Here is a 144,179-nt window from a genome sequence, read left to right on the forward strand (position 1 = left end):
CCAACTCTTGAGCCACGATCACCCCTTATGTCTGAAAAGGGCTCTGGTTTATACCATGAACGTGGTAGATGCTTGCAAGGGCTATTGTATTTTGGGGAAACAACCACATTTGCTATGTTGTTTAAAATTTATACTAGACAAACGATCCAGCAGATCCAATTGAAGCACTATTTATCTGTGAATCTGTAAATCCAAAAGATAGGTGGTTGTGCTAATCAATATGCCTGGGAGCAAGGGTAGCTATATATAATATATAAGCTAGCAGTCTAGTCTAGTAGCGGCATTAGCATCTTTGGAACAATAGGTCAGACCCTATTGTTCCAAATTCCTGAGGCAAAGCCCCTAAGGCTCTCTGAGCAACGGAAAAGGGAAGGGGAGCATTAGTGAGTGTCAAATCCACAGTCCAGGATGAAACATAGAGCATCCACGAATACATCGGGAGGATGGACCCCAGAAATAAGCAGCTGCAAGAATGCCTCTGGCAGCTGAAGACAGAGGGCGATGGACGACCAAGCATAGGATGTACCATCGACAGATAGAGGAACTAGATGGCATCAAGATTTCCTACTAGTGGCTAGAAAAGGCCGGCCTAAGGGACAGCACAGAGGCACTGATCATGGCAACACAAGAACAGGCCCTAAGCACCAGATCCAGAGAGGAAGGAGCCTACCACCGCCAACAGGTCCCAAGTTGCAGCTTGTTCAAAGGTGCCCAGGAGACTATCCACCACATATTAGCAGGATGTAAGATGCAAGCTGGGGCCATTTACACTGAGAGGCACAACCAAGTTGCTTGGATGGCGTCCAGGAGCATCTGTGCTGCATATGGACTAGAAGTCCCCAAGTCCTGATGGGAGAACAGCGCCAAAGGTGACTGAGAAAAACAGGTCGAAGGTCATGTGGGACTTTGAGTTCCAGGCAAGCAGATGTTGGCCAACCAACCAGGCATAGCGGTGGTTGAAAAGGAGCAGAAGACTGCAATCGTGATAAATATGGCAATTCCAGCAGATAGAAACATCAGGAAGAAAGCGCTTATGAAAACAGAGAAGTACTGAAGGAACAACTGCAATAGGAAGGGAATGGAAGGAGCTCTAACCCTAAAACTGGAAGAGTGGCTCCAGCAGATTCCAGGCACAACATCAGCAACATTCAGTTTATTCTGGAAATTTAGAACTTAGCTTTATTAAGAATATTAAGTTGACTTTATCCACTACACCATGTCTATGCCATCCAAAAAGTGTAAAATATGAACCTTTTCAAATTGAAATGAATGCACATTATCGAACAATCACTAGATCTATGTTTATGCATTTGGTTTCAGTATATGAGCATTACTTAAAGCACTTTGATATTTGACAGCTGAGCTGTGAAGTATGTGAGGAAAAAAGTGTTTAAATTCAAATGTTAATCACTGACTGTTCTTTGGTAGGTTGCATTTTTTTTTCAAGCGTGTCATTTATAAGCAACTCAAATCTGTTCATAGAGGAACACAAAGTTGCAAAAATACAAAACACAGTTTGCTCCAAACCACTCTCTCTTGCTGTCCTGATGCAAGGCTGACTTTTTTCCCCCCAATGGATAAAATTGGGTAAATTAAAGCTTTAGGGAAGTTACTAATAAGCAACATAACAACCTAGAATGCATAAACCATTATCCATGTGTTTTCTTGTGTTTTTAATCTGGCAGGAATTAATAGAAAAACAGGACATAAATGAACATTCCTATGTGGGATGTGTTAATTACTAACAGCAAAGTAAAAATGAACACTTCTTAGATCATATTGCTTTCTTTTCTCTCAAAAAAATCTAAGAGCTACAGCATAATCTACAGCTCATCTAGAAAATTAACTTAAGAGTCCTCCTAAACAAAACAGCTCCAGGGAACTCAACACTTCCGTGCCACACTGCAAACACAACCAGCAGAAAGAAGGCAGTTTTTATACTCAGTTCAAGCTGCAAAACTTAAACCTGTTCAGTAAGGAACTTTGAAATACTGTCTTATTAGTCGACTCAACTCTTATGCTAAGGGGTTTTGCATAGTGACAAACTTTGGCTCAAAGTCAGTAAAATGTTAAAGCATTTATGGTTTTTGGTTTCTTATGTAAAACTGCAGTTTGATCAGAGACAAACTTTTTAAAAACATAGGTAGTTCTGTATAAAGTCTTGTCGTGCATATCAATGCTGTTAATTATTATGTATTTACATATTTATATATAGTTTACCCTGATGTAACCGCAGAGATATTATTTTGTAAACACGAAACATTATAAATATACCTAAATGCAGACACACACACAGCCTGTAAAGCCTTAGAACTACATCTCTGGGTGGGCCTGCTTTATGGTCACCTGCTATTTTCTAATGCTGGTGAATCCCTCTATTTATTAAAACTACAGGCTGTGTAGAGAGCGTACACAGAGATGGACGAGTTCTACACACTTACGACACTTCAGCTCCACCATCACATCACAAGAAAAATTAAAGCTCAAGAAACAAAAGTGCAAACCTTTCCTCTGATGTCTCACAGGAAAGAAATAAAAGAAAGATGAAAATTAAAAAAAACTGCACAAAAACTTATTAGTAGGTCCAGTCATCATCATCATCACAATAACCTTTCCTTATATGTATTTTTGCTGGCTGTGTGGATATTTTAAGTGTGCAGTTACATTAAATATCATCTAGATTTCTTATCCTGTGTTATTCTTTTGTCAAAGAGGAGTGAGAGAATGGCCAGAGAAGCAAAATTAAGTAGCAGCAAAATTGACTTCTGCATTTCTGTCTTTGTGTCAGTAAACTACTAAAACAATGGATTTGATATGATTAGCTTAAATTGGCTGGGGGTTGTTTTAGTGATACTTTTTCAGTGGGCAATATCATGGCTACAAGAAAATTCCTGAAAACTCTAAGCTGGAATGACAACCATGGCCTGACAGGATTTTTGGTCTTGAAAAAATCTACATACAAAAGATATAGTTTCTTGGTCTATTTAATTTAGCCTCTAAACCTAATAATAAAAAAATAAAATAAAAATAATCTGGATGTTTTTATATGTTTGTAAACGAAAAAAATGGACCCCCATGTGCACAGCCATTACTCTAAACAATTTGAACCTCCTTTGAACTGAAAACTTACACGTTAAGAAACTAATGTGGACATACCCTGATGTTGTCAATATCTATGTAGGGCATCATTTCAGATTCGCAATGCTGACTATAAACTAAGCAGCCAACTCCAGTAGGCATCAGGCTCATGCTGAAGTGCATGCTTAGGTGTGGTTTTATGCTGCAGTGCATATTAAAAGAAAAAAAAAAGCATGTGTAGGCTCTCTCTGAGTATAGAGCATGCATGCATAGTTGGGTAAAAGTGTGAGTGAGTGTGTGTTTTAGCTACACGGCCAGGTCATCGGGGCGAGCTCGTCCACCGCCACTCTTGCTGGCCCGACTTGGCTTGCGGTTGTCTGTCCCCGCAGCAGCAGGAGGCTGATGCATCTCCGCCCTGGTTACCACAGTGAAGTCACTGTGCAGGACCTTAGGTGCTGTGATGACAGCAGTTTCCTCTTTCATTGCCGTCTCCTTTGGCATGAGAGAAGAAAGAGGGGTGTTGCGCGGAAGTGTGGGAAATGCAGATTGCTGCTCCTCTGGTGTTGGGGTCTTTTCCACTTCAGGAGAGGAGGAGGCTGAGGCTGAATTTTTTCCATTCAGATCGTGGACTTCCAGCACCATGTTGTTCCAGTTCTGCTCCATCACCACCAGCTGTCCTTGACTTCCAACACCCACTTTCTCACTGCTGCTATAAAAAGAAGCAGCATCCAACAAGAAGTCGTCTGGGTGGAACGCCGTGTTGTCCATCTTCATCCCAGCAGGCACAGGGGTGGTCGCAGCGTTTAAGGAGGTCACAGCAGGGGAAGACTCTGGTGGGCTGTAGGCCCCTCCCTCAGCTGCCCCGTCTCCCGTCACACTCACGCTGCCAAATGTCGGCAGACAGTCGAGCACCAAAGGAGAGGTCTGCTCAGGGATTGTCTCTGCGTCTGTGGGCTCATCTTCAGCCAGAATCAGTGACTCGCTGTCAGGTGCAAACTCATTGGTGACCCCTCGCTTTACTTTCTTCCAGCCTAGGTGATAGATCTCCAGCAGGTTGAGGACCAAAGAGACACAGGCAACGACCAGCATAAAGATGATGAAGATTGTCTTTTCAGTGGGCCTATGGCAACAGAGGAACAAAAAGAGGTTGTGATTAACAAATCACACCAGTGTATAATAGGAAATGTAACATTAAAAGAAAAAGAAGGAAGAAAATCCAATGTTATTGTTGGATTTCTCATTGTTAAATAATAATAATAATAATAATAATGGATACTTTATTGATCCCCATGGGGAAATTACTTGTTTTTCTCTGCATTTGACCCATTCACTCAGTGAAGCAGTGGGCAGCCCACTAAGCAGGCGCCCGGGGAGCAGTGTGTAGGGACGGTACCTTGCTCAGGGGTACCTCAGGGTAGCCGTTAAGTGGATTCGAACCGCCGACCTTCCGATCATGGGGCGACCACTTTACCTACTGAGCTATCCCTGCCCCGATAAAGGCTGCAGTGGGAACACTTGGTGATAATCAATTTTAAATAACCCACAAGGGCAAAAATGTTAGTATTTGAACAATATCTTCATAGACTAAAGTAACTAGCTCCTTACTATTCAATATACTATTTATTCATACTATGTCTTTTTACTTTAGACTCCCTCTGTAAACACAAAATCCTCTTGTGTTAACTGAAATGAACCTTACTGTACTCGCTTGTACACTGTACTTCCAACTGGGTCTCTCTCCTAGAGTAGCTTTGCATGATTGTCAGTTCAAAATAATTCAAAATAATCCTTGAGCCTTTTTGCAGGCCCTAGATTCATCCAGATATTGAAATAAGGCTTCTCTTTAAGCCCTTTGCCTTGATTCATACTGACTGCCACTTACAAACAAAAGATTTGATTTGACCATGCTAAGGTTATCACTATTATTGACATCATACAACATACTAATGTGATACAAACTGTCTGATAATGAGTGTTAAGAGCATTTTGTTTATTTATAAATAAACTGACTTCTGACACTGAAAAGCTTCTTAAAAACAGACCTAATCAGACACTTAAACCACCCTCATTTAGCTCATTATTTCTACCTCTTCCAGGAAAGGAAAGATGATTCGTAATTTGTTTTGTTTTTTTGCCCCTGTGGTATTTAAATACTATTGGGTATCAAAATTCTAGTAATGTGGCAACTAGGGATGGGTACCGGTATCCGGTGCCATGATGGCACCGGTTCTGACATAAACGGTAGTAACCAGACCGAAAAGCAGCGCACATTTCGGTGCTTTATTTCGGTGCTTTTTTTTCCTGAGCTGTGATACGCTTTAGATTCTAGCCAATCATTTTACGTTTCCCAGGATAGTAGGCGGGGCCAGGTACGTACGTTCTTTTAGAGCAGAGCTACAGATTAAAAATGACCAAGGCAAAGCGGTCAAAAGTCTGGCTGTACTTCACAGCAAAATTAGCAAACTCAGCAGCCTGCAACAAGTGCTTTAAGCTGATACTGTGATACTGTCAAAGGAGGTAACACCTCAAATCCGATGAAACACCTGGCGACGCATAGCGTTTTTTTTAAAAGCCGAGAAATGCGCCGTATTTGATAGCTTGCTGTGAGACCTCACACCGAGCACCCTGCGGGTGGGTTACCTGTTATCGGACCCGGAGTTAGCAACATCCCCCAAAAACACGAAGAGGAGAGTCCTGGCCCCTAGCCCTGCCAGTGTAGCAGAAATGATGACGGATGATGATGGCAGCAGCCGCCGTTCTTCTCTGCGTGAGTAGCTTAATGTTGTCCGTGTGTAATTTACGTTGAGTAGGCTAACCACGTTATTAAATTAATGCATGTAAGGTGAACTAGCAAACATCATCATAGCTACATGTGGCTGTCTTCTTGTTTGATGGCAGATACTCCCTTAACCCTGGCCAAAAAGGCTAAAATGACCAAAGAAAAAGTGGAAAACAGTTAAACATGAGAGGTTTTTGGACAAAGTTTGTGTTTTTTCCATTGTTTAAGCACTGCTTCCAGCCAAGAGTGATGCCATAAATCCCCTATAGCTGCAGAAAAGGCTAACATTGTTATCTTTTTACAAAAAAACAGCTGAACATGAGAGGTTTTTGGACCAGTTTTGTGTTTTCCATTCTTTACATTCTCTACACTGCAGACTTCTCCCACAATTCCACCCAGTGCTTCCTGCAGAAGTTCTCTGATGACTCTGCAATAGTCGGCCTCATCACTGATGGGGACGACAAGGAGTACAGAGGTCTGACCCAAGACTTTGTGGACTGGTGCCAGCAGAACTACCTCCAGATCAACGCCAGTAAAACCAAGGAACTGGTGGTAGACTTCCGCAGGCACAAGCATTCTCCACTGCAACCACTGAACATCCAAGGTATGGACATTGAGGCTGTGGACAGCTACAGGTACCTTGGTGTTCATCTGAACAATAGACTGGACTGGACTCATAACTCAGACGCCCTCTACAGGAAAGGGCAGAGCAGGCTGTACCTGCTGCGGAGACTCAGGTCGTTTGGAGTGGAGGGCCCACTCCTGAAGACCTTCTATGACTCTGTTGTGGCTTCTGCTATCTTTTATGGCGTGGTCTGCTGGGGCGGCAGCATCTCTGCTGGGGACAGGAAGAGACTGAACAGGGTGATCCGAAGGGCCAGCTCTGTTCTAGGATGCCCTCTGGACCCAGTGGAGGTGGTGAGTGACAGGAGAACGGCGGCTAAGCTGTCATCCCTGTTGGACAACATCTCCCACCCCATGCAGCAGACTGTGACAGCACTGAGCAGCTCCTTCAGTGGGAGACTGCGGCACCCACGGTGTGGGACGGAGAGATTTCGCAGGTCTTTCCTCCCCACTGCTGTCAGACTCCATAATAAAGACTTTAACTGATCAAGCACACACATCCATACATATGCAATAATACTAAGTGCAATAATCCTTTCTGTCATCGTTGTATTTTTACTCAGTTGTATATAGTATTTGTATTTGTATTCTGTACAGTTGTGTACTGTATTTATTCTTATTGTATTCTAATTTTTGCCTCATAACTTTTGCACTGTCCACTTCCTGCTGTGACAAAACAAATTTCCCACGTGTGGGACTAATAAAGGTTATCTTATCTTATCTTATCTTAAGCACCGGTTTAAGCACCGTTTAAGCACCGGCACCGTTTCAAAAGTACCGGTTTGGCACCGGTATCGGATAAAACCTAAACGATACCCATCCCTAGTGGCAACCCTGTTGGAGACAGGAATATTAATTGTTGTTTTCTTTCAACTCTTTGAAGCAGTCTATTAGCCACAACACTACAACTGATCAAACTGCAATGCCAGCCAGAATTGCTCTTTTTCATTTAGAAACAAAAGGTCCCACATCGCAGACAGGTCTGGCCCGGATCTGGCATCAAGCTAGCACTTCTGACTGACTGGTGTCATGGCAGGATGTATGTCTACCAGATGTGGGCCAGGTCTGGCAATGATGGCACTATTTATGTTCCTATTTTCCTATTTTAGTTAGAAGACCCAAATGCCATGTTGCAATACTATACTGCTATTGTAGCCAGCGTTTCAAATGCAGGTTTGACAGGTTTGTGAGTGTACACTTTATCCAAAACCTAGTGAGGGTTTACTCATGTTTATCACTACTGATTGGAAGGTTATTGGTTCGATCCCTGGCTCCTCTAGTCTGCATGTCAAGAGTGTGAATGTGTATGAATGTAGTTAGGAAGCACCCAGTTTAGAGAGAGTGTGTGATTGGGTGAATGTGGAGCACTTTGAGTAATCCGGGAGAGTAGTAAAGCATTATCTAAGAATTAGTCCATTCACTGTCTGAACAGAGTTTCGTCATGTTACTTTTGCACTATTATGTTCTGGCACATGTTGTTATTACATGGCTTGATTAAGGTACACATTAGGCTGACATCTGGGGCCAGAGCTGAAACTGTTCTGGGCCAGCACAGGGCCAGCAGTGTGTCTACAACTGGCCCATGGCTGCACACAACTTACACATGGCCCACATACCACAAAGAATGACGGCCCTTTGGTATCCCAGATCTGGTTTGCCAGAGGTAATCCACACAGGGGCCAGTACAGGACCACCAGTGTGTCTGCAACTGGCCTTGTGCTGGCCCATGTGTGGGCCACCTCTTGCAAACCAGATCTGGGCCACCAAAGGGCCGTCATTCTTTGCGGTATGTGGGCCATGTCTAAGCACATTGTGTGGGCCAGATCTGGGCCATACCAATTTTGCTATGTGGGGTGTTGTTTAGACTATTAGTGTTGTACAAGAACATAGAGAGTGATAGACTTAGTAAATATAACTGAGTGACAGGATGTATGTGTAGAGTATAATGAAGAATTATTAAACAGACACAAAGAAAAAAATCTTTGATTGTGATGCAAAACAATAAAACTGAACTTTCTTACCTGGAGATGAAGCAGTCCACAGTATTGGGGCAGGGCCAGCGGCCACATTTATAGAGAGGCCTCAGCTGGAATCCATACAGGAAGTACTGCCCCAGAATGAAACCCACTTCAAACAGAGTCTTGAATATTATGTTGAAGATGTAGGTCCTCAATAATGCCCCGCGTATCCTGATTTTTCCATGTTCGTCACGAATTGGGGGTTTCTCCTTTTTCCCTCCACCATCACCAACTCCATTGTGATAGAGAGGGTCATGGTCATCCTGGTGTCGTCCGGCCTTTCTGAGCTCCTCTTCCCTCTCCCTCCTCTTCTCCTCCATGCGAACAATGTGTAGTACATGGCCCAGGTAGATGAGGGTTGGTGTGGAGACAAAGATGATCTGCAGCACCCAGAAACGGATGTGGGAGATGGGAAATGCCTCGTCATAGCAAACGTTTTCACAACCGGGCTGCTGTGTGTTACAGGTAAAGTCTGATTGCTCGTCACCCCAAACTTCTTCAGCTGCTGCACCCAGCACCAAAATTCGAAAGATGAAGAGGACTGTGAGCCAAACCTGGGTCGGACAAACACGACAGTTAGAAGCACAGTAGTTAGTACTTCCTGGATAATGCAGAGGGTAACTAAAGCTTGTGGTTTCTCCACAGTGTCAGTATGGTCTACCCTTTACCAAACTGAAAACCAGAAAATGTCATCAACAATGTTGGCGTATCAAAAGTTCTATGAAAAGGAAATACAGTGAAAATCATCAAAAGGTAAGCTTAATATGTTTAACAGATCATGTTTTTGTTATCAATAGTCGGTCACCTTTCCAATCACAGTGGAGTGTTCTTGAGCATTCTCCAGCAGTCGCCCTAGAAAACTCCAGTCACCCATGCTTCTCTCAGTTTTCTAGCCTGCAGAGAGACATGAGAGTCTATGGTGAACAACAAAAAGTCAATTAAAGAACAATACCACAGAAAGTCAGTATTTAGGATTTTATCTGAACTTTTATGGCTGATACTGTTTTACCTTGTGTCTCTATGTCTGATTGTAGGTGTCTGTGTGTGTCTGTGTCTCTCATCACAGCAAATCATGTCAGTATGTATCAAAATCTCTGAGGAATGTATACAGCATCTTGTTGAATTCACAAAGAATTAAGCCAGTTCTGAAAATCAGTACTAGCAAGTGTCCTAATCAAGTGTTCGGTGAGTGTATTTTCCAGGACGTTTATGAGGAATCATTCGATCTCTGTCAGTCTGTTTCCCTTTTTTCTTATGCCAAACATTCGCTTCCTCTTCCTGTAATCAGTTTGACACTTCTTTTCCATGAAACATAAAAAACTAGCATTGTTCCATTTTTAGTCTGTGTCAAACACAGACTAGAGAGTCCTAATGAGATCTAACGGCCAGTTCATCTATAAACTCTTTAGCCTAGAAACTTTTGAAAGTATTCATCTAAGCCACAGTTATTCATATATTTAGTTCAATACAATTAAATTTTATTTATATCTCAACAGTAATTGTCTCAAGGGGCTTTATATTATAAGGTAAAGACCTTACAATATAAAGGCTATCATCATCAAAAACAAAATTCTTTGATATTCTGAAATATTGCTTCATATAAACGAGTGCTGTTAATACTTACCAACAAAATAACTGCATGAACATCTCAAGCAGTATCTTGCCTTACAATACCTAGAAATATCTTCTTTTACCATTTAAACCTTGGTGTTTCACTGTGAAATTTTACAAAAACTTGGCTGCTGCCCAAAAAGCTCTTTTCAACTGAGCACAGAAAGCATAACTACTTTCGAACTTCAATGCTAAAATCAAGAAGAGAAAAGACTTCAAAATAAAATTTCAAATAAGTTGGATTGTTTTGAAAAAAAAAAAAGACAAATTAAGCTGACTTACTAAAATATTGTTGTGTTGTCAGTGATAAATCCATCGACCAGAAATCAGAACAAAAACTATATCTGGAAGGAAGACACAAAATGCTTTGTATTAGCTTTTTGGGCTCATCATCATACAGACATCACACAAAAAAGGATACAGAGCTTTTTGATGCTGATGCCAATATGAATCTTTTTTTTAACCAGAAACATTTTAGTGCACAGTAGGTACAAATGATGCCATATACTTATAGTATGGCATCGGAAAGGGTCTTGTTACTCCTCACCTGATGCTAGGATTAGTACCAGTGCTAAGAACTGTCCAAATTTTTTAAACAGTTCAGATATTTTAAATTATCAATCACACAGGTCTATAGAGTGATAACTTCAAAATTAATTCTGCAGCATGATGAAAACCCCAGAAACATAGCATAAGACATAAAGAACTAGCTAAATTGAGTCCGGCAGCGAATGGTATGACCTTTCAGAGCATTCTCATTCCCAACATGTAGCATAACTACGATTTGTCACGTCCCATGGCATCTCAAAGGTAACCTTCCGCATCCCTATGATACGCTCCGGATTGTGGATGGAATCCAAAAGAATGATGCTCGCGGAGGTAACACACATTCCAGCTGTGTATTCCAGCCCTAACCGTAACCTTAACCCTAACCTTAACCATATCAGATAGTGTTTTCCAAAGCGATGCATGATCAGATGTGTAGATTCATTCCAAACAGTTCTCGTGCCTCCGAAAGCTTAACATACCGACAACTTATCTCATAGTGTCGGTATGTTACGTTTTGGGATGAGAATGTGTTGGATCTTCACAGAGTCCAGGTTTTAGCTTCATAGATTCCATGTGGAATTACATGAAAAAGGAGAAAGAGGTTCCACAGAGGACCCGGAACAGTCAAGTACTCTGAACAAAGTGTACTACTAAGAATTGGTAGCTGCAGTTTAAAAGCGCTCATTTATCACTACTTTGATTTAATTTCACTCTTTTTTCTTCATCTGACATTTTGGTGCAATCCAATGCTCACAGTAGCACTGCATGTGTCTGATTGTTTGATAGTTATTCCATGGTATACATTTGCTTTTGGATGTGCCAAATTTGTGTGTACTTGCATTGGTATGTGTGTGTGATGCGAGACTGGCTGGTTAGTGGACAATGGCTGGCCATCTGTGAGAAGTGAAGTGAGTGAATAACAGGTTGTCGCTGTTGAATGCCGGACTCATCACATCCCAGGAATGCTGATGGGGGCAAATGTTTGCCTGGGATTCCCTGATATGAACGCACACAAACATATACACGCATTCTAAAGTTTCAGCAGTGTTCTGTACTCCTGCATACTGTGTAACTTACTTCCAAAATAAAATGTAAATCCAGGAATTTGTGTCTGATGAGAGGTAGGTCAACTGAGTAAAAGAAAAAGAGAAAGAGAGAGAACGGAAGCTCCATAGACAGAAAGGAAATATCGTGGTCTTGATTTAACTGTGTTCTTAAAAAACTGCTTAGAAACACAAATAAATAAATAACAAAGACTTTTCAGATGTCTTACACGTGAAACATATTCTCAAATGACAAATGGCTACTAATTCACCAGTCTAACGGTGGTATGTGTACATGTACATGATGTGTTGACGTGATGAAATACCATCGGCCATGGCAGACAATAGGGAAGCTGCCAGATGGATATTGTTCTGGCTGCTGTGTGCTTTTGATGGATCAGAGGTCTTTGTGCTAAAACAGCCCAAACAGTTAACTCCTGGCCTGCCATTTGCACAACGAAATCCGAAAATATGCACAGTCACAATAAAAGACAATTCTGTTCATTACTCAGTTAATCAACTACCTTAGTGTATATCCAGAAACTTGAGATGACCGTGCTCAGTGTTTAAGCAATTAGTTTCACATGGTGTGGAATAGTACTGAAGATGATTAAATGCAGTTTGCTTTTAAGAAAAGATATTTTTGATACATATATTAAAAATGTAAATGTATGTCTAAAAGTGCCATTCCAAAAATGTGGAAAGAGTTTCTAACTGTACACACAAGTGAATAAATGGGCCCAAAGTTGCCTAAGATACTAAAAGTACAAAACAAATTTTTTTTTAAAGTGTGCAAAGATTTATAGAATGGCACACAGCATCTAAAGAGAGTATGGAAATAATCAATTCAGCAGCTGGTTGGCTGGTTAGGAGCAGCAACTTATTTCCTCCATTTACTACAGCAAGTCACACAGTACAATTCCAACAAGCAGAAAAACTACAGGAAGGTTCTTCCTTTCGTGGTAACATTAGACAGTGTGTCTCCTATACAAAAGATAAACAACTAGCAATGGTTGCATTTAAATATCCATCAAAACTAAAATGTAAGCTTCCCTACAGTTGACCTCAAATTTATTTAAAAACAAAAAAACAGTCCTACCGCCTGTTTTCCATTAGTTTCTTGTCCATGGCTCTTTAAAAAAAAACTTATTTTTTAACTAAAGTATCAAAATCTAGCCTAAGACCCCACAAAATGCATTCTTTTTTCCCAAAGATTATTTAAGCCTGGACGATATTGGTTTGGATTTGTGGCTTCCTGTCTGCCGTCTTTCCCACATGGATGTGAACGCATCATGAGAGGTGCTGATAATCCAGCAGGTGGAAAGATGATAATGCCTCTTCCCTCCCACTTCAACCTCCAGCATCACTCTACGGTGACCCTGCTTACCGCGTTTCTTCTCTTCTTTTTTCTTTTAGTCCCACGGAGGTTCTCGGGGCAACCAAGAGAAGATTGGGCAGATTGATAGAAGGGAGAAGGGAGGGAGAGAGACACAGAGAGAGCAATACACAGAGTAACAGAGAGAGAAAGTTAACAACAAAAAAGGAGGGAAAAAGAAAAGAAGAATACGCGAGGCTAGTCTAGTCTAAAAAAAAGGGCGCGTGTGGAACCTGTCCCGCGAAGGCGAAGCACAGCGGCTGCGTCCCGCGTGGCCAAGGCCATCCGCCACTGTCAAACATTGGTGTCCCCGTGCAAGGGGCGCAGGAGGGGGGTGGTAAGGGGAAGGCGCGCGTTTGAGTGCGCGCGCGTGTATATGTGGTGTAACGCAACTATCACATTCCTGACCAGACAAAAATTTTCTTTAACAACTTCTGTTAAGGGAAAAATAAATATTTGGATTGTTCCTTGTTGCAGTATGAGGTAAAACACCCTCTGGGTATTAGCTAATAACTTACTAGCTTTTTTACTGTCATTACAAATAAACATCAATATGGAAGATTACTGATGTCAAAAATGGAGAAATCAGAAAAAAACAGACAAAAATTGAAGTGTAAAAGTAAGCTCATCTTTCTACAAGTTCTTCATATTGCAACAGTTTTTAGCCCCCAAAAGGAATTTACATGTTAAAGTGTTACATTACATACATGACATTTAGTTACAAGTAAATTACATTCAGTTACAAAGATGATATTTTAAATGAAATTTAAAAGAATAGACACATTAAACACCATCAAGTTTTAATAATAAAAGATACAGGATAACAGAAATTAAACACAACAAAATACAAATGTAAAGACAAAATATAAACAGAAGCAGAAAACACAGAAACTAAAATCAGTTATCCCAAGCTTAGTACAGACATGAAAATCTTGCAGCAATAGTCAGCCGTGTGGCCAAGCTTAATATGGCCCAGAGCGCCAGTGTACAATAAAATGAATTCTATCCACCCAATGACAGCCTTATAATTAAACACTGACATATAGCCCATTTTCACATCTTTTAAACAGAAAAGACTACCTCAGTATTCATGTGAGATTAAGTGATTCATAGTATAAATGTTGACTGCAATAAATGTGAAAAGTAGAGTGATAAATAACATCCACAGTCTTAGGAATGCAGGCAGAGACAAATAAATTATAAATGTCACTGTATCTTTTTTAAAAACCTTTTTTCACTCCAAAATGTTGCAAAGTTTTTTCTTTTTCTGTAAAAGAAAACAAGTTTTTTGTTGTTGCTTCTTAACAACTACAAAGAATGGGGTGACACCATCTATTCACCTATGTTATCACTTAGTTTTGTGTCACCCAAAAAAAGTCCCTCTGGGTAGGGGAAGGAATTGTTGCAGACCTGTTTGCTCACCAGCAGGGGTCAGCAGAGTACAGTATCTCATTACAGAACAAAAGAATTCATGGGTTTGTCTTTTTCATTCCTTTAAAAACAAACATCATAAATATCATAAGAATAAACTACATAACCAGTCAAATGAAAAGAAGATTAAATGTTATCTGGAGACTTTTTGCATTCAATTAATTATTATGAAAAATACAACTTTTTGTAAATATTTGTACATCAGTGGCTTTTCATCAGGACCTTTCAATCAGGACAAGGCCCAGGGGTTGGGGACTGCTGCTTTACATTACTGCCTTCTTGTGGTCTGCTTGCTTTGTACTCATAGGAAATTGTAGCTGTCCCCATTTTTTTCTTTCTACAAACAATTTATAGAACATGATTCTGGACATTGAACAGAATAAAAAGTATTTAAAATGACTTCAACATTAAACACATGTAGTTAAATGCACATGATGTATTTATATTTTTATTTGTTAAACAGCTTATCTACATACAACCTCATTTAACATGAAAGTATAGTTTTAAGATGCTAACATCCTCTCCACCCCTTGATTTTCTATAGATTATCATTGAAAATGTCCAATTTGTGAGTTGTATTTACATTTATGATTCTCACACATGCATTATATCTCTAAAATGACAATGTTTTTATCAGTTTCTTCTCCACCCTCCGTCTTCTAGCTACATTTCAAAATCAGGTTGAAACAAGTGACTTCTGGTTAGTCCTGATCCGCATCTTCTCTCTGCTGCCTAATTTCCTCTCCTTCTGATCACAGAGACCCCTACAAGAAAAAATAAATAAATTATATATAATATAAAGAAGTGCATATGGAATGCACAGCTTAAAACTTAAAAACAAAAATAATGCACAAAAGAATTGCGTCAATCAGCTGATTAATCACCTGACTGTCTGATTAATACTATTACCTAGAGACAGCCTTGATGACAAGATATACAAGTTCAGCCATGTTAAGGACCATGCAGATAGATGAGGTAGTGGCCATGAAAACAGTGAAGATGGTTTTCTCAGTTGGACGTGAGATGAAGCAGTCCACCAGGTTAGGACATGGCCATTGATCACATTGCACCAGCCGTGGCATCTGGAAACCATCGTACACCACATACAGAGCATACCTGGAGACACAGATATCGTACCATCAAACCAAAACAGCCATGTGAGACTGACGGAAAAAGGAAGCACTGATCTTACATGAATCCTGCTTCAAACAGCAGCCTGAACACCAGGCTGCAGGCATATGTCCACCAGAGGGCACCAGCTATTGGGAGCCTCCGCTTTTTCAGAGTCTCTAACTCCTCATCTTGGCCCTTTGCACTGAGAAACCCAGCTCTACCAGGACTCTGTCGCACAGGATGAGATCATTTGAGCACTCAAAGAGCTTTCTACTACAAGTCTCATTCACCCAAACACACACATTCATACATGCCTAAGTGCCTTTTTATCTAATATTAACTTACACACACTGATTGATGCATTGGGGGCAAATTAGGTCTCTGTCACAGCTGCCCCAAATGACATCATCATTTTGTCTGTCATCACGATGACTTTGCCGTAATCATAATAAAACAATGCACACACCTGAAGGAGCTTCCTCTTATCTCTGTGGTTACGATAGGCCACATACATGGCAACCAGGAGTGTTGGCGTGGAGACAAAGACAAGCTGAAGACACCAGAGACGGATGTGGGACACAGGAAAAAACTGATCATAGCAGACGTTTTCACAGCCAGGCTGAGGGAAAAACAAACCAACCATGATCGTCACAATTATGACAACATCAGTGTATAGTTACTAGACCCTGTGTACGAGAAAATGCTAACTTCCTGGTTTGAGACCGGATGTGGGGTTGTACATTTCCGGTAGCTTTACTTTGCGGTCAATCGCTACTGCGAAGATATACTCCAAAATCATGTCCAAAACTCGAAAACGGAAAGATCGCGTTAAGTTACAAAGAGCAGAAGGTGGGAACACTCACCGCTGTTGTGTCATAAAAAATCTAATGATCAATTTTGACGTTTAAAGAGTTTAGATCGATCAGTTGTTTACATCACTCAACACAAGCAGAACTGCATCACTGCAGCAGAAGACACATCGTCCACATTCAGAAGCACATCTCTGTATAGTGACAGTTATTATGATTTAAACAGGCAAATGTTCAGCATTCAAACTACAGGTGAAGAATAGTCAAACCAGATGTTTCCCTGTTATGTCGATATCAGCTAGTCAAGTACACACCTACACAGCATGTCAACAAACCGTGAAAAAAAGCCACACAAAAAATGAACGATTGCTGGTAAGGGTTTCTATACATTAGTATTTATGATGGGTATGTTGTGACTTACCTTCACAATTACAGTGGTCCCTCGCTAATAACCCCGTTCACCTTTCACCTCGCTGTTTCGCGGATTTTTTAGTGCAAGTTTGCATGCTTATTTTTACATCACATTGTGTCCTGCGTCCTGATCGCTGCAGACAATCTCCTCCGTGACGTCTCTCCTGTACAGTACAGAATCGCTGCATCGATCGCTAGCAGTGTGACTCTGAAGTGCAGAACTGTATGTCAACAATGTCCACAAAACGTTTTGCACCTTCAAAACATAAAATTGGCTACTTGATTTCACCTATCGCCGGTTATTTTTTAGAACATAACACCCACGATAAACGAGGGACAGCTGAGAAATATAACATTTGAATCCCTTTTCTCTTTTGCTCTGAGGCGCGGGGGAAAAATATCAACAAGTCGATGAACATCATTTACAGATATATTGGGTAAATGCCCAAGACATCTAGAGAAATGTAAATCGCCGCTTGATTCATTCACTTGCTTAACTTGTTTTGGACCGTAAACAAGGCGCGAATAGGACACCGGAAACAGGGTTAGGGTTAGGGTTAGGGATGAACCTGTTTTTGCCTTCAGAACTGTCTTAATTCTTCGTGGCACCAATTCAACAAAGAGCTCGAAACACTCCTCTGATACTGCGGTCCATGCCATCACTCAGCTGTCGTTTAAACTTGTCACAGAGTCTCCGTTTCCTGGCTGACAGGAGTGGCGCCCGACACAATAAAAGCACAATAAAAATATTAAGTGGTGATAGATAGTGACTACTTTTTAGATTATTAATACTTTATGTAGTATAAAACTTTACAGTATAACTTTGAAGTCAGTTCTTAGACAGGAAACCAGTGGAGAGAAGCCATCTATTAAAACCAGTGAGAAGAGTAGATTCTGTATTCTTCGAGAACTAGGGGTGAGAGAATGATTCTTTGAGCTGCAGAATTCAAGCTCAGACAATAAAACCCAAATCTTATTTTAACAAATAAGTGTCATTATAACTTACATCCCATGTGTGGATCGGATGTAAAAATGGACACGTCCTACCTGCAATGTGTTACAGGTGAAGTCAGACTGCTCGTCCCCCCAGACGCTCTCCGCGGCAACAACCAGCACCATGACCCGGAAAATAAAAAGCACAGAGAGCCAGATTTTACCCAGGCTGGTGGCATGACGGTTCGCCCCGACCAACTGAGTGTACAGAGCGGGCCAAGACATCCTGGGGGAAAGGACAGTGACAAGGGAATGGGAATGCTTGCACTACAGAACAGGGATTCATCAGCATACTCGTTTGCATTTCTTGTCATTACACGGTCGTGTTTATCTGCTACTTTTACAGCCTCTACACGTCTGACACATGGACACCGATTTCAGATTTCAGATTTACAAGGAAGCCAGTGGCAAACGATGAAAGCAGAGACCGTCGCTGAACAAAAGACGAGTTTGAAAGAGGACGGGATGAAAAGGAATGAAAGTGAGAGGAGGAGGGGAGAAGGTCCACTGCCAGCATTCATGTGAACTGATGAACCTCTCTGCCCACTGTGGACTGTACTGAACCGAGCCCACTCATCTAAAAGCACACTGAAACACACTGTACAAGCACACTGCTGCGGTTCTCACTGAGCTTCACTGTTCACACTCGGTCACTGATTGGTTCATTCATATTTTTTAGATGATGTGTACTTGCACTGAAAGAACCTGGGATATACTTCACATGTCATGCTTATTTAGAGGTTTGTTTCTAGCTGGAGATGTTTTGTCGTAAAGTAAAAACAGAAATTCTGATAAAAACTGGAAGCAACTTTTACCAAAATGAATTAAGATTAACTTTTGTTTTGTCTTTGTTGTTTTCTTACCTTGTGTCTTCAGTGTCAGGATGTCTCCATGAAAGTATTCCACATGATCCTTTTCAGTATGAAAGCGCGTGCACACACACACACACACACACACACACACACACACACACACACACACACACACACACAGCCTGTTGTTGCATCAGTCACATTTAAAAGAAAATCTCAGTCTAAGAAACTAAAACACAAACCTGCAGCTCCTGCTTTCTTTGCATGAAATCAAAGATGTGCCTCTCAGTGTGAAGTGAGACAGGATGATGTCTGATAGCTTCCTGTGATGACTTTCAAAATAAAACAACACAGCGCAGATTGTGCATTTTAGGAGGAAGAGATAACAGAGAGGAGAAATACAGATAATATTTTTAGCAGAAATGTAGCAACAAGAAAAACTCTGGATTGTGACAAGAAGCACTCTGAGAGTTTTGTTATTTGCTCTGTTAAAACCCATTTTAAAAGGCTTGACATAATTTTGAAATATTTTTATGTGGATATAACGCATTAATTTCATTACTTAGTAAAATCAGTTTTTTTGTTTAGGAATCAATGTCAAATTTAAAATGTTTTTGATCACAACCTTATATTGTTTTCAACAAAAACCTTATTTAGGAACATTGTGCAAGGATATTCATATTGTTACATATTTAACTGATCATAGCCTGTTATTGTAATTTACAGGGTGGGCCATTTATATGGATACACCGTAATAACATGGGAATGGTTGGTGATATTAAAGTCCTGTTTGTGGCACATTAGTATATGTGAGGGGGGCAAACTCCTCAAGATGGGTGGTGACCATGGTGGCCATTTAGAAGTCGGCCATCTTGGATACAACTTTTGTTTTTTTCAATAGGAAGAGGGCCATGGGACACATCAAACTTATGGGTAATGTCACAAGAAAAACAATGGTGTGCTTGGTTTCAACGTAACTTTATTCTTTCATGAGTTATTTACAAGTTTCTCTTTGTTCACAGCCATTGACATGTCGAAGAGGTTAACACGTGTGGAGCGGATCGAAATTGTGTTGATATCTGGTGAACGCAGTAACCGGGTCATTGCAGTAGACTGCAAGACACCCTACGAGACCACCCATCTCCCATGCTTTCGTGAAACTGGTTCAGTGTTGGATTTGCCAAAATATGGACGCAAGAAAACTGTCATTAATGAAGAAACATCAGTGGCTGTCCTAGCTTCATTCAGCAAGACCCTCAGTTCATGCTGAAGATTTTGTTCAGTGATGAGGCAAACTTTATTGTGAATGGTGAAGTTAACAAACAAAACCACCGCTATTGGTCTGACACTAACCCACATTGGATGGATCCCTCCAAGACTGTTGGAACAACAAAAGTGATGGTTTGGTGTGGTATATGGGGTACAACGATAGTGGGTCCATTCTTCATCAGTGGAAACCTCAAGGCCACTGGATATTTGAAATTGCTACATGATGATGTGTTTCCCTCTTTATGCACTGAAGCTGGCACGTTCCCTGAGTTTTTCCAGCAAGATGGTGCACCACCACATTATGGGTGCAGGTCCGAGCATTCCTAGATGAACAGTTTCCTGGAAAGTGGATTGGTCGTCGTGGGCCAGTTGAACGGCCCCCAAGGTCTCCCGATCTGATCCCCTTAGACTTTTATCTGAAGGCAATTGTCTATGGTGTGAAGATACGAGATGTGCAGCACCTGAAACTACGGATACTGGATGCCTGTGCTGGCATTTCTCCTGCGGTGTTGCTATCAGTGTGTGAAGAGTGGGAGAAGAGGGTTGCATTGACAATCCAACACAATGGGCAGCACATTTTATAAGTGGTCAGAAACTTGTAAATAACTCATGAAAGAATAAAGTTACATTGAAACCAAGCACACCATTGTTTTTCTTGTGACATTACCCAATAAGTTTGATGTGTCACATGGTCCTCTTCCTATTGAAAAAACAAAAGTTGTATCCAAGATGGCCGACTTCTAAATGGCCACCATGGTCACCACCCATCTTGAGGAGTTTACCCCCTCACATATGCTAATGTGCCACAAACAGGACTTTGATATCACCAACCATTCCCATGTTATTACGGTGTATCCATATACATGGCCCACCCTGTACATGACAAAGACAAAGATTTTTAAGCATGATTTTAAGGATAAAAGGCATTTTATTAAATTTTGATCTTATTTGACCTCAAGAAGAGGTCAGAGATCCAAAGAAAGGTGATAGCTAGAATCCCCGTATATCACTCCCTTTATGTCAATATACATATAATACAAACAATGGCAATAAAAAACATAGCTTTAAATAGCCTTGTCTAGAATTATTATTACTTTGACCTTCAGATCAAACTACTGATCTTGAAGCAGAGGTCAGAGGCCAAATGTATTTTTATTCAGTGCTTTCTGTATGTTGATAATACACATCAAAACTTGTGAGATTCATAGTTTCAAGTTATAAGGTTTTCGTCCATTTTCCACCAGTAACCATTAAGTTGACCTTGAAGTCCTCGATGGATGTAAATCAACTTATAATGGACTGTTCACATGACCTCACTCTACACCTCTACAAAGTTTTATCAAAATTTATTCAGGAATATAAATTCAAAGTAGTAATGAGATGAAACACCAATTATTGATCACGACTAATAAGGACAGGGCGTCGTGTGCAGGCAGGAGTGGTGAAATGGAGGACCTACAGTGCAGACTCCAGAGACAAAACATGAACTCAAAAAAACAGCTTTAATGCCGAACTCAAAAGTAACAAACTTCAAAATACAAACACTCAAGCACGCAGCCAAAACACACAGCTTGAATGAGGGTGGATCACGACACAGACAGATGAAAACACAGGGCTTAAATACACAGAGGGAACAATCAGGGAATGAGAGACAGTAGGGAAACACAGCTGAGGCAAATCTGGGCTGACAAGACAAAGGAAGCAAAACCAGATAACATGAGACAGACTTTCAAAGTAAAACAGGAACTACAGACTGAACTTACAGACACAGACTCACAAACAGGCACTGCAACAGAGGGAACAGAGACATGGACTGACTGGACACAGAATAGAGGGAGTATGGAAACCAAAACTTAAGAACTACATAATCACACACCAAGAAGAACTTGGGAAAATATTAATGCAAAACAGAAACCAAGACCTTCACAATAATAAACTAAGATGAGAACACAAATAAAAGGTACAAAACTGAAACCACTGGGTCAACGACCCAGGTACCCTAACACAGAGCAGGCAATTGCTAAAGAGGGAAAAAAAGATAACCTTGGCAGGAAGTAAAAGAACAAAGGGAATGCAAGAAAGGTTTGCTTCCAGTAAAGTTTCATAGAAATTTTCCACTTTTTAATGTTTCACAGGCTGGTTAGTGCTCTTTAGAAAAGAGCTCAGTTTCATGTGCAAGATGAGTGGGACTAGTCATGTTGCCTTTTCTTTGACATACTGGATTTTCCCAACTAAATAAACTTGGTTTGGATGACCATCCACTGCACCTCCTCTGCAGTGTGGAAGTCAGAGAGCAGAAAGAAGCAAAGCTGCGCTGGGGTTTAATGTGTGCGCGCGATCTGTTTGTGGCTGTAAGCTGAAACAGGTAGAGTCAGATGATTTTTCAGGTCCAAACCAGGACTTGGCAACAGTCACCCTGCAGGACAGAGCAGCTCTGTGTGTTGCTGATGGCTGTGACCGATGAGCCTTTCCCACTGTTTGTCAACGTGTGGGAGGATAAAGCACAACTTCCTCAGTTTACAATAAGGATGCTCAGAAATGAAGACTATTGAGGAAGCTCTAACTAGTTCTGCATTCTGTGCTGCAGTTTGAGTGGTGCGGATATAAACTGTGAAACAAATATTTTGCAAACAAAAAGCTGCCAGCTTGTTAAAAGTTGACGAATGAAGCAGAAGCGTCCCCGTGCAGAATTGCAGACGTCCTGGCTGGAATCTCATGTGCATAACTACACGTAACATGACCCAGCATGATGAGGAGACACGAGATGAGACAGAGAGGGCGTTAGTGATTGTAATGGAGTCATTAGGGGAATAACAGCGCCACTTATTCTTGATGCATATCAATGAATGAGTATCAGTGTCAGGGCCCGACTCAAAGAGCCACTGTTTGATCTCTCAGTCAGCACAGGGTGAAAACAGAGGGGTGAAAGCTGGCAGATTGGCTGCCCATTCTGATGAGAGGAGGTGGTGATGCAGTGGTGATGGTGGGGGGGCTCAAAGACACGCACACACACACAGTGAATGGGTGGAAAGAAAAAGAGAGAGGTAAAATAGAGCTGATTGTTAGAGTAGCTCCTGATCAGCCACAACTGCAGGAGAACAGAGAGAGGCACTGTTAGGATACACACACTGCACAAACACACACACATACATACTGTACAAAGACGCACTGTACAACGCTCACATATATGTTACCCAGAAATCTACACACGCTCACCCTCACACCATGTAATGAGTGAGGGGGAGAGCAGCATGTGACTGAATAGCAGGTTTCACATCTGTAGGTGGACTTGGCTGCCTGATCTCAGATCAGCCACTCTGTGGAAGTCTGTACAAGTGCTGCAGGATGAGCATTTACCCCCCTTCAGTAACATCATCTGAAAGGCTACTACAGGTGTTTCAGACAGGGGTGCACTGGCCACCCCCACTCCATACTGAGAGAGCGAATTCAGATTTCAAAATCTTATTTGCTTTCATATGTACCTATTTTCAGTGATATTAACTTTAATAGCAGGAAATTAACAAGGCATATAATTCTTTTCTTTCTCTCTTATATAACTTATATTTGACAACAACATAATAAAACCGCTAATTCTCTTTTTGGTGTGCCACCCCAATATTTTTAATGGCCCTCCATACAGCCGCCCCTGTGAAAGAAAATCTGGAGCCGTCCCTGACCAGAAGGTGGCAGTAACTTATTCTGCGGTGGACGAAAGCACACGGGAAACGGAAACTACATGCTATCCGCCTCATTTTTGGCTGCAGCCTGGCTGAAATATCCAACACGGAGGCACAAGTCACCTAACTGAAGCAGTAAATTATTTAAAAAGTAGCAATGGCACTTGAATCGCGGATCACACAGGAGGAAATAAAGAAAGAACCAGAGAAGCCAATTGACAGGGAAAAGGTAACCAGCGGATTTTGATTCGCGTGCTGTTTTTGTTATTAGCTCTGAGTTAGCCCTGAAAGCTAACTGGTCAGTTTGATGCAGACTGCCTGATGTTTGCTCAGAACTGTCGCAGTTTTAGGGGTAAGAATAGATAAAGCTGCATTTGCGCTTTGTTTTCAGGATATGCAGCGTTAATGCTCAGAGAGTCGCCAGTTTGGATACAAAGTGTGCTAGTTAGCTAATAATCAGTTCGATAGCATCCAGCGGCACTGTTGCATATGATTTATGCAGTTTTTTTCGTTGCATATAACCTAATATAATTTTGCAGCTGATTAGTAACTGTTTGCTTAGTGTTTATGTCGTAAAATAGTAAGAAAAAAAATTAAATTAAATTAAAAAAGCAAAGCTGTTATTGAATCGTAATTCACAGCTGGCAAAAGCACGAGGCATTTCTTTCCTTTTTTAAAGCTAGAATACCTTTAAGGTCTTTATCGAAATCCTGGCGTTTTGAAATGTGCCTGTAGGCAATTGCAAGAAAAAGCATTTATCACTTAATTTAGCTCAGTTGTCCTGTTAGATTTAGCGTTAAAGAACTTCAGTGATGTCTTACTATGAGTTTACTTTTGTGGCATTTTGAGTAAACAAATAAAATAGCGCTGCAGTTTAAAGTTAGATTTGTACGCAAAAGTTCAGAAATTAGCAATAAGGGAAACATTGTGAAGTGCGTAAAATAAATCGGTCAGTAAAATGTGAAGGCTCTAATGTAGAGCAGGGCGATATGACCAAAAGTATTTATCACGATATACATTTGAAAATTTGCGATAACAATATAACTGATGATATAATTGACACGAGACAAAATACTTTACAACTTTATTAGTGCAAAACAAAAAAAATCAATGTATTTTCACTTAAATAAGCAGCTGGGTTTGTTTTATTTTTATTTTTTATTAATGTGCATTAAAAGTTATATAAAAATGTAACAGTGCAAATTCCTTGCTGGCAGTTTAACCAAAAGGTATTTCCAGTGGAAATTGGCCGACAGATCCTCAGCATAACCATGTGTAATATCTACATAACTTAAAAAGAGCTTATACACACACAATATGGTAATATTATGTTGAAGCACAGTACATATTACTCCGCGAGGCTCCTGCGTACGACCCAAATTCTATCACCATATTTCATTTTCTTATCGTTGCCCAACATTATACCCGTATTACCGTGAACGGTATGATATGGCCCAGCCCTACTCTAATGCGTCTCTTACATATCTTTAGAACAGTTTGTTTGCACCAGACAAAATGAAAACGCATTGATCTTACTACTGTGATTGAATTGTAAATAAGCCTGTGAGGCAAGCAAAGGGAATCTATGGTGATCGCCTCGATCACCATAGATTCCCTTTGCTTGCTTTCTTGATTGAGATTGGGAAGTAGATCTTACATCTTTCAATGCAGAATAATGAGATGGAAGTCAAAGCAAACAAAACTTTCACTTAATTTAATCTTGCCGTAAAATAATTTTGACCACATTTCCATTAACTGGCTTCACTTACTGTGACATTGGTAGTGAGAGTTTATACAGTCTTTCTGTCAACTGGAAAGTAAACCCAGATTTTTCCAGTCAGACTACATTATGCTCACATGAAAGGAGCTGCCTTGGCCATGCTAGTGCATTACAACTGTAAAACAATTTGTACCTTGTTCTTTCAGCTGCAGTCTCTGGAGTGTTTAGTGCTCTGACAAAGTAAAAAATAAGAATGAGTAGGGCGAAAGCGGATCGTTGAATGAAACGGATGAACCGTGTTTTTGCGGCACACTTAAAATCAGTCCTTTGATTTTCTGAAAAATCGACCGTGCCCCTTATAATCCCGAGTGCCTTATGTATGAATTCTGGTTGTGTTTACTGACCTCGAAACGATTTTCTGTGGTACACGGCGCTCGAAAATCTGTCAAATGTTTTAGTACGACTTTGCTAAGCTACGAACCCGCACCGCTTGATGGATTGTCGGAGCATTACGGTTATCGTAGGCAGGCGCCTCGAGGAGTGATACGTACTGTGCTTCAACATAATATTACCGTATTGTGTGTGTATAACCTCTTTTTAAGTTTTGTAGATATTATACATGGTTATGCTGAGGATATGTCGGCCAATTTCCACTGGAAATGCCTTTTGGTTAAACTGTCAGCAAGGAATTTGCACTGTTACATTTTTATATAACTTTTAATGCACATAAAAACAGCTGCTTGTTTAAGTGAAAATATATTGATGGTTTTTTTTGGGGGGGGGTGCACTAATGAAGTTGTGGAGTCATAAAGTATTTTGTCTAATGTCAATTATATCGTCAGTTATATCGTTATCGCAAATTTTCAAATATATATCGTGATAAATATTTTTGGTCATATCGCCCTGCTCTAGTATCAGGTTCTGTTATTTTGTGCAGGGTTTCTTAGTAGTCATTTAAAAAATAACAGAGAATACACACCTGAATTATTTGAAATCAATATTTTTTTTATATCTCTTATGAATCAAATGTTTTCATTGTGTTTCTTCCATTGTAAACTGAATTTGTTCAGTAATATTATTATTATGTTTCTTTGCTGCAGACCTGCCCCCTTCTGCTGCGAGTCTTCACCACCAACAGTGGGAGACACCACAGAGTCGATGAATTTGCTCGAGGAAATGTTCCTTCCAGCGAACTGCAGATATACACTTGGTAAGATCACAGATGTGTCACTGGTTTTTGTTTTTTGTTTGGGTGGTTGGTTGGTTTTTTTGTGAGTGTGGGTGTTTTGGCCGGAGTCAAGGATTTGCCAGTGTTTTAAGCTGAGTTTGTAAAACAACAGAAACATAGTGTTATAATGCTCTCGGGGTTGGATAATTTTCTCAAATCAGTGCTCCTGGCCATCTCCCTGTAGCATCGCTGATCAGTGATAGCATTGTTGCTGTGGTGACAGAGGACGTTGATTGATTTGGCAGTCATGGTTAACATAATTGGGAGCACATCGGCTAAATAGTTTAAAGAGGACTAAATAAAAACATTTGCAGGCCCTTTAATTTTTTAAGTTAGAGCTATAGTTCGCATGAGTCGTCCAGTTTGTTTTCTCTGTGTCATATCCCACCTGTCTCTGGCTCTCTTTTCATATACAGTGGATTTTTCCCACAGACAAAAACAATATTGTGAAAAAGTTAAGGAGCTAAGGGTGTCGTTTTTCGGTTTGTTTTCTTTTTGAATAAGGACACTGGAGCTGGTCTCTGATTGTGTTTATGTGTTTCAGGATGGATGCTACACTAAAAGAGTTGACCAGCTTGGTGAAGGAGGTATATCCAGAGGCCAGGAAAAAGGGCACCTACTTTAGCTTTGCCATTGTCTACCCTGATCCCAGAGGGAAGATGTACAAGTGAGTATCACACCAAAGACTGCGCTCTTTGGATTCACGCAGCTAAAGAATGTGGTGATCTATGTATATTGCATCTTTAATAACCTCTCTTCTCCCACCTCCTTCAGGTTGAAAGAGATTGGCAGTACTGTGTCTGGCAGAAAAGGTGCAGATGACTCAATGACACTGCAGTCTCAGCGCTTCCAGATTGGAGACTATCTGGATATAGCCATCACACCACCCAACAGAGCACCGCCCCTTGGCACACGCATGAGGCCATTCTGAAAATACACATGCACAAACCTACACCTTCTGTATTTTGTCTTATTTTCATCATCTTGGGATGATTTTGACTCAGTTTTTTTTAGAATGTGATCTGTAATAAAATTGTCCCTTTTTTTCCAAAGTCTGAATAGTTTTTTCTGTGTCACTGTGAGGTGATTATTGAACTTGTTAAACTAGCAAAGAAACAGAAGTGAAGCAGGGAGCTCGCCTCTTCCTTGAATGCTGTATTAATTTCCAGGATTGGAAATGTAGCCATTTACTGAATGCACATTATTTTGCTACCTTTGTATTTGTAAGCTATAATATTAAAATTAACTGAATTGCATTTTAATTAAAAACATGAATAAATATTACAAATTAAGTGAAAAAAAAATTTAATGTCAAAAAGTTAATATTCAATATTCACAGTACCCACAAATCACCAATGTCAAATGAGTCCAAGCTACATGTAAGGCAAGAACAGCTTGATCAAAATGTTCTTTTCTTTTGAATGCAAATCTATAGTTAAAGATCAATGAGAAAAACATGGTTGCCATCAATGTTCCCTCTAAACTGCGCGCGTGCACAATTGCGCACTGCTGGCACAGAAAAAAAAATCTAACCTGAATTGAAATTGAAATTAAAACTTTAACAATTCTGTTTTGCAGTGTTAGTAAGTGACTGTCTGCTCCCGTATGGGATTAGAACGATGCTACCTTATCCCATAGTCCAGCCAATAATGCGATTCACATTCGTATATACGCAGCTAATCAACGTCGTTGACAGGTTATAACAGCGTCCTTATGTGCCGACACAACCATTGGAGATGTGAGCAGGACAGACGGAACAATTGACGGAAAAAGTGTGGACTTTATACCAGTTTTTAAATTGTGTTGATAGGCCACGTAAAACCAGAGTTATGATAAAAATATATGCAATGTTTGGTTTTCTTCCTGAATACTATCGTTGTTTATATTTACTGCGGGAAGAAACGCTCGAAAGCACTCTCTGCCTGTGAGCAAAACCAAAAACCCCACCTTTCCTATTCAACGAAAAAAGTACCATGTCGACCAATCAAAAAATGATATGGCATTTAGTTGTTTAGGAAGGGGGAAGTTTTAGGAGTGACGGCGGTGTTTTGAGATGTGAGAGATTTGCGACGTTTAGCGCAAGTTTTGTGTAGTTAGTGTGTAGTGTAGTCAATAGTTTTGTTGTGTGTGTCAGAACAATGAGGCGACTACTTAATGTTACGGCAGTGATACATCTCCTGCTGTCAGGCCTGGAGGTATCAGGCTGTTGTTCTCCTTTATCTCATAGTGGACAGAAATTATTTTTTGGAGTGGCACAAATAATTTCTGTGGCATCAAATTTGATGCAGAACACCTGATTGTTCTGTAAATAGTTTGAAATGCTTATTTTAAAAAATGCCTTGGCTGCATTTTTAGGTAAACAGCTGCAAAAACTTTGTTGTTTGCATAGCTCAGTTACTTTTTTGAAGAAGTAACTATATAATTAATTGCCCAACAGTGGTCATTATTTACTGTATTTTGCAGACAGAGAGTTACAGGACTCTCTCCCAGACCACAGACTCATAATACAAGTCAGAGCCTTATTGATTTTTTTTTTTTTTAAACAACAGCAGCAAGCTTTATAAGCTGTTGTTAGAATTTATTTAATATTACTTTCTAGTATCAGCTGATGTTTGCTGGAGCCACAGCTGTAAAAACTGCTGGTCATGATATCGGTTTGGATATGTGGTGAGAGGGAAACATGAAGGTGATACAAATCATACATATATACCAACAAGACAGTGTACATCACTTTCACAACAGCGTTTGTTTTAATTCAAAGGCTTTATGGTTTTTCCTATAATACCTGGTGGTGTAGTCGGCAGATTTTTTTGTCAGTTCAGCCTTATAGACCAAAACAGCCAATCAGATTTTTTTGCATCCAAGTCTGTGATTGGCTGGTTTTGTGGCACAACTATAATGGTGTACAGAAAGAGTTGAATGTGCACGGGCAGAAATGTTGAGAGCACAAGCAACACATTGCAAGCCAGCACAAATGCAAAAACTGAGTGAGAGGGGGCTGTGTGTGTGTGTGGATAATAGTAAACACTGAAATACATTTTTTTGCACACAGCAATGAATTTTGTTCACTCAAATTTAGCTTTTCTTCGCTCAAAATAAATTTCTCCTCAAAATGCAACACTTGCACCTGCAATTTTACTCTTGTTAATGTCTAACGGCGGTAGTCAGTGTGGGAAAAGTTTTATTTTGATACCTATAAGAGGAAGTTGTACGCTCTCCGTCAGCGCATGCGCGAAGCTACATACTGAAGGCTAGCAGAAAATCCAAGCGACTGTTAGCTAAAGAAACTATTTGGTTTCCGTATTAAACACGGGGTGAAATGTTTCGGAGAAAACTGGGCGCTCTGGATTATCACAACCCCGACGGCTTTGACTGCACAGGTAAGAATAAACTTATGAAAGAGCAGTTCGGTTGGTCAGTTGAGTTGAACGTGGAGCCGGCTAACGTGTCTTGTCTGTATGGAGACAGAGAGCTGCCAGATTAATAACGTAGAACATGTATGTTCAGTATGAGACAAACGTGTATATTTATGAAAAAAAGCAATGTACAAGGTGCTTATGCTCGACACTTTTAATAATTTTAACTAGTTTTGACTATAGGTTGTTTGCATTTTACACGCAATAAACACACACTCGGGCTTCATTAGTAGGTAGGCTGCAGATACCAGTTTAGCACAGTCATACCAGTAAGTTCAAACGCTGGCTACTCCCTGGTGCCAAAGTAAATTGTTTGCGTCCTGTAGTGAGTGATTCAGCAGATATGGTCTTGGAACCTCAGTTTTATTTATTCACTCCTTCACTTACTTGCCATGTGTAGCTGCTGATGTGTTGTTATCGGTATTGTCTAATTTCTTCTCAGATGAGACACAGTTTAGGAACTGCATTGTGTGGCTGGAGGACCAGAAGATTCGACATTATAAAATCGAAGACCGAGGCAACCTGAGAAACATCCCCAGCTCAGAGTGGCCCAAAGCCTACCAAAAGGTAAGACTGCTGGATCATCTGAAAGTAATCACTGCTGTTATTAATGGGTATTACTAACATAACACTGCATTTCTGATATAATATGAGGAGCACGGTGAGTTGTGTTTGAGTTTTCTTTACCTGTGTGCAGTACCTACAGGATGTGAACTGTCCATTTGAAGTCGATGAGAGGAAGGAGGCTGTAGATTGGTTACTGGGCCTTGCTGTGCGGTATGAATATGGAGACAATGGTAAGGGGTTTCATTTGGGTCACATTTACTTGTATAGCGCAAGAATCCCTTAAAAAAAAAAAAAAAGACTCCTGGCAGAACCAGACTGGAGGGGACCACCATCAAGTGCAAAAGTGCAAGTAGCTACAGTAAGGGAGTTTTTCCTTCCTGCTGTTTTCCAAGTGTTCTCTTAAAGTTGGTCATGTGATTGTCGGGGTTTTCTCTCTGTATTATTGTAGAGTCTTTGCCTTATAATATAAAGTGCCTTGAGGTGTCTGTTGTTGTGATTTGGTGCTATATCAATAAAACTGAATTGAATGCAGTACGTAGAGAGCTGTGCTACAGAGCAGAGGTTTATTGGGGAAACCTGAGGGTTAACTTGGATTTACAGGTTTGCAGAGGGGGTTCACATCAACACGGTTGTGTGCCACACTCCTAATCGGACTTTTAGTAGGTTATGGTTAGGATAAGGGATAATGTGCACAAAATTGCCACCTACTGGCCAGTCAGTTCCCTAGGGTTAGGGTTATGTTAGCCTGTGTCACTAGTTGAAATGCCACCGATGACCAGGAGATGGAGACATTACAAAAGGAATACTTTTTGCTAAGTGCCAGATCATATGTCTACTTTTACTGCAGAATAAGAAGAACAAATTGTTACTCTTCTACTCGTTACTGTGAGCTCCCCTGTTAATGTAGTGCAAGTCAGTCTGTTCATCGGTGACGTGTTTTGTGTGTCTCTTCACAGTGGAGAAGTACAAAAACTGTCAGCCCCTGGCAGCTTCCAGTAACAGCAATAAAGCCATGGACCCTCTGGTTAACCTCGACAGTAAGTAAAACTTGGATTTGAGCTTCCTCTGTCCTGGCATTCTTTCTTCTTTCCCTCCTTTAAATCTTTGCAGGATAAAAGTTAAAGTGTGTGTGTGTGTGTGTGTGTGTGTGTGTGTGTGTGTGTGTGTGTTTTTTTTTTTTTTTTTATTTGTTTTTTGTTTTTTTCAGGTAATTCTCCAGATTTCAAAGCAGGAGTAACAGCTTTGTCCAACATCCTCAAGATACAGCGGCATGACGACTACCTGGTTATGCTTAAGGTGAGAGCGCACTAAAGGGCTCTTTAATACTGTAGCAAAGCTTACCTGGGCACAGAGGAAGGCGAAGTTTGCGTTTGCTTCACAATAAAAGCCCTTAAAATGATTTAATGCTTTCCATGTGAGCCGGCAGCCCTGAGTCGTTCTTTTAATGCAGGGTAATGGTCAGACTGATAACACGGAGATAATAGTTGGCACTCAAAAAATGCAGAATAGAAATTTTGCACTCTCACTTGCCACTCGCAATAGAAAGTAATCCTGTTAACCATATTAAGGGAATAGTTTTTTTTGTTTTTTAATGTAAGTCTTATGTATTAGAATGATCTCAAATCATTAAGAAGAGTTTTTCTTGTTTTTCTTTGCAACTGCCAGGCCATTCGTATTTTGATCCAAGAGAGACTTTCTCCAGAAGCCATTGCTAAAGCCAGCAACAATAGAGAGGTAAACTAAAGACACATGTGCATAATATGCATCAAAAATCATATGTCTGTGTATAGACTGCTGCAAGTCTAGAGCCATGATTTCAGCGGCGTTACTGACAAAACTCAACCAGCTATATTTTCTTTTTTCCTACAGGGTGTTCCAGTAGCTTTAGACAAGCACATCTTGGGTTTTGACACTGGAGGTGAGTTATTTATTTAAAGAATTTTTTCAGCAGAAAGGCTGAAAGCCGATGAGCAAATGCTATGACGATCGGTCTGCCCACAGTTCATAAGAATTGCTTCTCTTAAAGTATTGGTCAGCTTTTGGTAAAACTTCTGTCTTTTCTCCTCAGATGCAACTCTAAACGAAGCGGCTCAGATCCTGCGCCTGCTGCACATTGAGGAGCTGAGGGAGCTGCAAACCAAGATCAACGAGGCCATCGTAGCTGTTCAGGCCATCATAGCCGACCCCAAGACAGACCACCGGCTGGGCAAGGTTGGCAGATGAGAGCGAGGACGGTGACGGACCGCAAAGGGAGTGAGGGACTGAACCTGATTTGATTTTTGAGAGGAAAAACCTTTTGTTTGGTTAAAGGACATCAAAGAATTTTTGTTGATTTTTTTTTTTTTTTTTCCGTTGTTGCATGAGATCGGACTGTTTAAATTGGGAATCTCATAAATAAAAGACCCAAGTGTTCATGTGTGGACAGCCTGGATAAGTTCTTAAAACTTAATAATGTATAAATAATAATAATAAAAAAAATGGTTTCCATTAATTATCCAGTAACAAAGTTTAAAGGTTCTGAAACTGCATCTTTTCTTCTGCAATATTCAAACTGACTGTTATATTTGTTTCTGGTGTTTCTGATGAAATATTCTTTGCAGATGGACAGAAATTGTTATTTTCAGGTGGGAGGGGAAAATATATAAATCCAGCTGCACACAGTTTGACTCCTGCACTTCTGTGGTGAATCAGACAAATGTTCAAAAAGCATCTCCCGTAACAAGTCACATTTTATTTTATAAATATCACACCTTATGAAAAAATGTAAAAGTAGAAGAAGAAAAAGTATTTGCTAAAAAAAATGTCATTTGTGTAAAATACAATTAGTAGTGCAGCTATATATAGTAGGGCTAATTGGATGGGGGAGGCTGGAGAAACATACTCCGATTATAGTAATCGGATTACAAAAACTGGTAAGCATACAACAGTATCAGTGACAAGGGTTACAACTATCATGATTCCTTGGCAGGTATCGATACATTTGGGGAAAAAGATGTTCTTACATTTTACTTTGCTGAAATAAAAGAATCAAGTCATCTTTAATCTTTAGTGTTAGGTGCTGTATTTTATCCCTGCTTCCACTTGTTCAGTGATGGTAAACCAGTCTTCTTCTGACTGTGGCTTTATGTTTAAGCATATACTGTATATAAAAGAAGAAAGTAGCCACTGTGACTTTACCCACTGAGGCTATGTCCCCATGTACCTGGGTATTTTTGAAAACGCAGATTTTTCTATGCGTTTGCACCTTTCGTCCACACGTAAACGACATTTCCGGTCACTAAAACAGAGATTTTTAAAAACTCAGTTTTTGCATTTACGTGTGGATGAGGAAAACTGAGAAAACGCAGCGTCAAAGGTGTGCGCCTTTTTTGACGTCACACTGTGCGCCACGTTATTGTTTCGGTGAAATAAATTTCTACAATGGTGGACTTAGACAAAATACGGTTACTGTTAATTTTACTGTTTAAATGCTTACATATATACACACAGTTTATGTCCCGCCACACATAGGACTCAGTTCTGCTTCTATGCGCCATCTTTGTTTACCCTTTCCCACCCAGGCTTCTAGGCTTCTGATTGGCCAATATTTCTACACGGTTAGGAATATATCGCCACCTATTGTTTTGGCATGTTCCTAGCAGCGTTGTCCTTCGTTTTTGCGTTTACGCGTGGACAGGATTTAAAAAAAAAAAAAAAAACGGAAACGGAAAATCTCAGTTTTCAAAAATACCCGTGTACGTGTGGACGTAGCCTGAGTGAAATGCCAAGGTGTAAGACAGCATGGCATAGATCTCACTGAGAAACTAGGACTTTGCACGCTGAGAGTTTAATGTCTCAGAGCTCTTATTCTCTTAACTGTTATTTCTTACAGACGGTTTACAAGACAGTCCAGAATGAAAGGGGCTCGGTGGAGCAGTAGCCAGACAATGTCTCCTAATAACAGTCACCAACAACCAACTTCTAAAGTGTACCTAAAGTCTAACATCAATCAAGCATTTTCTGATGTAAATCTTTAACAGACATTAGCATAATGCTAGCATTTTATGGGCAGAACTAGCTTCAGTGTAACAAAGACATAAGTGTTGTTTTATTACAATTTGGACACATTATCAAACCACATAAAGTGCTGCGACACGAAGTGCGCAAAAGTCGCCAAAATCTGCTAACTCAGTTACCGCTGAGTTTCGAACCTGCTCTGTCATTAACATCAGCACAAAAAGCTGTGTGCTAGGAACTTCATGGCATGGGTTTCCATGGTTGAGCAACTCCTTTAAGTGTAATGTGTGGCAAGGACTTTTGTCCATATATCCAGTTTTTTCTTAGTCTGTGTATTTAGCTCACAGATGTGAGTGCAGTATTATTCCCAAAAAGTATTCCCCAAAAAGCCAGACTGCACCTTTAATGTGCAGTTGTTCTTGTTGTTAACCAGAGACCACTATGAGTGCATCTGTAACTTCTCAACTTAATGGCTAATGTTATTTGTTGATATATTAAAAAAAAACCCAACAGCTTGATGTTAGTTTTCCCAAAAGGAAAAGCTTCAAATTATTCTTCTTTGGCTTTAAAGTACAATTAAACCCCCAAAAACTACAACCATGCATTTTAACATCGGATTTCATTGTTCTGCACCTTTATTCAACAGAAAAACAAAAATCTCAAGCAATACAAAAATACAGTAGAAAAAAACTAAAAATGAGGTATAAAACAAATTTACAAATCATTTACTTTGGGTTACATTAAGGTGAGATACTGGGGTTGAAGTGGGTGTAAATTTGCTCTGATTGCTGATCTGGCTGTCGTAAGCCATCTTTGCTCCCTGCTGAGTGTCCTTCTTCCAGAGGGACACCAGAGGGCCTGGACCTGCCTTATGTCCATGAATCGCCTCAGAACTTTAGCACCAAAGCACACTGCGGGTGCAGGCTGTCGTTAGTGGCTCCCTGTGACACACACACACAAAGATAAAAGCTCATCACTTTGAATCATCATCCCATAGTGGAAGTACTTTAAGGATAAGTTAAAATGAGAGGTTAAAGGTTTCATTTTCTGTGTGAATCCAAATGTGACAGGATGAAAACTTGGGCGCTGCAGTGCTCTAATGACAGAACAAACAGTCGTGCACTTTGTAACTGGAAGCGACTGAGAATTATCTCTGTAAAGAATGTGTGTATATTTATGTATTGCACAATAAGAGCTTTTAAGCCTCTCGCAAGCTCCTCCCAAAACTTCAGGATCTGTGTTTTAGACCTGTCATCATGGCAACAATTACACCACACATCGTCATCTTTAAAGCTAGCGACTATAATCTAGTCTGACTGTTGAAGGATGTGACTTTTACAGCAACACACACCAGTGATAGTGTTCCTTCCGACTGTTTTCAAAGGCAGATGCATTGTGACGAGATTATGTACTCTGCAGATGTGTGTAGCTTTAATGGTGACATTTGCCAAAGTGCTACTTTAGGGATTATCCTGTGTACTTTGTACTTTAACGTGAGGCTTTGAAAGGACTCGAAGCCATCTGCAGACAACACATCAAACATGATGCGTGCAAAAAAACAGGTAGAGGGTCGCACACAGCTGTGTAATCTTTGTTCTTTGGTCTCTCACACACGCAGGTCACAAATAGAGGGTCACAGACAGCTGTGCAATCTTTGTTCCTGTCTATTTCATGGGTGTATGTGAAGTCACCCCTCAGACACATATACCGGTATCTGCAGAGTGGTAGGTGTTAGCCAGCTGTGTGATGATCAAACACGAGCTGTGATTACTTCCAACAACAAAGACTGCCCAAAGAAACCAGTTTGATTAACCTTTATCAGTAACATGGATTTCTGAAAAAATTAAAACGTACAGCTCTGCTATCACTTCCAACATAAATGATGGCAGGAAACTAAACAGTAGTGACGTTTGTAGGGTCACAGAAGTTGGACTAGCTGGTATATAATGAAGTGCTGCGTGGTGGCTAGCTACACAGCTATGGTTAGCATAACATAGCAAACACAGTGAAGCTGGAGGATGAACGCTAACTTTTTTTCCACTTGAGAAAAGTTAACATGAGGGTTCCTGATGGTTAGGGACAAATGCAATCCCATGGCAGGATCCTGTAAATGGACCAAACTTCAGTCAGGAGAACAACTGAGATAATCCATCCACAATACGAGGTTAGTTATTAATATACTGCTGCATGGGCTGGGCTGTAGTTACATCGTAAGGTTTTAAAAACTGAGCACAGTAGCTGCATGTCCTGGTTAGAGAGAACAATAATGGGTGATAACGATTCTTAAGGATAGCAACAGATGGCAGAAAGATACCCTACTCAGAAATGTTTCTGATGAACTGAGAGAAATGTAAATCTCACACAAGTAACACCATTCATTTCAGAGGAACTGTAATCAGTGGATATGCAGCCTGCACAACATGTTGCTGAAGGCATCTAGTTTCATGTCATTCATACTGTCAAATGTCATGTTTTTCAAAGGATCTGTGAGATTATAGGAAAGTGCAGTGCAGGAAAAGCAAAGTTGGTACACAAACTAATGAGTTCACTGTCTGCAACTCCTTTAAGTTAGAGTGTGTGCATAATACAGTTAGTTTTCCTTCAGTTTAGCCCTGTGACAGACTGGCAGCCTATCCAGGGTATATCCGGCGTTTCACCCAATGACAGCTGGGATAGGCTCCAGCTCTGCCCCCTGCCATAACTCTTAACTGGACAAGTGGTTAAGAAAATGGATGGATGGGTGGATGTTCCTTCAAACTTGAAAGACGGACTCTGATTACACAATATGGAGCACTGTAACAAAAAATAATTTCCCCCAGGGATCAATAAAGTATTCTGATTCTGATTCTGATTCTGAATATATCTCACCTGGTAGGCAGTGGGTCGTTGCTACGGTGATGCCATACAAATGAGAGCGCTGCTCAGGCAAGTACTCATCAGTGAACAGACTTCTGTGTTTGTTCACTGCAATCACACCATCCCTGTGAGTAACAGGTTAGAGAGGAATGATATCAGCGATATACACATATCAACTTATTGAACTGTAACCACCACTGTGATCTGAGTAGAAGGAGATGAATGAAGACTACCTCCGCCAGTCAGTGTAATAGAAGTGGTTCCTGTAGTAGACCATGCTGAATGGGTAGTTGAGGTTGGCGTGGATTACTCTTCGACCTGAACCATCTGAGGATATACACTCTAGACGCTTTGTACCTGACAGACACAGGAAGACAGCATGGCTCATTACAACATCAAGAAAATATAGGTTAGGTAAATTCTAGAGTATTAACTTTTAACTGAAGAGTTTTCAACTATCTCAATAAGCAAGATATGACAGTATATAGTCTGAGAGGCAGCTGTACACTGTTTACAGATGTCTTAAAACCCTGGGACAATAAATAAGGGACCAATTCACATGAATGCAGCATCAGCATAGAGGCCATGTTTACCTGCGTCAGCCCAGCAGATCTGTTCAGTAGCAGAGTCATATGTTAGAGCATTTGGCAAACCAATCCCATCAGACACTATCACCTGGCGGTTTTGACCATCCACTGATGAGCTCTCGATCTTAGGGGCCTCTCTGTTCCAGTCTGTCCAATACAGAGTACTGCAGGGAGACACAGGAGGGGAAAACTTATTACTCTTACTCTGATTGTTCCTTTACTCTTTTCTCCATAAAGACAACATTTGATAACCTCCCCCGAAACCATGATGGTGATTTTTTTACACCTCAGAATATATTAATAAAGATGTGATTTGACGACCGTTAGAATAGTGTCCAGGTTTTTCCAACAGGTAGCTGCATATGCAGAAACCATCCTCATTAATATCTGATGCAAACCCAGTCATTTCCTTCTTAAGCAGGCCTGGAATATGACAGAAACTACTCTGTTGAGAAAAGAAATTCAAGCATTTCTTCTAGTGAGCTTTCAGGGACTAAAAGAGTTAAAAGGGACCTACTTGTGGGAGTCAAGCAAAACTACTCTAGAGTCCAACATTAAAAATATGGAGCTGGACATGAGCAGAATGAACCCCTTTCCACACCCTTCCATCTGGATTGTTGACTACAGTCATTTTGCATTGATTTGAGGTCAAGGTCAGGCTTATCTTTTTAGTTTCTGGTCATGCTTTATCTGTGTACATAGAGAACGTGGACCACACTGCCTCACACATGCAGGCATATTTATCAGTGTTTTCATATTTCCTGTTTAATGAAGATTTAAATACTATTTTAAACAGTGCACTGTGTGTGGGCTGCTTACGTGCTGGCAGTCCTCTGGGAACTACAGGTAATACACACCACATGAACGTTCAGCTTATACACACACACACACACACTTATGAATTTGGTGAAGGTGCAGGGCAGCAGATGTCTGACACATTCACACGTGTATATGCTTTTATAAAGCCTTTGCGTGTCATTTTGGTGTGTCTGCTTCGCTGAGTGTCGTGGTTAGAGATGAGAATATTCAGCGACCCTCCCCAATTCGGTCTATTCGCCTGTTATTGGTTAGGGTTAACTGCATGTGTTCACTTTACAGCCTAAGAAACCACAGAGGACATGCTTAATCATAAGTGCATAAGTGTGCCCGTATGGAACAGTAATTACTTTTCAAACCTGAGTTTTTGTCAGAACACACACACCCCATATATTTACCCCTAAGTCAGAAACTAAGCTGTAAAATCAATAATGTCAAGCAAACGTTTCAGGTTTTATGACCAGGGTTATTGCTGCTGTGTTTAATCATTTGTAACAACCACATTAACTAACACACACACACACACAAACATGCACGCGCATAACTGTTGATTATGTGATTAGTTGCTGTGATGAAGAGCAGATGTTATTCCTGGCGAGTTGGCCAATCAAGGCCTCTTGCTTTCATCCTATGAGCGTGTGTGTCCAGGATTAATGGCATCAGTAAATTCAGGACAGTCTTCTTGGCTCAGTTTGCTGCGACACACACAGCACTAAAAGTCACTTGTGATAGAATTAGCAAACATGTGTTACTAAAGACAGACTCCACCTAAAAATCCCCATTGCCATTTTTTTTCTATGAGTGCCAGTCTCATAATGATGAAGTCATGTTTTGGTCACAGTCTAAATCTTAGAATCCAGACTCAACAACCCCCCTTACTGCCAAATAGCCTTAAAACAGAGTTTGCACTGTACTAATGAATTAGGTACAGGCCTCATTGAGTCATAGCTTGTTAAAGAACTAGTGTTTAATTTTCATTCTCGTAGTAACAGACTGAAAACCATCTGTGCCCTCTTCTTCCATAAAATCTCTGTGGATACAGTGAAGGCTATCTCAGCAGAGCACCTCCAGGTTGTTGCAAGACAGTGTGTGGGCTCTTGTTTGTTTCTTGTTCCATGTCTGCAAATCCAGATTATGTTAACATACTTTTCTTCATTTCTAAGTAGAGCTTTTATGCCTTTCTGTATTTTTTTCCATATACATATGTTGTGATGTTGTTGAGGCTTCAGACTGCTCTAAACACTCAGCCAAGGCTATCCTTATTTGTATGGGAGAACTGAGTGGTAACCCTGCAAACATTTCAATGTTCAGTACATTTTATCCTATCTAGTCTGAAAAATACTTTCAAAATGAAAGCTGTGCAGACACTGAGATGTAAGTTTGCCATCAACTCGCTGTACTTCTTGAACATCACCTGCATGCCTCTGTTTGACTGCTCAACAATGGTATTCTGTGTTCAAGGCAGACTTCATATTATCCCTTCTTACAATTCTTCTAATTCTTCAAACTATGACAAAATAATTTAAGCAAAATATTCTTGATAGTGACATCGAAAAGCCCTAACCTTTTTTGTCATAATTCTGCAGCCAGTTTCAACCCGACAGATTAGATTGCATACGCATATCTCTTACCCAAGCTATGGCTAGCAATCTGTATCCATGAACATATGGTGGATGTTTTTTTTTTTAAAATATATATCTTAAGAACAATTGGCTGCTTTTATTAGCAGGTGTGCTGACAGCAGATGTAGCTAGTAGCTGTTTGCTAGGTCCCTACTATTGGAATTATCTAACAACTTGCTATGTGGCACAGACTATCAAGAACTCTGTCAGCATTAGCTGACAACTCAACATTCAGTCATCTCATCCAAATGTGATTACGTCAGGGTCTTAAAAAAAACAACATAAGCACAGCCAAATTGCTAATGTTGAAGCTTTCGTATGGGGAATCCAGAACCCCGCGGAAGACGTCACTGTGACTCCATCTGTTCAAATCTGCTCTTTGTGAGAGGCAGTGGGCAGGAGAGCAGGAGTTAGAGGAAGAGACGGGTTGCTTCAGACAGTGCATCACATTGACGTCAACAGCAAGAAGGACAGTTTTTTTCAAATAACACTACGGATCTGGAAATTGGCATTTTGAAATTAGTGAAAGCAAAGAAAGATGAACAAATGGTTTTACCCGGTGGAAGAAACCACTATGATTGCACGGGGGTTCACCAAGTCTGTGTCAAACAGGGTCCTCCTCCCACTGCCGTCCAAGTTGGCTCTTTCAATCACATCAGGAGTAGAGTCAACCCAGAACATCAGCCGGCGTTTGACATCCACTGCCAAACCTTCTGGACTGACGAGATCTGCAGAAGCGAGAAGAACAGAGATCCAGACATCATAGAGGAGATATTGAAATCATTTAAGGCATTCCACAACAATCATTACAGGAACAAGCACCACACAACTGTGAAAGCTTACTTGTGTTAATGAGAACCTCAGGCTCAGCACCAGACACCATTGAAGCTCTGTTGATTGATCTCGCAGACAAATCTGTCCAATAGACTTGGTTTTCCTTGCAGTCATAGGCTATACCAACAACTATGGAACCCTGGAGACGCACACATAAATACAAGCTTCACAAGTGTTGACATACATCAGTTCACACAAGTGTACCTCAAAGATGAGAACTCACCTCCAACATTTTGGTCATGGTGTGAACCAACAACAAAACTCAAAGTTAGTTATAGATACTATGAACTATATGCTTTTCTTCTATTGTGGTCTCTCTTTCCCATCACCAAATTGGTCGAGACAGATAGCTGCCTCTCCCTAAGCCTGATCCTGCAAGAGGTCTCTTCCTGTTATAAAAGGAAGTTCTTCCTCCCCGCTGTCACCAAGTGCTTGCTTATTGGGGACTGCCTATTCCCTGGGGTTCTTTCTCTAATATTTTAGGTAGTTTTTCCTAAAGTATAAAGTGCCCTGAGAGGACTAGAAATAACTAAACAAAATAACTAAAACACCATATTTATATATCTGACAAATTTAAAACTTTCTACCCAAATATGTAATACTTTATATTTATATACATAATATTTATTATACTAGTCAGATATTTTCTATAATCAAGGTGCTGGGTATTTACAATGACATACAATTTGAAATACACGATGTGAAGTCAGTTTTTACTTATAATTCTAAGACATAATTCTGCTTAAGACATAATGCTGACAGTTTTTTTTCTTTCTTTCTTTTAAGTAGCAAACAAATTTATTACAAAAATTAACAAAGATTAAAAAAATAATTTTATAGAGTATGTGATCTACCCATTAATTTCTTACATGTAGAGCCAATAGTGTTTTGGATCGGCTTTCGTCTAGTCTGGTCCCGTTGAGAGGCAGCGCTCCTATTTTCTGGCCCTGAGCGTACAGCAGTGTGATGCCAGTGTTTATGGGAGGGGTGACATCTGGACGGGATGTTGGACGCACCGTAGGCGGTGGCACTGACGAGATGCCTGGGATGTAATTGGATGGATAAAAATGTTTGAGTCACAATTAGTGAAAGACAAAACTTATATAATACAGTACAATGACATATATCTTTGACGATTATTGCTTACATGCAGGTTTGACAGCATCATCTGATTTGGTTCCGGGAACCATGCGTCCATTCTGGTCCACACACCAACAGTAGTTGGTCTCCCCGTAACACTGGACTGGACTGGGATGGTGCAGGCAAACGGAAAAATCAGAAGACTTTTAAACAGCAATGCAATTATTTTTTCCTTGAGAACTTCCTTTGATGACTGCATATCTGCTGCTTACCTGAACTCTCCATCTGGCTCACACTGAGGTACATACTGCTGTGGGCCAGGTTTCCCACCATAGTGCTCAATCAAACTGGCTCTCCATCGCTCACACATGCTCTCAGGGCGTTCTGTTGGAGTCACTGCAACTAAGGGGAAGCCAAAAACCCCAAAACAACCCATCAGTACTTCCATTCATAAAGCTAAAGATAAATTACAAGTCAGATGATATTCTTCTGTAGTTCATCATTATTTATTCAATTGTATTCTCAGGATGTTCCCTACTTTGCTGAGTTTATACTACAGTGTTAGTTGGAAGCTAATGGTGAGGGGATGCTTCGTGTTTAAAGAGGCACACATATACACACATCGTACTTTTGTCAGAAATGTTTACCGCGTTCAAATCCCTTTAATGACTCGCTTTATTGGAGAGCATTAAAACTAAACCTCAGAGCATTTCTGGCTTCTACTTGTGTTTACGCTAGCCTCGCTCTCTCAGTGTCAATTTTGAATGTGAGACTTTGCTGTTTGTAGACTGAGAAGGAGAGGAGGACACAATTTGAAAGGGAACAGTTCTCTATTGCGAGATAAAGACAAACCAAAATATTAACACTTAGACCCCCGGAGAGCAGTCATTTTGGTTTTCTACCTTAGACCCCCGCGGAGTCATCATTTTGCGTTTCTACCTTTAAAAGCCGGAGAGCAGTCAGTCAAATGCTGGAGTCATTCATATGTATATTGGGTCGTTACCTAGGAATTCTGGAGGGAGGGGAGTGGGGGTGAGTGATTGAGGGGGTGGGGGAGCTGCTAAAAGCGGTGAGCTTCCTTTTGTGTTTCATCTTGATGCATTCTCAATCATCCAGGGAAACAAATCTCCAAAAGTCACCAACTTGGAGTGTTTCAGTTTGCCATCTTGGGGAGAAATCAACACACATGGGTGTAGGTCCTTTGTTGCTGACATTTATTGATAAAAACAGTACAAAAAACCAACCATTTGTACACATATTTACAAATAATTCAACATTGTCAGCAATCACTCACAATCCTGGCACTGCCATGGTACCTGTAGTCTGCATTTACCACATGTGTACCTGTAGCAGTGAACACATCGCACAGTGGCCTGATTTATCTTGCATTTGTGTTTGACCTGACACGTGGCTCTTTTTCCAGGGCTCGGTGTGGAGGGTTGTGTCCGAAGCAACTGATCTTTTCTTGCCTTCTTCGCAGCTACATGAGAGTGAGCCAACTCTGTTGCAAGCGCCACCAGGAAGTCCACCCGTCTTTCCTTCGTCCCGGTGCATGCTTGATACAGCACATGTGCATTCAGTGCTGCCATGTCAATCATGTTATAAAACACGGCGACTGGCCAGCGCCGTGTTCCTTTGCGGACAGTGTACTCCAGAACCATCTGATCAATCACATCCACGCCACACTTTGTTTTGTTGTAAAGGGTGACAGTGTTTGGTGAACCACGCTGTGCATGCTGCTAAGAATATAGACTGTCTTCTTCCGTTTGGCCGCATACGCCGTCAGCGTGGCAGCAGAGGTTGAAAACACCTAAGAAATAAGATAAATTGTTATTTTCATAGCCCTTTTACACACAATGAAACACATAAACATAGAACCACAAAAGACCTGCAACATACCTGAGTGGTGAATTCATTGCGATCTGTTGCGATCTGCAGCAAACTTGTCAGTCTTTGCTCGATCACAGCGGGTGGACTTGTCATCAAAGCGTAGGTGTTGCATGATGTTTTGGAAGCGGTTTCGTGCCATAGTTCCAATTATCTGTGGGTTTCCCAGGTTTGCTGACCAGCAGTCATTTACCGATGGAAGCCTGCAAACCCCCCGCAAGATCACAATTGCAATAAATGCCATTAGTTCAGGGAGGTCCATGAACCAATGAACATGCTCCGTTTGCTGTGCATGTTGAATAGTCCATTCTTGAATGCTACGAAGCATGTCAAGAGTGACGAAACACAGGAAGCTCTGAAGGCGACTCGAGATACTTCTCCTGGCCTTAGCCGTTGGCTCTCCATCTGCAGCGTACGCTTCTATTGGGGTGAAAGGGAGACAGGTCCCCACCTGTTCTTCACGCCACACTGTGCCATCTTTCGCTGTCTCAGTCCCCAAACAAGCTCTCTTTTTCGGTGGAGAAGCAGTCTCCTCATCTGCAGTGTGAACAAATTCAAATTGTGAGCAAAATGGGAAGGTCAAACAAAATCACAAATGCATGCATAGATACTAATTATAATTCCAGTATCTCCTCCTCTGTATCAGAATAATGTCTGAAATATCTTACTTACTAACTACATCCACTTACTTGTTTGAAATGAAAAAGGAAATAACATGAAATGAAACTAACCGGAAGACTGATCAGACAGCTCTGAGTCCGAATCCGGCTGAACTGCTAGGTCTTCTCCATCCGAGTCACAAGGGTCGACTTCCGTCAGGATCATTTCCAAGGCCTGCTGAGTGGTGAGTCTTCTCTGCATTTTCTTTCCTTGGAGAGGAGGTCCGTACACCAGAGGCAGTGCCAGGATTGAGTGATTGCTGACAATGTTGAATTATTTGTAAATATGTGTACAAATGGTTGGTTTTTTGTACTGTTTTTATCAATAAATGTCAGCAACAAAGGACCTACACCCATGTGTGTTGATTTCTCCCCAAGATGGCAAACTGAAACACTCCAAGTTGGTGACTTTTGGAGATTTGTTTCCCTGGATGATTGAGAATGCATCAAGATGAAACACAAAAGGAAGCTCACCGCTTTTAGCAGCTCCCCCACCCCCTCAATCACTCACCCCCACTCCCCTCCCTCCAGAATTCCTAGGTAACGACCCAATATACTTATGAATGACTAGCCAATTTAGCTTCCACTTCCACCATTTGACTGCTCTCGGGTTTTATAGGTAGAAAGGTAGAAGCCTGGGGATGCTAGTGTTAATGCAGTTAGCTTTTCCAGAAGTGTTTATTATAGTGGCAGTTAGCATGTTGCAATTTAGTCTTCTGGATCACTTGGTTTTGCTTCTATTTAATGTTCAGACTACCCACTAAATATGGTGGTTTGGAAAAGAGCAACAACTGGATGATCCATCAGTTCCATCTGCAGACTGGCAAACTACAGTGGGGCAAAAAAGTATTCAGTCAGCCACCGATTGTGCAAGTTCCCCCACCTAAAATGATGACAGAGGTCAGTAATTTGCACCAGAGGTACACTTCAACTGTGAGAGACAGAATGTGAAAAAAAAAATCCATGAATTCACATGGTAGGATTTGTAAAGAATTTATTCGTAAATTAGGGTGGAAAATAAGTATTTGGTCACCTCAAACAAGGAAAATCTCTGGCTCTCACAGACCTGTAACGTCTTTTGTAAGAAGCTTTTCTGTCCCCCACACGTTACCTGTATGAATGGCACCTGTTTGAACTCATCATCTGTTTAAAAGACACCTGTCCACAGCCTCAAACAGTCAGACTCCAAACTCCGCCATGGCCAAGACCAAAGAGCTTTCGAAGGACACCAGGAAAAGTATTGTAGACCTGCACCAGACTGGGAAGAGTGAATCTACAATAGGCAAGCAGCTTGGTGTGAAAAAATCAACTGTGGGAGCAATCATCAGAAAATGGAAGACATACAAGACCACTGATAATCTCCCTCGATCTGGGGCTCCACGCAAGATCTCATCCCGTGGGGTCAAAATGATCATGAGAACGGTGAGCAAAGATCCCAGAACCACACGGGGGGACCTGGTGAATGACCTGCAGAGAGCTGGGACCAAAGTAACAAAGGTCACCATCAGTAACACACTACAACGGCAGGGAATCAAATCCCGCAGTGCCAGACGTGTTCCGCTGCTGAAGCCAGTGCATGTCCAGGCCCGTCTGAAGTTTGCCAGAGAGCACATGGATGATACAGCAGAGGATTGGGAGAATGTCATGTGGTCAGATGAAACCAAAGTAGAACTTTTTGGTATAAACTCAACTCGTCGTGTTTGGAGGAAGAAGAATACTGAGTTGCATCCCAAGAACACCATACCTACTGTGAAGCATGGGGGTGGAAACATCATGCTATGGGGCTGTTTTTCTGCCAAGGGGACAGGACGACTGATCCGTGTTAAGGACAGAATGAATGGGGCCATGTATCGTGAGATTTTGAGCCAAAACCTCCTTCCATCAGTGAGAACTTTGAAGATGAAACGAGGCTGGGTCTTCCAACATGACAATGATCCAAAACACACCGCCCGGGCAACAAAGGAGTGGCTCAGTAAGAAGCATTTGAAAGTCCTGGAGTGGCCTAGCCAGTCTCCAGACCTCAACCCCATAGAAAATCTGTGGCGGGAGTTGAAAGTCCGTGTTGCTCGGCGACAGCCCCAAAACATCACTGCTCTCGAGAAGATCTGCATGGAGGAATGGGCCAAAATACCAGCTACTGTGTGTGCAAACCTGGTAAAGACCTATAGTAAACGTTTGACCTCTGTTATTGCCAACAAAGGTTATGTTACAAAGTATTGAGTTGTATTTTTGTTATTGACCAAATACTTATTTTCCACCCTGATTTACGAATAAATTCTTTACAAATCCTACCATGTGGATTCATGGATTTTTTTTTCACATTCTGTCTCTCACAGTTGAAGTGTACCTCTGGTGCAAATTACTGACCTCTGTCATCATTTTAGGTGGGGGAACTTGCACAATCGGTGGCTGACTAAATACTTTTTTGCCCCACTGTAGGATGGCAATTATTATGAGTTATGTGGGAGCAGATAAAAGCAGATAGAAAAAAAAGTCTACAATTGAATTTGAACAAAAGAAATTTGTCAGTATGACTAAATCAGACAAATTGCCTGTGTGGGTCAGATATCTTCAGATCCTGAACCAAATGTGAGTGAGAAATGTTGTCATTATGAAATAATAAACCTCGTTTGCAGTTCATAGACTATATATTAAAGATGTACTTGTTTTGCAGCTACAACTTAGGCATTTTGTCTGTTGCATTCTTGGTGATTTAAAACTGGTTGTGAGAGGTGAGGGGGCTGGGTGTGAAGAAGTCTCACCTGGTCTGTCACAGTCTACAGGTGCTGCACCAGGTGGAGTCCTGGTTCCTGCTCTCTCCTCTCCTCTACTGTCCACACACCAACAATAACCAGTGGAGCCATGGCACTGAAATAAAGATGAGAAATACATTCCATTTTGGGGAATTCTGACCTTTATTTGATAAACAGTGAAGAGTTTTCAGACATGAAAGAAGGGAGGAACAGTGGTGGAAACCACGCAGCAAAGCTCCCTGAGTGAGAGTCGAACATAGACTGCTGTGTTGAGCTTTTCAGCATAAAGTTGCCTGCTCAACCACGTGAGCTAAACTAACACCAATAAAAAGGGTCTTAAGAAGAACAAAAAGAAATCACTGATAAAAGCCAAAGAAGAAACTGTAGTTATTCACTAAATAAATAAATAAAAAGTCAGAGTTTCACCTGCTGAGGTAGATACTGTCCTTCTGCATCACACTGTGGTTTGTAGACTCCAGTTATGGGATATCCATCAGCACTGGTGGTCTTTACGCTGTCTCTGTGGTGCTCACAGTGAGTTTTAAGATGCTCTGGTTGAACTGAATGAGAAAAAAGAAAAAAGGAAATTGATGCTTTGTTGTGCCAACAGGAAATAAATCTGAATAAAAACAATCTGAATGAAGTACGGGCCACTGGAATACCAACGGCACCCAGAGAGAACAACTGCTCCTGAAAGAAAAGGACTCCACTAAAACTTTAATATTTGTGGACGCTATTATTACTGCGTGTCACCCCTCCCAGGGTATGGGCCTCCAAAGGTACTGTAGATCTCCAGAGATTTCTGTCCTGGGCCATTATTTCTAGTTGGGTCCAGGTGTAGCCAATCTTTTTTGCTTCTGCCTCAAGGTCCTGTCGTCAGGTGTTTCTTGGGCGGCCTCTCTTTCACTTGCCTTGGGGATTCCACCTGAGAGCCTGCCTGGTGATGTTGGTTGGTATTTTGCATAAAGCGTGCCCTGCCAAGCACTAGGGCTGGGCCATATTATACCGTTTCACGGTAATACTGGTATAATGTTAGGCAACGATAAGAATATAAAATATCGCGATAGAATATGGGTAAAACACGCATGCGCAGTGCCTTTGTTTTCATACGCACATGGCCGAAAAAGCATGGCGGCAACGGAGAATGAGAAGGGGGAAAGCGGATCGTTGACTGAAACGGATGAACCAGAATTGGTTTGTAAAAATGGTGCACCTTCAGTGGTGTGGAACTGGTTTGGTGTTTGTCCGTAAGATACCCACCAAAGCACTATTTTTTGTAGAACATGCAAAGCGGGCCGTCGTTATTGCCGTATTTGTCGGACTAAGGTGCTCGTAAATCTGGGAGCAATCTGGGTCCAAAACTCCGTCCGCTTCAGGTCCCAAAGTCAAACGAACACTGCGGCACATTGAGAGTTAAAAACTGTCGAAATTATTTCACCTTTAATAAAATGATCAGCATTGCTGCTTTACCAGGTGTAACAATTAAGTTTAACATCCAGGCATCCATGAAAACAGAATTTATTACATTTAACGGAGTTAGAAGTTAGCAGGAAGTTTGAGGAAGTTAGGTAGCTAGCGAAACTAGCGAGCTAAGCATGATATAGCATGTTCTGACTGAGAGATTTCTGAAAAAATTTAAACGTACAGCTCTGCTATAACTTCCAACATAAATGAAGACAGGAAACTAAACAGCAGCGATGTTTGTAGGGTTACTGAAGTTGGGCTAGCTGGTATATAATGATACGCTACGCTAGCAACACAGCTATGTTAGCATAACATAAACCGTGAAGCTGGAGGATGAATGCTAACACTTTTCCACTCGATAAAAGTTAACGTGAGGGTTCCCGATGGTTAGAGACGAATGCAATCCCATGGCAGGATGCTGTAAACGGACCAAACTTCAGTCAGGAGAACAACTGAGATAATCCATCCACAATACGAGGTTAGTCATTAATATACTGCAACAACATGGGAATAGAGCAGCTGTGATAGAATACAGCATTAATGAATCAATGGTACAGAAGTGGAGGAAGCAAGCAGAATGAGTTGAATAAAGTTTGATTTATTTGACCGCTTTGTTTTGCTTAATGTGCCTTATAAACCCGTGCACCTTATGGTCCGAAGAATACGTATTTGACTTTTTTATTTGGCACACTGCAGTTTAATGTTGCAAAGCACCTCTTTTTAAACCTTTGTGGTGTCCTCGGGATTCCCATATGCTTGTTTGCCATTCACCTAGGGACCATTTGTGATCCGAGGACACCACATTACCTTTAGTGGACATTATACATGGTTATGCTCAGGATATGTCCGCCCATTTCTACTCGAAATGCCCTTTGGTTAAACTTTCAGCAAGGAATTTGCATTTGCACTGTTAAACTTTTATATAGCTTTAATTCACATAAAAAACAGCTGCTTGTTTAAGTGAAAATAAATGGATGGGTTTTTTGCGCTAGTAAAGTTGTGGAATTGTATTTTGTATTTTTGTCTCGCATCAATTATATCGTCAGTTATATCATTATCGCAAATTTTCAAGTATATATCGTGATAAATATTTTTGGCCATATCGCCCTGCTCTACTCGGCACCATCTTCTCTGCCTGATTTCTTCCTTAGCAGCGAGTTGACAGGTTATTTCCCGTAGTTTGATGTTACTGATTGTGTCTGGCCAGCGAATGTGGAGAATCCTTCTGAGACAGCTGTTGAGGAATGTCTGGATTTTTCTATTTGAGGTTTTATTTGTCTTCCAGGTTTCAGCCCCTTACAGCAGTACTGACTTCACGTTGGAGTTGAACAGTCGGATCTTGGTAGTCAGGGTCATCTCTCTGGATGCCCAAATGTTTTTGAGCTGGATGAAGGCGGCTCTTGCTTTTCCAATCCTTGTCTTGACATCTGCATCGGTTCCACCTAGTTAAGTAAAAGAGTGTATTTCCTCAGGGGACTTCCACTAAGGATGACTGGGTTGTTACTATTGGAGTTGATCCTAAGGATTTTGGTCTTCTCCTTGTTGATTGATGAGTCCAACCTGTGCTGATGTGGCTGCCAATATGCTGGTCTTTTCTTGGAGCTCCTCAAAGTGTTCAGACCATCTTTTCATCTGTTGCACTAGTTCTGTGATGGCCTTTCCCTCTTTGTCCTTGATGGGTCGTTCTGGCTTGCTGTACTTCCCAGACAATTTCTTGATTATTGCGTAAAGGTGTTTCATGTTACCATTGTATGCTGCCTGTTCTGCTTCAGCTCCCATTCCATCTATATAGACATTCTTGTCTTTCCTAATGCTCTTTGTCACTGCTCTGTGGGCTTCTGCCTATTCTGCTTGGGCCTTGGCTTTGTCTGCCCTAGTCCTGCTGTTGTTTATGTGGTGTATTCATAATTGTCTCTGGTACATTTGTTGTATGGGCAGTATGTGTTCACTGTTTGATTGTGTAATTACGTGTTACGCACTGGCAATGCATGCCGGTAGATGGTAATACAGGAAGTAAAAGAGATGGTCTTACCGCACACAGTGGTCCCGCGTACTTATTCAGATTCAGAGTAAGAATCACACATGGTGTCAGAAGTGCTGTGTGACTCGTAAGACTCCATACATCTGCCGAGTGTGAGGAGAAGGGGAAGGTGGAAACAAAATGCCGAATGACGACGTAGACGATCGTCCGAGGGCAGGAGTTAGCACCGCGGCTAGCACTCCCAGCGCTACGTTTAGCATCCAACCACCGGAGCCCTTTGATTTTTCCAAACCACACGAATGGACAAGATGGGTCCGTCGCTTCGAGAGATTCCGTCAGGCAAGTAATCTGTCTGCGAGCTCGGAGGAAAATCAAGTGAACACTCTCATATATTGTATGGGAGACGAAGCGGATGACGTCCTGAGAGGACTAAAGTTAAGTGATGTAGACCAACGGGACTATGCTAAAGTGAGAGATAGCTTCCACAACTTTTTCATTGTCAGGAAAAATGTTTATGAGCGCGCACGTTTTAATATGCGCAAACAAGAGCCGAATGAGACTGTTGATGCATTCGTGACTGCCTTGCATGCATTAGCAGAGCACTGTAACTACGGACCGCTCCACGATGAGCTGATAAGAGACAGAATAGTAGTGGGCTTGGCCGACACGAGGCTGTCTGAGCGCATGCAGATGGAAAAAGACTTGGACTTGGATAAAGCTATAAATATGGCCAGGCAGTCAGACGAAATCAAAAAGCAACAGTCAGCTTTGAGAAGTGAAACAAATGTAATGCATGTAAATGCGAAAACAGTTGACAGAGTGATACAAAAGCACGACAAAACAAAGTTCAACATGTTCAAAAATAAAACTGTCAAAACACAACAGCAATATAGCAAGAGACAAAGTAACAAATGCTACAAGTGCGGAGGCTCTCCACATCAGAAACCTGAGTGCCCAGCAAATGATGCAAAATGTCATTTATGTGGAAAAAAAGGTCACTACCAGCGAGTCTGCAGACAAAGCAAGACAGTGCAAAGTATTGAGGAGGAAGAGGAGCAAGGTTTCTTCCTAGGCTCAGTTTCCAGTGACGGCCAGGCGTGGACAGCCAACATACAAGTGAAAGATGCAAAAATCACTTTCAAACTGGATACTGGAGCAGATGTGACTGTAATAGCTGACTCGGACTTATCAAAGATTTTTGCTAACGAACACAGACCAGTTCTCCAGCAGCCAGAAAAACCTTTGTTAGGCCCTGGAAAAACACCACTGGACGTTGCAGGTTTTACAAAGCTACAGCTCAACTACGGAGCGAAACAGACAACAGAGAAGGTCTATGTTGTAAGAAACCTGAGCACTCCACTGCTAGGCCTGCCCGCCATTACAGCTCTTGGCCTGCTGGTGCGAGTTGACGCGGTTTCAATGGACACTCTGAAGACTACTTACCCTAAACTTTGCAATGGTCTAGGGAAAGTGCAGTGGGCCTATCACATTAAACTCAAACCGAATGCTGTGCCGTACTCACTCAAAACTCCGCGAAGGCTTCCTCTGCCTCTGATGGGAAGGGTAAAAGAGGAACTCCAACGAATGGAAGAGCTTGGTGTCATTACCCGAGTTGAGGAACCAACGGATTGGTGTGCCGGCATGGTTGTTGTTCCAAAGAAAAACAGCCCTAGGCTAAGACTTTGCATAGACTTTACCGGACTAAATGAGTATGTGTGCAGGGAAAAATATGTGCTGCCATCGGTTGAACAAAGTCTCGGAATGCTCGCAGGAGCCAAAGTGTTTAGCAAACTGGATGCCAACATGGGCTTCTGGCAGATTCCCCTGTCCGATGAGTCTGCCAAACTCACCACCTTCATCACACCCTTTGGGCGGTTCCACTTTAACCGCCTACCGTTTGGGATCAACTCAGCGCCCGAACACTTTCAGCGCATGATGGCGGAGGTCATCGAGGGTCTCGAAGGAGTGGTGTGTCACATTGACGATGTGTTGGTGTGGGGACGTAACCATCAGGAGCACGATTCCCGTCTCCATGCTACACTGCAAAGACTGGAAAAAGCAGGCATAACGCTGAATGTTGAAAAATGCGAGCTCTCCCAGAGCAAGGTTGCTTTCTTGGGTCACATCATAGCGGATACAGGAATCAGTCCTGACCCGAAGAAAACGGAGGCAATTACAGAAATGACAGAGCCAACTAATGTGTCAGAGTTGCGCAGTTTTCTGGGCATGGTGAATCAAGTGGGCAAGTTCATCCCCCATTTAGCTGAAAAAGACAAAGCCCTGCGAGATCTTCTTTCCAAAAAGAACGCATGGTATTGGGGAACTGACCAAGTGAGAGCTTTCAAAACATTACGAGATGCCCTGACCTCACCCCCAGTGCTCGCAATGTATGACCCCAACAGAGACATTAAAGTATCAGCAGATGCTTCATCCTATGGTCTCGGAGGTGTTCTTTTGCAGCTGTGGGAAGAAGGATGGCGACCAGTGGCGTATGCATCGAGGTCCCTTTCTCCTACAGAACAACGATACGCACAAGTGGAAAAAGAGGCACTGGCATCTACATGGGCGTGTGAGCGTTTTCGTGATTTCCTGATTGGTAAACATTTTTGTCTTGAAACGGACCACAAACCTCTCGTTTCCTTACTGGGAGGACAAGCTCTGGATCTCTTGCCACCCAGGATCCAGCGATTCAGAATGAGACTCATGCGTTACTCGTACACTGTGCAGTACGCCCCAGGGAAATCGCTCTGGACAGCAGATACTTTGTCCCGCTCACCTCTGAAAAAACCAATGAACCTGTCAGACAAAGAGCTAATGGAAAGCACAGACATATATGTCGACAGTATTGTAGCAAACATGCCTGTCAGTTCATCATATATGCAAACACTGAAGGAACAACTGAAAAGCGACAGTGTGTGTGCTCGCGTCATGGACATGTGCACCGAAGGCTGGCCAGAACATGCAAAACAAGAGCCTTTACTGCGAAATTACTGGCCTGACCGAGCCACGCTCACTGTTGAAGACGGCCTTTTGTTAAAAGACACACGGCTTGTCATTCCTTCAGCAATGAGAAACGAGGTGCTGGAAAAACTACACGAAGGACATCAAGGTGTTGTAAAATGTAAAGCTCGTGCACGCCAAACAGTGTGGTGGCCCGGGCTGAGTCAACAAATCTCTGAGATGGTGCTCAAGTGCAAAACGTGTATTCAAGAAAGACACAATAACAGTGAGCCACTCATGCCAACAGAATACCCTGCCCGCCCATGGCAGAGAGTGGGCACAGATCTTTTCGAGCTGGGAGGGAAAACTTACCTTCTCGCTGTTGACTATCACTCTAGATTTGTTGAGATTGCTTTGTTAAACAGGACAAAATCAAACGATGTCATTACTCACCTGAAATCTTTCTTTGCCCGTCACGGCATCCCAGAGGTCCTCATGTCTGATAATGGACCACAGTATTCAGGTCAAATCTTTACAGACTTTGCAGCAGCATACGGCTTCAAACACATCACAAGCAGTCCCAAGTTTCCGCAAAGTAATGGAGAAGCAGAACGTGCTGTGCAGACTGTAAAAAAATCTTCTGAAAAAAGCAGCTGATCCTTATCTAGCTCTTCTTGCCTATAGAGCTACACCACTGCAGTCCGGATACAGCCCTGCAGAGCTTTTAATGGGCAGACGTCTGCGAACCACACTGCCGATGCTTCCATCGCAGCTGGAGCCCACACTGCCGGACAACGCACTGCTCGCTCGAAAGGAAAGGGAGAAGAGGATGATGGACATGGCAAACTTCAACAGGCGCCACCGCGCAAAACCTTTATGCAGCCTGTCCCCAGGAGAGCAAGTTTGGGTGACTGATGTCAAAACTACAGGCACTGTTATCCAAAATCACTCTACACCCCGATCATACACAGTGGAGTTACCACAAGGGACTGTCAGGCGTAATCGTGTGCATTTGATTCCTTTAAGTTCACCTGTGCATGAACCTGCTAATGTGCCTGTGTTGCAGAAGCCCCAAACACCCAGTGTGATCCCTGCTACACCTGTTAACACTGATGTGGTCAGAACCAAGTCAGGGAGGCCAATAGTTAAACCTAAAAAGTTAGATCTGTAAGAAAAAAAAAAAGGTTGTTGTTATGTAACTGTGTTATAAGGGTTTTGTAGAGCACAGTAAAATAAAGCTAAAAAGAGTTGTTAAGAAAAGAAAAGAACAAGAAAACAAAAACAAAAGGTTAAAAATGTAATGCAGATTGTTTGCCAGATGTTCTTGTATGGCTTTGAAAAAGAGAAGTTCTGTCCTGAGAAAAGGAATATTCTGTTTTTGTTTAAAAGGGGAGATGTGGTGTATTCATAATTGTCTCTGGTACATTTGTTGTATGGGCAGTATGTGTTCACTGTTTGATTGTGTAATTACGTGTTACGCACTGGCAATGCATGCCGGTAGATGGTAATACAGGAAGTAAAAGAGATGGTCTTACCGCACACAGTGGTCCCGCGTACTTATTCAGATTCAGAGTAAGAATCACACAGTTTACTGCCACCTTCTTGTGTTTTCTCTCTTCTATCTTGCCCAAGGTCTCAGCTGTGATCCATTCTTTATGATGCTATTTCTTTATTCCGACCACTTCTTCACTGATTGTTCTCAGTGTCTTCTTTATGGTCTGCCAATTGGCCTGTATGCTGCTTTTCTCCTCTCCCTGGTGCAGCTAATTAAGCACTTTGATCTTGCTCTTGAACCGAACTCCTCCCTTTATCTTTACTCGACTGACATCATTCTTCGCTCTACGCCGTGTTGTTTTTGTCCAGTTCTTCTTTAACTTCAGCTGCATGTTGGCTACTACAAGATGGTGGTCAGATGCCACATCTGCTCCTTTTCTCACCCTAACACCCTGGAGAAAACTTCTAAACTTCTTGCTAATGCTGATGTGGTCAGTCTGGTTCTCTGTCACACTGTCCAGTGATACCCAGGTTCTTTTGTGGATCCACTTGTGTGGAAAAATGCTACCTCCGATGACCAGGTTGTTGAATGCACACAAATCAACTAATCTCTGCCCATTATCATTCATCACTCCCAGCCCATGTATCCCTATGATTTGTTCATATCCTGTGTTGTCAAACCCAATCTTGGGTTCACATTAAAATCTCCCATAAGGATAATGATGTCTCTGGTTCGGATTTGAACTCATCTGAGATTTTTATTAGATACACCTGTGGTACCAATCTGAAAATCCCATGTCGCCTTATTCTCGAGTTATTGCAGGGTGACAACAATACCCCACAACTTTTTAGGGCTGAGGGGTAATAAAACCAAACAAATGGAACTGATTACATAAATCTTTGGGGGGGAACAGTCTCACCTGGTCTGTCACAGTCTACAGGTGCTGCACCAGGTGGAGTCCTGGTTCCTGCTCTCTCCTCTCCTCTACTGTCCACACACCAACAATAACCAGTGGAGCCATGGCACTGAAATAAAGATGAGAAATACATTCCATTTTGGGGAATTCTGACCTTTATTTGATAAACAGTGAAGAGTTTTCAGACATGAAAGAAGGGAGGAACAGTGGTGGAAACCACGCAGCAAAGCTCCCTGAGTGAGAGTCGAACATAGACTGCTGTGTTGAGCTTTTCAGCATAAAGTTGCCTGCTCAACCACGTGAGCTAAACTAACACCAATAAAAAGGGTCTTAAGAAGAACAAAAAGAAATCACTGATAAAAGCCAAAGAAGAAACTGTAGTTATTCACTAAATAAATAAATAAAAAGTCAGAGTTTCACCTGCTGAGGTAGATACTGTCCTTCTGCATCACACTGTGGTTTGTAGACTCCAGTTATAGGATATCCATCAGCACTGGTGGTCTTTACGCTGTCTCTGTGGTGCTCACAGTGAGTTTTAGCACGCTCCGGTAGACCTGAAGGCAAAAATAAAAATAATCACATATAAGCTGTGCTGTGTCAACATGAAATCAACCTGCGTAAAACAATCTGAATGAAGAAGTCTCACCTGGTCTGTCACAGTCTACAGGTGCTGCACCAGGTGGAGTCCTGGTTCCTGCTCTCTCCTCTCCTCTACTGTCCACACACCAACAATAGCCAGTGGAGCCATGGCACTGAAATAAAGATGAGAAATACATTCCATTTTGGGGCATTTTGAACTTTATTTGATAAACAGTGAAGAGTTTTCAGACATGAAAGAAGGCTGGAACAGTGGCAGAAGAAACTGTAGTTATTCACTAAATAAATAAATAAAAAGTCACAGTTTCACCTGCTGAGATAGATACTGTCCTTCTGCATCACACTGTGGTACATAGGCTCCAACTATAGGATATCCATCAGCACTGGTGGTCTTTACGCTGTCTCTGTGGTGCTCACAGTGAGTTTTAACATGCTCTGGTTGATCTGAAAGAGAAACAAAGCACATCTAAACCTTCCCGTGTCAACTCCAAATAAACCTGTAAAATACTGGTGGCCGCCAGTACTACCCCTCAGCTTCATAGTAGCTGCACCTGCATGCATCAATGTCAAAATCCTTGTTCACAAATAAGAGTTTTAGAAAACTTGACCTCTGACCTTTAGGTCAAGGTCACTGAGATTTGAACTCATCTGAGATTTTTATTAGATACACCTGTGGTACCAATCTGAAAATCCCATGTCACCTTATTCTCGAGTTATTGCAGGGTGACAACAATACCCCACAACTTTTTAGGGCTGAGGGGTAATAAAACTAATCTGAATGAAGTACAGGACACTAGAATAAGAGTCTCACCTGGTCTGTCACAGTCTACAGGTGCTGCACCAGGTGGAGTCCTGGTTCCTGCTCTCTCCTCTCCTCTACTGTCCACACACCAACAATAACCAGTGGAGCCATGGCACTGAAATAAAGATGAGAAACACATTATTTAGAAGAACAAAATTAAGTTTTAGATGAAAGCCCAAAGCCAAACTGTACTAATTGGAGTTTCACCTGCTGAGGTAGATACTGTCCTTCTGCATCACACTGTGGTTTGTAGACTCCAGTTATAGGATATCCATCAGCACTGGTGGTCTTTACGCTGTCTCTGTGGTGCTCACAGCGAGTTTTAAGACGCTCCGGTCGATCTGAATGAGAAAAAAACACAAAGACAGAAAATTTAGGAAAAACAACACACAAACCAGAAAAAAGCATAAATTCATGAGTTGCAAGAGACAGTCTGTCAACATCAGAAGTTTCTGACTGGCAAAGACACCTGTTTGGAAAGTCAAGGGTGAACAGTTCAATTCCACCTGAAATCACAAAGCCCCTCTGGGGTTAAGGCACAAAGAGCTTCTAGTGTAAAGCTATGAACCATATCAAAACCCCTTGTCAGCAGGGACATATATTAGCCCTCGACACAACCCCTTCATGGTTAAAATCAGACTGAATTGGAGTCTTTGCCTTTAAACCAAAGGCATCTTTTGCAAAGGCACTGGTTGACTAGATTTAGCCCAGAATACAATATCCATGGAGTGCTACTGACCTTCCTGCTGAGAGCAGTAGAAACCATTCCCAAAAAACCCCAGCTGACACTGACACTGGAAAGATCCCAGTCCATTAATACATCTGGCATTGATGTGACATGGAGAAGAGCTGCACTCATCTATATCTGAAAAAAAGAAAAAAACAGAAGGAGAGAAAGGAGTCAAAAACCACAACTGGACTGGAAACTGCACTACCAATACAACTAAACACTCACACAAAAAATACTACCTGGCTGCTTAATAGATGTTATTTATTTCAGTGGTGATTTATCAGTAGTGTGATTATCTAAATGTAAAGTATTATACTTAGTTTTATTTTTTTGGGGGGGCTCAAAGAAAGTTCATCAAAAGTTCACACTTTTACGTGAAAGGAGGACATGTATGCGCGCACACATTCACAGACAGACACACAAACACACACACAGCCAGGACCTTGCTCCTCCACACATTCCAAAGCAACAAACACATTGTGCCATTGCTCCATTTGTCTTTCCCTTAACCCCCACCCGCCCTGTTTAATCTCACCCTGTCGTTCTCACATTAGTTCTGTTCTCACATTTCTCATCTATCCTCCCCTCTGCCTGTGTTTTCTAGCTTTTTGCAGCTGTGGATGAAGAAATGTTGTAGCTCTGCTTGGACAAACAAGTGAACCTTTTCCAAATATTCAACTCATTTTGGAACTTGGAGGACAAAATGCTCCGAGAATACTTCTCAGGGGGACAGTTAGTCCAGCTGACAATGGATAAAATGCAACAAAGGCAGAATGGAAGAATGATGTGTTTGCCACAAAAAATATGTGTGCACATATTTGGTTAAAATTTGCATTTGCATCAAAGGTACGGTATGTGAAAGCAGACAGGATGCCACAGCTTAAAAAGTCAGCAGAAACCAGCACATTTCTAAGCAGAGATTGATCAAACTGACACGGTGTTATGGCTTTCAGTTGATTTCTTTGCACAGTTGATTTCTTAAGTGGGATTTCTGAAATGCTAAACATTCGGTTTAGTTGAAATTAACTGTCTGTTTGCTGAAGCTAATCATCAGCCCTCCACCACCGTCATCATCATCATCAACCAAGGGACTGGATCCTCTCTAGAGAAGCAACTGAATAACACCGAGCGCCACAACACCAGTCACCTGGCTAGCCAGCTGACAAATAGTGAAAATTTTCAAAATAAGAGCTCATAAGAAAGGGTTTTCCAACAATAAACTGATGATAGATGATGCAACACATGTCAGTTCTTATGCAGAACAACTGAAAATGTTCACACTTGTTGCTGATGATGTGATTAAACTGATAGGAGGCAGTTCAGAATGTGCAGGCTGCAAGTGTCGCAAGGAAGTTGATATCAGCCCTTAACGTAAACAATCTGGGAGACAAAAGACGAAGAATTCATGCAAGAGATAGCAAAAGAGGTGGACGAGAAGTAAAAGAACATAGAAAAGAAGCACAACATTTTTGGCTTCTAATGAAATTATTGGATACAGTTCCATTGATTGATGTCAAGTCATTCATGTTTCCCTCAGAGCGACCCGTAATAACTGATGAGATCTACTGACTTTGCAAAAAAATTTCCTCTCACATTTTATACAGATGTTTTGTGCATTTCTTGAAGGAATTTCCAAACTCACCAACACAGGTACGCCCATCGTAGCCAAATTCGTAGCCCCTCTGGCAGTGACAGCGGTGACTCCCAGGCAGGTTCACACACTCAGAATTATCCCCACATGTGCCCAAACCCTCAGCGCACTCATCTATGTCTGCAGAGAGGGAGACAAAGAAATTAGCTTTTCTTTAAATTTACAAGTCTGTAAATCAGGAATTCCTTGTCAACACATGTAAAAGCTGTAATTAGGGCTCATTACTGGTGCTTTTACTGTATAAAAAGACAAAGCAAGGTTTCATAGGACTCTGTGCAGTCTAGTAGTACACCCTTAACAGCTTCTAAAGAATTAAGAGGGTAAATAACAGGCAGGTGCTTCCCTTGATTAAGCAATCATCACCAAGTTTGAGCACCTCTAGAAAAGCAGGGGTTTTGGCAGTTTGCTGTTCTGACACATCCAGGTGTGTGCTAACACGATGCCACAATCTTCCAAGAAGCAAATGTCTAAGGTCAGTACAACTGACGAGCTACAACTCAGACTCTACAGACCTCAGTTAGCATGTTAAATATTAAAGGTTGGTGGAGGAGTGATGATTCAGGGTTAATTTGCAGGACCTGGGGACTTTGTAGCCATTAAGTCGACCAGGATCTTCTCTGCATACCAAAGTATTCTAGACAAATGTCAGGCCATCTGTCTTACAGCTGAAGCTTGGACATACATTGGCTATGCAAAAGGATAAGGATCTCAAGAGTGCCAACAAATCTAAAACAGAAATGCTGAAAAAGAAAAGAATCAAGGTGTTGCATCAAACCATTCGAAGTCCAGATCTTTACCCGATTAATATGTGTGGAGGGACATTAAGAGAACTGTGCATGAACGAATGCCTGCAAACTTCAATGACCTGAAGTGACACTGCAAAGAATAATGAGCCAAAACTCCTCCACAACAACGTGAAATAATGATAAGTCGTAAAGAAAACAATTACTTCAAGTTATTGCTGCTAAACTGAGAAATGGTGGCGAGTCTTGTGCACATTTTTTTTCCTCACATGAATGTAAAATGCATTGTGTAATACAACATGGAGATCATCTGAGCAGAAAGGCGCACTGAGGCCCATCCGTGAGAATTTAGGATGAGCCTGGGGCTTTCTTTGCTGTCAGCAGCGAAAAAGACCTGCTGCTGGGCTAATGACAGACCACACACCAGCTTGAAGTCCTGAAGGCCCTTTTAACTTGAAAATTAACCTTGAAGAGACGAATGGAGAGGAAGGATGAAGAAAAGAAAAGAAAAGAAAAGAAAAGAGTGATTACAGACGATTCTGCTCAACCAACCTGTACTTGACCCCTCTACACTGGCTGGACAGATGTTGATAAAACACAGAAACACTGTCTTGGACTTCGACATTTTGTATGCGACAGAAAACGCTAGACTAAACAAAGGCAGAGGAAGCACTCTGAAATGTACATAAACCATCTCATTGCTGCACAGTATATCCACAGAAGAATTCACTCTACGTGCTTGTTCACAGAAGGACTGACACAGACACAGATAGATACCGTAACAGTTGTGCCCATCTCCTGTATAACCAGTAGCACACTGGCACTGGAAAGCCAGGTCCTCTAACGGGATGCAATGGGCTGTGGTGTCACAGTCGTGGGTCCCGGCATAGCAAGGGTTGTGCAGCTCAGGGCCTGGAGCTTCCATTTCATGAGGGAAGAAAAAGAAAGGATTGTGTTTTTAATCACAGTGGATGCAACTTAACAGTGACCGAGAGTGACAGTGAAAAATTACTCTAAGATTCCTAACAGTGCTGCTGGAGAGAGAGGATCCGTTTGGACACCAGGTGTCTATGATTTTTAGGGTCAAGTACAATAACTCAGTTTTGTCTGAATTTAGAAACAGGTCATCCAGATCTTTATGTCTTTTATTCATACCTACAGTCTAACTAGTTGGTATTTGTCATCTGGTTTCATGGATAGATAAGCTGGGTATCATCTGCATAGCAGAGAAAATGTATGCTATTCCTTCTAATAATACTGGCTAAGGATAGCATGTATAATGTAAATAGAATTGGCTCTTGCAAGGAATCCTGTGGAATAATTAACCTTAGTGTGTGAAGAGGACTTCCCATTTACACAAATAAGTAAGCTTAAGTACTTTTTATATGCTAACTTTCATATAACTCCCTGTAACCAGTGTCTAATATAATTTCCTTATTTAATATAATATATATACTTCTGCCATGGTGGATTTTTCATGTTCAAAGTTTCATTTGAGGTCAGCCTTAAAAATAATTAAATATTTCTTCTATTTCAGACGTTATTTTGTCTTACACTGGCTCTGTATGATGACAAAGAGAGACCATATCCCTGTTATAGTCATCTCAGTCAAATTGTTTTGGCTATGGTTACAGAAGCCCCACCCACTTGCTGGTAAAACCTTCTGTTTAGGAGTAGCAGCCAATCAGATGAAAGATGGCCTAAAGAGCCAAAAGCAGGTAAAATGGCTTGTTTCAGGTAACCTGATGGAACTCATGCAAAGCTACTCTATTAGAAAAAATTGCTTGTGTACTGTCAGTAATGTCCATTTGATTTCATTTTCATTTTCTAGTCTTTCAAAGCACATTAAAAGTGGCACCTTCAACAAATGTTAAAAAAGAAAGAATTTAAAGAAGCAGACAATAACATTAACAGACATTAGAATCTGAAAATAAACTGCATTAGACATAAAAGAGCAACATTGTTAAAGCTGGTGTGAGAAAATTCAACCAGACAACCACACAAAATCTGCTACACACCAAATATCCTGAACTCAGATCAACTGAGGTCTGGATTATTTAGTGAAACTTCAGTGATTAGGGCAATGATTACAGGGCAAGTTAACCAAACACACATGTAAAATCACTCCAGACAAACTCCCACAGGACGGACTCCTCTTAGGAAGCAACTCCCTTCATGTTCTCTATGTTCAACATATGGACAAGCTTAGACGCATATGGGGGGGTAGACACATGGACAGAGGGATGAGTGAGCGGATGTGAGTTCAGGGTTTCTTCATACTGCTGCGTGGCTCAGACACACAATTTCAAAAACAAACCTCAGACGAATTTTGAGAAAATCAGAAATATAAACAAAAGAGCAAAGAAAACCATGGGGGAAAAAATAGAAATGTTAAAGATGAATAAATATGCTTAAAGTTCAAATTTGCTGTGTACAGCAGGATACAGCAATGATCCTGTTATAAGAATGCTCCAACTCTTATTTTTTTGTATTATTATAACTTTAACATTAAGCAATATTATAGTGTCGTTAAAACAAGTCTCAGCATCTTTGATCGATAACTTTGGTCTCGTGTCATGTAAAAAAATTATCTAATGTAAAATACCCCACACTGCTCAGGCATTCTTTAAATATTCCTTCTACCCACACAATTTAAATATTGGCCCAAATATGGAATTTAGATTCGGCTCAAACACAAACCTTCAGTGTCTGCATGGTTTCGCTTTTATTTCAAGGACATCTATAGTTAGTCGGCTCCAGTTGGCTGGGATGTAAAATATTCTCAGTTATGCACATGAACACATCTGTTATAATATCTGTTTTTAATAATCTTAGAGTGTTTCATGCTGGACTTTTGCTTTACTGTCAGCTTCATCATATGCCATAAACAACAACACACTTGCACATAAACAAAAACAAACATACACACACGCAGCTTGTTTTCATCTCCTGAGGCCAGAGAGCAATTTTGGCTCATTATCAGAGAGAGAGAGAGAGAGAGAGAGAGAGAGAGAGAGAGAGAGAGAGAGAGAGACCCTGCAAAGTCTGAATGTGGCGGTAAAAAAGGGGAGATGAGAGGGTGAGATACACATGGACTGTAGAAAAGGCTGAGGGATAATTAAAGAGAGAGAGAATGGGAGAAGCACGCACGCACACACACACACACACACATCATCATCATCATCATCATCATCAAAGTGGTGAGTGCAGTTTCCCACCTGTTGCTTTTCAAAAATCTCCTCCACACACGCATAAACACGTAGACACAAACAAACTGGGTTTATGCACTGGACACTTAAAGTCCAGCAACACTAAATCATCTGAACGCACTGAAAGCTGGATTTAAGTGGTTTATCGGGCTAAAAAAAAAAAAACCCGGCACAGCTAAGGAGAAAACTACCCAAATGAATCCATAGTGGTGTCAACAGTTAGCTAAAGTGAGGCTGCAAATAAAAAACTAACTGCAGGCATGGTGCTTAAAACATGGGGGCAATTAACATGTAGTTCTTTTAAAATATGCAGCTTTGGCTTTTGCACTACGGGGAATGTACAACAGGGGCCCGAGTCTCATTAACAGACTCAGACTCTTTAAAATGACGAGATGTTTGTTCAAAGCAAAATCCAGATAAGTAAGATAAATATGAATCACTTTAGGTCTAAAATGCTAAATTGGCCACAGGTGTGAATGCGGGAGTGAGTGTGAGTGCAAATGATTGTCTGTCTCTGTATGTTAGCCCTGCGACAGACTGGCGACCTGTCCAGGGTGTACCCCGCCTCTCGCCCCATGACAGCTGAGATAGGTTTCAGCGCCCCGCGCGACCCTGAAAAGGATAAGCGGAAGCGAATGGATGGATGAATCATTTTAGCGGCACCGTGGCACGGTGGGGTCTTTCTGTGCGGAGTTTACATGTTCTCCCCATGTTGCGTGGGTTCTCCCCGGTTGCTCCGGCTTCCTTCCACAGTCCAAAGACATGCAGTTAGTGGGGATAGGAAAACACTAAATTGCCTATGGGTGTGAATGTGAGTGCGAATGGTTGTCTTTGTCTATCTGTTAGCCCTGCGACAGACTGGTGACCTGTCCAGGATGTACCCTGCCTCTCACCCTAAGACAGCTGGGATAGGCTCCAGATGGATGAATAATTTCAAATATTTACTTCAAAACTATTTACTCCAATACTTTAAATAACAGGTGGCTACATTAGATTCAATTAAATCATGGAAAATAGGGGGCCCTCAATAAACTATACCACAACTAGTTAATTTGCAGTTTAATAAAGCGTATGACAGGTTTACCTGTCAGTTCAGCGTCTTTTCTTCCACAATTCTCATGACATCACTAGTCAGCTATTCTACCTGGCAACCCCCATTCAAGACACCCCCCACTCCACAGCACATATGTATGCCCTCTGTGTGACAGGCTCATACTTAACCCATGTTTACAAAATCCCTTATCCCCAAAAGCTCTTCCAGCTGTGGTCTGGGTGGATCATTGTGTGTGAGCATGTGCATGTGTGAGATATGTCATCATAACGTTTTTAATCAGCGTGCTGACGTCTCAATGACAGATTCCTGGTCTGAATCCAAAAACAAGGTGGTGGTGTCTGTCTCAAATTCTTTTTCAGACTTCTTTTTCCCGTCATCTTACAAGGTCACGTATCCAACTGTCACTATCTGCTTTTCAGCAGACAAAGTGGGTAAAGACAGCACAACTGCTGCATGTTGACAGAAAAAGAACACAACACATGTTCTGTCCTGTATTTATATATCTATGAACATTTTTTCTTCCATTATTTTAAGGAGAGCAGATGAAGGTAATGGACATAAAAATTAAAAACAACGCGGGAAAAATTGTTGAAAAACTTTTCATCTAATGTAACATAATTCATCTAAAAGGATCTTTTCTTTGGCTTAGCAAGCCACAAAGACCTCTGTGATTCTCAAAGTGCTTGATTTACCATTCACTTGGGTGCAGTAAAGCTTTAACAACGATAAAACTGTAAATAGAAAAGATAACATCAAATATGCCTGTCAACCACACACACTCCCCAAACACATTCAAATCCAACCCATACCTTGGATATCACTGGACCTAACTGCCTACAGTTACTATTCTGTGACCAACGCAGCGAAAAGTAGCTAGCAGCTAATTTCAGGTTTACCTTCTGTAGATCATTGATTATTGAATCATTAAATGATTGCCAAGCAATATTTGTTTATGAGACCTGCCGTAACTGTGGTCCAATAGCATGGTGGCAGGAGTTTTGTTTTTCCGGTACTGGCATTGTGTTTTAACGCTGGGGTACGCATTAAAGTTTTACAGCGGACTAACATCCAGAGTGATCATTGGCTTGTCGCATCACATGAGAATGCTACACCTTCTATTAGTAAAACTATATTAATGTCCATTCCATCCATCCATTCGCTTCCGCTTATCCTTTTCAGGGTCGCGGGGGGCGCTGGAGCCTATCCCAGCTGTCATAGGGCGAAAGGCGGGGTACACCCTGGACAGGTCGCCAGTCTGTCGCAGGGCTAACACATAGGGACAAACAACCATTCACACTCACATTCACACCTAGTGGCAATTTGGATTATCCAATTAACCTATCCCCACAAGCTGCATGTCTTTGGACGGTGGGAGGGAACCCACGCAAACACAGGGAGATCATTAAATTCATTTCAATTCAATTCAATTCAATTCAATTCAATTCAATTCAATTCAATTTATATAGAACCAAATCACAAAAACAGTTGCCTCAAGAGGCTTTGTATTCTAAGGTAAAGACCCTAAAATACTACAGAGAAAACCCCAACAATCAGATAACCCCACTCTCTTTTAACAGAAAGCAGATGTCTTTGATTTGTCTTCCTCCCCTCACCCCCAACCGGTGGTAGCAACGTCTGCCCCTCCCTAAATTTCTGGTTCTGCCAGAGGTTTCTTCCTGTTAAAAGGAAGTTTTTCTTCCCACTTTCTCCAAAGCCTTAGCTAATAGGGGGTTATCTTATTGTTGGAGGTTTCCTCTCTAAATTTTTAGGGTCTTTATCTTACAATATAAAGCCCCTTAAGGCAACTGTTGTTGTGATTTGACATTACGAATAAAATCTAATTAAAATGAATTGAAGAAAACTCCAGCACAGCCAGGCTCATGGAGGTACAGCCATCTGTTGTGACTGGTTGGGGAGGGGTAAGAAAGGAAGACTGAACCAAAGAGACAATGTGGAAGTCAGCCAGAGATTAACAGTAACTAATGATGAAATACGATGCTGTGTTCCAAAAGGTTGATTCTGTTCATCTGGAGGTAGCGTTTTCAGTGGGAGAAACGTTTCGTCACCCATCCAAGTGACTTCTTCAGTCTCAGCTGACTGCAGGTTTCCCCAATCTTATAAACAGCACATTTGCATAATGACTGAAACCAGCCCACTGAAGGAACAATGGGCTGTGAGGTCAGTTCCTTGATCATTAGATTAAGGTGAAGAAGAAGAAGAAATGCTCAGTGCACCATGGGAAACCCCCAGCAGCCTAAGTCTATTGGGACGTACCAAGGGAGGGTTCAGTGTCACCTGTCATCCAATCCTTACTATAAGCTTCATCAAAAGGGAAAGTTTTGAGCCTAATCTTAAATCTAGAATAAAGGTCGTCTATCTCCCAATTCCAAAGTGGGAGCTGGTTCCACAGAAGAGAGGTACTTTTAAATACCCTCCTTCCCATCCTGGAGAGGCCATCCACAGTTTCTCAGCTGAGAACCAGAGACTCAGACTCTGAGCTGCTAATTGTCAGCCACTTCACACAAGTGGATCCAGTGTGAAAGTGAGTTTACTAAAACTCACATCCTCTGCCTCTTCATGGCTCCTAAAAAATTCTGTCCATAAAAGTTGTAAACATAGTCAGTTGTACCAATAATACTTTAATAATTATAGTAATTACTAAGTAGTATTCCAAGCACATTACTTTTTTATTCCTAGGTTGCAGACGATAAGGCAGAACACAAACTTGGGGGCAAATTCCACAGAACCAGTTCTGGTTTGGTGGTTTTGGCTTGTGCTCTGGAAACAGAAGGTGCTTTTAAACAGTAAGGCAAATCTTTTTTTTCAACACTCTGAGATTTTTTTCCCCACTCATGCTAAGTTCTCATTAAATTCTGTTGGCCTATCTACAGTTTTCACTCCTTGACCAGCTCTTTTCGTTAACTGTGTTAACACATGTCTGGATTCATCTGCAGCTGAATTCGTTAAAATCCTTAAAGACAGCTGTGACGTAAACTGTGGTTCAAATTATCCTTAAAAGGGTCTGGTGTGTCTGCACCATGGTAGACACTGAAGTGAAAATGGAGACATTATGACAACATTTTCTATGGTTTCAATCTGTAAATCCACAGCATGTGTTCTTAAACCTGTGCTCTATCCAACTCTGTGCCATTGGTTTGGCTGAGGTTTCTGTGGCAACCCTGCAATAATTAATAGCTGAATGGTTAAAGGCTCTGGAAGAGAAGTCATGTTTCCAACACTGTAGGCGTTGACTGAAGCTGAAAGACTGAAGTTACAAAATATGTGGTACAACCATTCTCGGGACTAGTCTGGCTTGTGTTGTTGGTCCATCCAAGTTATAACATACAAAGAGCTGAAGTGAAAGCAAGTGTTAAAAATGATGGGACGTGTCCACTGCAGTCACTATCTGTGGTTTTCATTTTGTATTTTTTATTATTATCTTTGATGGAGTTTTGTGTGCTTCTCTCTTTCCTCTGGCGAACTCTGTTGCGGCTCCCTTTGCTGTTACGGCCCACTTGTCAACCAGTTAGCATTCGACAACAGACAGCTTGATCTGCATCCAGCAACGTGCAGTTGGGGTTTTGGAAGACTGCACAGGAAGATGTTTGCGGTGGGTGAAAACCCCTCACCAAGAAACTGTCCATATGGAATGCCATACGCAAACAGACACAACTGGTAGATCATAAAATACACATGACAGGGATGGTCTGAAATCCATTTAGCCATTAGAACCATAAGATTTGTTGATTTAAACTTTAAATTGTTTCAGTTTGGAGAACAGCCTGTTTTTTTGGTCATCATGTATGACTGTATCATGTATCAGAGTATCTAGTAGATGTTTTTATGACAGCTTGCTGGGAAACAGTTTACATAATGGCAGCATTTACTGCTGTAGCTCAGGAGGTAGAGCAGGTCATCTACTGATTGGAAGGTTCGATCCCTGGCTTTCCCAGTCTGCATGCCAAATATCCTTGGGCAAGATATTAACCCCAGGTTGCTCTCCAATGCGTCCATTGGACTATGAATGTGTGTGAATGGTAGTTACTAAGGAGTTAAAAGCATAGAAGACAGTGCTTGTGTGAACGTGGCATATTGCATAGAGGGTTTTGAGTACTCTAGGAGAGTAAAAAAGCGCTATATAACAATCAGTCCATTTACCATTTAAAGAAAAATCTCAGCTCAAAAACTGTCACAGTTATCGACAACTCCAGTCATTAAGTGAACTGCAGTGTCAGTTATCTTTTCATGAGTTTAGGTTCATAAAATGTGTGCAACCTTGTAAACACTGTCCATTGTACCATGCGTTATTTATCTTATATTACAAGTAGGGGAATGGCATGTGCACTAAATACCTATATCTATATACCAAGTATCATGAAAATGATAACTTTTTCACTTTTGGCACAAAAAATGCCAGCTGGCCTGCTAACCACACCCATGCTGGCAATTACAGCGTAAAGAAAATGTAGTTGATTTACCGAATACTTTTATAATTTTATAACAAGGGGCAACTACTCAAGACAGTATTTTCTTATGTGAGCTTGCAATCTGTCTCTGTCGGCAGGGAAAGACAAATATTATTCCGAAACCAAACAGTCCCTTCATGAATCAAACGCCCTTTTGATGTGGGCCATAGCAATCGCTTGGCGAGCACATTTCTGTCTAGACAGGCTTCAGTAGACAAATTCTTCCTGCTAATGTTAGCTAAAATTTTATGTTATTCTTATTATTATTTATTGCTGGACAATAAATACTTAAATAAATACAGCACTTCAGGCTTTTAAACTACTGTTGTGTTGTGTTGTTGTTTGCTGTTTATGTGTCTAAATTTGTTGACTTGATTTTATAAGAACTTTGCATTACGTGTGGTCAGAGGCTTGACAAGTCGCAAATGTTCACTTTACTTCAGGTCAAGGCACTACTTGCTATGGTCGATTTAAGAAAACACTACCATGTTAAAACTCACACATTATATGAGTAAATATGTAGTATATACAGTAACTGGACCACCTGTGAATTGCTATTAAAGTGTGATCTCTGTAAACATAGTTTGTCTCACCTCTAACTGGGCTGATTTTGTTGGTGATGGCGTATCTCAGGATCCGCTCCTCCTTCACGAACATGACAAACACCCTCTCCATAAGGATCTGCAAAGTCTCTGGGGTGGCAGCTTGGTTGTTGTGTGGGCAGTCACGGTAGGTGATATTCTGTTTCAGCTGGAAAGAGAAGGACTCGGACCCTCGGTCTGCTGTAACCACTGAATACTCTCTAATAGAGGTGGAGGTTGCAACTGTAGAAAGAGAGATGGAGTCACTTTAAGCAACAAAAAGGGCAATCGAATGATGTATGCTGTTCAATCCTTGACTTTACCTGAGGGGTAGTACTGGTAAGTCTCTTTGAAGGGCTCCATGGTAACTTCAGCACCAGGAGGAAGGAAGGGCACACTGCCGCTGATTACAGTACCCACGGTTAGGTGGTTGTGGTCATCGAGGCCACGGGCCGTCTGAATAATTGACAAGCGCTGGTTCCCAGGGTAAAATACAACCTCTGCGTGACGACTGAACTCAGCACCTTGTAACACAAATAATCATCAATCTTTTATTTACTGGTTTATATATAACAAACATGCAGAAGCTACATTTCAGAAAAAGTGCAGTGTCTACAATAGTTACACACTAACACAACCACACAGCTGTTTCCCATTAGTGAGGGGAGGGGGAAGACTGATATCACATCACATCCCTGGAGACACTACATCTGGCTGGGAGACCAGAAACACACACATGCAAAGAAACAGACACACGATGTCCTTGCTATTAAGGAGTTCCCTCATGTCTCTCCAGAATGTCAAGAGTCAGGACGTACAAGGCAAAAAACTGTGCAAACATGTTTACCTGTCAGTTTGAATCCCGCTTGGCTATTCTGCAGCTCCAAAGCAAACAGCCATCCAAATAGCTCTCCAATGGGTGCAACTGGCATCAGTGCCCAGCCCACTGGTTCTGGTACCTGACCAAGAGGGATAATGTTTGCTAAGTTGACTAAGTTTACATAAATGACGCAAGACATTAAGATGTTCATTTTTTTCAGAGGCTTTTTAACCAACATATTTCAATTTCCTTTACTTAAAAATGATTAAATCCAAGGTGGATTTGAAAAAATTGTGGTTGAAAAAAATTCGAATCGAATTCCCCCAATGGACACTATATCAGGTGTTTGTGCTGATATGCTGTGTTTGGTTTCCTCCTTATTTGGTGTTGTGCATTATAGCCAAACTTTAGTTTCATCCATCCAAAGAACATTGTTTCAGAAGTCTTGTGATTTGTTCAGATGCAAAATGGAAAACCTAAGCTGTGCTGTCATGTTCTTAGAGGCTTCCTCCTGATAACACTTCAAAGCAAACCATACATGCACTTTTTTATTAAATAACGATGGTATCATGACATTAAACATTGATGGACTCAGACTCTACAGGCCTCAGCATGCCCATGTAGTTCTTGGTCTGACATTGGAATGAATTCACTGGGATTTCCATTATGTTAACACACCTCAATGCTCCAGACCAGCAAACTGACAAAACTTTTATAGAGGTGCTCAAACCTGCTGATGTCAATTAATCAAAAACATTCGATTAGCCAAGTATTAGGGTTACCCTCTTAATTCCTGTGGAAGCAGTACGGGTATGCTTAGTTTGTCTCATGACTACGTGCAGTCCTCTGAAAACTTTCTTTTTCATGACTGTAAGTTAAACCTTGCTCCTGATCTCCTGATCTGATAAGTTAGCCCCACTCTGAAAGCTTACCAGATTGGTTCCTTAAATTTGTTATGGAAAAAGTACTGGCTGCCTTAATCTTAATTACAATATAGAAGAAGCTTGTACACGATTAATGGGGCTGTTTTTCAGGTTGTACCTCGCTGATGGCAGTATACGCCCTCCCGTCTCCCACCACGATGTAGGCATGGAGATCAATGTTGTTCAGCGATACTGGAGTCGATCCCACATACACAGTACCGCTCACCTTACCGCTAACACGCTGGGGGGCACCTGGATGAGCAGCACAGAACGCACACAACAAAGCAGCTTTAATATGTAAAGACAACCAATGGGCACAGCACTTAGAAAAAATGGCCAAGATCTAACCATCAGGCAGACACTGGCGTCCATTTCCATAGAAGCCTGGTTGGCAGTGACAGCAGAAGCCTGTGGCATAGTCAGTGCAAAATGCATTCTGGGAGCACTGCTGCAGGAATCTAAATGAGAAGGAGAAAGTTGTAGTTTTAAGTACGATCGGTGCTTTTTTGATATGTATTCATGGCATCAGACAAGGCATGAGAATGGACAAGTGTCAGATCAAGCAGACACTAACTTAAAATATTATTTCTGCAGGAAAGAGCTTTTCTTTTTTAAGAAAGATCTTCAGATTCTGAGAAAGCAACTTTTACTCTTTACACTGTTTTGAACAAATCTCAGTGTTGTTAAGACACCTAACAAAGTTGTCTTTGATGTCTTTTCAATGTCTTACCAACAATGTCTGATTGGCTGTGTAGGTAAGCAAATTAAATTGCATGTCTACTCTTTACATACCTGGCACATGTTTCCTTATTCTCTGTAGTATATTGAATCACTATGAGAGAAAAAAAGTAAGATTAGAGGATACATGATACGACATTTAAACTCATTAGCCTAATGTTTCCACTCTAATGCTTCAGTTATACCCACTACATTGGTTAGTTTGCGCTCCACTGGTGACATCATCACTCAGCCATATTCATTTAAGCTCTCTGTTATGACGCAGCTACTTGCAGTATTCTCCTGAACAGTAAGTGTTGCTACTCAGACAAAACCTTCATATTGCTGATGGTTTAGGGGGAGAAGAGTTTTTCCGACTAAGTCTTATCTTTTCAAACTGTTGCAACATCTCCCTCTGTATCATCTGTGAATGTCTTCTGCAAAATTTATGAAAAATCTTTTATAATGATCAACATTCTATATTATTTTTATGACTTTTACCTGAAAATGAGTGATGGTAAGATGATTCACTTGAACAATTTATATTTTGTCTCCAATCTACACATTGTACAAAAACTTCAATTCAAATGTATTTGTATAGCACCAGATCACACCAACAGTCAGCTCAAGGCGCGTTATACTGCAAAGTAAAGACCCTACAATAACACAAAGAAATCAGATGACCCTCTATGACCAAGAACTTACTGACAGTGGGAAGGAAAAACTCTTTTAACAGGAAGAGACTCTGCAGCTGGTTGGGGGTGAGTGGAACAACATGAAATTTGCACACACACATGCAGACATATATGCATACACTCCAAGATGCTATATGAAAAGAAAACCAGCTGCTGCAGTCCTGCTTCAAACATCCACACATGCACATCTTTCCTCTTTAATGAGAACCTTCATTGACATAATACATTGTGTAGTCTTGTAACCCTCACCACTCACTGGCTAACCACAACCCTAAACTAAGCCAAATATTAACCTAAACCTCAATACCAAGTAATAAACAGTCCTTGGATGTGGCCAAGATGAGACCCAATGTCTTCACAGCATATACATGTTCTGACTACGGCTCTAAATAGACTCTAAACTAAAAGACTGTTTATTTGTTGAAAGTGTCTCTGACTTGAATGCTGCACAATTTTTTTCTTTGAATCGACAAAAAATAAATAAATAAATAACTGAGTCAGCAAGAAAACTGCTGACTTAAGATATTTAGATTGAAACCTTAAATGCCTATTCTTATTAGAACTGCTCAAGTCTGACCACAACCTCACATGCTTAAGTAACTTCTCTTAACAAAAAACATCACATGGAGCTTGCATAACTCCTGAGCGAGTGCATTGTTCTCTTTGACTTTCTCATTTTCTTTCTCTCTTTTTGGGACGTTGGAATTTTCTAGGGAGACAAAGACGTAACAATTGTACTCCAAGTTTCATAAACATCAAATCCATAAAAATGCCGAAAAATATAAATGTGCTTTCTAAAAACTTCAAAACACATAAATATAGCACTTGACATTTGACCTTTTTTAAAACCCGCTTGAAAACACACTTGTATTCTTTAGCTTTTAATTGTGACTAGTCTTTCATTGTTTTTTTACTATGAATGTTTACTATTTCCATTATCTACAGCACTTTGGTTCAACCTGTGTTGTTTTTAAATGTGCTTATGAATAAATTTGATTTGATTTGATTTGATAAATATAGCCAAATACTCTATGTACGTATACTAGTACATGAAGTCTGATATTCTTTAAGTCTACAAGATATGGTCTAAAATGGCCTTAGCAGCAAGATGCTCCATATCCCATCCTGCCTGTTTCCACTTTTACTATAGCTCTACAACAAAATAGTGAGCTTAAAGACATATCTTGTTTTCCTAAAAACATGCATAAAAATGTCAGATAGAACATTAAACACTTGGCGACAGATCTCGAAGGCTTCTCAGAAAAAACTGTTTCTTTTTCCCAAACTGACCTAATAAGATGAACTCACTTACACAGACAGTTTGCTTGACCTTATATAAGAGGTTCACTGAGAACACATTCTTATTTATGGCAAAATCCTGTGGGAATAGTTTGAAGGGGAGGGAGCGTGAGCACACACACCTGGTAGCTACACAGCACAACGGCAGTATTGTATTAGGTACCGCTCGGCAGCTGGCCAAGACAGCGAGGTAGCGTTTTCCATGAAACTAATTTCAAAGAGTAGAGAAAGTGCAACCAAGGTTATTTTGTTATAGCTACAATGTACAGATGTCCCCAAATGCATCACATGCAGGCAGTGACAAAGTTACTGATATGAAAAGAGGACAGCTATGAGAATTCACTCTCTGTATATGTGTATGGGTTTGACTGTGCCTGTTCAAAACGTGGCTGTGTGAAATAGGCACATTTTTGGCTGTGGCTTTCTTTAGAATGGCTCCTCAAAACATAGTCTCATGTGACTCACTTCATTGTCACAGGAATCCAAAGACAAATAAATAAATAAAATTGCATGAAAAACAAAACAAAGTGTATACTTGCCCAGTTATCACTATGACAACTTGACTGTGAAAAAGACTGAACTTTTGACCAGCTGTCCTTTTGTTTCTGACGTCCTTTAAATGGCCTATTTTGGCCTAAGCGTGAAACGAGCACACTATGAAGTAACTTGGAAAACTGTTGGAAAGTGTATCTAGACGATTCAGTGAGGTACCACATATTGATTTGACTGCTCTGTGCACTTCTTTAGGATAAAGTTTGCTGATAAGTTTTAAAAAAAGAAAAATACTCATTGTTTTTTTCTTACCTCCTGTGTCAAAATTAACCTGTTCTTCATCCACACTGACCACATGTGCTCCAGGGGAAAGAGGCGGAGCATTTCTATGTGGGGTGTGCACATTCACCACTTTCAGAGGCAGCTGCAGAGGAAGACACAGGAGAAATATGTTCTGGCATTGAAAGCAATAAAATCCAAGCCTGTAGCTGTAATTCTCTACAAATATCATAATCCAGAAAGTTATGATCTGCGCTATGTTCTCATTATTTTGTTGACAACACCATTCCACTATGACCATGATATTTTCTTAAATTGTCCTTTGAATTTAAAATCCTTTTAACACCTGACAACCCTGCTGTTTCAATTCCCTTTTTTCATATCTAACTAAGGCAGTTGTGATGGCAAAAGGTGTGCATAATACCAAGTTGTGCATGATAAATGGTTAGTGGGTTATACTACAGTTCTTTGCACATTTGAACCACTGTTACCTGTGGTTGCTGTTCCTGGGGCTGCTGAGCACCTCCCTCTGCGACTGTCTGTGGAGGATTAGGGGAAGCGTACTGCCTCTCTGGTGGCTCGAAACCATACACAGGTTCAAAGGTCAATGGTATATTGTCGCTCCCATAATGGTTTTGCGGTAGAAGGAATCTTGATCGGTCACCATCAGCAGGTGCAGGCTGGAATTCAGGGTTCCTCCCTGTTAAAGGATAATCATCTTCTCTTTCTTGGGTATTAGGGTCAAACGTATTCTCCACATATTCTTCAAACTCATCATAGTCTGGGGTGGTGGTGCCCTGGAAGGAAAAACAATGGAAAAGTCAGAGGAGTAAAGAGCAGCATGGGTGTCTGAGGTTGTGGTGGCAGCTAATAAAACTGATTGGACTGGGGATTATCTAAAAAGAACATCAGAAACAGCGTGTAAGATAAAGAACAGTGAAAACAATCATAACAAGAGGGTTGTGTCTGACTGTCTTATCTGTTGGGAAGCCCAAGATGGTAGAAATGTCCTACACTGGTGCCAACTCCACCCAACACCCAAAGAAGGGTCACACCAACAGATTGTACTGTTAAACAAGTCTAAGCCCTGGATCAGATGGTGGCAAAACTTCCCCTGTGCAATAGGAGCAGGCGGTGGTTAACTGAGGGCAGATGGAAGAACTGCAGGCCCAGGCCGAGCGGCACAACCCGGTGCTGGAAAACCTTGTGGTCTGGTCTGGGGCCGCAACTCAACTGCCTCTACTTACCATGGTTCTTTGATCATGCCACACAAGACAGTGGAGACGTATGACCGCAGCTGGTCTTGGATATATTTGAGGATACAGTGTTGGAGGCTGGTAAGCAGCTGGTGGAGGAAAAGGCTGTGTGGCTGCTTCCCCTATTGTCTGGGGAAGGGCAGGCAGCAGCGCTCAGCCTACCAGCGGTTTTTCAGGGGAACTTTAAAGATGTCTGGAAGACTGTGCTGGACTGCTTGGGCTACTCCCATAAAGACCAGTGCTGCCAATTCCACAACTCCAGACTGGGAGTGGGAGATCAGCTATTGGCCACACCCAGCTGGCTGTAACTAGGGATGTTGTAGTGGGAAATGTACATCCTGTTGCTGGTGGTGCTGATATAATATGATAAAACCATAATAAAATCGTGACCCAATTCTTCTGGATGAGTCCTACTTGGAATGCCAGTCAGGTCATTTCACTGGAGTGCACAAGGATATCCTTTTGTTTTTAGTCTTGGTGAATTATGCAACACAATATCATGAAGAGGTGGCTTTGTGAAGCATTTCAATTTCTGCTGAGAGTGTGGTCCATGAGCTGTTTCTGGTCATATTCTGAATCCCAAAAGAAATATTTACTGACCAGGGCAATTTTTTCAAATCTCACACATGGGCTGGTGGAGTGTGTGAATAAAGCATTAAATTCCATGATGTTTGAGGAGAAGTTCATTCACAAGGATGAATGAACTTGGGACTGGTGGTTAGACCCACTGTTGTTTCCACTGTAGGAGGTGCCCCAGGCCTCCACTGATTTTTTCTTTTCCTTTGAAATGCTGTTTGGCAGAAAACCACGTGTGGTGTTGGACCTACTTACAGAAAACTGTGAGAAAAGTCCAAGCAAAAATAAAAGAAGAGAGGATGTCAGAGGATGACAACAGAGAGGCTAGACTCAAGTAGTTTACACCAGGAGGTAAACTACTTGTGTTTCTCCCATCCTCCAGCTGAAAAGTACTTGTCAAGTAGTAAGGGTCTTTTGTGGTCACACATGATGGGTGGGTGATGTCAATTATGAGTTAGCACATTCTGCCAGGGGTAGAGCCACAAAAATATACTGCCTGAAAGTGCAGAGGCAGGCAGATCCTGTTTCTCTGGTGAGCTTGATGAAAGACAAAGATGGGTTGGGGCCCATTCCCGCCATTCCTTCGTGACGACCATCTCACACAAGCCCAGAGAGCAGATGCTGTTAGGTGGTTCTTGGAGCTGAATGGGTTCATCATGAACTTTGCAGAGCTAACTAGTCCCCTGACCAACCTCACCCGAAAGTGTGAGTCAGACCTGGTCCATTGACAGAGCAGTGCCAAGGAAGCTTTAAATTCCATTTGACTGGGTAAAATAAACTCTCTGGGGATAACCATGCTCCATAGTCCTAACTTCTCCCTGAGGGCAGGTGGCCGTTTTGTGTTTGTAGGTGAGGGGATTCGACTGAGGTATACATCGGTTGTAAGCTGTCAGAGCGCAAGACTAAATACAGCACAGCAGATAAAGAATGTCTGGCAATTCTGTAGGCAGTTGAAGCCCTCCACTGTTATCTCCTGATATGCTGATTCACCCTATGTTCGGGCAATGTTTTGCTGGCTCCATTGCACGAAGGATGCCAACACCCAGATCATCCAACGATATCTAGCTTGACAGCCTTTCAAATTCACGATGATCCAAAGGCTTTTGAGGTATAGATGGTTGTGGCTGATTTCCTCTTCTGTGGGCAAAGGAAGTTTAGGCCGGATGGCTCCGCATCCCAGGTTGGGCGATTGGGGTATTTGGTGGCGGGGTGTGGTTTTGGCTCAGCGCCGGGAGAGCTGGAGCAGAGGGCTCTTTGGGCTGGCTGGCACAGCTGTCAGCAATTGTCTCATTATGTCTCTTCTATTTATGCAGTAGCTCGCTGGGACCAAGGTGTGTATAGCAATCACTTGGACTAGCAGCCAGAAGAGCTACTAGAGCTGATAAAATTGAGTGGACATGTCACTGTTAAAAAAGCGTTAGAGATAACACTGAATGAATAAAGAAAGCAGCATAGCAAGAACGTTGTGTCTGACTGTGTGTGTTGGGAAGCCCATGATGGCAGAGATGCTCTACAGCAGGTGTGTCAAACTCATTTTACATGGCGGGCTACGTGCAACCCACTTTGATCTTAAGCGGTCCGGATGACTGAAACTCCCCATTCTGTAAAGAAGTTACATATTTAACTGTTTTTCTACATGTGCCAATAACAGAAATCTGTCAGCACGGCTCTTTGGACTTAAATTGTAAGAAATAAAATTAAAGTAAAAGTTCTGGTAGCTCATTGCTCTGACTTCCAGTTTTGTGTTATTTGTTTTTTTTTAATTGTTTTTTAATTGTTTTGTTTTTAACTGTAGTCATAAAAAAATTACATTTCTATAGTAGAAATTGAAAAGCAAACTTTTCTGTTTTTCACAAAGTTACAGAGGTTTTACTAAAGACATGGCTAAGCCTTTTGCAATTTAGCATAATCTGGAATGATTTATGAAAGTTGAAATTTCTGATGTACTCAATAGCAGAAATTAGGCTTTCTTGTTAGAGGTCATTTGGGGAGAAAAAATTGTGGCCGACAACACTGTACAAAGCAGTAGACTGGTGCATAATAAGCAAGCAAATAAGGCAGAAAATGTAGATTTTTGATGCACTACAGTATATTTCAAGAAGATATATTGTTATCTTCCAAAAGCTAAATCAAGCAAATAACAAAATTACCATATGGGAGTCATATCCTACAGTTGGTGGAGTAGAAACAGGACCTTTAATGGATGCAGGTACAATGTTGTCAAAGGAATAACGGTTTCCAGTGTGGAAAAGCCAAAGGCCTGGAATTCCACTGTTACCAAACCTAGAGCAGAAGAAATCAGACATTCACAGAAGGATGTAAATAATTATGTGCACCACAAAAAAACATTTTCTGTTGTTATAAATGTCCTAAGCTTCTCCTGCAACAGCATTTGAAGAAAAGGTTCAACAAAGGACATAAGGCAAGGCACATAACAATGAATGTGAACATCTTTTTTTGAGTCACTAATTTTAGCTTGACATTTACAACCTGTAATTATTAGCTATCTGCCCCTTATTGTGCTATACATGCACTGTCATTAGCAAGCTCTTACTACATACACATTTATTTACCAGTATTTGTTTTAGCGATTACTGTGTGTGTATGCATCTTGTTACTTGTTTCGATTCTGATCATAGAACAAGTCATTATTTGCGTACATCTAATTCTAAGGTTAAACTGTTGGCTGCAAAGAAATTTATGGTTTAACCTTTTTTACTTACTGGTAGAGGTTTTTAACACTCTGCTCATTACTGGTGACACTGTAGTAAGGGCCTTCATTTCGGGAAGTTAATATATTTGGAATTTCTCCTCTGCTGAAGCCAACTCTTGCTGGAAGCTCTATCTCAACATTATACGACTCCTAGAAAAATAAAAAAAAAACAAAAACAAACAAAAAACAGAACAACATAATAACCATGTTCTCAAATAAAATAAAATAAAATAAAATAAAATAATTTGTCAAATATTTAGCAACAAATACTAACAATAACAAAAATTAGGAACTATATAGAATAATTCAATAGTCATTAAGGAACAAAATAATATGTAAAATCTGAGCAACCAAAACGTGCACACAGATACTAACATAACCCTGGTCAGGTGTTATGTTGACCCCTTTATGCACCTAAAGCAGCAGTGGCTATGTGAAGTGATAAAAATAGTGATATAAATACAATGGTTCATTTTGCTCGTGTACATTTTGCCCTACAGCTGTAACAGTGATGACTTAACTCTTGTTTGCTTACCTTAGGCAGTGTGCCAAAGAAGTTCAGACCGCCTTCAGGGTAGAGGAAGAGGACATATGAGTCTGTCTCATCATAACCAATAACAGCCTGGAACGTATTGACCTGTGGAGGCAAAAGCGGATTACAACATGGGCAGCAAGAAAAAATAACCCTAACCTGCTCAGCCAGGGTTCCAAGTGATCTGAGCAGGTACTAAAATGTGACATCATCACACTGCATGCCACCGATTGGCTAGTCTGTGGTGTCATTCCATGAGTCATGAGAGCGTGTCGTTCAGGAAAATCAAAACCACATTTTTGAAACCTAGCAACAAGGCTGAACAACGCCGTGTTACCCCGAGCAGCAGGTATAATCTTGCCTCGAAGTCCACTTTTATTGTTGGTTTTGTGTTGCATATTGATTACATTGTGGGACACTCAGACGCGTTGCTATGACGACAACCACGTCCATCAAGAGGTACTAAATTGTAATGGAAAACCAGTCGATCCATGTCAAACCGATCTGAGTAGCTACTAATGGAAAAGGGGCTTGTGTGGCGTCAATCAAACACTTTCCAGGTGGATCAAATCTGGAACATCTAAACAGATATGACAAGGTCCCCAACGCCATTGGCTGACATGCAGCTCCTAACCATGACAAAACCTCCAACGTGTTTACAGATGGTTATAAACTTCACTGTTGTATTCTATTGTATTGTATGCCTGTGAGACTGTTCTATATTTGCAATCTTTCATCGATTGAACTAAATAAATGGAAACAAAAGTTTTTGTGAAAGGCTACTGATAAGAAAGTATCTAAAGTACAGTTTAAATCAGTTCATCGCTTGAGCCTTGTTTTCCCCTTTCCCTTTTTTATGCTTGAACTATTTGCAGGTTAAGTTACTTAACCCAAAAATTAAAAATAAAATGAGAAAGTCTGGCTCACTGGAAGCAAACTACACTACATATTTATGTTTTTCTGATTAACATAGTGTTGAATCCAGTTTTTACACATCTATAAAATCACCTCCAGTGTGTCCTGCTCAGCTTAACCTCCCTCCGATTATTCATTATTTTTACACTTACTCCTCATGTTTAAACTTCACACCTCTCCTGCACCTACCCTCTCCTCCTCCCTGTGTAGCCTGCCCTTCTTCTCTCATCTGCTGGGTCCCATGTTTAGACTTCTCACCTTTCACACCCCCCACGCCTTGCGGTCACCAAAACGACTACTTAATCTCATCTCATCTCATCTCACTTTACACAAACTAAGCTGAATTGAATGAAGTCTGCATGGACTGACGAATGAGGGAATTCCATTTACACGGGAGACTGTGACTTGAAGAACTTATCTCCTACACGTATGGGGGAGGCCAAGCCCACTGCTCAACCACAGTTGAACAAACACAGATTTAGTGAATGAAGGAGACACTGTGAGTGATCCCATGTTGTTTTCCTTTGGAACAAAATCCAATTATCCGTAGACTCACACATAAAAAGAAAGCAACAGATATACACACACCTCATACTCTCAGCCCCCAGCCCAGATGTTGATCTCCACAGCTGTCTTCCTGTGTGTCTCAACATCTTTCAGGATGACTTTACAACATGCAAACCAGAGACCAGCTACAATGTGTTAGCCAGGGGCCATGGAGGGCACACACACACACACACACACACACACACACACACACACACACACACACACACACACACACACCTACAGATGTTCCTCCACCTATATTAATCTCATGTGAATGCATGTGTGTGTCCCCCACCTTGTTTACATCAACATCTTTAAATGCTCTTGCTGTTTGTGGGCGGGAGGGATTTCGGAGCCTCTGGGCTCTGCGCAGTTAGTGAGGAGGGGGGCTTGTGTTTTCAGGGAAGGAGGAGAAGACGCTGGAGCAACATGACGTGATGTGTACCTTTTTTTGGGGGGGAAGGGGGGGGGGGGATTCTGATACTCCAACTAGATGTCTCTCCTGTTTTTGTTGCTGCTTTCTTGGGAGCAGGAGGAGGAGAAATGAAGGACACAGCGAGAAGCAAAAGGAGCACTAAAATTGTAAGGATGATCTGATATCCTCGTGTTGGTGTTGTTCCCAGACCATCATGAAAATGTTGTTCCAGGTTCAACATTGCAAGTGACCAATCGCATTGTTGTGACGTTATTCTTTTGCGCGCCAAGCCATTCGTGCATTTATGAAATTCCAATGTTGCAAGGACAATATCAATTCTGCTTACCGTTTATTAAAGGGTTACGGTTAGGGTCAGGGTCCGTTGATCGGCGGACAGAGGCGGTTTCACGCAGCTTTAGTACAGTTTTTTGTTTTACGCCGGTTTTTCCCGAAGTTGCAAAAGTATGACGTCACAACATTCTGATTGGTCACTTGCAATGTTGATCCTGGAACAACATTTAGTATGATGATCTGGGAACAACACCAACACGAGGATATCAGATCAACCAAAATGTAAGGTTAAGTTGAGAAAAGCAAAAGGAAGTTTGTTTGTTTTTTCTCTGTCTACATGTAACATACACCAATCAGCCACAACATTAAAAACAGTGACAGGTAAGGTGAATAACGCTGATCATGTCTTTACGATAAGGTGAGTGCTAGGAAAGCTTGGGCCTGACATCCATGTGGATGTTACTTTGATAGGTACTATCCACTGCAATATTGTTGTAAACTACAACCGTATGAAACCTAATAACCCCTCAAGTCGATGTGATTTACTCCTGAACTATAAGTGTTGCTAAAAACACAGATAAAAGAAGTTAAAACACGACTTTGGGGAGCAACTGAAAGTAGCTGAGAATATTTAATCTTTCCCAAGTGTTCGAGCAAACACCAGCCTGTTCCAGCCTGTAGAGATAGAGTGTGGTGATGGACATGGGGGGGGGGGTATAGATGATGATCTCATTTTCACAACAAATAAATCCATTCATAAAATGCTGAACTAATGCGTTTTCGTTTGAAAACGCATCGTTTTCTCCCAGTTTTGGCCTCCCGTCCACACTGAGACGGAGGAAAACACAGCGTTTTGAAAACGCTCTCGAAAACGCATACATTTGAAGACGGTGCTTCAAATGCAGTGTGGACAGCGAAAACGGAGACTTTAGAAAACGATGATGCATATTAGTCATATGATGCAGTCATGTGACCAATTAAACTAAGATAGCGGAGGGCATTGTACAGCAGTTGTTTTGTTTACTCTCAATTTTGACAGCGATATTAAAGATTAATATCAGTTTGTACATGCTTCAGATAGCTTTTCTTCAAATTCTTTAACTCTCACTCGCTTTTGCAACTTTGTACTTTTGTGTTACTCACAGCAGCAACTCCACGTCATTGTTAGTCCATTTAAAAAACTTTTCCTCAACATTTTGCCGCGATGTTTCAAAGAACCGGAAAGTAAATAAACGGCAGACAGAAATGAGGCAGGTTGAATCTCCTTGCGTTTCACGCATGCGCAGTACTGGAATGTAAGCGTTTTCGGGCGTTTCAATGTGGATGCACAACTCTGTGAAAACACCGTTTTCAAATCTATCCAGGCTAGTGTGGACGTAGCCTCAGTCCTGTAAGGTCCTCTGTGCTGGTCCCCATCCCGTCTCTGTCTTTGTACTCATGTGTTTGTCTGTCTCCCCAAGTGTGTAAAGAAGTCTCACAGCTGGAGAACAACAAATTGCAGCCAACACACATCAAAGACGTTTAGACTCTGTAGCTCAGTATGCATGTGAGAGGTCCCCCGCTCCCCACACACACACACACACACACACACACACACACACACACACACACACACACACACACACACACACACATATACAACACTCAGACTCCCTACAGGCGTTGTGTCACACCTTTTTAAAGCGTTTCCTCACACTCTTTGCTGCAAGCAGACGCAGGCACAGACGTTTAATTGTCTCTGGGACCAACAAATGTTTCTTTTGGGGGCCATGCTGACTGTTTTAAGGTTTAGGTGGTAACATCATCCATCTGCTAGGCCTGTCTGCTTCACAGCAGGGGGTGAGAGAGTCTGAAAACACCTCTAAAGAAAAATACCGGAAGTTTATTTAGAAAGGTGATAAGCACTTACATGAACTTGCCTTTTAGACCTGTGTATAAATCACATTAAAGTCAATTATGTTTTATTATCATGGGACCAGTTTTCTACAACCGCTGTCACAAAGTGATTTTTACTGCACTGTAAGGAAACAAGCCTACAATATTCAAGAGATACGCCCAACATATCAGGTGATCACGATGGTGGGAAGGAAGAACTCCCCTTTAACATTAAGCAACCACCTGCAGAACCAGGCTCAGAGAGAGGCGGCTGTTCGCTATGACAAATCGGGACTGAGGAGACAGAGAAGGTAAAAAGAAGAGGGAATGAGACCAGGTACAACAAACAGGACAAAACAGAAGAGAAAGAAGACTGAAACCTGTGTCAAGTTTTGTTTTCTTCATCATTTTTGTCTCTCAATGGCAGCCTATGAAGTGTCATTTGTTGCATTTTGAGTGGCCCAATGATTTATGTGATTGCATATGATGATGATTCATAACAATCTCCCTTCTTTTGGTGTTTTACTTTTAAAGGAATAGAATTAAAATTAAAATATTGATATCACTTTTAAGTTTGCACTCTAAATATGAAGCTAGAACTAGCTTAGATAGTTAGCTATGATTAGCTTTGCTTAGCATACAGACTTGATACTATAATACTATTTAATAAGCTTTATTCTGTATACACAGATCATGTAAGCAAGAAATATTCCTCATCAGCCCTAATCTAAACAACATTTTACATATACTGCAATATAGATCCAATTATTTACAGCCAAGAAGTTATTTTTGCAAAAGTTTGCTTAGCTGATGCCAAGTAGCAATGAAAAAGAAGCTAAAAGGAGTCAATCCAAACGCCTAACTTATTTTCTTACAGCCTGGTACAAAAACTGTTTCCCTATTTCTAAAAACTATCTGATATGATAATATTCATATCACTCACCCTATCAAAATCTATTCATGTTTAATGTTGTTAAACGGCCACTTTAAAATGTCATCGCTTTCAGCATTCAGTTGTACTAAAAATCACTTTAGTGAGTTGCTTCCTCAGTTTTTCCACTAAGTTAACTTTGCTTTCTAGGATATTTCTTGCCAAAATTAGCATGCCATACAACATTACACTAAACTACGTGTATGACAACATCTCATACAAATATGGTCATGCATGGTCAAGACTGATTACCAAACTACAAACTTAGAATTCATGAATCCACAGGGCTGTGTAAACACACTGGCTGTATCCATCTTTTATATACACTCTTTTCTTGACACTACGTTAACAAGGCTTTGAATAAACGACAGCAGCCGCAAACATATATCAAACTGTTGTGTAGAATTAATTTTAGGACTCTCTCAGTTTACTCAACATAGTTTATCTTACTTTGGGATTGTTTACTATTTACTTATTTATTAGTAGTGTGGTTTACTGCCTTGAGATAGTTGAGTCTACTTTACCTCACATAAATTAAACTGAAGACAGTTTCGTTGATTTTCCGTCTCATCTGGCTTTTAAATAAATGACTCAACACACTGTAGCGGATGTTCTGAATCATGTCACAGATATTTAAAGCTGGAACCCAGTCTGCTTTGCCTGGAACATCCCAGGGAAACGAGTTCGGGATAAATGGACTTCACTTGTTTGTTAGTTGCTGGTGTTTTATCTCGTCGGCCGCACAGCTCCAAGCAGGCAAAGTGAGGCAGACAGCAGCTGCAGCCCAGTTGCCAGCCTCACCAGAGTGCTACAAACGGAACTGCCTGCAGCGTGGGAACTGGCACACACACATACACACATACTGACTACAGCCCAACACTCCTGTCAGTATCTTACTGTTGTCATATGAAAATCTCTACACTAATTTTATTTTTTTGTGACTTTTTTTTTTTTTTTTACCTTCAGCTGTTTATAGCTGAAAAAAATCTGTCCAGCTTTGGGGCTTTTGAAAGCTTTTCAAAAGCTTTTTTTAAAATCAAGAGCAAATGGTGGTTAACCATAGCTGCTTTTCTTAGATCCTCAAAGGTTTGCGAACATGAATCTATTACGTAACTACAAACCAGACAGCTATGAATGTGTACTTATAATTACTAAAGCGATGTCCCAAGTCATCATGAGTCATTTTTTGGACATCACAGAGCAGTACACTAAGGCAAACTCATTTTTCCCCTTACTTTTTGTCCACTAATAAGCAGAATCTTTCTCAGGGCGTAAAAGCAGAGTAACATCTTCTAAAACTTGAAGTTCAGTCAGTCTGCTTTGGACCGGGATGAACATATTTCAGGGGGATGCCTCCTGTGTCACTGCAAGGAGCCACCAGAAATAACAAATAACACCGATGGCAACAGCACCTCCTATTGTGGTACAGTAACAAGACAGTTCAGCTGGCAATACCTTTCTTTTTCCACATATAGCAAATGCAGAGGACAGATTTATAAAACCAGAAAACATGCAAAGATATATTCTAAGATCAAATCTTCTTCATGTTTCCTCTTAAAAGGCCAGGACGATTGCTAAGAAATGACTGTGTTGTCACTTTGAAAGACAGTCATGTTACATATGGCATCACGCACTATCTGAGTTGATCTACATAATGCTTGTGAACTACATCTTGAACTGAAGCTGAGTAAAACCATATATAACTATACAAAATGATGGATGGCACTTATTGGTTTGTAAGTCCAGCTGTTGAGCATTATTGCCATCCTCCGTATGGGTGAGAGACGGATCTAGCTTAGAAACAGAGGGACACTGGACAATCACATCATCATAAATTCATCAGGTAATGAGATAATAGGTCAGGGGAGCCGAGAATCATTTTGCTACTGACTTCTATTATACACCTAGATTTTGTTTTTATGACCAAATGATTCCCCTCATGCCAATCATTAGCAAGAGCACAGGTTTAAGGCACTCCAAAACCTGTGAAAAACAGAATCAATTTTTTAATATTTTGCAATATATTAAGTACTGTAATAATATATAAATTAAGATTTATCACCTTTTGTTAACCATAAATTATGTCTTCAAAGTTAAACTTTGTCAGTATCTATCTTATATAACAAGATAAAGTTACCTCACTTATTTTTTGCTGCAAATTCAGATTGACAAGCATACCAACGCTGTCAATAAACTTGGCCAAATGTTGCCATAGGATGGAGTCAGTCTGCAGACAGTCTGCAATTAAATGGGGTCAGGTTCTCAATTATGTGCAATCTGTTTCTGATAATCCAGCAATTAACAGGGATAAATCATTGAAAATGACATATCTGTAGCTGTTTACGTAGACAGAAATTCACATTTAACTATTACATTTTCTGTCAGCAAACCACCTGTTCTGTAGGAATATGAAAATGAGATCATCATCTACAGGGAGTGCAGAATTATTGGGCAAATGAGTATTTTGTCCACATCATCCTCTTCATGCATGTTGTCTTACTCCAAGCTGTATAGGCTCGAAAGCCTACTACCAATTAAGCATATTAGGGGATGTGCATCGCTGTAATGAGAAGGGGTGTGGTCTAATGACATCAACACCCTATATCAGGTGTGCATAATTATTAGGCAACTTCCTTTCCTTTGGCAAAATGGGTCAAAAGAAGGACTTGACAGGCTCAGAAAAGTCAAAAATAATGAGATATCTTGCAGAGGGATGCAGCAGTCTCAAAATTGCAAAGCTTCTGAAGCGTGATCATTGAACAATCAAGCGTTTTATTCAAAATAGTCAACAGGGTCGCAAGAAGCGTGTGGAAAAACCAAGGTGCAAAATAACTGCCCATGAACTGAGAAAAGTCAAGCGTGCAGCTGCCAAGATGCCACTTGCCACCAGTTTGGCCATATTTCAGAGCTGCAACATCACTGGAGTGCCCAAAAGCACAAGGTGTGCAATACTCAGAGACATGGCCAAGGTAAGAAAGGCTGAAAGACGACCACCACTGAACAAGACACACAAGCTGAAACGTCAAGACTGGGCCAAGAAATATCTCAAGACTGGTTTTTCTAAGGTTTTATGGACTGATGAAATGAGAGTGAGTCTTGATGGGCCAGATGGATGGGCCCGTGGCTGGATTGGTAAAGGGCAGAGAGCTCCAGTCCAACTCAGACGCCGAGCAAAGTGGAGGTGGAGTACTGGTTTGGGCTGGTATCATCAAAGATGAGCTTGTGGGACCTTTTCGGGTTGAGGATGGAGTCAAGCTCAACTCCCAGTCCTACTGCCAGTTTCTGGAAGACACCTTCTTCAAGCAGTGGTACAGGAAGAAGTCTGCATCCTTCAAGAAAAACATGATTTTCATGCAGGACAATGCTCCATCACACGCGTCCAAGTACTCCACAGCGTGGCTGGCAAGAAAGGGTATAAAAGAAGAAGAACTAATGACATGGCCACCTTGTTCACCTGATCTGAACCCCATTGAGAACCTGTGGTCCATCATCAAATGTGAGATTTACAAGGAGGGAAAACAGTACACCTCTCTGAACAGTGTCTGGGAGGCTGTGGTTGCTGCTGCACGCAATGTTAATGGTGAACAGATCAAAACACTGACAGAATCCATGGATGGCAGGCTTTTGAGTGTCCTTGCAAAGAAAGGTGGCTATATTGGTCGCTGATTTGTTTTTGTTTTGTTTTTGAATGTCAGAAATGTATATTTGTGTATGTGGAGATGTTATATTGGTTTCACTGGTAAAAATAAATAATTGAAATGGGTATATATTTGTTTTTTGTTAAGTTGCCTAATAATTATGCACAGTAATAGTCACCTGCACACACAGACATCCCCCTAAAATAGCTAAAACTAAAAACAAACTAAAAACTACTTCCAAGAACATTCAGCTTTGATATTAATGAGTTTTTTGGGTTCATTGAGAACATGGTTGTTGTTCAACCATGTTCCCCCCCCCCCCATGTCCATCACCACAATCGACTTGAGTCGAGTGACAAAGACCTAAGCGTGATGACAACATGTTGGTAATCTGTCTGCATTTATACATTAAGCAGGAACTCCAGCAACACTTGAGGGAAGATGAACAACTTTAATAATTGACCAACGCCTTTCAGCTTGTGGCCTTCATCAGGGTCATAGTAAAACATTGTAAAAAATTGCTTAAATACAAGACAGGAAACAGAAAAAAAGTAAATACCGGACTAGATCATTACTGATGAGGAGGAGGGGGGGGTGACATAACCCCCATATGTCTGAAAATAACACATGCATGAAATGCAAAAGGTGGATGCTATATACACACAGGTTTAAAAAAAAAAATGTCTCTAAAATGTAAAATCTCTAAAATTTAGACTTAAATTGTAGACTTAAGATGAGATGTCTAAAACGTTACTTCTTCTTTGGCTAAAATAATAAGATTAATTGAATAAACATTACTCATGTGAGAGTAATTTAACTGATAAAAAAAAGGAGGTGTAGTTCATAAAAACTCATTGATCCTCTCCATGCACCTTGGAAGCAGGTGAAGTTGTGCCAGAAAATTTTTGCTGCATTTATACATTAGACAGAAGTTATGTGCAAAACTTTGACTCTCTCTGAGAGTAATTGCAGTCTGTCCAAAGACTGTTGTCCTATTTTCAATCGCATGACCGGGCACTTAGCTTGCTCTGAATTAGAGTGTGTCCAGTGTCGAATGTTTGTTGTTGTTTTTTTGTTTTTTTTTTAATATAGATGATTTAATGTAAGTTTGCTTGGCTAACGTTATCTCAGGATGGTGGTGCATGAGATGAGCCACTTTGCTTGTAGTATTCCCAGAGTTTTTTAAATGTATTTGATAAAATATTGATATTTGGTGTTCCTATATTGATATAATACCCCCAAGCAAAGTACTGCAATACTATACGGTATTACAACATTTTCCCCACCCCTACAATATATTAATATTAAATATAAATACAGACATCTGACAGATGAACTGATAAACCTGCGGTTTGCCTCCACTTATCACCTCAGAGAGAATGCTCACTTCAAGGGACACACAGGCGTTTCTGATTGTTTGCCTTTATGCTATGAAACATGCCAGTAGGACACAAGGAACTGAAGTTATCAAGTTTTGCTTTGATGAACAAGCAAGTTATAACATGCAATTAGTTAGCTTGTGAATCTGTAGCTGTTGTAACTTGCAGAGCCTGGCTAGCTGTTTACCTTTCATCTGGCCTCTGCGTTAAGCTAAGATAGTCATCTTTTTTATCTAATTCGTGACAAGACAGTGAGTATGTGTGAAATGTCAACCTGCTCTTTTAACATCAAGATAACTCTAGTGCTTCTTTGGATGAGATATTTTTCCAACTTCGGGCTGCTTAGTGTTACTGATAATCGCTCAAAGTAAAGTCAACACTTCTTAAAAGATCTAAACACTGAAAGCAGTCTTTAGCGAAATGACTGCGGTAATTAGCTAACAGAGCACCCTGCTAGTTGATGTATGGGTGTGTATTTTAAGTCAAGCAATTTCTGTCCAATTTTGATAATAGCATCTCTAAGGCTAATTTCATCGAAAACACAGCTCAGCTTATTAGAAGTGTGAGCCTTCACTCTTTCGCTTTAATTCTCTGTCTTCTGTTTTCCTGTTATTTCATCTCCAGACGCCACACATTCTGCCCCCTCCCCCTGAAACAGCATCCCAACACCCCCCAGTACCCACCCCAACAATCACACACTTCAGGTCACACACAAACCAATCTGCCCTCAACACACACCACCCAGCTCCTCTGGCTAATCACTTCAAAGGAAGATGCTATCAGTCTAAAGAGAGACCCACTCAAGCAACTAAGAGAGCGCTCCAATCTGATGAGCAGCACGGAGCGCTTAAATAGCAAAACACGTCACTTCTTGTACTTTAGGAGGTACGCTCCATCCTCTAATTAGCATGTTGTCAAGAACTGAGCTAAGACAAAATTCCAATTTTGGGGCTCGGAGAAAAAGCCCTTGTCCACTTGGGGGCTTGTAAATCCCGATCAGTTCCAGAGAAAGCAGTTAAGAGGGTTAATGTTGCAGTAGCCATTAGACTACTCTATGATAATTTTTTAAACATTCAAGGAGGAAGAAACAAGCCTAAAAGAAAGCAGACCGTGAGAGCAACAAAAAGAACAAACAGAGACGAGGAGGGCTGACAGAAAGAAAGATCCCCTGGTGTTTTTCCTTAAACCTACCACTCCCTTTATTCCTCTTCACCCCAAATTCTGCACACCAAGAACATCAAGGAGCTGTTTGTTTGATCAATAGTAGGTCTGGCTTTACTTGGAGTCTCTCCCAAAGTTGGACTGTAACAAAGCAACCAATGCTTCTCCTGTTAACTCTTCTTAATACAGCTCTTTAAGTTCTGAATCATTTGCTTGGACAAGATTTTAGAAAGTATTAATATTGACATTAATATGAAAGAAAACCGATACAAATGTCTGACGGATACACCATAATTTAAACCCTGCTAGTGTCACTACACTTTGTTACACTTTAAAAGACATGAGCATGTAGGTGGCAGGAAAGGTCTCATGCAAGGGTCACTGCTGAGCTGCATTATGACTGCACTGCTTCTGCACCCACACGAGAGGCAGGAATTCTTAGACTCCACTGATTTGATATTGACCATTCCTGAGAATCATCATGCTTTAGTGATAGCTGTCATTACGGTCGTGGTTACACAGCAAACAGGAACTATCAGCGACCAATACTTTAAATGGCAAATACAGCATTTAAAAAATGGCACAATTATCCTAGATTACACAAAACGGAAAGACAAAAAAGGATTTAAAGAGTGAAACACGAGGAAAACCATTAGTGGCGGAGGGCAACAATGGTCAATACATGTTTGTGTCTACTGGTGTGTGAACTGGAGAGGATAAAGAGGGCGGGGGACACAAAGTTAGCAACAGCTAAGTCCATCTTGATTTCAGAACAGTGGTATGTCCATTATACCCTCCAACCCCCCAACCCAAATTCTCCCCCTACCAGGTCTACAATAGACAAAACACTGCAGAAAACCAGTTTCTGCCCACACACACACACACACACACACACACACACACACACACACACACACACACACACACACACACACACAAAAACCCAAAAAATAAATTTAGAAAAGAAAAACAAAAAAAAAACCAAAAAAAAAAAACCAACACCTCAGGACCCATACACATAACAAGCATAACCCCCAAAAAACAACAACAACCACAACTCCCCCCCCTCCCCCCGCCCCGTAACCAAACAGACAAACAAAAACAAACAAAACAAAAACAGAGAAAACAAATAACAGAGAAAGGACCAAGCAAAACAAAAGGAAAAACAAATAGATAAGGTATAAATAAGATTTAAAAAAAAAAAAAAAAAAAAAAAAAAAAAACATTATAATGTAGCTTCGCTCAGTTCACTGCAGACTCAGGAAGTAAAATAATAGTGTCGACCAGCAAGAGAAATGATTTCCAGATTTTATTAAATTCCCTAATAGAACCTTTTAGAGAGAATCTAAGTTTTTCCAGCTTTAAGTTAAAGAGTACATCTCTCACCCAATGGTCATGAGTTGGGGGGTGGGGAAGCTTCCACTTCAACAGAATAAGCCTCCGGGCCAGTAAAGTGGTAAAGGCTAGGGCCTGTTTGAGGGGACCAGATAAGTTCAAGTCAGGAGGAATGCCAAAAATTGCAGAGAGTGGGTTAGGAAGGACAGTCTGGCCATATGCTTGGCTAAGTGTGTCGAATATATTCCTCCAAAATGCACTCAGTTTCGAACATGACCAAAACATGTGGACATGGTTGGCAGGCGATAGTCCACATCTGCTACAGGCATCACTGATGGTTGGATAGATTTTAGATAATTTTGCGTTTGTATAGTGTACTTTATAGACCACCTTACACTGAATCAAAGCATGACGAGCACAAATTGAAGACGAGTGAATCAATTTCAAAGCACGATCCCACTGCTGTTCTGGCAGGGTTGTCTGAAGCTCTTCCTCCCATCTCAGCTTAATATGAGAAATGGATTTGGGGACCAAAGCATCTAGTATTTTATACAAGGCTGATATCAGTCTGTTTTGATGAGGGTTCGTCTGCAGGATGATATCCAGATTTGTTTCTGGAGGCCGATTGGGAAAGTGAGGGAACTGCGTTTTTACAAAATTTCTAGCCTGAAGATAGCGAAAAAAGTTGGAGTTAGGCAGGTCGTATTTGGACGATAGGTCAGCAAAAGATAGAAAGGTGTCCTGACTATACAAGTCCTTAACAGTCCTAAGTCCGTTATCTTTCCAACTACTAAAGGCCGCATCAGTGTTTGAAGGTGCAAAATTAAAAATTTTTGATAAAGGTGTTAGCAAAGACGGTCCAAGTAGCCCGAAGTATTTTCTGAACTGTCGCCAAATAGTTACTGTTTCCTTAGCTATTAGATTATCCCCAACAAGGGTTGGAGAAAAAGGGAGTGGTGAGCTGAGTATTGATGATAATGAGTAACAGCTAGATGCAGTTTCCATTTGTACCCAGGCTGTTACAGGGGGGTCGTTATGAACCCATTGTAAAAGTTTTTGTATGTTAGCTGCCCAATAGTAGTGTCTAAAATTGGGCAAACCAAGACCACCATCACTTTTAGAGGACTGAAGAATAGACTTGCAAATTCTAGCTTGTTTCCCTCCCCATATGAAATGTAACAGAATCTTTTCTAACTTGTCAAAAAATGCCTTGGTAAGAAAAATCGGGACATGTTGAAAAAGATACAAGAATTTTGGGAGGACACTCATCTTTATCAGGTTAACTCTCCCTGCCACTGACAATGGTAGAGAAGTCCAACGGTCACAATCTTTCCCAACATTTTCTAGTAGGGATAGAAAATTCTCCCTCATCATTTTATGTATAGAAGAGGAAATAAAAACCCCCAAATATCTAAATCCGGTTTCTGTCCACTTAAAAGGCACTATTGAGTGGGGAAGAGCTCTGGCCAGGGAATTAAGGGGTTGCAACTCACTTTTTTGATAATTGGGCGGGGGACACTTTGATGACTCTTAAAGATGATCTTTGACCCTTTAAAAAGGTTAAGAGGCAAATTTGGGGAAGAGGGATTACAAATAATCTCCCCAACCTTAGGGTGATTACAAGTCATGCACAACAGCCAGGAATTTGGGATTAAGTGTCACACAAGAACCAAAACATACTAGTGTGGGGTATGTGGGCTGTTTACATGATGATAAAACAGAACTCCTCCATACAGGGAGGCCCTGGAGCTACTGGTGTCTCTTCCTTTAAAACATCTTACCTTGTTTGGAGGGCTAGGGGGTCGAGTTTGTTCTTCGTATGCCGGGACATTTTCCCACGTTGCCACTACAGCGTGTGTGGGTGTGAAATTTGCATCTGGGAACCCCCGGTGTACTTCCTAGGCGAGGAGATGAATGAACGAATGAGGGAGGAAGGGAAAGGACGACACATGAAATAAGGGAATGAAAGACAAACACTGAGCTGATGGATTGAGACAAACCAAATCTGTAGTTAATTAAAGTTCAACAGGTATTTTTTTCTCTAGTGTTTTATAGCATCTTATGAGTTTTCAACACTAAAACTGTAATCATTACACACCTGTGCGACTCTGTTGAGCACACTGGGTATTTCAGTCACCCTGTAGTAAATCTGTCCTCGCCCTCCGCTTGTGTCAATGTCAGCCAGGAATGGAGCCACCACAGGGAAGTCTGTGGGGAATCCGTCATCAACGTATTGCTTCTCCATTGGCAAGTCCTGGGCTGATATGATGCCATTGGTGGCCACCTAAAGGGAGGGAAAGCTTTAGTTTGGAATATTTGGAATACTATCACGAACCCAACAAACCTCCTAATGAACCCATTCGCCCTTGTAAACCACTAGAACCCCTTCATGGACTCCAGGAACCACATAATGAACCCCTATTTTCCTCAAAAACCACTGGAACAACCTCGGGGTGCCCTCCCAAATTTTTCTGATCAAGATTTAGAAAAGTTCTGACCACATGCAGCCACAGCTGTACTCAAGCAATTCAATATTTCCATTTGATGCTACTTCACAACATTTTAGAAGGAGATTTTTACAAGGCTGTAGATAGATCCCCGTGAGTCAAAAGATCAGTTTTTTCTACTCTTGGCTCTGTATGACATCAGTCAGAGGGACTATCCCTAATATGGTCATTGAGAGCCCAAACCTTTGACTGTGAGCACAGAAGCCCCACCCAGCTGTGTGTTAAAGTGATGTACACATCAAAGCATTAATATTGGTATTCCTGATTATTAAAGTGGCCATGTTGCATAATGAGCATTCTCACATGTGACAGTATTAATCAGTGCAATGTTGCTACCACTTAAACCTATCTATCTATCTATCTATCTATCTATCTATCTATCTATCTATCTATCTATCTATCTATCTATCTATCTATCTATCTATCTATCTATCTATCTATCCTGAAATCTTTGATTCTCCTTGGATAGCTTGCATGAGTCACAGTTCAACATAATCTCTATTTATCACATACCAGCCCATGGTGTTGTAGAAGTGCATTGCTGAGACTTAGTTCAAGTTTTAAGTGAGGATAATAACAGTTTACCACTTTCTTTGGATCTAAGAAACGTTGTTGATCTCAAACAAGAACAATACAACATCATTTATTTCTTGGTTATATTTTGAGTTATTTTCCCAGATCTGCAAGCTATCAAATAATAGTCAGTTAGAAAATAGTTAAGTAGAAGCTTTAAGTGGCTTTTTTCCTTTGAACCCATTGGTTCACTCCTACTTTGCAGCATGGCTACTTTGCAGGCTCTGACAGGAGGCACTCTGGGCAATAATTACTTTTACTTTTAAAGCATTAAGTACATTTGACTGAGCAACACTTCTACTTATACCGGATGCTCCTACAGCAGTTATGGTAAAAGAAAAAGAGTTAATTTATTTGCATCTGTTGACATCTGCTGAATATAAAAGTGAAGTTGCTGAGAGATTTGGATTTAAATATTAGGAGCGCAGTTTGTTGAAATCCTATTCAAACATTGGTCCTTCATGAAAAAAAGAGTACACATGATAATAAACCCAATCTCCTCTGCTGTCCATCTCTTTTTTTTATTCAGCCGTGAATGAATCGCTCCATTTAGCAGAGGGGAAACAGCAGCACAACTCTCCTGCGCAGATTATTCAACAGCTGCAAATATCACCTGAGACACGTGAAGCGGGAACTTCAGCGAATCTTTTTAGGTGCTCACAAAATAGACAACCTCGACTGAGTGCAAATGAATAGTAATGAAGTCGTACTTACATATAGCTGGGAGAAAGGGGAGTTGAAGAAGTACAAGGGTCTGGGAAGGGACAGCACTTTGGACGTCTCATCGTCGCCCTCTCTCAACACCGAATCTCCATTTAAAGTGCCGTAAGGAAACATGTCAGCCCTCTGGATGGCAGTAACCATAGTGCAGCTGCAGCACAGCAACACGCACGCGGCCAGCATCGCCCATCTCTCCATTGCACAGCCTGAGTGATCGAGCAGCGCTGCGCTATGAGAGGGAGCAGCAGGAGAGAAGCACAGCTGGACTCAGAAAGAGATCTTTACTCACTCCTCCTCTCCACCGAGCCCCCGCAAACTCCACGGGGAGGGAAGGAGGAGTTTATGCCCACTGTGATTGGTCAAAGGCGGGGTGAGTGACAGCAGGCCGGGGCTGGAGGTAACATCTGGCTCGTATTAAAGAAAAGACAAATAGAGCATTTTTAATCCGGATGTAACTCTATCTGTTTCACAACACTGAAAAGACATGTGGTGTCATTTAAAAAAACAAACAAAGTGAGAAACATGTTTTCTTAAATAGTTTGTAGGTTTAATTTGAGGTTTTCGAGGAGGACACATTAAGTGAGGGGATCTGGAGGACTTCCCTGGGAAACTTTTAACTTACTTCCTGAATTCTTGTAAAGTTTTCTTAACAAATATGTGACTTTTCTGCATTTATTCGTAATGGAAATATCGTTATGTAAAGGAAAACATAAAATTCCGACACATCAGGTAATGATTCAGTATGTTAGGTTCACACTTTATATATTGTATATAGATCTTTTTTTTTTCTTCGTTTTTTTCTTTGTCAGTTTTTTTGGATGAGATGAGATATTAGATGGAACAATAAGGAGTTAGCACTCTTGGTTTTGCACCCTTTGTTTCTAAGTATATACCTGTATGATCACCTGACAATCCACATCTGCTTCTTGGATGGGCTGTACGATTAGGCAAAATGCTAAAAACAAGGAAATAAATAAAGCTTATAGTGCTACGTCCAGTTGTCTGAGGTACAGACAACATGAATGGCAATGGTAGTGATGGTAATCTTTATCAGTAGAACCAGCTGTAAAACTTGTGGAAATACAGCGATAAGTCTGAAATTTTATGCACTTTATCACATTTTTGGAAAAGCCATCCAGTGGGCTAGACTAGAGTCTTTGCGGGCCAACTTTGGACTCCCAGACCTTATGTTTGACACCTCTGCCTTAGAGGGTGTCACTTAAAATCAAAAAATAAAATTATTACGAACTTTTCTTAGCCGACTAAGTAAGAAAAAGTAGTACGGTTATAACATAAACAATTCTTTTGTGCTTTTTATAGGGTGTACAAATTCAGACACACACTTACAGACAATTTACACCACGTCCAATGTATGAGCATTTCAGAGACTACTTACTGAAAACCCAGAACCATGCAAGAAGCCCTAAAAACTCATTGTGTTGTCTTGTTTGCCACCTGGTGTCTGCAAAGGCATACTGCAGAATATGCACCATGCCCCAGCTAAATTGAGTTTGAAAACAGTCATTTACAATTTTCAGCAATTGCTAAGAAACGTTTTTTGAATCCATCCATTTAGGACTGGACAGGCTGGGCAGGTCACAGCCCATTGCTTCTCTTGAAAGTTTCCACCCTACATTTACAAAAACACTCTTGCAAAATCTCACAAACACATCAAAACAGCTGTGTTTTGATGTGCTTCAAACCACATCGTTTTATCTGATCATGCATGCAATCAAATGAAGAAAATACTGGGCATTCAGAGCACACCACATCAAAAAAATTGAAAACAACTGGTGCAGGAACTGGAACTTGGACCTTTAATCTCAAGTGGTTGTTTCACAATATTACAATGATTACCAAAATATAAAGCAGACATGTCTCACATATTGTTTCTACATATTAGTGTTGAATTTAAGTCTCTCTCTGTTTTTGTGGGTTCTGGCTTCTATCGCTTCAACTTTTGGCATCTGTGGTCAATGTTCTGCATCTAATTATTGTGCAAATTGTGCTTCAGTGAGTGAGAGTGTGTTTAGTTTGTGGTGTATGGTGTACTTGGGGAACTCCTTCCAGATCTGGACAATCTGAGGGGCAACCTGGCAGCATCAGATGGACCGAGACATAATATCCCAGAGGTGTTCTAATGGATTTAGTTCAGACAAGCTTGGGAACCAGTAAGTAGTATCAGTTCCTAGATCAGTTCCAGATCCTTCAAGAACTGCCTGCATACTCTGGGCAATGCCGTGCACCAGAAGGAACCCAAGACCCACTGCACCAGGTCTGACAGTGGGTCCAAGGATTTTAAACCCTTCACCTCATGACAGTCAGGGTGCCATTGCCTAGCCGGAAAAGGTCTGCACATCCCTTCACCACCAAACTTGTCAAGCTGAATGTAACAGCAGCAAAATGTTTTCCACAAGTTCTGCAGACTCTTTCATATCGGTCACATGTATTCATGGTTGGAATGTGTTCTCATCTGCAAAAAGCACAGAGCACCAGGCGCCAGTCAGCTCTGCTATTCTATGGCAAATGACAACTGAGCTCCATGGTGCCAGGCAGTGAACACGGGTCCCACTACAGGATATCAGACCCTCAGGCCACCACCATGAAACCTGTCTCTAATTGTTTAGAGAAAGACATTCATGCCAGTGGACTGCTGGAGGTCATTTTGCAGCGCTGGCAGTTCCACAAAGGAGCAGATACTGGTCCTGCTGATTAGTAACTGGGTAGCATCTGGGGTAACTTTCTGTCTCCTGGAATCTCCTCCATGCATTGACACCGGACTAGGAGACACACCAAGCCATCTGGAATTGGATTGCCAGTGCAACCTCTGTAGGGTCCAGGTATGGCTTCATGTTACCAGTAGTGACACAGAACCTGGCCAAATGCAAAACAAGTGAAAAACAGTCAGATAAAAGACTACGAGGGGAAAAGATTCTCTAGCCTAGCTCCTCTACTGACCCTGTTGTTAATTTCACCAAATCAGCTGAAACTGACTAACAACCCCATCTGCTACCTAACTAACCAAGATCCCAGGAGTTTAACTGACTTGATGCTATACTCTGATTAAAAAGTGTTCCTTTCATTTTTGTGAGCGGTATATTATTGTACACAGCCTATGCTTTATTTCCATAGTTGTAGTACAGATGGTCCATATGCTTTGTTCTGTTCAGTGATGGGAAGATTTTCATTTTTGAGCTTATGGTAAATGGCCTGCATTTGTATAGCGCTTTTCTAGTCCATAGGACCCCAAAGCACTTTACACTACATTCAGTCATCCACCCATTCACACACACATTCATACACTGGCGATAGCAAGCTACATTGTAGCCACAGCTGCCCTGGGGCGCACTGACAGAGGCGAGGCTGCCGGACACAGGCGCCACCGGGCCCTCTGACCACCACCAGTAGGTAAACACGGGGTTAGTATCTTGCCCAAGGATATTTGGCATGCAGCCAGGATGCAGCCTGGGATCAAACCACCGACCTTCTGATTAGTGGCTGACCTGCTCTGCCACCTGAGCTACAGCCACCCATTTGTAAAGTGTACTACTTTGTTTACCCAAATAAATGGTCATTTTTTTTTGTTTGAATCTGTTTTTTTTGTTCTGCCCTTGGGTCCTCTGCAGATAATTCATGCCAGTAGTAGAATGCAAAACCCTGAAATCAGCATTTGACAAAAGCAGAGGTTACGTCTCCCATGGAGAAATATTCACTTTGTGATTCTGACGGTACCGAACATTTTGACCACTCTGGTTTAGACACTGTTAAAGGTATCCGTAGTATCCAATTATCTGTAGTATTTTGCTGCATATATGAATTGTTTTGGGAAATGTATCTTAGGCACCAATCAATCAAAGATTCAAGAGAAAAAACAACTTAATAATAAGATTTTTTTTGCGATCCCACCAGTGTGATTTACCATCCCTTTTCTCACTCTCCCCCATCACCCTGTTGTGTGCTGATGTGTGTGAGTGACAGGCTTACTGTTCCTGTGAGACACGGCCTCCAAGCTGCACTGCTGGAGCATGAGCTGACATAACTGGCATATCTGCTCTGCGTTACCTCATCAACAGCTAGCATACAGACTTGTAGTGTCATGCTAAATTACTCTTTGTACTTACCAGTTTCTCTTCTCCCCTTTCTTAGAATTGTCTTGGTGTCCCAGCTATAGCCTCTCAGCTCTCTCTCTCTCTCTCTGGAACTCCTCATGTGGACACAAACCACTCCACTTTAAAGACCATCATTTACACGCTTTAGAGTTATTGTTAACAATAAAACAGTGTAACAACCAGATGATAATATTTACAAATCAGTAATAACATATAACCTGTTACTTTGTATGATATTAGTCAGGTTTGTGTAATTTAGCATACCTCAGACTTTTCCCTTCTTAAAGAATGGCCTTGTGACAGCCAGCCTTCCACTGAGACCAACATAAGGATCAGGTCCCGGGTCAGGTTTTTGCTGAATAATTTCCTGTTTATTAACAACATGACTTTCACACTGTTTGTCCTTTTTAGGTCTGCCACTTCTTGTTTTGTCTCCACTTGTCCACTTTTCATTTCAAAAACCCTGAAAATGCCCCTGTCCAACAGCCAAGGGAAGTTCATACAGGTAGATTCTTGACATTGAGGTTACTGTGTGCAGAACTGATTGCCAAAAAATGAACACTTTCTCCTTTAAGTTAAACGAGACCTAAAAACAACCGCAAACGTGTTGTGAAGTGATGGGACACAAGTGAGGAGTATTTCCTACTGTACATACCTGTATCAGCGAGCTTTTCTTCAGACAGGAAATCCGAGCTTGCACTTACACACAGAAACCAGTAGGTGGAGACAAAGACAAAGCAGAGAGATTAAATTCCACACAGTGTGGGTCGTCTATTCTGTGTGATTTTGCTGTCTGATTTGTGGTTTACTTTGCGCACACACACACACACACACACACACACACACACACACACACACACACACACACACACACACACACACACACACACAGATATTTTAAACCGTCTGTCTATCATGTAATAAAGGAAGACCCACATGCAATCATATCCCATATTTATAATTGGACGACCGTGTGCCATAAAATAAATACACATATATAACAAAGTGCATTTCCCATAGTGTGATTAGAAGGTTTGATGTGTTCATCTTCCGTTTTGCTTTTCACTGTTTCAGTGTGTAATTACAGGATGTCAGTTCTTTATGCTTCAGCTGTGAAAGTCAATATTCACTAAAAAAAAGAAAAACAAATCGATGAACTCATCAATGATTCAAACACAGACCATTAGCAGGCTACAGCAAAGCACACACATACAGTTGTATCCTGTTGACAGCAGTGGGGCTTGTGTGTGTTTGTGCAGAAAAGAAATCACGAGACACTAACAATTTGTACAGCAGCTGTCAGCACTTTGACTGATGCCAAACTCCCAACAAAGGCTGTTTACCAGAGCAGCAGGACATAGACTTTGTGGATCAAGACCTTGATCAATAATTGAAATGGTTCTAAATAAAGAGCAAAGACAGACAACAATGATCGCTATTTATAAATCCTTTGCTTGGATCAATATCGACTCACGGGTGGGGCTGTTACTTGAAAAATCTGGTTTTGTAGGTTTTGTATCTATAAGCTGAAAATTGTGATTGAGTCTTTTAATTTGTAATGGTTAGGTGATCAAAGAAAGCATGAAATCAACTGTAAAAGGGCAAAAAGTAGAAGGACGGGGAAATGACAAGAAAAAGGACATAATGGAAAAGGTGCTGACAGAGGAAAGGTAGGAAAAAGAAAGGAAAGGAAACAAAATGGGAGCAGACAAGCTGTAAGGGAAGCGAAAGGTATTACAGGAAATAAAAGTGGAAGCTCCAAGATCTGCAATATGAAAGAGAGCGAGAGATAGAAAGAGTTTTTAAAAAAGGAAGAAAGACCAGGCAGGAAGGAAGGGTGTGTGAAATTTCTGTGTGTGAGCTGTGAAAACTGTAAATAACATTTAGAATTTGAGGTGTTGGGCAGGAGATTATATGTGATACAATTCTGTGGTTGCACGTGTGCTTTAGACATTAGCTGATTACAAGGCTTTTCAAACCAGAGGAGACGAATTGTAAAAGAAAAAAGAAAAGAAAGAAAAAGAAAAAAGGTAAATGGTAAAGAAGTCACTCACTGACCTGAAATCCCCATTGAGCTTAATCTTACAATGTCCAACGATGGCAACATGTTCCAATAAAGGCACATTATTGGATCTTGTTTGGCATTTATTCTGTTTTCTTCTTCTATCTGTTTTATCAAGTGATGTATTGATATTGGCATGGAATTTTTCTACAGTTTTTTTGTTTGGTTTGTTTGGTTTTTTTTATGCTGATTCATACGGGACAAACACTTTTATTCATCTTCTTGGGAAACTCACCTCAAATGTACATTAATTTGAAGAAAAAAACAAACCCCAAAAGAATACACAAACCCTACATATGAGAAAACAGACATCTTTCTTTGAATCTCCTAATTGTACATTCGAGATAAAAGCAGGAGACACACACACACACACACACACACACACACACACACACACACACACACACGTCATTTTATCAGACAGGAAACAGTCCATGCTATAACTTTTCTTTTTGTTTTTAGTGTTGGAAACTCACCATGAATAATAATGCCATGTAATATTGCTTTAGGGACTTCAGAAAGAAAGGGAGCAGATTACATTTTTATATAATTACTTCACATTAGTGCTACAGCTGTTTGTTTAAAAAATTTTTTTTACAATAGTTCCCCCAAAATAGCTGCTTGTCGCATTTAAAAGTCTTGTGTACAATCTGGAGAGTGGCCTTGTTTCTAAAAACATTGTAAGCCAGTTGAAGGCTAGTGTGAAACCCCTTCTTCATTAAATAACCTATTTGTTAGTATAATGCAGCATTTCCAAAAATAAAGACATATAATGTTACAAACAATGTAGATAATTCGCTTCTGTGGTACTTTCTTTAACTTAGGAGTGATCGGTTGTCATTCTTACCAAAGTGAAGCTACATGACTTGTTTAAACAGGGAAGTATCATCCCCGTCACGTGACTGCAGTCTGACAGACAAACTGAACAAAGACTGTTCTGCAGCTGAACTCACAGTGAGCGCTATTTAACAGTATTTTTAAGGTAAGGCTTGCACGGGCACGCATTCACTGCGTGGGTGGACCTTTTGGGTGTGACGTCACCGCACGATTCCCTTTACCCGGGTCCACTCATGCCTGACTCTCACAGCAGCGCGCGCCTCGCTCTCGCACCAACTTACCTTGAATCCAGAGCGGCGCCGTAAGTGAAAGAAGAGGGAATATACGGTGGGTATTTTCTTGTGTTTTTACCTGCATTGCGACTCGACTGGGACATTGATAAACGACAAACTTCTACACTAGTGAAGGAAAGTCAAAAAGCAGGTGAGAACTTAATTTTTTTGGATGTGTGTTGCTTCTGTGAGGGACAGTCGCGTTGTTTTCTTGAGTGTGAATGATGTAACTGAAAGCCTTCGTCAAATAAATACTTTGAAACCAGACAGCAAACCGCCGTGTCTTGTTTACAAGAAGTCATCGATATTAAATTAAACGGAAGCCGGCTTGTTTGTTTTCATTAAAGCGTGTTAATTAATAAAGTCACATTTTTCCAGAATTTTTTAAATAGCTGTCAAAAACTGACGTCATGAAAAATCTGCAAAGAACTTCATCCAAGAACCAAAACCTGGTCACATCTTTCAGACTCCCGACGTTGTTTTTGTAGCTGTTTAATCAGTTCAGGAGCATCTGAAGCCCAAAGTAACAGCGGGCGTAATCAGTCACAGCAAGTGAGCCTGTTACACATCCAGTGGAAGTGAAGGCAATCACACCCACAGAAAGTCATGCAAACGGCGCAAATGTGCAATATTAGTATGCAGACGTAGACTTTGAAAAATCAGCACAGCCGTTGTAAAAGTAACTGTGTGAAACCTTGAGATACACTTTCTGATTTTCTGCCTGTCAGCTGATATCTCTTAACTGCTGAGGAAAAAGAGGAACAACTTTGGGTTTCACAATTCCAAAAGATATACTAGTGGAATTTTTGCAAATGTAAAAAAGGAGAAATGGGAGGGGGGGGATCTTCCTTTGCGCACAGCATGCGTGCGGTCAGTAAGGTCAGACAAAGTCCTACAAACATCAAGTGTGCGCCATGTGTTATCAGCGTTATTGGCTTCAGTCAAAATGGTGTGAATTTAAATGACACCAGTAAACATTCTTGGCAGCCAACACTGGATTTTCTTGGACCAGTGAGCGGAAGTTAAACAAATGAAAGTCATTTTGAAACTGCTGGAACTTAGCGCTTAGAGCATTCCCTAAAGCTGAGTCAGAATTCAATTTGCTTTGCAGTGAAGATCATGTGTTGAGGTTCATGTTCCCTCATTATGTTAAAATGAACATTAAAACCAACAGTTTTAATGCAGTTGTCGAGTTGTTTAGTACACGAAAACATGATTTCTTTTTTCTTGTCTTATTAAGCCACAACTGTGACACAGAGTTTGAGGCACCTGCTGGAGCTGCATGCATTACTTCTGTTAGTTCAGTATATTTTATGATATTGCTCCGTTGTTAAAGACAGTATTTTATCATTTACATTACACCCATAAATCAACAAATCTTTGTATTAAAAGTCCTGGATAAGAGATTTGTAGGCCTCTAGTTTTTCCTTTGCACAGACTTGAGTTTGTCTTCAACTGCCAGCAGTTTGGTTTCACCCACAAAACACATGAGCAACTGCAAACATGAAAGATGACTATGACTGGGCGTAGTTGAGTTATGTAGCATGTTTGTTTTTCTCTGGAGGGGAATCTATCATGCCCTTTCATTTTATTTGTCATCATACACTCTATTATATCGTTGACCTGACTTTAGCTTTTATGATGTCACATGGACACACATGGACTTCCTAAAGATTCTGAATGATGTGAAGGTCCGGAGTCAGTGGTGGCCACAGTATGTGAAAATGATGTCTTGAGCCCCCCGAACAACTCTTTCACAATTTAAAAGGATAGTATGTAGCTTTCGGGATATAGCCACAGAATCAGGGAAGAAAGAAATGAATTCATGGAAAAGTTGGAACAGGGTAAAACTGGGCTCATTAGACTATGTGACTTTTTTTCTACTGGTGTAGAGACCAATATTTTCACTCTCTATCAAATTGAAGCCTTTCTTCTGGTTAGCTTCACTGATAAGTGGTCTTTTTAGGGCTACATAGCTCTGGAGACCCAATCTCTTGAGTTCTTTACATAATATGTGTATGAAAGTGCCTTTCTTGCAATGTATTACACTTGCATTACACATTCCTCTTTACTCGACTTAAAAGAATGCACTATGGAATGAAATTAGATGCCGGAGAAAGTAATTTGACTGCTTGGCATATTACTTTCTCGTTACTCTGTAAAACATAATTACATTTTACTTATAAACACAAAGCCAAACAAAGATGAAAACCAGCCTAAACATTAAAGTAGAATCGCCAGTAATTCTATTTTAGAAACAAAAACAGGTAGAAATGGAGGCTGCAGGCTGATGGCCCATCACTGTGGAAATTCGGGGCCTGGTTACTGTGCTGGAGTCATCATGGACTCGGCTTTATCATCACTCTGGGTTCTTGGCTAGATTTGTGTTTGCATGCTGTCTGTGCAGGTGCTTGCAAAGAGCTGAAGTTGTGTTAGCCTTATAATGCAGTTGGTACAGTAATTTACTTTACTGCATTATAGAAAACTCTAATATGATTACAGTCAAGCGTTACTTTGTAATCACGTTACTTTGTAATCACGTTACTTTGTAATCACGTTACTTTGTAACTTTGTAACATGTTACATACAAAAGTGTATCTTTATTTAGTTATTTTAATCTAACTGAATTTGTTGAGCACCATCTTTCTAGGTCTTAATAATTTGTTGCAAAGTTGTTGTACCAGACTGTATATACTGTCACCGTGGCATTGGCTCATACTAAACATGGTTGGTTCTTTGTACTTTTGTATGCTGATGAGGGCCACGGTGGTACAGTGAAAGAAAGGCATTGCGGAGTCTAGTTCTTTCTGTTTTCTTAAAAGTAAATAATACATACTGATAGTGTGATAATAATTCCCATATACAATTTTGCTAGTGTTATTTGGAACTCTGTTAAAAGTACTTATATCAATTGAGTTGTATTTTGTTAAGACATTTTTCACCAATCATTTTGATCAAGCTAATAATAGTGAAAAAAAAAATTGTTGTCAAGACTATGTCTCACAGATCTCTTTTCCTATTTTTGGTTTAACAGGATGGGTGAAAGCAACTGCTCAAGGATAGATGTAGACAACGATACATGCCACTTCAAGCACCACATTAACCCTCCTGTGAACCCCCTGGTCAGCGCCTCCATGTTTGCTATAGGCATCTTTGGAAACGTAGCTGCCCTGGTGATCTTGGAAATACGGCGACGCAGGAACGTAAGGAGTGGAGGCACATGGCAGCGCAGCTTGTTCCACATCCTCATCACATCATTGGTGGTTACGGACTTGACTGGAACCTGTTTGGTCAGCCCATTAGTGCTGCTTTCATACTCGCGCAACTTAACCCTGATTGGTATGAGGCCTAAAACTTGCGGCTTGTGTTCGTACTTTGGTGCCAGTATGACCTTCTTCAGCCTGGCTACCATGTTGCTCCTCTTCTCTACAGCACTAGAAAGATGCTTTGCCATTGGGTACCCCTACCTGTACAGCCGGCATGTCACCAAGAAGTGTGCATACATCACAATATTGCTGGTGTTTTTGTTGTGCATAATATTCTGTCTCCTCCCTTTTGCTGGATTTGGGAGATATGTACAATACTGCCCGGGCACATGGTGCTTCATTGACATGAATGCAGTGAAACCACAGAACAAAGCCTATGCCATTCTGTATGCCACTTTTATGCTGGTGCTCGTGGTGGCCATTGTAGTGTGTAACGCCTTTGTGGTGTACCAGCTGTATAGGATGTACCAGCGCCGGAGGAGAAATGGCACAGTGATGTCCACAATGAGATCCAACAGTGAGCGCAAGCTTCTGTCCATGTCAGAGGAGGTGGAGCATCTGACCATGATGGTCGTCATGACCGTTACCTTTATCATCTGTACACTACCACTAGTGGTAAGTGACAATGGAGTGTTGTTCTGCAAATGACCTTTGTTCATCAGTTTGTTTGGGCTGAACTGAATCCGTAGGAGCCATTCATGGCCAATTCAGTTTTTTTTGTCTCTTCTTTTGAGGAGACCACTCTACAGGTGGATGAATCTACCAGAGGTGGAGGATGGACTTAACCTTGTTGTTTATTGTCTTATGTAGTCTGGGAGTTGACTGAATGTTAGGGCGGGTGTAGTTTTTTTCTCTGTGGTGGGGTCAGATGGGCACTGGGGTCCTTTTCTCCCCATCCCTAAATATGTCCCTTCTCCCACTTAATTACAGCAGGGAGTGGGGACCAATAGGAATGGTCAACGCCTCCTTCCGTAGACAAAATAAATAAATAAATACATTTTTTTTACTTCAATGCCTACAATTTTCACAATTGCAAGACCCTTCACTGAACTGACTCTTAGCTGTCTGGTTCTGCCCGCCAGACCACATGTTTAACATCCCTTGTCTACTATTTGTGACCGGCCTGATTAGGTCACTGCAGTTTTTGTGCTACATTGTTGGTCATGCAGGCTTACAGGCTAGTCTTTTTTGACACTTTATATCCTTTATACACTTTGGTAATAGTGATATTTTGGTTAGAGTACTTGTTATTAGGTTCACACTGTGTCACATTACCTTAATACTACACTACCACTATTTCAGACCCCCTAGAACACAAACCACGTTCCACTTATACAAAATTAGAGACAATGTTTAGCTATTTACAAAAGGAAAGCGAAGTACTGGCTTAGCGGTTTGACTGATATGCAACTCATGTATATGCATCTCTTTTCAGCTTATCTGATCTCGAGTACTGATTGAAAGATAAAACTGTTTTTTGTTTTGTTTTTTTTTAGCCTGGTTGCTGAAAAACTGCTGTCTTATCAGATGTGTATCAAAATGTCACCCACAGCCGATACTGTTTATTGTGTGAAGTCTGATACATATGCAAATGTAACTGTTTCTCTGTGGACACGTGGTGGAAATGCAATACTCATAAACATTGCAGTAGATTATCGGTTGCTTTGATGCCAATGTGTAGACAGGAATTTCTGTAGTGCCTTTGTGAAGCTGCTGCCTATTTTAAAGCCAAAGATGATGCACTTCAGTTTGTGTACAGGGGCTTGCTAAAATATTCACATCTTTCCTTTTTTAACTTTTTTTTTCGTCTTGTCTTGTTTTTGATTTTTTTTTTTTTGTTAAGCCACGTAACACTGGCCTATGAATCATTCAAGCATACAAAACTACCTACAGTGGGGCAAAAAAGTATTTAGTCAGCCACCGATTGTGCAGGTTCCCCCACCTAAAATGATGACAGAGGTCAGTAATTTGCACCAGAGGTACACTTCAACTGTGAGAGACAGAATGTGAAAAAAAAAATCCATGAATCCACATGGTAGGATTTGTAAAGAATTTATTCGTAAATCAGGGTGGAAAATAAGTATTTGGTCAATAACAAAAATACAACTCAATACTTTGTAACATAACCTTTGTTGGCAATAACAGAGGTCAAACGTTTACTATAGGTCTTTACCAGGTTTGCACACACAGTAGCTGGTATTTTGGCCCATTCTTCCATGCAGATCTTCTCGAGAGCAGTGATGTTTTGGGGCTGTCGCCGAGCAACACGGACTTTCAACTCCCGCCACAGATTTTCTATGGGGTTGAGGTCTGGAGACTGGCTAGGCCACTCCAGGACTTTCAAATGCTTCTTACGGAGCCACTCCTTTGTTGCCCAGGCGGTGTGTTTTGGATCATTGTCATGTTGGAAGACCCAGCCTCGTTTCATCTTCAAAGTTCTCACTGATGGAAGGAGGTTTTGGCTCAAAATCTCACGATACATGGCCCCATTCATTCTGTCCTTAACACGGATCAGTCGTCCTGTCCCCTTGGCAGAAAAACAGCCCCATAGCATGATGTTTCCACCCCCATGCGTCACAGTAGGTATGGTGTTCTTGGGATGCAACTCAGTATTCTTCTTCCTCCAAACACGACGAGTTGAGTTTATACCAAAAAGTTCTACTTTGGTTTCATCTGACCACATGACATTCTCCCAATCCTCTGCTGTATCATCCATGTGCTCTCTGGCAAACTTCAGACGGGCCTGGACATGCACTGGCTTCAGCAGCGGAACACGTCTGGCACTGCGGGATTTGATTCCCTGCCGTTGTAGTGTGTTACTGATGGTGACCTTTGTTACTTTGGTCCCAGCTCTCTGCAGGTCATTCACCAGGTCCCCCCGTGTGGTTCTGGGATCTTTGCTCACCGTTCTCATGATCATTTTGACCCCACGGGATGAGATCTTGCATGAAGCCCCAGATCGAGGGAGATTATCAGTGGTCTTGTATGTCTTCCATTTTCTGATGATTGCTCCCACAGTTGATTTTTTCACACCAAGCTGCTTGCCTATTGTAGATTCACTCTTCCCAGTCTGGTGCAGGTCTACAATACTTTACCTGGTGTCCTTCGAAAGCTCTTTGGTCTTGGCCATGGCGGAGTTTGGAGTCTGACTGTTTGAGGCTGTGGACAGGTGTCTTTTAAGAAGAAAGTGTGTACATTATTGTGCCCCGTGGGGAAATTGCTCTCTGCATTTAACCCATTCACTCAGTGAAGCAGTGGGCAGCCATTGGGCGCCCGGGGAGCAGTGTGTAGGGACGGTACCTTGCTCAGGGGTACCTCAGGGTAGCTGTTAAGGGGAATCGAACCCCCGACTTTCCGATCATGGGGCAACCACTCTACCTACTGAGCTATCCCTGCCCCATTTTATACAGACGATGAGTTCAAACAGGTGCCATTCATACAGGTAACGAGTGGGGGACAGAAAAGCTTCTTACAGAAGACGTTACAGGTCTGTGAGAGCCAGAGATTTTCCTTGTTTGAGGTGACCAAATACTTATTTTCCACCCTAATTTACGAATAAATTCTTTACAAATCCTACCATGTGAATTCATGGATTTTTTTTTCACATTCTGTCTCTCACAGTTGAAGTGTACCTCTGGTGCAAATTACTGACCTCTGTCATCATTTTAAGTGGGGGAACTTGCACAATCGGTGGCTGACTAAATACTTTTTTGCCCCACTGTAACTCAAGGGATAAACCAGTGTTTTGTCTACATATCAGAAAACTTAAATGGTATCTTTAGGCACTTTGCCACTAAGCAGCTACAGCAGAGAAATTGTGTCTGAAAAGTTATCCCCGATAATGATAAGCGGAAGAGAATGAATGGATAGATGCATGGATGGATGCATGAATAAAATAGACTGGTGAGTTTTTCAGGGTGTTTTCCAGCATGCGCTGCACTAACGGCTATGTTGAATGATCAGCCAGAAATTTGTGTTGAGCCACGCCTCCACAAGTGCTCCCTGCCCGGCAAACTTATGCTATGCTTTGCTCAAAACAGCAGGAAACTGCATGGCACAAGCCATAGAAAAGACTGGGTTTCAGAGCGCAGCACAGCACATGCCACTTCCTATGTGAAAGGGTTTATTACAGCTTGGCCAGGCTTCTGCACTGCCACAACTCTGAATTACGAAATTATTAAATTAAAAAGAAATCAATCCAAGATATTTATAAAGCTATTTATGATCCCAAGCTATATTTTTCCTAATGATTTCTTCCATCACATATTGATTCACATATTTAGGGATAGCTCAGTAGGTGAAGTGGTTGCCCCATGATTGGAAGGTTGGGGGTTCAAATCCACTGAACAGCTACCCTGAGGTACCCCTGAGCAAGGTACCGTCCCTACACTGGTGGCTGCCCACTGCTTCACTGGGTGAATGGGTTAAATGCAGAAGAATAATTCCCCTACGGGGACTAACACATAAACATTGTCATTATTATTATACTTAAGTTTTATTTAAATAGTGAGTAGATAATGAAATGTCCAGGACTACAATCCAACCCCCCCCCATCAAATAGAAGTTATGTTTTAAGGTCAAGTTATCATTCCAAACAGCAAGCTTCACTTGCAGTATGCTTGGTAACTGGAAGCAACCTTTAAGATTTTATCAGTAATGTCATCAGAAAGCAATTTGGATTCAGGCTGTAATGAGAAGATCATGAGTATCTGTCTTTCCAAGTGCAATTAGAAATGTCACTTGTAACAATATCACAGATGATTGCTCAGGGGATGGTAGTAAAACACCAAAAACAAAACCTCTATGTTGTTAGACTTTGTTATATGATATTTCTGACTAGCATAGCATGTTTACAAAGTAGACATATGAGAAACATTTGATTTCCTAAGCGTCACTTTGTTCTTCAAATGCTAAATGAGTAGCTTTCCCAGCAAAATATGATGCCATGCACTTAGTTGCAGACATCGGTTATGTGCTAAAGTGCCATCCCGTGTGCTGTTGCTTCTCAGCTCTGACCTGAAATACGGAGTCATAACCTTCAGCTCTGCAGTGTCTGCCAAGTTGTGCATTATACTTAACTTAATATCAGCCACAATATAAAAAGCAGACGACGCCAAGGCGGAAGCCACTTTATGAACCGTGTTCTTACAAGCAGAGCCCTTCAGAGAGTGTTCCTCAAGGAGTATTATTAATTTAACAGTTATTGTTTGATCGTTATGTAAATCCCTCAAATTGTCACACATCCACTCACTTAAAATTTCTAGTGCTTTTGTAACATAAGCTATTCATACACAGGACTTTTAAAAAAATGTCTTTAACAGTAATGAGGAGCGTAATCATCACAGGATGCCGTAAAACTGAACATTTTGACAGCTTCTAATTGTGTTAATGAGAATCAACTATCAGACAACTGCAGCCAGATGTAGAATTCTGTAGGCAGGTACAAGACACTGAGATCAGGTTTCTTCACTGCCTCAACAGGCAACTCAGTGAAATGCATGACTTTTGGTACAGCGAGGGTAAACAGGGACATGAGGGAGGAAGGAAATCTACTTGGGCTACAGTAGAACGCAGTGGGGGAAATAATTATTTGTTCCCCTACTAAATTTGTAAGTTTGCTAAATTCCAAATACATGAAGAGTCAAATTTTGGTGGTTTTATTTTTACTGGAGAGACATAAAATAAAATATGTATTCGATGATGTATATCTCCAGAACTGGGTTGCCTTTTTTCAGTCCATAGAACCATTTAAAGATTTTTATCATATTCTCTGAGTAAATTGTTTTCACTTAGTTGGGGATAATCCGCTTTAATTACATGTTACCCATAGTAGTCTTTTTTAACACCATCAACGATGCAGTATTGCCTTCTAGCAAGAAAGTAAACTTACATGTGTTGATATCAGTTTAAATGTATGTTATATGTTGAACATTTTCAGTGCTTTTCCTGGTTTCAGGTGGTGCTTCTTAACAAGTCAAACTCTTGAACTCCACCAGACGACATTGACAAAACTGCTAATTTTACCATGCAAAGCTGTTAGTTAGGGTGTATGATTATGGTGACTTGATGGCATCATTTAGATGCAAACTTATTCTGTATTTTTTTAATAGAAAAAAAGTTTGTGATTCTGTTGGACAGACTGCATCTTCATGTCAGTCATGTTCAGCTATTATGCAGCAACAATTTTGAGTGGCTGAGTCATCAGACTTTTTACCACCGCTCGCTGGTTTTTGGCGGTCGCTTGGGTGAAGTTGGATGCAAAGAAGTAGTTGCACCAAAAACTTCCTAGTCATTGCTTTGGTTCCTAGCAGATTGCCATAGCTGCCTGTAGTTTTTCATGTTGGCCTGCAAATACTAGCCGAATGTTAGTGCAAATTATCAAGTGCAGCACACATTGAAGATGGAGGTTTGCCTTCAAAGTAGAGTCATACGTTAGCATTCAAGCCAAGTGTATTTTAAAGTGATAAAACTGCTACCCTTTTCACTGATAAGATCTGATGTTGTGACTGTCATCACTGAGCAGTTCTCTAATAATGACTGTAGCTCAAGAAGGTGGGGCTTGAATAAATATTTAAGGTTTTTCATGTTTGCAAAATGATTGTGAGATTCCCAAGGACACAATGATATACTGTATATACTCTTGGGTGTCCAGATTGTAATGTGAGACCACAGTCAGGATATCAAATACACACAGCCACATGGCAAGATCATATTACATTTTTCTGCGGATATGAAATCGTGGACAGATGATGTGGTTATCTGTGATCGCATTAAAATGTGAAAACGCTAGCCAACATTAATAAGTAACACGATATCATGAGGGCAAAATTAATAATGTCATCACCTCTGACTCAGTATCTGCTCAGCATACACTGTGGCTGTGTAACATTTTGCTCTTCGAAATGAAACTAAAACAGATGACATTAGTTCTCTGATCAATACCCTCAAAGACTCACAACAACGCTTCCTGTTGGTGCTGTGAGAGAAACGTGGGCTCACGGTGAAAGTCTGACTTCTGTCTCCTCGCATTCTCGTTTCTCACACATGGTGAAGGCTGTCACTGATCAGAGTAATGATCCCATCTGGCTTTGTTTAAAATGGCACTGGGGTTTGCACTTAAAGAACAGAACACGCAAAAGGCACATTTTGTGTTTTATTCCAAGGTTATTCACATTGTTCCTTCATCATTTGTATTTTTGAAATACATGCTGATTTTTCTTGCAAATTTTTCATGCAAATTACTCCTTATTTCCAGGTGATAATCTGAGTGCTCTCATAGGTGCTAACACAAATGTAGAGTGGAAAGCAAAAGAGAAAGCGCTAAATAAAAACTTGCAGATAGCAATAAAAAAAAGAATTTCAGAGAAAGAGAAAAGGGTGGGTGGAGGACAGGAAGTGAATAAGAGAAGCACTGTTAGGGAATACAGCGAGCATGTAAAATATTAGGAGGTTATTGTCCGTTGTTATTTGATCCTTTTAACTGTATATTGTTCCCCTCGATCCCCGAGAGAGAGTAGCAGTCATTTCTAAACCTGCAGACTAGTCACAGCTTCCATGGATTGTATTAACATGCTGGTTCTCAACCTTGTGGTTATGTGCTGAGGGAATTTACTGCTTCTTCCTGCCAATAAATGCAGTGGCTGATTTCACTGACATTCCAGCTGCAAAGGAGGAACTAATTAGTGTAATTTGATGCTCATTCTTGGCCTAAGGGGTGCTAATGAAAGCAGCTGTATTTAAAAGCTCAAGTACTTTATAATACATCAATTTTTCTACTACCTTTCTTTGATTTTGTCTTTTGAACAAGGTTGGAGGTTGTAGACCGAGGCAGATGAAAATCATATGGTGAGCTTACAAAAACGGAAAAGATCTGAATTTGAACTCAGTCGAGTTTAAAAGGTGCTTCAGTTGGAAGCATGTTTCCTACCTGCAGATCATATGTTTGAGACTCTTTAGAGAGGATTTTTATCCAGACCATGTACAGCTAACCAAACTGCTTATTATTACCTAACCTTAACCAAGTAGTTAACTATATCAGTAGATATGTGATTGGCCTGAGAAATATTTTTCATGCAAACAAAGTTAAAGGAGGGAACTTTATATCCTGGAACGTAAAAAAAAAAAGGAAAATTTGTCCTAAAACACGGGGGGACACAAGTACATCATGAACTACCACAAGAGTAGTTAGAGTGTGATTTTAGTTTGGTTTTTACGTTAGAAAGTACGGAGTTTCATTTTTAATATTTGGTCTGTTTATCCAAACGGCCCGAAGTATCTATGTGCTTTGAAAATGGTGGAGATTTCTTGAATTATTGGTAGGATGAGCTAAAAAACTGAAATATGTAAGAATACTTTCATTTTATTGTTATTTTTGTCTGTAAACTGAGTGAATAAGCATGAGAGCCCATATTTGGGAGTTGCAAGAAATTTAAATATTCTTCCTGATGTAGAACATTAGTTAGTAAAAATATCTTGTGTGCGCATTACTAGGGATAAATTGTAGTGCTATTTATTTTTGAGAAATCAGTTATGCAGACTAAAACCGAAACAATTAAAACTATGCATAATGAGATCAGGTTGTAAGATAAACTGAGCCCAAATTATCATTGGTTATTATGTAATCTAGTTGAGATCTGGGCTTCTATCCTCAGCCTCTTGTGTAAGTGGAGACCATTTCTCCACCTTTTTAAAAATTTACAGCACTCGCACTAGTCCACTCGCCAGCAACATTTTCGCCGTTGGATTGATTGCTATCATGCTAATCTCGCTGGAAGAAACAAAGAAAAAGTCTCCAGTTTCTTAGATGTCCCAACAGTATTTCCTCAATAATCAAAATAATCAATATATAGTAGAGCCACAGATTCTGCATAGATAAATAAATAAATGGGCTAGTATAAGCGGATGTGATTTTGCTAGCTAGAGCAATAATGCAAAAACATGAAACATGAACATTCGTAGTATTTTTTTTACCACTTTTATTCTACAACATTGGCTTTCTTGTAATTTCTTCTTTGGATGTTGGCTAGCTTTTGCACTGTTCACTGTCAAGATGATTCCAAACTCCTTCCACATGCAGGCAGCATTAAATTAAAATTAAGTCAAATTCAGCCCCCTATATCAAACTGTCTTTATGTGATGGTTTACTATTAAAGGCTTAATGTTTGATTTGGAACCAGGATGCTAGCTGTGGTGTGTCTTTCTCTCATGATGTTCGCTTTGAGATTGTACCTTGGAATCTTCATAATCTCTCTATCCTCACTCCTTGCTTCCTCTTTCCTCCCTCAGATTCGAGTGTACATCAACTACAATGGCGAGAATGATCATCCCTCAGACCTGATTGCTCTCCGCTTCATCTCCGTCAACTCCATCGTCGACCCCTGGGTCTTCATCCTACTCTCCCCTGGTGTTCAGCACTTTTGCTGGACCTCTGTCTGCCAGTCCACCCAGATAGACCAGAGAGGATCTGTGTTTAAATCATCGCTGGCTAAAGAAAATGCCAAACTAGAACTGTCTCGGCCAACGCTGTACATGGAGCAAATTGATTCAGTAAAAAATATGTGACTGCAGCAGTGCTTTGCCATCACTTGATATTTATGTTTACTGGACATGAAAGTAGACTGTGCGCTGTCCTACCTGAGCACCGAAGCTGCAGAAGTTTGCTGGGTCACAGCAGTGTTTCTTTTGGGTAATGGTCCATGCCATCAAGCTGATAAGAACTTCTAAGCAGCCTTATCAGTTTCGGGCCGTCTCTTGCCAATTAGTGGGCATTTCCATACACTTCTAGCATTTCAGCTAAATGCACACTGACTTCTCCGGAGATTTTGTCTCCCTCATGACTTGCATTCTTTATGAATGAAAGAAAAATGGCTGCTGATGGGAAAGGAAATATCTAAAGTTTGGCAGTGATGTCATAGACAATGTGCAAGTGCGTTACAAATATTGATCACTGGTATTTTGATACTTCTCTTATCAACCCTGAGAGTCTAAACCTCGTACTTTAATCTAGGCTGCCAGATTGATGTTAGAAAAGTCAAAGGGCAGGATGCCTACAGAGTCTTAGATTAAGCTATCTTTTAACCAAAAAAGGTAGAGAGCTACAGTATTTATTTTTTATGTATAGTGTGTAGTATACAGGATACACTACCATGTTATTAACAACAAGGTTTCATGTGCAAATGTATTTTGATTTAAGCTTCTTAAACTGTTAAGGAAAAGCGGATCAATAATCTCATGACACGTGGCTGTTATTGTAATGCTTTTGATGCACTTTATGAACTTAGGGTACTTTTTAAAGTGGGTCTTATTAATGACAAAACAATTAAAAATAATGTGATCAAGTTAATTTTCCAGACCAGGTAGGTTTATATGTTAACTATTATAGCATAAACATACCTTTTCTGCCTTAAGTGATACTGTAGATTAAATTATGTCAGCTGCGTGATTTGTAAAGAAATGGCTGATTACATTCAGTATTTATCACTGTAATGGCAAACAGTTATTGGCAGCAGTTCACTAAATACACGTGCAAATGCATCTTTATGCACAATACAAAGAATATGCAGTGGCCATTTATAAATCCTGTCTCAAAGTTTTCATTATAAATATTTACACGACAAATATCTGAAGTCTTGAGCTTTAGCCCTACATCTACATCAGCTGGTTTGAGATGATACCCTTTTACACACCTGTTTGGCGAATATGAACCACGCCACGCCATTTATTGGGTCTTAGTCTGGCTAAAGTTGCTATGTATCCAACTCATCTCTACCCAACTCCACCTTCTAAGCCGATGATGTGATTTTTGTTTTATTTGTGTTTGCTATGTCCTATTTGGGGTCATCTTCTAGCTTTCCATAAACAGTTGTGTTCAGAAGTTTCATGGACATGAATTTCATAGTTTGGGGCGTTTAATGATTTCTTTGAATTTATCTCTATTTTTATAGTGTGGAAAGACTGTAACTTTAAATGGAAAGGTGCTTTGAGTGTTCAGGTAGAGAAAAAACAGTCCATTTAAATGTTATAAACTTGCCTCATTCACACAAGCAGTTTTTCTGTGCTTCTCAAAGTTCTTTCTATCTAACGTTGACACACATTTTCTAATTTATGCATAAAACTTTTTACAGAAGAGGATAAGGGCATTGGGGGTAAAAAAAAAGTTGATTCCACGTGATAGGAATGCCATTTCCCTTTATAATTACCTGTATTCCACCATGTGTTCTGTTAGTTAATGTCCCAACAACAAACGGCTAATGTCTAGTCAGCAGACCAGACATCAGGAACACATTAGCCTTAACTAAGTTTATTCTGCAAAATTGAAAACTGATTAATTAACCCTGTCTGGTTAATTTTATAATCTCTTCTTGTTGTGTTTCGATTAGGTCAGAGGAAGGAAGGAAGGAGCTCCCATGTGTGTTTACTTTGTGTTTGTGTTTTATAGATTGCTAATTCCAGATAGTGGCATCGTAGTGCTGTGGGCTTACCCGAAGGATGGTGGGTAGAATTACAAACGATACTGATCCACAGCTAGTAGGACTAGAAGACTGATCTGATTTCTCACATGCTGGAGGGAAATTAAAGCACAGGAGGCAGCCAGCTTGACTCACAAATCAGAAACCTCGATATGAGGTTCGGAGTGGAATAGGGAGACAAAAGCAGCAGCAGATAAAAGCTAAAAGGAAGCTTGACACACATTTTCTAATTTATGCATAAAACTTTTTACAGAAGAGGATAAGGGCATTGGGGGTAAAAAAGCGGGGAGGTCCCCCCCCCCCAGAGTTCTGAGAAAAAAGTTGGAATTCTGAGAGATTAAAAAAAAAAAAAAAAAAGACGTCCCCATTTTTTTGTTTTTTTCCTGTAGCCCTAATCCCCTTCCATAACTTTTGACTATAGTGGTTCTGACTGAAATACGGTTGAATAAAACTTTACTGTAACTGAAGTAGCCTAATATGGCAACTTGACTTGCTCATACAAAATTAAGACATTGTAGGGGGGGGTCTCCTACAGTAACAATCTGGTGTTGAAACAAGACATCTTTCTAAATTAGGGCTCACAGCTAAGATCCTCTTAGAAATTCAGCTGATAAAGCAAAGGTTTCCAATGTAAGTTTCCTTTCAGGTCCTTAAGAATTGTACCCCGCATTAATCATTTTGCAGTTAGCCTACACAGCTCACGCGCTTTACTGATCAGCCACCCACCATTACACAACAGTGATGTCACTTTTAGCAAATCAGCTGAAATCAGATGACTACTGATTTTCTTGGAAAATGTGGGTAGTATTCTCCACTTTGTTTTTTTGCAGACTTTCAATGGGATAAAAAGTTATATGTGGTTGAATTACACAATATCTTTCTTTTAAAGGAACCCTGGGGAATAAAATAAAGCTACTGCAAACTTCTGCCTGCTCTCCTGCCATTATCTCTCAAAAAAAGGGAAAACTCTCCCACTGACGTGACTGGGTTTAGGAATTGAAATAGTTTGGTGCTCAAATGAGTACAAAGTGGAAAAATGTTCACAGAAATGTGTGGTAAAGGCCAGAAGATTCAGTGAGCATCACTGTGAGAATTGCCCGTTGTGTTGTTAAAATCTGCAGTTTATTGCCTCTGCTGGTATGTTGTTGATTCTTAGCTCAGGCTCAATATGTTCAGTGTTTACGACAGAGACTTACTGCTTCCTGTCAGTGGTAATGTGTTCTTTCTGTGTGCACTAATGCCAATGTGTTCTCTTGTGATTTTGAGAATGAGCGTGTGTATGTGAGTCTTTGCGTCAGTGTGCCTGTGATATGTATCAGCTTGTGTGACAGACAGCAAATGTAATGTCAAACCTGAATGCTACCTACCTGGATTTTTCTGTAATTAAGTACTGTACATGAAATTGAATGCACTGAGCGCACAAGCTTGTGTGTGTGTTTTATGGCTTGTGTAAATAAACATCTCATCTACCAAGTATTCTGAGCAACCAGATTTGTAACTTTTCACACACACACACACACACACACACACACACACACACACACACACACACACACACACACACACACACACACACACACACACACACACACACACACTTTTTATATGCAGTATGTGGATGGGTTCCAGATGTAGAGAACAGAGTCGAATATGGCAGCTAAAACTACATACCAAGACCTTCTGCTTTGTTTATGATCAGCTCTATTACTTTTGGATGCAACGTACAACCATATATGCTATGTTATAAAGGTGCTAAAATATCTGTCCTGGTAAAGCAGAAGACGGTCAGGACAAAGCGGGGAGATGAATGCCCTTGTTTGAGAGGGAAAAAGTCTGACCTGCACAGGCCCATGATCACTACAGAAGTACTAAATAACTGTGAAGTAAATTACTAAATTGAGTTTGCTAGTTTTCATTACCAAATTATATGGTTTAATCTAACTCATAGTTACAGTGTATCAATAGAATTCAATTGAGGGGCCACAGTGATTTTATTGGGCTACCCCTGAGGCCTGTTCAAACATCTGTTTAACCAAGTTGAAACCACTGAGGCAGACTAAATACAGCCTGAGAACAAGTGCAAAAATCTTTAACATATTTTGGAAAATTCTGCAAGTCATATATTGAGCCTTTGCCTCAGATTTGAGGCAGGAGAGTTTTCTCCAAGCATGACATCCCGGTGCATTTCAGACCCAGCAACACGCTCAGACAAAAACTGGTTCACCCGAAAGACAAAACGCCAAAACACAGACTTAACAATGTGGTGTATGCTGTACAGTGCAGCGAGGAATGCCCAGACCTCTACATTGGAGAGACCAAACAGCCACTTCACAAGCGCATGGCACAACACAGAAGAGCCACCTCCACAGGACAAGACTCAGCAGTCCATCTGCATCTTAAGGATAAAGGACAGTCTTTCGAGGATGCCAATGTTCACATTTTGGACAAAGAGGACAGATGGTTTGAAAGAGGAGTGAAAGAAGCCATTTATGTCCACTGTGAGCGACCATCTTTGAACAGAGGCGGGGGTTTACGACACCAACTCTCTGCCATCTATAATCCAGTTTTGAGTTCCCTTCCCAGACGCCTTAACGCCCACTCACATCCTGGGCCATCTGATCTCAGGAATTCGCATGATAAGGTGGGGCCAGGTTTCACAATGAACTCACCCGAAACTCTGGCTGATTGGGACCCACACCCAGTTTCACACCTTGGCTCAGGCGATTAGAGGATCATCAGGGGGTCCTTTTGTCCCTCTGTGGGGGGACACTCCCACTAGGTTTATATCTGGGACTCTCCACCATTTGACCTTAGAACTGAAGAAGCTTCTCGGATGAGAGGTGAAACGTCTTCAAGCAACTTAAAGAAGTCCAGACGCTTTTCTTTGCAAGCTCCTTTGACTCAGATTTGAGACAAAAAACGCTGTATTATATTGAAATGTGAGATTATTCATTTAAATTTATTCTTAGACACTCCAAAGGCCATTTAACTAATATTGTTTGCTTTTGAAGGTAATATTCCAGCGTGCACCCAAATGAATTGTGGAATGCAAATGGAAAAAGATCGCTCCTGCTTTGGGCCAAAACCTATGCAAGCATGGGTTAATAACTTTACACAAGGCCCCAACTATTTAAATAAGAACCTTTTTGCCATCATGTAACAGTGCTAACCAACATTCTGTGTTGCTAATTTACTCTTAGCTGGGTAATTGTGAAACTGGCAGAAGAGCACTTGATTTGCTGCAGCTTTGTCCTAAATGAGAGGTGCTACTGCCCAGAAAATGTGAATAATATTTGAACAAGTCAGAACAGGAAACACTGGTGGGGGGGGGGGACATATTTATCAAACTTAAATGTTTCAGATTGCTAAACAAATTTTAATATTAGCCAGAGCTAACCCACATAAATGACAAATTGCAATTTTTCAATGTTGCTTTAATTTATTAAGTAAAAACAGCTATCCAAAAGCAGTAAAGCAGCCGAAGGCCATCGCACTACCACTAGCATGTTTGCCGGGGGAATACATTTTTCCATGGTGGCCAATGTAGACAACACAGTGGAACCAAGCCATTAACACAGTACTTTCATTTTTAGGACATTTGGAACCACAATATATAATAATGTTCCATTAAAACATCAGCAATCAGTGTGTATACCAACTTGATTTAATGATAGTACATAAGACATGGTTTAATTACTGGAAACACACTAATTAGCAGTCAGGCACATCACAACCAAGTCCTCGATCTACAAAGGTCAACCAATAATAAATTAATTCATGAGTCAGACCCACACTGTCATCACTGAAAGCTCACATCAGTTGATTCCACGTGATAGGAATGCCATTTCCCTTTATAATTACCTGTATTCCACCATGTGTTCTGTTAGTTAATGTCCCAACAACAAACGGCTAATGTCTAGTCAGCAGACCAGACATCAGGAACACATTAGCCTTAACTAAGTTTATTCTGCAAAATTGAAAACTGATTAATTAACCCTGTCTGGTTAATTTTATAATCTCTTCTTGTTGTGTTTCGATTAGGTCAGAGGAAGGAAGGAAGGAGCTCCCATGTGTGTTTACTTTGTGTTTGTGTTTTATAGATTGCTAATTCCAGATAGTGGCATCGTAGTGCTGTGGGCTTACCCGAAGGATGGTGGGTAGAATTACAAACGATACTGATCCACAGCTAGTAGGACTAGAAGACTGATCTGATTTCTCACATGCTGGAGGGAAATTAAAGCACAGGAGGCAGCCAGCTTGACTCACAAATCAGAAACCTCGATATGAGGTTCGGAGTGGAATAGGGAGACAAAAGCAGCAGCAGCAGCAGATAAAAGCTAAAAGGAAGCTCAAGCTGAGTAATTACCAGGAAATGACAACAACTCAGCATTTTTGAGGTCTAACCTCTTTCACATCTGAATGTGCGGGAAAAGTTGTGTTTGGTTGAAAGTACAGGCAAAAACAACAACAGTGTGGCCTATGGTTCAAAGACTGTGAGGCCCAGAATTTCCGTTTAAAGTTTTGGGGAAAAACCACTTATTTTCGAACAGGCTATAGCCATGTGCTTTCATTTCAGTTCTGGTGGGAACACGAAGACAAAAATAAACTGTCAAGATTCCTGGTTCTTATTTTGTCACAGGTGAAGTAAGATCATTTTGCATTTCCTGGTTGGCAGCTCGTAGCAAAATGCAGGGCAGATTCTTGGCAGTTGATCTTGCATTTTCAGCCCTGTCTCCGTTTATTTGGAACTTATTAGCTTTAAGTGGTGTTTATTAGCTTTGATTTTATTTTACTAGCCCATGTTTATGCTCATATTAAATACGGCCAAAATTGCAAACACTGTAATGCGGTTAGTGTGTCCACAAGTAATTCCTGTAAGACACACGTTACGTCACACTTAGTTTCAGACTGTTCCTACTCTTGAATCTGCATAATGTCAACAGAGATCATAGGCTTAACATGAAATATAAGTCACAGAAGCCCCAATCCCCCACCCACCTTTGTTCGCTTTACAAGAAAAAGTGAATCAAAAGGAAACTGGATTAAAGCAGGGGTGGCCTTGGAGGGAGAAGAGCTAAAAGTGGGTGAGGTGCTGCATCAAGGCCTATATAATATAAATAAGGATTATTCTGAACTGTGTTATACACCACTCTGCATTTTTACAGTGTGTCTTTTGTGGAAGAATGATGTTTAGGAACATTTGCTTTTAGGTTTCAGTAAACTTGTGGTTTAGATCCCGCCCCCTTTTTTTTAACTTTGTGTAGCATTTCGAGAAAAACTCGAACCTGAAACCACTTCCTCATGAGTAATATTGGTATTAGTCAACCAGCATTCCCATCATGTGTAATCACCCACTTAATTTCAAGTTGCTGATGAATAATCAACAATATTGTTTTAATATGCAAATTTCACACCTCATTAGTTCTGAGGAAAAACAAGTTGTTAACTTAATGAAAAAAAGTCATGCCTGAGCTTATGTACATACATATATATATATATACCGTAATTGTCGGGCTATAAGCCGCTACTTTTTGCACAAGCTTTGAACCCTGCGGCTTTTAGTCAGGTGCGGCTTTTCTATGGATTGTCCGTGATTTTTGTGATATCGTAAGAGGATTGTTTTGTTTGTTCCGCTGTTGTACGGCACTACGTTGCCTGGCGGAAGGGCATGTGATCAGACACACAGTATCGGGGTTCAAGAGTGGTATGCTGGTCACATGTCCATCCGCCAGGCAACGTAGTGCCGTACGAAGTAGCGCGAAAAACAAACTTCAAAGTAGCGCTACGCGTTCAGCGGGAGGCGTGGATGATGAGCGGCGATAAACTTGCGAAAAGCAAGTTATGCTCAACTCCACCAGTGGATTCTGACAGCGTGGAAAAGTGTGAAAACATCCATGATCACCAACGGATTTCGAAGGGCTGGACTGCTGCATGATGGAGAGGAGGACACCGCCACGGCCCTTCTGAGGGTGTTCGACTCTGACACTGACAACGAGGATTTCTTTGGTTTTGAAAGTGACAACGAAGGAGAGAAGCTGAGAGTGGATGACGTAGCCACCCTGAGCCTGCTCGTTTCCGACACTGGAGAAGAGGACTTTGGTGGTTTTAGAGCGCAGGAAGAAGAGAAAGATGGTGGTGAATGACTGACTTTTCTTCTTGTTAAAGCCGTGTCGCTGCACCTGAGCCTAAAAGGTAGTCCGAATCTATTTTTCTAGTGTGCTGTAGGTTATTGTTATGTACTACATTTGTTACTCATTTATGAAGCACAGTACATGTTTCGTACTTGTAATTACCGGTACTTGTACATATACCTAAAAAGTTATGCAAATATGTACCCATAACTTGTTTTTCAAAATATTAATAAAAGTGATGTGTCTCCAAACAGCCATCTCTTTCCTGACAATTCCCTTTGTGCATATTCTCTTACATATGATAAGTCAACATTGAAACACCTGCGGCTTTTAGTCAGGTGCAGCTAATGTATGTACAAAACAGGATTTTCCCCTGATTTTAGCTTGTGCGGCTAATATTCAGGTGCACTTTGTAGTCCGGGAAATACGGTACATACATACATACATATATATTGTAACGACTGTGGGTTTGGGGAGCTGACTGGCTAAACTGCTCACTAGCTAAACGGCTAGCGGGGCGCTAGCAGCTATTGCTAAACTTCGCAATGAATGGAGAGCGCTCGTGCCTCGTACACCGCATGACCCCGAGCGTCTCAGCAGCAGACTGGTAATCCCTGAATAATCCAGCAGGAGGCAGTAGTGGTTCACCACAGGCATTTATTCACCATCTTTTTCAACAACAACGTAACACTGCTGACACCGAACCCCTATCACGCTCCCACCACATAGAGTTGCGGTGTCAGCCAACCATGCCAATTCACCCCCCTCCACAGAACACACATCAACTTCACTGTGGCTTACATTAACATAACACTAACACAACATGCAAATCAAACACATATGAACTAGCAGAACGATAGAAAACACAGAGACAACACAATACCCAGAATGCACCTGGCTAACAACCCCAGCCAGGTCATTACACAGCCCCCTCCCAAAAAGGTTTAGTGTCCCCACAACCTTAACTGTCCACACTGTAGTCCAGCAAATGTCCGGGCCGGCGTCGGTGTCCAAAAGGAAAGGCTGGCTGGGGTCAGGATACGCCAAGACCAGGGCACTCACAAGGGCAGTTTTCAGCTGCTCGAAAGCCGTTGCACAGCCCTCCGTCCAACCAAACCGCTGACCCTTGTTTGTCAACTGATGCAAGGGGCTAGCGACGGTGGCAAAGTCTTTTACAAACCTCCTGTAATAGGAGGCCAGCCCCAGGAAGCTTCGTAGCTCGGCGACGTTCGATGGGGTAGGCCAGTCCCCCACAGCAACCACCTTCTCGGGGTCAGTAGCCACCCCCTGTTCGCTCACCACATGTCCCAGGAACTTCACCTGGCGAGCAAGAAGGTTGCACTTGGCTGGGTTCAGCTTTAGTCCGGCCCCGCGGATGGCAGTCAGAACCTCTCGTAGGTTGGCCACGGCCTGTTCAAAGTCCTTAGCATGAGTCAGCAAGTCATCCAAATAGACCACGCAGCGGGCACGGGGAATGTCTTTGAGGACCCTTTCCATTAACCTTTCGAACGTGGCTGGTGCATTGCATAGTCCAAAAGGCATCACCTTAAACTGCCACAGTCCTTGCCCTATGGTGAATGCAGTCTTGGGCCGCGCCTCGGCAGCAAGCTCCACCTGCCAGTACCCACTGCGGAGGTCTAGCGCAGTGGGTATATATATATATATATATATATATATATATATATATATATATATATATATATATATATATATATATAAAGCAGAGTAAACCCTAGGTTGTAAATCAGTCAGAGGACTAACTCTCGCAAGTGGAACACCCATGCACACATTCACATTTACAATCAATTTTAGGATCACCAAATAACTAAATAACCATTCATTCTTTGCACTGTGGGGCAGAAACTGGAGAAATCGATCCAGGGTCAGGGAAACATACAAACTCTACCACCGTGTAGGGTTTCTTTAGTTTCAAAGTCCATCTATAACTGGTGACACTGGTGACAAAAGCTTCCTTATATTGTAAAAGTCCGGGAACACATTGACAGCTTATGATTGTGTAATTTAAGAAGGAAGTCTACAATACGTGATGCTCTCACTGCTGCAGTATTGTTAGTCATAACCCAGTTATACTAATATAACCAATGAGAAAGTCAGGTAACTGCCAGAAGAAGTTGAGAATCTTTTGTTGTACTTTTCCAGTCTGACATAGACTTCTATTTGAAAACTGGCACTCGTCTCCTTTGTCCTCACTATAATTTGGAGACATTCTTCAGCTAATAGCTTTGAAAACTGCTCAAAGTGTCTGCAAGGCTTTTATTGCGGAAATCGCATCCTGTTACAATGTGAATGTATGTGATATTTGAAACCGCAAACACAAACGCTGCAGAAAGCACAGCTTCATTTAAAAGGTTGCTCTCCTCCTCTTCTGTATCTAATTAAGAGGCCTGCTTTTCCTCAGGCAGCTGACAAATTGAGGCCCCTAAATGGCTAAATGGCTTGTTGAAGCAAAAGTCATGAGAAAAAAAAGCCAGTTTGCAGATTCAATTCAATTCAGTTTTACTTATTTTGTGCTAATTTACAACAACAACAATGTCTAGATGCTGTAAATTGTAAGGTAAAGACACCAGACACTAGAATTCTGGTAACGTGACAGTGAACCATCCCTTAGTTATGCTGCAATAATAGTCTGTTGAGTGGATTCCCAGGATGTTCTGAGTGTTTCTTCTTAACCTCACTCATCTTTTTTCACTCTCTGCGTATTTGTATTTTTCAGATCATTTGACCTCCACCACCAAAGCAAGCTCATGTGTTGATGTCTCATGCACCCGAAACCTCTGTAATCTCATACCCACGGCATTACCTACGTGTGTAAAAATGTGTAAAATGTGTAAAGCTTGGGTTAACCACAGCGTTTTTTCAGGTATCTAACTAACAGCCCTGAATCGAAAAAAAGAACTTGAAGTACAAGTATGCCGTGTTCCAACATCTGTGTTGCATATCCTTATCTGTATTGTCCTGAATGAGAGGAATTCAGATAAAGGGAGGATAAAAACAGAAATGAATATGTTGTTTACTTACCATGCACCCCAGATGTTTGAAAAAACACACTTCCAAAGTGAAATGTTCTTATTAAGGCTGCTGTAAGAGTGAGCAGGCGGTGAGTTAGGTCGTATGAAAAAAATATCACCATTTACACCTTCTGTGTGAATAAGAGGCCACACAACTGAAATAGTATGTGTATTACATTTTAATGACCATTTTATGTTATAGCTGATCAAAATCATAAAAACAATTCACATGGAATCTGGTATACCAGGGGACCTTTTAGGAATTTGGAATTATCCACACACACTTGTGCTACTTCTCACACGCTGGCATGAGATAAAGTCTATTTTTATTTGAATTTAAAGGCAAACCTAACATCAATATTAAAAGGCTGCCACAAAGCAACTTCTAAACCTGTTGAAAAACAAATATTTCTTACTGAGACCTTTTGAAATTGTACTCCTTTCCCGAATTTTGCTCTTTCTCAGTAGATCTACATGCTGTTTAGTGACATTACCTCTTGCAGTGCAATTAAAATGTTGTCCAAGCTTCGGTGTTTAATTGTCAACACTGCTTCTGTAAGTCTTGTGTGCGTAAAAGAGGGGGGAAAAAGGTGTGGAGGAAATAAGATTGTACCATTGGACCACTGCACATCTTTAAAAGGACTTTGGTTATAATGATCATTAAGATTTTCAATGACCAAATGTAGAACTGGACATTTAGCATAAGCAGTAGGGACCATGAATGCATAAACTCACCCATCTGTCACTTAAACTGGCCACACACCTAAAAATGCACAGCTTTAGACCTCAATTTAAACTGATGTTTTACATAAAATGAATCTGTTATTCAGTTTTAGTGAAATCTAAAATAAGCTATGAGGCTGAAAATGCACAACATAGGACCCAAATGCAGACACATGGAGACAAACTGAAGTAAACAAAAAGCGAGCCATTTATTTAGGCAGTTATAGTAAAAAATAAAGGTAAGACAACATACAGACGCAAACTGAAAATTCTCACTAACAGAAACCTAAACTGGGATCCAACACTAGGAGACAGGACTACTGAAGCTGGGAGACATTTTGACAATCAGCAAGGGGAGACAGAAACTGTATAGACGGCGATTAGGAGAAGTGGAAACACCTGGGGAAAAAACACATAGCAGAACTGAATCTAAGTAATGAGGCACGGGAAGCAGAACTGAACATAACATAACACACATGAGGCGAGAGACCACAAAATTAAAACAGGAAGCATGTACACTGAGGTAGAGACACACAAACCTGGGCCCTATTTCAGGAAGCCGGTTTAGAGCAAAATCTGAGTAAGTATACCCTGAGTTAACGAAAACTCTGGGTTTTCGGTTTCACAAAGCGAGTTTAGATTAATTCTGAGCGAGTTACTATGACAACACACTCCGTGAAGCTAACCTGCCCCCTAGCAGGTTTACTTCAACTAACCCTAACTTTCTCCGCCTCTTTGTCGGAAACCTGACTGTAGGAAGTGTCAGATATGGCGTGTCCCTTCCTTGACGAGCCAGTAGATGTTGAAGCCCAAATTCTCCGCAGAGCTCTCCGCCGGGAGAGAGTGATTAGAGCACGTTCGGACATTTTATCATTTTCTGATGATTTCCTGTGTGAACGTTACCGTTTTTCAGCACAATCTATAATTTATTTGAATAACATCCTCAGGCCTAATATTGCTCATGTGACACATCGCGGACATCCTCTCAGTTCTGTACATATTATTTGTATTGCACTTCGGTTTTTTGCAAACGGGAGCTTTCTGTATAATATTGGTGACGCTGAGCACGTTTCCAAGGCTACCGTCTGTCGAGCAGTCAGGAATGTTACAGTTGCACTGAAACGTCTCCTGTACTCGTTTGTGGTGTTCCCCGGTCATAGACCCACAAGATTTATCAAAGAGGGATGCCACAAAATTGCAGGTATCAGGATGAACAAAACTTAATTCATGATGTGGTGATACTTGAACTACTACTTAAATTTTACATTTATTCTCACGGTTCCCAGGCGTGATTGGCTGTATAGATGGCACTCACATTCCAATTATTGCTCCTTCAGTAAATGAAGGAGACTATGTGAACAGGAAGTCTTTCCACAGCATTAATGTACAGGTACATAGTTCCCTGTAGCATTTCAAACTAACAAATTATTTCATTATAGTAATGGATGCTAATTTGTGTTCTCTGCACTGTGAAGATCATATGTGATGCTCCCAACATTATCACAAATGTGGAAGCCAACTGCTCAGCCTCTGTGAGTGGTGGTGGAGGAGGACCCCCACCTGTTTTTCAGGCCTCCGCTTTTTTTCTGTTGGCTATAACGGGTCGCATATGAGCATACAGAGTAAGCAAATATGTACTTGTAATGTGCTCAGATAATTTCAATAAGTGCTTACAGAGGGGAAATTAATGTAGCCTCTAACTGCAATTGATTTACATCGGACAAACAGACCAAGCACTATGGCTCATAATACAATTACACCTTACCTGTTTGGACTATATTTTTATATTTCATTTTTACTTGCTGCCAGGAACATTTGGGGCCTGTTGGGTTGCACCTGCGCTCAAATCACATCACAAAATAAAATGTATGAAATAAAAAATAAAATAAAATATAATAAAATAACGTGTTAAATGGGTGGAAATCCCTAGATCAATGTTTAAATTAACACTCACGCATTGACTCTGTCGGCTATGTTTTGCCATGCATGCTCCCTTTCTTTTGCAGCTGAGGCTGTGTTACTTTTTTCCCGCAAAATTTGCATGTTATCGCCCACCCCCGTGACATCACGCTCCAAAGCCCTATACTGCCATCAGAATTTCGGCCTCAAGCGCTGTAAAATACATTGACCGCGCCTTCTTTCCCTCCGTCTCCATGGTGACTCCCTTAATCTGTGCTCCACTAATCAGGGCTTTATGTATCCTCGTGCGCGCGCTTAACTTGGGGTGAAAGCAACTCCACGTTGATTGAACTAATTGTTATCAGCCTTTCTGAAACCGAATATTCCGAGTTGGACAGTTCGGGGTTACTCAACCCTGAGTATCGTTTTTCACTCTGAGTTTTCTAAACCGGCTTCCTGAAATAGGGCCCTGATATACACAAAAGGTAAACAAGCAACAAACATGACAGACTGAAGGACACAAAGAGACCAAACCAAGGTTACCACAACACAAGAGGGAACCAAGACATGAGACTAAGAACTAGTAACATGAGAAATAACATTTTGTTTATTTCTCTATTAAAACTGGACATTTTATCATGGTTGTTATTTATATCTTGCTCTCATCTATACGATGTCTTTGTCCTGTCTTCCTCCCCTCACCTCATGAGTCGCAGCAGATTCAAGTCAATTCGATTTTATTTATATAGCGCCAAATCACAACAAAAGTCGCCTCAAGGCGCTTCATAAGGCTCCCACTCCCTGAGTCTGGTTCTGTCAGAGGTGTCTTCCTGTTAAAAGGGGTTTCCTTCCCACCTGGCTCACATCCAGGGCTGGACTGGGACAAAAAATCGGCCCGGGCATTTTGACTGGTGACCGGCCCACCAGGTATTATAGGAAAAAGCATAAAGCCTTTGAATGAAAACAAACACTGTTGTCACAGTGATGTACACTGTCTTGTTGGTATATATGTATCAGTCTAATAAACTTAAACCTACACCATCCTCCCTATTCTGGTATTCTAAACAGTACCCAAAAGTAAACTGCTTGGTCGAGTTAACCTCCTGAACTATCTACAACACATGGTGAAACCCTGAAATTAAGACAGAGAAGACTAGAGGTGAGACCTGATCATTACTGATTACTGATGACAGATTTAGATATATTTTCATAAACTATTCGTTTGCCACATCAATAAACAGCATGGCAGGGCAAAATATTTTTTCTAACATGGCAACCTTTAAAAAGTGAAAGGAGACAGAAAGACAGGTGAGAAAGAATAAATCTTAATTGACTTTTTGATGGCATTTTACACACAGTACTGGTACAGTATCTAGAAAATGTGGGAAAATACTGGCATCATATACAGTACTTAGCTACTTCTGAAGAAATTATGATGGGACCCTAAAAAAAATTACTATGTACAATAATGGATTTCTATACATTTTACATCAGATGAAAACGTTTGTTGTAAGATTCAGATAATTATTTTTTAAAAGCGAGACATTTTAAATGAGAATAAGAAAGTATTTCTTTGTGCCCCCCTCTCCCTGTTAATGCGCGACCTGGCCCCCTGGCAAAACTTTGCTAGACTCGCCCCTGCACAGTTACCAGCTGTCAGCTACTGTCAGAAAAGGATCCTGGTGTTATTTCTCAGAAACAGTTCATAACTTCCCTTCAACTCATTCATGTCACCTAAAAGGTAAACCTGTTTCTCCATCACCTGTTCAGCTCTGATGATTCAGTAAGGACATCTCCTGGTTTCATCTTCATGTTTCCCTCTCACCAGATAACCAAACCGACATCATGACCAGCAGCTTTTACAGCTGTGGCTCCAGCAAACATCAGCTGATACTAGAAATGAATATTAAATAAATTCTAACAACAGCTGATCGAGCTTGAACGTGCTGCTGTTGTTTAACGCGACCTCCGCTGGTTTCTTCTTTCTGGCGCAAAGTGGGTGATAAACAAACAAGAGAGAAAAGCCGATCAGCTGATCATTGATCAGGTTCATGATTGAAGTAGAAACAGGAGAGGGAGGGGGAGAGAATGAGAGAAGAAGAGGCAGCTGACAGCGTAAAGACAGAATAACTCCAGCTTTGTATCTTTTTCATTGTAGCTGAAGTACGGGACAAACTGTTCCTTTTCAGCTCAATACGAAACGCACAATATTTTCTCTGAATACCAGACGATTCCGTTTTTTACGGGACGGTTGGAAACTCTGCTAACTAACCTTATGAATAAAATAAGATAAAACAAGTTCAACATCAGTAACATCATAGCACCCGCCCAGCTGTATAGAAACTCCATCATGCTAGCTAGTACGCAGTACGAGTTATTGTAACTGACTGTAAAAAGTCAGCATAACGAAAATAAACTCCACCTAAACTTGGTTTATATCTGACCCAGATAGACTGCAGGTCATAACGTGACCCAGGTGATCGTGGCTCAAGAGTTGGGAGTTCGCCTTGTAATCGGAAGGTTGCCGGTTCGAGCCCCGGCTTGGACAGTCTCGGTCGTTGTGTCCTTGGGCAAGACACTTCACCCATTGCCTGGCCCGGTGGCGCCAGTGTCCGGCAGCTTCGCCTCTGTCAGTGCGCCCCAGGGTGGCTGTGGCTACAATGTAGCTTACCATCACCAGTGTGTGAATGGGTGGATGACTGGATATGTAAAGCGCTTTGGGGTCCTTAGGGACTAGTAAAGCGCTATATAAATACAGGCCATTTACCATTTACCATAACTTCTTACCTGAAGTTCAGTTCACCGCCTCGGGTCTCTGCTCTTCCTGCCTTTCCGTCATCCACCTGCCAGCGTGTTGCATCTGCTGGCCTCCACCACTTGCTAATGTTACTGAATCTGTGTAAGCTCCGCAGTTGCCCGGTGGGCCGATGGCCAGTCCAGCTATGCTCACATCTAATTTCTGAGGCTTTCTCTGTTTTCTCTGTGTTATTGTTGGGTCTTTACCTTACACCGAAAAGTACCTTGGGGCAACTGTTGTTGTGATTTGGCGCTATATAAAATAACTGAATTGAACTGGGAGTGTATAGGGAACTGGGGCCAACTGCAGGAAGCTCCTGAGGATGTTTTACCAGTCAGTGGTTGCTGGAGTACTTTTCTATGCTGTGGTGTGCTGGGGGAGCAGCACAGCAAAGAGGGACTCATCCAGGCTGGAGAAACTGATCAGGAAGGCTAGCTCTGTGGTCGGCATGAAGCTGGACACTCTGGTGACAGTGGCAGAGAAAAGGACATTAAAGAAACTGATGGACATTATGAACAATGCTGGGCATCCTCTGCACACGGCCATAAACAATCAGAAGAGTCTGTTCAGTGACAGGTTGCTTCTCCCCAAGACAAGAACTAACAGACTTAAAAACTCCTTTGTCCCACACGCCATCAAACTGTTTAACTCCTCTCTGGAGGGGAGAGGGAGGGGAAACAGGAGGACAAAGGAGGGGGGAACAACTAAGCTGTAGTGCCTCTTCACCTCACTGTACAATACCTTGTGCAATACTTTTTGTAAATAGTCAACAGTGCAATAGACTCAATACTTGAAATGTGCAATTCACTTGTATTTTTATTTTTTATTCCTATTTATTCTATTTATCCCCTTTGTATATTTTATTTATATTTGTCTCTGTATTTATATATATATGTGTGTGTGTGTGTGTGTGTGTGTGTGTGTGTGTGTGTGTGTGTGTGTGTGTATATATAACAATTCTGTAACTGTAACTTCGGTCGTTGCTGTGCTTTTTTTGGAAGTCGAATTTCCCAGAGGAACCCACCCGAGGGATTAATAAAGTTCTATCTTATCTTATCTTATCTAACTGGACCCCTAGTATTAGTTAAAAAATTTTTAACTTCCTGTTTAATTCACATACATGAAAAGATAAGATGAAATTACACTAAATCAGACGATTTCATCCGTTTTGCCCTCTGGTAATCATCTGTGATTTCAGGTCTTGATATAGTGAAGATAGTATGCTCCATTTGTCCACTGATCACCGTAACACAGACCACCACTAATTGAATATATTACAGTTTTGTTCAAAATTGTAATATATTCATTCCAGATACCCAATGGCTGGTTGCATCTAATCTGCTGTGCAGATCCAGACAAACGTTTTTAAGGATTATATAACATTTAACATGTAAGAGATAAGGGGAAATTATCTGCACTATCATGTAGTGGAGAAAAAAAACAAATGTAAACATGGGGGAGCTCAGGCAACAGGTTTGTAAGAGAGACACAACCGGCTTTTTAGATGTACTAATTTTGACACACCTCCCACTTTTTTGGGGGAGGGGGGGGGAATTGGCTGAACAGAAACTAACTGTATGAAACATACTGACAGGTCTGGTTGTTGGCTCACTGCTGTAACTTTGATGGTCTTGCTACAACATGCAATGGAATCTATGACTGGCTTTCCCAAACCATTTAGAAATCTTGCTTTTCATCTCATTCACACGTCTGTTTGGGAGGAAAAAGAACACTTCCAAACAGACAGTAGTTCAGACTATTTGACATTAGGATGTTTGTCCTTTGGCTCGGTCTTCCAAACTCCAGCATCCTTTTTAGTTTTCCTGCTCAGTACTCACATTTGCAACTAACTCTGAAGAGGACCTTTTAGAAGTTCCTTTATTTTCTCTTGTATTATAATAGTGGTTTGTAATGAGGTCACTGTATGTATGTCATCCAGGGAAGGACGGATGTTGTTTTGCTGTGCTGTATTTTAATGTGAAGTGTACTTATTTATTTTTTATATTGCATGTATTGGTCATATTTTGTGCAGTGTTTTATTTAGATTGCATGTTTTGGTTATACCGTCAAATTGTCCTGGAGAGACTCCGCCCTTTCCCCCGTTTTTACTAATTGGACACACCTGAGAGGAAAAAGAGGGTAATTTACAGAGTGCTCAGTGACACATAAGACTGGAGCTTGGCGTTCTAGGGGAAGAGGATACAGCACCAGCGACTAGGGACGCGGAGCGAACAGTCGGACGGCAGTAGTAACAAGAGCCCAGCTTGTGCACTGCGGGAGAGCAGAGGCGTCGAGACAGCTGGTGCCGATTTGCAGTTTTAAAGAAGCGGCGGGCGGAGTTGAGAGCTCTGCCCACCCGGGGTAAGTCTTCGACTTATCCCCTTTTTACGAATGAAAACTGCCTGAAAAGAATAGTGACTGCCGCTCCCTCCCTTTCTTCAGCGTACCGGGACGCGGAATGCGGGGAGGAAGGCGAGGACTCCGCTGGGTTTCCCTTTTACACCACTTCGCTGGATTTCTTAGCTCTTTGTGACTTTTATACCGTGGCGGATGCCACTGGACTTTTAATGTTGTGTTTTATTGATTTTTATTGTGCTACCCCTTGGCCAGGGTTGTTTTAATTCATTTTACATTTTTAACTATTTAAATATAATAAATTATATTTTAATTATACAGTTTTTTAAGCGTGTGCTTTCCCTTGGCGGCTCCACTGCTCTGTCCGTTTGGAGGAAGGTTTCCTTCCTTTAGAAAAAACACTGTGGAAATAGAATCACCTTCCCTCCGTTACATGTACAGTTTTTATGAACCATAGTCAAAGGAGCATGCAAAGAAAAGCGTCTGGACTTCTTTAAGTTGCTTGAAGACGTTTCACCTCTTATCCGAGAAGCTTCTTCAGTTCTAAGGTCAAATGGTGGAGAGTCCCAGATATAAACCTAGTGGGTGCATTTCAGACCCAGCAACACGCTCAGACAAAACCCGAAAGACAAAACGCCAAAACACAAACTTAACAATGTGGTGTATGCTGTACAGTGCAGCAAGGAATGCTCAGACCTCTTCATTGGAGAGACCAAACAGCCACTTCACAAGCGCATGGCACAACACAGAAGAGCCACCTCCACAGGACAAGACTCAGCAGTCCATCTGCATCTTAAGGATAAAGGACACTCTTTCGAGGATGCCAATGTTCACATTTTGGACAAAGAGGACAGATGGTTTGAAAGAGGAGTGAAAGAAGCCATTTATGTCCACTGTGAGCGACCATCTTTGAACAGAGGCGGGGGTTTACGACACCAACTCTCTGCCATCTATAATCCAGTTTTGAGTTCCCTCCCCAGACGCCTTAACGCCCACTCACACCCTGGACCATCTGACCTCAGGAATTCGCATGATAAGGTGGGGCCAGATTACACAATGAACTCACCCGAAACTCTGGCTGATTGGGACCCACACCCAGTTTCACACCTTGGCTCAGGCGATTAGAGGATCATCAGGGGGTCCTTTTGTCCCTCTGTGGGGGGAAACTCCCACTAGGTTTATATCTGGGACTCTCCACCATTTGACCTTAGAACTGAAGAAGCTTCTCGGATGAGAGGTGAAACGTCTTCAAGCAACTTAAAGAAGTCCAGACGCTTTTCTTTGCAAGCTCCTTTGACTACGATGACCTGGATGACTGAGAACCTTCACAGACATTTATGAACCATAACTCATCCTTAGGGGTGCTCATACACTTTGTCCAGTCTTGATCTGAATGATTTCAGATTTGAGATCATAGACTCTTAATGTGGTCATTTCAGTAACACTCCATAAATGCCTTAACTGAAAAAGAGATCTTGAAGGGAGCATACATTGTTCGAAATCCTATATATACATTTGAGAATTGATGTTGACTTTAAAGACGTGTAAGCTGTCAATTCGATAAGCACAGATGCTCCATCTCCTCTTTGATTTGGAGGATGGGTCATCCATGTCTCCCAAATGTTGATTTCAAATTTGAATTTGTGGGGATTATATCATTTTATATCATGTTAGTTCTTTTACATCTTTTTATTTAGCTTTGAGCAGTGCCGTTTGATTAAACATTTATTCCATTTATTAAACATACAGTTTCAATCATGTTATTACACACATTGCATTTGTACCTATGATAGAGTTGAGCATACAGTCTAATGAAGGTTAAAAGCATCGTTCAGCGCTATGTCTGAATTGATATATTGATGAAATGACTTGTATGCTGTGAATGAAGGCCTAACATGCTTACATAGACATTAAGTATAATTTCTAGGGTAAAGGTGAAAGACATCTTGCTTTGTCTCTGCTTAGCAACTAGTGATCTGGGGTCTACAGGAAACATCTGGAGGGGCCAGACAACCATATAGGGAAAAATGCTGTTGAACACGGAAACTTGTTGAACTGTCGTTAATTATAACCTATATATGTGATGTTTTGTCTGACGTGAGAAGGGGCGTTAACCCTGACATAATAAAACCATGCTGAAAGTATGTTTTGACGGAAGATCAGTGTTGACAATATAAAGCTGTGCATCTTTCCACACGTGTTTAATAAAATCATTGTTTTGACACACTTGGACCAGTAGTCGTTTGTCTCACACCTCAATCATGAATCGGGACAAATTGAAGACAGGACAAAGACAAGCTGTGGAAAGGAGCCAGAGATTAATAACAACTAAAGATTAAATGTAGAGTGGTGTGTAAACAAATGGCGAGTAAAAAAGGTAAGTGAAGAAACACTCAGTGCATCATGTGATTCATGAAACCTCCACTCTACCCACTTAAGTTCTATACAGCTTAATCACTGACAAACTCATTACTTGGAATTTAGATCATAATCACAGTCATAGACTTTTTCCTAAGATAGATCTCTTCCTCTTTTCCTCTCACCCATCTTAATCATGAAGCCACTTCCTCTGCAAACCACTAAGGCTTTCCTCTTTGCTTACTGTCACATCAGTCCAAATCTCACTGACACACTTGTAGAAACACTGGTGAACAAAGAAAGATTAGTGGTCATTTTGAGGCAGTGAAAAAGAATTGGTTAGATACTGAGGGATTTCACCTCTGGTCACAGAGCGTGGAGAAATCCAGAAGATTGGAAGGATTTCACAACACAGAAATATCCAAAATTACACAGCACTGAAAAATAATCTCTAGACACGCAGTGTAATTTTAGCAAAACACAGGCTTTCCCAAACAGTCACAAGTGTGCATCAAAACATATGTGGGAAAAAACTTTCCTTCGAAAGAAAGTGATTCACCATCTGTGTTAGTCAGATTCTCAGAGTGTTGGATGTTGTGTGGCTGGCTGTTCCAAAAGCTGGAGCGATAGGAATATTTCAACAAACAGGGATAAAGGTGAAAAGGAAACATTGAATAATAATGCTGAAGTCACTCAGACAAAAATAACTGTCCTCGGGGCTAATACAAAATCACAATCATTGTGCATGTGAAACAGACAGAAATAGGTTAGGGTTACACTTTATTCATGCTGCATGAGCGTGTTTATGTTCAGCTGCACGGAAGAATAAGAGTAAATAACTAACAATGTGAAGTAATGCTCTCCTTTAATCTGGTTTTCAATTATTCAAAAAAAATCACTAGGAATCATTACAAAAACAGTAAAAGGCAGTGATTTCTCTCAAATAACAACTTTTATTTCATTCAGACTGACCATCTTTAACTGTGTCATCAACCCCCAAAGGCCCATGCTGATCCTGAAATATGCGATCAGATAATTAAAACACATTTCACTGGGTGCCTTAAATGTGGCTGTGCTCAGATTTTAAGCGTTATCTTAGTTCAGTGAGATCTTTCACGCTCAAGGGGGATTTGCCCGTCATAATAAGGGCAGAGTTGAGCAATGAGGTGCATAATTGAACAGGTTGTTGAGAGGGGGAACAGGATTCATGTATTCTTGAAATCTAAAAAAGGTTAATTATGTCATTTTCCAGGCAACAGAAAGTGAAACATGCATCAGCATTGAGTTATGGTTGAGTGAGAGGTGGGCTGATACTCGTGTAATTCTGATCTTAGTCTTTTGAGAACCACATGCAAAAAGTATGTTTTAAACAACCAATAATATATATATTTTTTAATCTTAACAGCCAACTCTAAAAGTAAATAATATTAAAACTGCATTTCCTCTAATGGTCACTTGAGTCTGTTAAAATGTTCAACTTTAAGGGAGAAATTAACAAAATACGTTTTGGTCAGTGGGGCTATTTTTGCTCTTCATAACAACTGGGGACAAACTTTCCACTAAATACATTTACTATGCTAATAATTTACAGGCATAGATGGGAAAAAACGACTAATAGTATCTACAAAAGAATTTGTAGTTTGTAGCCGTATTTTGTGTTTATCCGGAGAGGGCACATCCAGGGCACATCTGGTTACAGAGTACAAAGTACAAAAAGTGTTTCTGCACTTTAATGATACAGACACATGGTGTTGTGAGTCTAGAGTTGATGCCAAAGACAACAGCAAGTGTCCACAGTGGACTAGGTCAGAGGTGTGTTTGTGTGTTGTGTTTAAAAAGTTGAGAGGGTGAGAAGTCAGCAGTCTAGACCAGTTATGTCCTGGGGAGAAGTAGTTGTTCTGCACAGAAGGAGATGAGTAACAAAGTTTCTAAGTACTCGTTTTAACTGTAAATAGCACAACATTCCTCACCAATGTCCGTTCTCTGGCAAACAAAATGGATGAGATACGGCTCTCCATCACTAACAACAGACGGATTATGGACTCAAATGTCATGTTTTTCACCAAAACATGGTTGAACAACAGCTGCCCGGACAATGCTATCGAGTTAGCAGGACGCCACACACACCGAGCCAACAGGCTAGCAGATGACTCCGGCAAGACCAGAGGTGGAGGTTTGTGCATTTATATTAACAATGCTTGGTGCATGAACTCCACTACTACTGAGAGTCACTGCTCCCCTAATGCGGAGTTTTTAATGGTCAAATGCAGACCTTATTACCTCCCCAGAGAACTCACTTCGATCATACTCACTGCCGTGTATATACTCCCCGACGCTAATGCTAGGTTGGCCATGAAAGAACTTTCTGCAGCCATTAACAAACACCAGAATAAACACCCCGAGGCTGCTTTTATTGTTGCTGGCGACTTCAACCACACCAACTTAAAGACAGTCCTCCCCAGATTCCACCAACATGTCTCCTGCCACACCAGAGGAGACAAGACTTTAGACATGTGTATTCCAACCTGGCTGGAGCCTACAAAGCCACATCCCTCCCCCACATTGGACAATCGGACCATCTCTCCCTGTTCCTCACACCTAGGTATTCACCACTCATCCAACGTGTGAAACCTGCTTTGAGGACAATTAAAGTGTGGCCAGAGGGGACAGACGCAGTGCTCCAGGACAGATTTAAAAACACAGACTGGAATATGTTCACCCACACAGACCTGGACCAGTACGCCTCATCTGTACTGGATTACATCTCCGAAACCACAGACAGTGTCACCACCCAGAAATGGATCACCATGTACCCCAACCAGAAGCCTTGGATGAACCGGGATGTTCATCTCTTCCTGAAGGCCCGCAACACCGCCTTTAGGTCAGGAGATGCACACGCCTACAGCACAGCCAGGGCTAATCTAAAGAAGGGCATCAAAAAAGCCAAACACCATTACAAAAAGAAGGTAGAAGAACACTTCTCCAACTCCAACCCCCGACGCATGTGGCAAGGACTCCAGACCATTACAGACTACAGGACCACCAAACCCTCCCCCGCATCCTCTGATGTCTCCTTCCTCAACGAGCTCAACAACTTTTATGCTTGTTTTGAGCGAGGGAACCCCACAACCACAACCGAAGCAGACGTGACGCCAGACCACCAACCTCTGACTCTCTCCCCCACCGATGTAGGAGCGGTGCTGAGCAGGATCAATTTCCACAAGGCTGCAGGTCCTGATGGCATCCCCGGGCGTGTTCTCAGAGCATGTTCTGGGGAGCTTGCAGGAGTGCTCACAGACATATTCAATCTGTCCTTGGCCCACGCTGTGGTACCGGCCTGCTTCAAATCCACCTCCATCGTCCCGATACCCAAATACTCCAACCCATCTTGCCTCAATGACTACCGCCCAGTAGCACTCACCCCCATCATCACTAAGTGCTTAGAGCAGCTGGTCCTAGCACACTTCAAATCCTGTCTCCCCCCACCCTGGACCCCCACCAATTCGCATACCGCCAGAACAGGAGCACAGAGGATGCAGTCTCCATCGCACTGCACTCTGTCCTCTCACACCTGGACAACAACAACACCTACGCCAGAATGCTGTTTATAGACTTCAGTTCAGCGTTCAATACAATCCACCCCTCACAACTCATCAGGAAACTGACAGACCTGGGCATCAGTTCCCTCATCTGCAAATGGTTACTGGACTTCCTGACCAACCGCCCCCAACATGTCCGGCTGGATAACCACTGCTCATCTACCATCACAATGAACACCAGTGTACCACAAGGCTGTGTGATGAGCCTTTCCTCTACTCCCTCTTCACCCACGACTGCAGACCTACTGATGGTTCCAACACCATCATTAAGTTTGCAGATGACACCACGGTGATTGGCCTCATCAGTGACAACGATGAGGCCGCCTACAGGGAGGAGGTGGATCGTCTGGCTGAGTGGTGCGACAGAAACAACCTGCTGCTTAACACCGAGAAGACCAAGGAGCTCATCGTGGACTACAGGAGGAATGCTGACCCACATCCACCCATCCACATTAAGGGGACGGCTGTGGAGCGTGTGAGCAGCTTCAAGTTCCTGGGAGTCCACATCTCCGAGGATCTCACCTGGATGACCAACTGCTCCAAGCTGGTCAAGAAGGCTCACCAGCGCCTCTTCTTCTTGAGGACTCTGAGGAAGAACCACCTGTCCTCAGACATCCTGGTGAACTTCTATCGTTGCACCATCGAGAGCATCCTGACCAACTGTATAACAGTCTGGTGCGGGAACTGCTCTACCTCAGACCGGAAGGCGTTGCAGAGGGTCGTGAAAACTGCCCAGCGCATCGCCGGAGCACCACTTCCTGCCATAAAAGACATCTACAGGAAGCGGTGTCTGAAAAGGGCTGGGAAAATCATCAAAGACCCCAGTCACCCATCACATGGACTCTTCACCCTCCTGCCCTCTGGGAGGCGCTACAGGAGCCTCCGGACTAAGACCACCACTTGAGTCTGTTAAAATGTTCAACTTTAAGGGAGAAATTAACAAAATACGTTTTGGTCAGTGGGGCTATTTTTGCTCTTCATAACAACTGGGGACAAACTTTCCACTAAATACATTTACTATGCTAATAATTTACAGGCATAGATGGGAAAAAACGACTAATAGTATCTACAAAAGAATTTGTAGTTTGTAGCCGTATTTTGTGTTTATCCGGAGAGGGCACATCCAGGGCACATCTGGTTACAGAGTACAAAGTACAAAAAGTGTTTCTGCACTTTAATGATACAGACACATGGTGTTGTGAGTCTAGAGTTGATGCCAAAGACAACAGCAAGTGTCCACAGTGGACTAGGTCAGAGGTGTGTTTGTGTGTTGTGTTTAAAAAGTTGAGAGGGTGAGAAGTCAGCAGTCTAGACCAGTTATGTCCTGGGGAGAAGTAGTTGTTCTGCACAGAAGGAGATGAGTAACAAAGTTTCTAAGTACTCGTTTTAACTGTAAATAGCACAACATTCCTCACCAATGTCCGTTCTCTGGCAAACAAAATGGATGAGATACGGCTCTCCATCACTAACAACAGACGGATTATGGACTCAAATGTCATGTTTTTCACCAAAACATGGTTGAACAACAGCTGCCCGGACAATGCTATCGAGTTAGCAGGACGCCACACACACCGAGCCGACAGGCTAGCAGATGACTCCGGCAAGACCAGAGGTGGAGGTTTGTGCATTTATATTAACAATGCTTGGTGCATGAACTCCACTACTACTGAGAGTCACTGCTCCCCTAATGCGGAGTTTTTAATGGTCAAATGCAGACCTTATTACCTCCCCAGAGAACTCACTTCGATCATACTCACTGCCGTGTATATACCCCCCGACGCTAATGCTAGGTTGGCCATGAAAGAACTTTCTGCAGCCATTAACAAACACCAGAATAAACACCCCGAGGCTGCTTTTATTGTTGCTGGCGACTTCAACCACACCAACTTAAAGACAGTCCTCCCCAGATTCCACCAACATGTCTCCTGCCACACCAGAGGAGACAAGACTTTAGACATGTGTATTCCAACCTGGCTGGAGCCTACAAAGCCACATCCCTCCCCCACATTGGACAATCGGACCATCTCTCCCTGTTCCTCACACCTAGGTATTCACCACTCATCCAACGTGTGAAACCTGCTTTGAGGACAATTAAAGTGTGGCCAGAGGGGACAGACGCAGTGCTCCAGGACAGATTTAAAAACACAGACTGGAATATGTTCACCCACACAGACCTGGACCAGTACGCCTCATCTGTACTGGATTACATCTCCGAAACCACAGACAGTGTCACCACCCAGAAATGGATCACCATGTACCCCAACCAGAAGCCTTGGATGAACCGGGATGTTCATCTCTTTCTGAAGGCCCGCAACACCGCCTTTAGGTCAGGAGATGCACACGCCTACAGCACAGCCAGGGCTAATCTAAAGAAGGGCATCAAAAAAGCCAAACACCATTACAAAAAGAAGGTAGAAGAACACTTCTCCAACTCCAACCCC

General features: G+C 41.2%; 7 protein-coding genes across 8 annotated transcripts in view; 4 read left to right on the forward strand and 3 right to left on the reverse strand.

The window, feature by feature from the left end:
* Nucleotides 1-3,384: 3,384 nt before the first annotated feature.
* LOC146642434 (gap junction alpha-3 protein-like) lies at nucleotides 3,385-9,373 on the reverse strand. The gene is made up of 3 exons (XM_085397942.1): nucleotides 9,305-9,373; nucleotides 8,503-9,053; nucleotides 3,385-4,198 (listed from the first exon to the last, which is right to left on the reverse strand). Exons 1-3 carry the CDS (start codon nucleotides 9,371-9,373, stop codon nucleotides 3,385-3,387), a joined length of 1,434 nt encoding a protein of 477 aa, XP_085254068.1.
* Nucleotides 9,374-15,054: 5,681 nt separating this feature from the next.
* On the reverse strand, nucleotides 15,055-18,059 carry LOC146642435 (gap junction beta-2 protein-like). The gene is made up of 5 exons (XM_085397785.1): nucleotides 17,889-18,059; nucleotides 16,088-16,240; nucleotides 15,701-15,849; nucleotides 15,418-15,624; nucleotides 15,055-15,272 (listed from the first exon to the last, which is right to left on the reverse strand). The coding sequence occupies exons 1-5, from the start codon at nucleotides 18,057-18,059 to the stop codon at nucleotides 15,185-15,187; spliced, it is 768 nt and encodes a 255-aa protein (XP_085253911.1). The 3' UTR covers nucleotides 15,055-15,184.
* A 5,598-nt stretch (nucleotides 18,060-23,657) lies between these two features.
* Nucleotides 23,658-27,742, forward strand: sap18 (Sin3A associated protein 18). The gene is made up of 4 exons (XM_085399420.1): nucleotides 23,658-23,821; nucleotides 26,413-26,522; nucleotides 27,085-27,207; nucleotides 27,315-27,742. The coding sequence occupies exons 1-4, from the start codon at nucleotides 23,750-23,752 to the stop codon at nucleotides 27,469-27,471; spliced, it is 462 nt and encodes a 153-aa protein (XP_085255546.1). The 5' UTR covers nucleotides 23,658-23,749; the 3' UTR covers nucleotides 27,472-27,742.
* A 2,011-nt stretch (nucleotides 27,743-29,753) lies between these two features.
* On the forward strand, nucleotides 29,754-33,554 carry rtraf (RNA transcription, translation and transport factor). Its single transcript, XM_085398298.1, has 8 exons — nucleotides 29,754-29,920; nucleotides 30,399-30,523; nucleotides 30,654-30,753; nucleotides 31,480-31,560; nucleotides 31,731-31,819; nucleotides 32,189-32,257; nucleotides 32,393-32,441; nucleotides 32,592-33,554. The coding sequence occupies exons 1-8, from the start codon at nucleotides 29,860-29,862 to the stop codon at nucleotides 32,744-32,746; spliced, it is 729 nt and encodes a 242-aa protein (XP_085254424.1). The 5' UTR covers nucleotides 29,754-29,859; the 3' UTR covers nucleotides 32,747-33,554.
* A 606-nt stretch (nucleotides 33,555-34,160) lies between these two features.
* On the reverse strand, nucleotides 34,161-97,124 carry nid2a (nidogen 2a (osteonidogen)). Its single transcript, XM_085398296.1, has 34 exons — nucleotides 96,828-97,124; nucleotides 95,132-95,317; nucleotides 94,815-94,931; nucleotides 80,548-80,649; nucleotides 80,023-80,162; nucleotides 79,450-79,582; nucleotides 75,959-76,264; nucleotides 75,501-75,612; nucleotides 72,778-72,817; nucleotides 72,334-72,443; nucleotides 72,104-72,237; nucleotides 71,090-71,201; nucleotides 70,566-70,766; nucleotides 70,255-70,485; nucleotides 61,710-61,850; nucleotides 60,181-60,309; nucleotides 58,548-58,673; nucleotides 58,016-58,149; nucleotides 57,818-57,923; nucleotides 57,317-57,450; nucleotides 57,056-57,161; nucleotides 56,830-56,963; nucleotides 56,413-56,518; nucleotides 48,040-48,173; nucleotides 47,623-47,728; nucleotides 42,587-42,716; nucleotides 42,382-42,482; nucleotides 42,104-42,276; nucleotides 41,244-41,373; nucleotides 40,957-41,128; nucleotides 37,969-38,126; nucleotides 37,609-37,732; nucleotides 37,388-37,500; nucleotides 34,161-35,460 (listed from the first exon to the last, which is right to left on the reverse strand). The coding sequence occupies exons 1-34, from the start codon at nucleotides 97,029-97,031 to the stop codon at nucleotides 35,450-35,452; spliced, it is 4,596 nt and encodes a 1,531-aa protein (XP_085254422.1). The 5' UTR covers nucleotides 97,032-97,124; the 3' UTR covers nucleotides 34,161-35,449.
* A 6,807-nt stretch (nucleotides 97,125-103,931) lies between these two features.
* Nucleotides 103,932-120,315, forward strand: ptger2a (prostaglandin E receptor 2a (subtype EP2)). 2 transcript variants are annotated; one of them, XR_014909654.1, is made up of 4 exons: nucleotides 103,932-104,264; nucleotides 107,148-107,994; nucleotides 116,665-118,460; nucleotides 119,059-120,315. XR_014909654.1 is itself a non-coding variant. In XM_085398781.1 (3 exons), exons 2-3 carry the CDS (start codon nucleotides 107,149-107,151, stop codon nucleotides 116,938-116,940), a joined length of 1,122 nt encoding a protein of 373 aa, XP_085254907.1. In that variant the 5' UTR covers nucleotides 103,932-104,264; nucleotide 107,148; the 3' UTR covers nucleotides 116,941-120,315. The 2 variants fall into 2 exon arrangements, 1 of the variants encoding a protein (XP_085254907.1); XM_085398781.1 differs by having other exon boundaries at nucleotides 116,665-120,315.
* Nucleotides 120,316-142,907: 22,592 nt separating this feature from the next.
* The window catches only part of LOC146642440 (uncharacterized), a 2,382-nt gene continuing 1,110 nt past the window's right edge, over nucleotides 142,908-144,179 (forward strand). Inside the window, exons 1-2 of the mRNA XM_085398515.1 lie at nucleotides 142,908-143,356; nucleotides 143,529-144,179. The exon at nucleotides 143,529-144,179 is cut by the window's right edge and continues 1,110 nt beyond it. Of these exons, the coding sequence (XP_085254641.1) occupies nucleotides 143,895-144,179 (285 nt within the window). The 5' untranslated portion in view covers nucleotides 142,908-143,356; nucleotides 143,529-143,894. The remainder of the gene's footprint in view (nucleotides 143,357-143,528) is intronic.

The sequence above is a fragment of the Rhamphochromis longiceps genome, linkage group LG23 (genome assembly GCF_057381845.1).
Source record: "Rhamphochromis longiceps isolate RC_006_pf linkage group LG23, R_longiceps_female_GT1.1, whole genome shotgun sequence".
NCBI classification, from domain to species: domain Eukaryota; kingdom Metazoa; phylum Chordata; class Actinopteri; order Cichliformes; family Cichlidae; genus Rhamphochromis; species Rhamphochromis longiceps.

Coding starts and splice junctions, on each gene's coding strand:
- LOC146642434 (XM_085397942.1), bottom strand. CDS start 9,373: ATGGGTGACTGGAGTTTTCTAGGGCGACTGCTGGAGAATGCTCAAGAA. Junction 9,054..9,304: donor ACTCCACTGTGATTGGAAAG/GTGACCGACTAT, acceptor TGTCCGACCCAG/GTTTGGCTCACAGTCCTCTT. Junction 4,199..8,502: donor GTGGACTGCTTCATCTCCAG/GTAAGAAAGTTC, acceptor CTGTTGCCATAG/GCCCACTGAAAAGACAATCT.
- LOC146642435 (XM_085397785.1), bottom strand. CDS start 18,059: ATGTCTTGGCCCGCTCTGTACACTCAGTTGGTCGGGGCGAACCGTCAT. Junction 15,625..15,700: donor CTGTTTGAAGCAGGATTCAT/GTAAGATCAGTG, acceptor CTGTGTCTCCAG/GTATGCTCTGTATGTGGTGT. Junction 15,273..15,417: donor GTCATCAAGGCTGTCTCTAG/GTAATAGTATTA, acceptor TTTTTCTTGTAG/GGGTCTCTGTGATCAGAAGG.
- sap18 (XM_085399420.1), top strand. CDS start 23,750: ATGGCACTTGAATCGCGGATCACACAGGAGGAAATAAAGAAAGAACCA. Junction 23,822..26,412: donor AGCCAATTGACAGGGAAAAG/GTAACCAGCGGA, acceptor TCTTTGCTGCAG/ACCTGCCCCCTTCTGCTGCG. Junction 27,208..27,314: donor CCCAGAGGGAAGATGTACAA/GTGAGTATCACA, acceptor CACCTCCTTCAG/GTTGAAAGAGATTGGCAGTA.
- rtraf (XM_085398298.1), top strand. CDS start 29,860: ATGTTTCGGAGAAAACTGGGCGCTCTGGATTATCACAACCCCGACGGC. Junction 30,754..31,479: donor GTATGAATATGGAGACAATG/GTAAGGGGTTTC, acceptor GTCTCTTCACAG/TGGAGAAGTACAAAAACTGT. Junction 31,561..31,730: donor CCCTCTGGTTAACCTCGACA/GTAAGTAAAACT, acceptor TGTTTTTTTCAG/GTAATTCTCCAGATTTCAAA.
- nid2a (XM_085398296.1), bottom strand. CDS start 97,031: ATGGAGAGATGGGCGATGCTGGCCGCGTGCGTGTTGCTGTGCTGCAGC. Junction 80,650..94,814: donor CCCCTAGCCCTCCAAACAAG/GTAAGATGTTTT, acceptor TTGCCTCCACAG/GTCAATACGTTCCAGGCTGT. Junction 71,202..72,103: donor CGTATACTGCCATCAGCGAG/GTACAACCTGAA, acceptor CCTCTTGGTCAG/GTACCAGAACCAGTGGGCTG.
- ptger2a (XM_085398781.1), top strand. CDS start 107,149: ATGGGTGAAAGCAACTGCTCAAGGATAGATGTAGACAACGATACATGC. Junction 107,995..116,664: donor TCTGTACACTACCACTAGTG/GTAAGTGACAAT, acceptor TTCCTCCCTCAG/ATTCGAGTGTACATCAACTA.